Below are 144,179 nucleotides of genomic sequence, written 5' to 3'. Positions count from 1 at the left end.
TTAGGTAAAAATTAGTGTGAGAACCAGTGCTGGGGTAGCATCAGCTATGCAAGCAGCAATACAGGGCTTTGGTAGGTGAATCAGATTGGTGGCAAGTGACAGAAAAAGAATTGAAAGTGCCTTAAGGGAATTCCCTGGCGGTTCAGTGGTTGGGACTCCATGCTTTCACTGCCAAGGGTGCAGGCTAAGAAAAAAGAAAAAAGAAAAAGAAAGAAAAAAAGTGCCTTAAACCAGAGAGCATTTAATGACTCACACAACTTAATTCAGGCACTCAAGTGATATCATCACAAGCTGTTTTGTCTCCATCTCTCCACTCTGGCTTCTGCTCCATTAGCTTCATTCTCAGGCTCCACAGAGTGTCTCAAGTTGCCACTCTTCCAATAGCCCCAACTAACGTCAACTTGAATCTCACTAGGTCTAACTGAGTCGCATACCCATCCATGAATCAGTCTTTGGTCAAAGGAATGCAATGCTTTCATTGGCCACACTTGAGTCACCATTCATCTCTGGAACTGGGGATGAATTCGACTCTCACCAAGTCATAGAGTCTGAGATGCCAGAAGGGCTGATCTTCCAAAGGAAAATCAGGGACTTAGACCAAGAAAACGTTGACTAGATGATGGGGAAGGAGGTGATAATAGACGCCAATTATAGTGTGTGAATAAAATGACAGTTTTTTCACGCTCCTTTATTCACTCAGGACAGTCGGACGTCAGCAATATGCCTCTTGACTCAGTGTGGAAGTAATCCAATTAAACTGCTCCCACTCAGGGCATGTTTTTTTCAGTGTGCTCTGAAAAGTAAGAGGTGACATGTATAAGATGACTTTTTCATACCAGAGTGCGTTAACTATCCAGAAAAAGGTGCTCGTATAAGCGTGAAATGGATAATGCCAGTAAATAACATTTCTGAATATTCCAGTGCTTGCTGCTTTCCAGAGCACGATTCAGTGATGCATTTAATACATTGGATAGTCTGAACTTATCGCTCGAGATCCAAAATATTGTGATTTCTAATGTTCAGCATAAAATTTTGGACTTTTTAAACATCAGACTAAGGCACAAATGGCTCAATCACCAGGACTTTCACCCTCTCTCCACCTTTGATGAGTTTCTTCATTTGATGGATGTTGTAGTCCGAAAGCGGGTTGGAAAAGAATTTCCAGACACAAGGCAGAACGTAAAGAAGATAGAATTTATTAGAGGGAAGGGTCGCTGCCAGAACAGTGGGCCGACTTCCTAGTAGTCTGGGAGAAGCCCGAACATATGCTAATTTCCAGACACAAGGCAGAATGTAAAGAAGATAGAATTTATTAGAGGGAAGGGTCGCTGCCAGAACAGCGGGCCGACTTCCTAGTAGTCTGGGAGAGTCGAGCCCGAACATGTGCTATTGATCAGTTTTCATAGCCAGAAAACAAAGGAATGGTCCGAGGTGAAAATTTCGTTTACTGATTGGTCGAGCCACATATACCTTCCTTCTATAGGGTGGGAGTGGGACAGGGTATATGCCTTTCCTTATTTGGGACAGGTCCCGTTGCCCAGGTGGGAGTCGCCCAGGTGGGCTCAGGAATTTTGTAACCATCGCAACACGGTAGGGAGGGGGATTAAGAGTCCGGTAGGGGGTGTAACGCTGAAACTTTTTCTGGCAGGGTCATCCTTTGTCCTTGAAGCACCATTTTCCTTGGAGCACCACAATGGAGAAATCACTGCTGTATTTTGGGATATATTTTATTTTTTTTTATGATTTTTTTTAATGCTAGGTAAATAACATTTTATTTTTTAAACAGGCACCATTCTTTTTTGTATCTCAAATCTTCAGAGATTTTTTTTTTCTTTAAAACGGGATATATTTTAGAATCGCATGCACTTCCAGTTAAACAAGGCAAATTGACCTCATACATATACCTTGGGTCTCTCTTGAAACCCCACCAGAAACACTGAAAGGAAATTTTTGAAGGCACAAGCTTGAAAAGAAACAGACAGCCCTAGAGAAGATGACAGCAGACAAGATATGACAACAAAATTTTGAAAACTGGAAAGTGGATGGCCAAGTGGCATATGACATGATCAAGCAGAGAAAGCTAAGTGCCTGCAAAGTGGGAAACGAGTAAAAAGCATGACTATCCATGTCACAGAATCCCCAGTAAAGCTAAGGAACTAGAGGGTGAGGGCCTTCTCAAGGTAGGATGCAGGGTGGAGCCGAAAACAGAATGGGTGAAATTTATTTTTTTTTTAATTTATTTTATTGAAGTAGAGTTGATTTACAATGTTGTGTTAATTTCTGCTGTAGAGCAAAGTGATTCAGTTAGACATATACATATTGTATATTCTTTTTCATATTCTTTTCCATTATGGTTTATCACAGGATACTGAATATAGTTCCCTGTGCTATACGGTAGGACCTTGTTGTTTATCCGGAAAATTCTTTCAGGGGAACAGCCAGAGCCCAAATCGTCATTCTATGCCTGCACATTCCCAAATATAGAGTAAATGTGCGTAAAAAATTTGCTTAATTTATTAATGAAGGAACCTGCAGCATAGCAAAGCAGGTTCAAAGATCATTTGAGAAACTGAAATCTATATACTCAAGCAGGAAACACATGCTGAAATAAGTTTATTTAGCCACAAAACTATTAATATCCTACAGGACGATAAAACCAATAACCTTTGGGGTTCTCATTTCTACTGGACATCTCTACTGAACAAAAAGTTAACATGTAAGTTTACAGTAATTTTTCTTATAAGGCAATAAACATCTCTTTGAAAAGCCATAATTTGAATACTTACAAGCATTCTTCATATTACAATAGTATGAATAATATGATCTCACGTGTGTATTTAACGTTTTCCGCTGTACTAGCTCCTTTCCCTTAGGGCACTGGGTTTTTTTTGTTTTTTTGTTTTTAATTTTTATTCATTTATTTATTTATTTATTGGCTGCATTGGGTCTTTGTTTCTGCGCGCAGGCTTTCTCTAGTTGCAGTGAGCAGGGGCTACTCTTCGTTGCGGTGCGCGGGCTTCTCATCGCGGTGGCTTTTCTTGTTGCGGAGCTCGGGCTCTAGGTGCGTGGGCTTCAGTAGTTGTGGCACGCAGGCTCAGTAGTCGTGGGTCGCGGGCTCTAGAGCACAGGCTCAGTAGTTGTAGCGCACAGGCTTAGTTGCTCTGCGGCATGTGGAATCTTCCCGGACCAGGGCTCGAACCCATGTCCCCTTCATTGGCAGGCGGATTCTTAACCACTGCACCACCAGGGAAGTCCCAGGGCACTGGTTTTTAAAACTAAATGTGTAAAACAGAACCTGGAGTGTTTCCTTTTTAAAAAGGCAGATTCAGGTCCATCAGAGATTCTGACCATATTGTGCAAAAACATGCCTCAGTACATAAATGTAATAGGTGGACAGTTACAAAGTAGAGATGGGTTTTGCCACTGCTGTGGCAGGGTCAAGGCGCTCAAACAAGACAACCACCGTGCGTGCCCCTGAGGCTCCTTGGCTCTGCCTACAGTGGCCCTTCAGACTGTGGCTTTCCTTTTTCTCCTTCGTCAAACCTCTCAGCCTGCGCATCTCCCAAACCAGGGCAATCCTAATTCCACCCTCATATGGGGTCATTCATGTCTTTCTCCTCTCTCTTTTAAAGTCACTGTTTATATATCGCTTATATGTGAAATCTGAAAAAAGGGTATAAATGAACTTATCTACAAAACAGAAGTAGAGTCACAGATGTAGAAAACAAACTTATGGTTACCAGGGGGTAAGGGGGGGAGGGATAAACTGGGAGATTGGGATTGACATATACACACTACTATATATAAAACAGGTAACTAATAAGGACCTACTGTAGAGCACAGGGAACTCTACTCAATACTCTGTAATTGCCTATATGGGAAAAGAATCTAAGAAAGAGTGGCTATATGTGTATGTGTAACTGATTCACTTTGCTGTGCACCTGAAACTAACACAACATTGCTAATCAACTATACTCCAATACAAATTTTTTAAAAAAATAAACAAATAAAGTCACTGTTTATGAATAAACCTTATTACTCACTCCTTTAAGGGTTCTACCCTTTGATTTACAAACACCTTATCTTTCCTCAAAAACCTTCACTCATGCAAATCACAAGCATTGGCTTTTACACTGTGTCCAGTACCAGGTCTCCCCAAATACCACCAAAATAAACTGTTGATGAGCAAAACTGAGCTTATTGGTTACTGAATTCATGGAGATCACTACCTTGACAGTCATAGCATCTCCAAAGGACGAAAAGAAAATTGGGATATTTACAAGGTTTTTTTGGCAGTTCTGGTTTAAGGCTGCTGTTTTGTTCCGGGGGCTTGATGAGGATTAAGGATCAGAACTTGGTATGGTATGATAGAGTAGTTTTAGGATTGATGGACACAATGAGGTATTTCAATGAAGTCTTAGAAAACAGAGTTGTTTGATGCTAGGTATTGAGATGTTGATTAGTCTGACTTCCTTTACTGAATAGAACAATTAAGGTATTTACATTTTTATCTTCCTAGGCAGAAGTTCCTGGGGTAGTTAAGTCATGCTGATGAAGACATTGGAATAGTAAAGGCATGTTAATATAGGTAGTAAACTGTATAGGAATACGCAGTTTCATTCTGAACCACAATCTCTGAATTGGGTTTCAGAGCCTATTTTGGTGATTAAAAGTTAGATGAGTTTCTCTTTGCATTCCTGCTGTAATAATTTTTAAACTCTTCTAGACAATGGATGCCTCTGGCTTAATGTGGTAAGGTTCAGTTTTATAAAGTACCAACTTGAAAGTACATTAACATATCTCTAGCTTTTATCTTCCTATGTAAATATGTTCAAGCCTCTTAAATTTTTAAAAACAAATCTCTCCAGGTAACCCAGGGATGCCTGGGGCATTAAACAGTTTCTGTGATTTCCACCGTGCTCCGCTTCTCATCAAGCTTAGCTACCTGCTCCTGGCAGACAGGGAGGGTTCTTGCCAACACTGCATTTCAGCAGCTCTGGGAATAGCTCCCGTGCATGGCAGATGTACACTAACTGCTTAGAGAGCTGCATTAATAAAGTAGAAAAGAGAGAGCAAAAAGCAAACAAACAAACAAAAACAATAAGCAAACAAAAGCAGTAACAAAACCTCGAAGCTTTTTGAAATGGAGACCCAGAGTCACTCTCTTTCCTCTGTCCCTGGCAATCTGTCTTGTTTCCTCCACTCCACTGCTTTTGTTAAAATTATGGATGACATCATAACTATTAACTCAACGGTCACTTCTTAGTCCTTATCTTGCTTGATCTTCCTGCCCATCAAGGACTGAGAAAGAATTATCAGAAACGATGAAAGATAATTGAGAAAGTATAGTGTCATGGAAGTCTACAGAGGAATTTTAAGGAGGGAATGATCAACATTATCAAATACTGCAGAGAGCTAGGACCAGAAAAATCACCCCATGCTTTTTGGCAGGTACAGGGCAGTTTGTTTGGAGAGAGATTGCATTCAACACTTCCCCAGTGTTTTCCTTCTGTAGCAGTTTCCACCATCCAACCATGGTTTGGATCTACTGCCAATGTAAGCAGAGGACTGTTCCCAAATCAAGGATGGTGTATACTCCTGTTGACTTATTACTAATTCCAAGAAGTTATTAAACTAAAACAATAAAACAGCCAGTTATTTTACTAGGTTTATTTGGAAACAGCAAAGAATTGCAGTCTGGGACACGCAAATATGGCGAACCACATGCAAGCCTGGTAAAGCAAAGGAGAAAAAACTCTTTTATAGGGAAGGGGAAATTGGGAGGGGCTGTTATAAACAAGTCCATTAAAGGAAACTGGGAGTTTGAAGTATAGTGGGTTTTCATTGACTGAGTTGTGACAGTCTCTCATTGGCTGAGCTGTTGCCAGGCAAGAAGAAAATCTTTCTTCCCCCTACGCATAGTACTAAAGTACTGTCACTTCTTGCTGGAGATTGAAAGTATGTCTCTTCCTGTTGGCATCTGTATTGATATCGACTGATACATGCATGAGAGCTCCTGCTTCTGGCCTCCTGACTCCATTTAAGTGAGGTTTCCCTTTATTAATTTTCACAAAGTCTATGCTAACTGGAACCTTCAAGTTGTATTTGAGGATGTTCTTGTTTTGTCTTTTTCTCCCACTCTTCGCTTTCTATTGATAAAGGAAATGTGAATCAGGACCCACATAATGGAGGCTGCCCTGGTGGCCCAGCTCACATCACAAATCTAGACCTAAGTCAGCCCGCACTTGAGGAAAACACTTCACTGTCTAGGAAACCTAACATACGCTAATCACAATCCTCCAATTCAGCTTTAGCTAGTTCATCTTATCCTAGAAAACAGGACGTGGTAACCTTATTAGGAAATCCCTGACCTCCTAGCCAACCATGCCCCGTTTCTGCGTTGCTGCTTCTAATGTTGTATAAAAACCGCTCTTGCCCCAAATCCCTTGGGAACAGTGCCCACTGCTCATGAGGCGCTGTACTCCCCCAATCCATGGATTGTTTTCCCATAAATAAAGGACATCAAACTTGTTACTAAATTGTGTTATCTTTGTCATTGACACTGTACAGCAATATGACATGTACAGACTTTGTCAAAGCTCCCACAAAGACCACTAGAGCCACCCCTTGATCAGAGGAAGCAAGTTTATTAAACTTGCTGAGTAAGGGAGAGCCCCAAGTTCACAGTCTCAGTAGTGACTTAGAAGAAGGAAGTTAGAGAAGCTACATACATACAGAGCTTTGGGGCCGGGCACAGATGGTTCTAAGGCTGGTCTGGGCAGGGAATAAACATGTGTCAGAATTTGTAAACCACACAGGTTGCTGAACCTTGGAACACATGGATCTGAATGGGTTGATGTTAAAACACTTTGAGCTTAAGCAGTTTTTGTTGCAAGTTTGTGGTTTGCCTTTCTGGGACAGAAAGTTATGTTATCCATTATAGGAAATTATGCTATAAACAGTGTTCCAATATAACATTAAAAAGACATGCAGCCATTGATTTGCCTATTCCTAAGTTTTGCATATTTTTTCCTTAACAGAAGTAAGAGCTATGCATTAGAGGTCTGGGAGCAACATGTTATGGTACATGGATGACAACCTGTAGATCCAACTCAGTGCCATTGGCAGCACAGTGCTAGGTTGAGAAGAATTTTGAGGCCATGCCTGGGGTCTTAAAGAAAAAAAATGCTATGATCTATTACAACATTCTTTTAGGGTTCTGTAGAATTGGAATGGTCTGTAGAAATTGGAAAGCTAAAAACTACATTTTCTAGATTCCCCTGAAGCTAGACTTTCAGATGTGCTTTGGGTTCTGCCAATCAGATGCCTTCAACCCAGGAGGGCATGAAGCATCTCTGTACTGGCATGGATGGTGGCCCCAGACCCTGAGCTTCCCTGGTTGTGCCCTTCTGGAGCATGGCTGTGCATGTCTCTCTTGGACTCCATGAGGCAAACCAAGACCCTGCCACCAAACCCCCTTTGTTATTTAAGTGAGTCCTACTTGGGCTCCTGTCACTTGCAACCAAGGGTGCTGAGTGATATATCTAATGGCACACAAAATTTTCTCCTCAGTTTCAGGCCCTCACAAAACCCGTCCACAACTCCCAGATTAAAGAGCCCTACTGTAAGGACTTCTATCATTTTACTCTGAGTTTATCTACACAATACTGAAAATCTAGTAGAAAGTTTACGAAATCTCTATCCACATGGCTGTAGTCAAGTGATTATAAATAATGCTTTGGGGAGTTTCAGAAAAAAATTAGTCTTTTTCTCTTCCACTGATTCACCACAGTATTGGGTTGGCCAAAAAGTTCATTAGGGTTTTTCCATAAGCTGTTACGGTAAACCGAACGAGATTTTTGGCCAACCCAATACCTAAAATCCACTCTTAAGGGTATGTTTCTCAGTGTTAAACTGTGACATCTTATTTATTCTTTTTTTTTTCAACAAATAGGTACTATATCCCTATTACAGTGGACACTATACTACATGAAGGCAATAGACACGATTCATGCTGCCACGGAGATTTAAGTCAAGTGGGGGGAGAAAGGGAAGTAAGCAGGGGGTCTCTTACTTAAATGTCCCTGATGTACCAAAATCTCACAGACAATATGATAAGTGAAAGAAGCCAGATGCTGAGGAGTACATACTGTTTAATTCCATTTAAATGAAGTTCAAGAATGTGCAAAACTAACTGATGGTTACAGAACTCACTAGAGTGGTTACCTCTGGGTTGGGGAGTGGTATTGACTGGGAAAGGAGCATGAGACTAGTTATCACACAACTGTGTATGTGTTATACCTCAATTTAAAAAGTGTTTTTAAAAAGTCCTATCATTTGGGGAATTCCCTGGCGGTCCAGTGGTTAGGACACCGCGCTCTCACTGCCGAGGGCCTGGGTTCAATCCCTCGTCAGGGAACTAAGATCTCATAAGCCGTGTGGTGCGGCCAAAAAAAAAAAAAAAAAAAAAGAAAAGTCCTGTCATTTGAAGAGGCTTTGGACTCTGGAGCTGGAGGGGGGTTGTATACTGAGAGAGACCTCTTAAGGACACTACCTGTGTTCCTGCCATATGGCAGTGTTGAAAGAGAGATTTGGAAGTGCCGCTGTTCATGTTTGGCTTCATATTCGGGCTTAACTGGGACCTAGATTATTCCATTAACAGGGGCCATTCCTCTGTCAGCTCAGCCTTGGTGACTGAGGCTGGATACACAAAGGATGAGTTAAGACAAGCACTGGTTGATTTCAGCTTATTTCATCTGTGAGCTCTTGTCAGGAGATTTTTGAGTTTAATATAAACGATAATCTGATCTAATTAAGTAATTACATTGCATCAGATTTGGTAGTTAGAAAAGCCAAACACACCATTGTGCTGTCTTAAAAAAACAATTAGAGAAGAAATAAGACTCAAAAGAGACACCAATTTTTTTTTCACATATATTGTGCCTTACCAACAAGTGCTTACAGTCAAAGGATCAAGGAAAAGCTTAGACAGGAAATAAAAATAAAAGTTGAGGCAAGAAGGACAGCCTTTACTGAAATATCAAAGTGAGACTGGAATTAAATTACAGGATCATCAGGGTCAGATAGGTAATCAGTCCACGTAGAGGGACCAAGTTAGAGCTGCAGTGTGGGCTGGTGAAGTACCACCTAGAAGGACTTAGCCTGAAGGAGAAACTTTTGCACTGTAAGTTGTCTGGGCAGACATTTTCTTGGATGGGATGAGAGTGAGAAGGGCTTTCATGTTTTAAATTGAAGCATAATGAACTTTAATTGACATAAAATAAAACATATCAATCTTTTTTTTTTAGCTGCACCCCACGGCTTGTGGGATCTTAGTTCCCCAACCAGGGGTCAAACCTGGGCCCTTGGCAGTGAAAGCATGGTGTCCTAACCACTGGACAACCAGGGAATTCCCAAACATATCAATCTTAAGTATACAGTTCAATGGGTCTTGATAATTACATACCCATGTAGCCACCACTCAAATGAAGACATGGACTATATCCTTCATCCCAGAAAGTTTCCTTGTGCCTCTTTCTAGTCAATCCCCATTCAATCCCTAATCCCCCTCCAACCACCTTCTAATTTTTATCACCCTAAGTTAGTTTTGCTTGTTCTAGAATTTTATTTACATGGAATCCAATAGAACAACTTCTTTCATTCAACTTTTTTTTTTTTTTTTTTTTTTTTTGCCACGCTGCGCAGCTTCAGGGATCTTAGTTCCCTGACTAGGGAATTGAACCCGGGCCCGGCAGTGAAAGTGCCGAGTCCTAACCACTGGATCGCCAGGGAATTCCCCTCATTCAACATGGTTTTGAGATCTGTCCATGTTGTTGCAAGTGTCCTATTTATTTATTTCCTTTTTATTACTCAGTAGTGTTCCATTGTATAAATATACTGTTAGTTGATAATCCATTCTACTGCTGATGGATATTTGAGTTGTTTCCAGTTTGGGGCTCTAGAAATAAATTTGCTATGAATATTTTTGTACAGTTTTTTGAACAATCTTGAGAAAATACCTAAGAGTGGGATTCTTGGGTCCTAAAGTAGATGTATGTTTAACTTTATAAGGAACTGACAAAAAGTTCTCCAAAGTTGTCATACCATTTGACACTCCTACCAGCAGTTCAAGAAAATTCCAGTTGCTCCACATCCTTGCCAATAGTTGGTGCTGTCAGTCTTTTTTATTTTAGACACTGTAGTGATATCTCAGTTGGGTTTAAATTCCATTTCCATGATGACTAATGATGTTAAGCACCTTTTCATGTGCTTATTGGACATTCCTATGTCTTCTTTTGTGAAGTGTCTGTTTTTAGTGCCTTTGATCTGCCTTTTTTACAGCCTGCTTTATCCTTCCTAAATAAGAAGCAGTTATCCAGTTTGCTGCCTGAAAGAGTTCTGTGATGAAACAGATCAATTCAAGCAGTAGATTTAGCCAATATAGCTTTTTTTAAAATAAATTTATTTATTTTATTTATTTATTTTTGGCTGCATTGGGTCTTTGTTGCTGCGTGCGGGTTTTCTCTAGTTGCGGCGAGCGGGGGCTACTCTTTGTTGTGGTGCGCGGGCTTCTCATTGCAGTGGCTTCTCTTGTTGCGGAGCTCGGGCTCTAGGAGCACGGGCTTCGTTAGTTGTGGCTCGCGGGCTCAGTAGTTGTGGCTCACGGGCTCTAGAGCGCAGGCTCAGTAGTTGTGGCGCACGGGCTTAGTTGCTCTGCGACATGTGGGATCTTCCCGGACCAGGGCTCAAACCCGTGTCCCCTGAATTGGCAGGCGGATTCTTAACCACTGCGCCACCAGGGAAGCCCACCAATATAGCTTTTTATACTGGTCCAATTTCACTGCTAAAAAGCAAATACCCTTGCTCAAATAATAAATCGGTATGACTTCCCCAAAGTAAAATGCTGGCTCTAGTATTTTATTTCCAACTCTGGGGTTTATGTATGTACTCTAAATAAACAGTTCCACCACAAGCACGAAAACTGGAGGCCATGGCCTATTGTAAATAAATTATGCTTTTAAAAACCTATCTATTTGCTTTTAAATAACTCTGGCTGGGTGAACATTGTAAATCATAAGTATTTCTATTCCCTCAGAATGAGGTTGAGGCAATATATATATATACAAAATCAGTGAGTCTTAAAAAGGCTTTAGAATGGTTGGCATAAAATAAACTGTAGGTTCTCATTACAGGATGAACAGAAAATTTTATTTTCACCCACTACAAAGTGTTTCAATAAAGATCAAAATCTTACAGAAAGGAAATTTTGGATTTCTGAGGTAGGCTTACACCAATTTATCTAACTTATCTGATGTTAGATATCACTAGCAACGCCATACTCATCTTAAGGCTTAATCAGTTTGAATGCTTGATTATTCCGTCTTTGCCAACGAAGGCTCATTAACTGGTACTTTTATGTGTTGTAAGGAACTTAATATTACTAACTGTAATCATAAATATGATGGTAGGGTGTGGTACAATGGTCATCAGTTATGTCTCATCTCACTTAAACCTGACCCCCAAAATAATCTCTTTTCTTCCTATCTATCTATTGTACTATGCTCACGTTACAACCTTTCACAGATTTCTGATTTTTGCCTGCTACTCTTACATTTGGGCTTGTCATTTTCTGTGCTTATGAGTACTGATGCCAATGTGTTCCTATTTCACAAAAGCAACTTGCTTTACCTTGAGTAGTTTTGTCATATTATACTGAGTCACCTAGACCAATGCTTCTCAAACCTTCATGTGCATAGGAATTATCTGGAGGTCTTTTTAAAATGCAGATTCTGACCGAGTAGGTCTGGAGTAGAGCAAAAGGTTCTGAATGAATGAAACACAGAAGCCCGCACCTCTCTTTGGGGCCTAGAGACTGGAACTCAGAACACAGAACACAGAACCTGGCTGGATTTAATAGAAGCAAGAAGAATGTTGTCTTAGCAGTTCAGTTATCTTTCTAATAAGTCCACAACATAAAAATCAGATAAGATACAAAGCAGTACATAAATTAATGTGTCAACTACCATATGATCCAGCAATGCCACTCCTGGGCATATATCCGGAGAAAACCATAATTCGAAAAGATACGTGCACCCCAAAGTTCATTGCAACACTATTTACAATAACCAAGACATGGAAGCAGCCTAAATGTCCATCAACAGAAGAATGGATAAAAAACAATGAAATAATGCCATTTGCAGCAACACGGATAGACCTAGAGATTATCATACTAAGTGAAGTAAGTCAGTCAGAGAAAGACAAATATCATATGATATCACTTATATGTGGAATCTAAAAAAAAAAATGATACAAATGAACTTATTTACAAAACAGAAACAGACTCACAGACTTCGGAAACAAACTTACGGTTACTAAAGGGGAAACGTGGAGGGGGGATAAATTGGGAGTTTGGGATTAACATATACACCCTACTATATATAATATAGATAATCAACAAGGACCCACTGATAGCACAGGGAACTGTACTCAATATTCTGTAATAACCTATATGGGAAAAGGGTCTGAAAAAGAACGGATATATGTATATGTATAACTGAATCACTTAGCTGTACACCTGAAACTAACACAACATTGTAAATCAACTATACTTCAATATAAAATAAAAATTAAATTTTAATTAATTAATTAATGTGTCAATAAATTGCTCAGTTACAAAAGGATGGTTAAAAAAAGCCACCTTTGGGAGTTCCCTGGTGGTCTAGTGGTTAGGATTTGGCGCTTTCACTGCTGTGGCCTGGGTTCAATCCCTAGTCAGGGAACTGGGATCCCGTAAGCTGCGTGGCCAAAAAAAAGAAAAAGCCACCATCACGTGTGTGTGTGTGGTGTGTGGGCTGGGGGGGATCCTGGAAAACATTAGGGTAGTTCTAGAAGTTAAAAATAAACAAAGAAACAACATAACAAAATAAAACACAACCTCCTACCAAAACATCGCATTGCTTTATCTCCTTAGTTGAATTTAAGACTTTTTAAAAACGTTCTTCAATGTTCTATGGGATAAGGAAGTTAGTGACCAAATTCTAGTTTGTTTTAAAGGCTGTCACCAAAGAAAATGTTAGCCTTGCAAAGCCAACCACAAGCTGAAATGCAAAAAGAAATGAGAACTAAGCAATTTAGAGTGCTAAAAATAGAAATTATAACCAATAATAATATCACACTGTTTCCTGGGCTTTTCATTTCCATTCTTTCAGGAACACAAATATGAAAAATATTTAAGCTGTTAAAATCTTTTGAGATGACTGATTTTCTGAATTTAAGTGTTGTTATAAGTCTTAGTGGGTACCCACTCTAAAGGAAGTTGACAAAGTTTTAAGTTTTCCACCTAATTGTTTTTACATTTAATATGTCACATCAAGCTGAGTTTTGTCTCTGTTAGGGCTACAAAGCTATATACTTCTGCTTTCAGTATAAGTAATAGCAGGTTTTTCCCCACAAAGTTTGCTATGAAGTTTTCAGAATTTCAAGTTTGTTATTTTACGAAGTAAATAAAACGAAATATATACAATTTGAAAACATGTTTCAGTTAGTCTCTCTTTAATTTTTTATAAATTTATTTATTTTATTTATTTACTTGTGGCTGCATTGGGTCTTCGTTGCTGCGCACGGGCCCTCCCTAGCTGCAGCAAGCGGGGGGCCCCTCACCGCGGTGGCTTCTCCCGCTGCAGAGCACGGACTCCAGGCATGCGGGCCTCAGCAGCCGAGACGTATGGGCTCAGTTGCCCCGCGGCATGTGGGATCTTCCCGGACCAGGGCTCAAACCCGTATCCCCTGCACTGGCAGGCAGATTCTTACCCATTGAGCCACCAGGGAAGCCTGAGTTAGTCTCAATACACAGAATTCTATGACTGTGTATAACTCACTGAAATAAACTTTTATCCCATGAGAAAAAAATGCAAATATATATATGAAAAATGCTTAATTTTACTAGTAATTAAATTATCACATGAGAAAAATGTGCAAGTAGTAAATTATATATATGAAAAAAATGCCCTATTTTACGAGTGATTTTAAGAGGTACATTTTGTTCTTTTTGTACCCTTTTACCAACCTCTATTTCCCTCACCCCCTAGCCCCAGGCAACTGCTTTTCTACTCTCTGTTTCTATGAGTTTGACCTTTTTTTTAGATTGCACGTATGTGCTACCATGCAGTATTTGTCTTTCTCTGTCTCACTTATTTCATTAGCATAACGCTCTCAAGATCCATCCATGTTGTCACAAATGGCAGAATTTCTTCCTTCTCATGGCTTAATACTATTCCATTATGTATATATACCACATCTTCTTTATTCATTCATTCATTGACAGAAATTTAGGTTGTTTCCATCTTGACTATTGTGAATAATGCTGCAATGAACATGGGAATGCAGACATCTCTTTGATAACCTGTTTTCATTTTCTTTGGATATATACTCAGGAGTGGAATTGCTGGATCACATGGTAGTTCTATTTTTAATTTCTTGAGGAACCTCCTCCATATTGTTCTCCATAGTGTGGCTGCACCAATTTCCATTCCCACCAACAGTGTACAAGGGTTCGCTTTTCTCCATGTCCTCACCAGCATTTTTTTAAAATTAATTAATTAATTAATTTTTGGCTGCATTGGGCCTTCGTTGCTGCGCGTGGGCTTTCTTTAGTTGCGGCAAGCGGAGGCTGCTCTTCATTGCAGTGCGCGGGCCTCTCGTTGCGGTGGCTTCTGTTGTTGTGGAGCACGGGCACTAGGCGCGTGGGCTTCAGTAGTTGTGGCATGCAGGCTCAGTACATGTGGCTCACAAGCTCTAGAGTGCAGGTTTAGTAGTTGTGGCACACAGGGTTAGTTGCTCCGCGGCACAGGGGATCTTCCTGGACCGGGGCTCAAACCCGTGTCCCCTGCATCGGCAGGTGGATTCTTAACCACTGTGCCACCAGGGAAGTCCCTCCTCACCAGCATTTGTTATCTCTTGTCTTTTTGATGACAGCCATTCTAACAGGTGTGAGGTGACAACTCATAGTGGTTTCGCTTTGCATTTCCCAGATGATTAATGATGTTGAGCACCTTTTCATCTACTTGTATGTCTTCTAAAAATGTACATTAAAAAAACTTATCCAAACATTCACCATCCAATAATTGCTGGCTAAGAGACTCTAGAGATATAAATACAAGAAAGATATAGTCTCTATAAAATAGATAACCAACAAGGACCTACTGTATAGCACAGGAACTCTACTCAATATTTTGTAATAACCTATAAGGGAAAAGAATCTGAAAAAGAATATATGTGTACATATATATATATATATATATATATATATATATATATATATAACTAATCACTGTGCTGTACACCTGAAACTAACACAACATTGTAAATCAACAGTACTTTAATAGAAAAAAAAAAGAAAAAGAAAAGAAAGGAAAGATATAGTCTCTATATTTGGGTATCTTAAGAGTCTACAAAAAGACAAATAGGCAAGTTAACAAATGAATACTAAAGTTATATGGGTGCAAATTTGTAAGTGGGGACTTCCCTGGTGGCGCAGTGGTTAAGAATCCACCTGCCAATGCAGGGGACATGGGTTCGAGCCCTGGTCCGGGAAGATCCCACAGGCCGCGGAGCAACTAAGCCCATGCACCACAACTACTGAGCCTGTGCTCTAGAGCCCGCGAGCCACAACTACTGAGCCCGCGAGCCACAACTACTGAGCCCACATGCCACAACTACTGAAGCCCGCGAGCATAGGGCCCATGCTCTGCAACAAGAGAAGTCACCACAATGAAGAGTAAACCCCGCTCGCCGCAACTAGAGAAAGCCCGTGTGCAGCAACGAAGACCCAATACAGCCATAAATAAATAAATAAATAAATAAATAAATAAATAAATAAATAAAATTTATATTAAAAAAATAGACTACTGCAATAGAGAAAAGAGACCTCAGTATAGAATGGGGTTAATTCTGAATACAGCATGGGCAACTGGGAATCTATAGCCAAGGAGCAGTCTGGGGGCCAGTGGATAGAAAATGACTAAGAGGAAACAGCAGGGGTAAGGGAAATTCTAGCTAAACCCACCTAACAGGATTCTTTGCTGAAGACAAGCCTGCATAATCAGACATTACCTGAGGGATGGTGGGGGATGCGGAACCGATCAGATATCAAGGGGGACCAGATACAGAGGATGAGGGGTTCTGGTTAAACTAACAAAGCAGGGTTTCTGCTAAAACTGGAATTTCCAGGAAGTGCACAGATGGGCCTAGGAGAAGGTTCAGGAGCCTGACGAAAGTTTGGTCAAGCAAAGAATCTTCGTCACCATAAACAGGGAATTCACATAATATTGTTCCAATTTACAGATGAGTATCCCAAGACTCGGGGATTTTAAGAAACTTGCTCTAGAGTCCCATGGATATGCAAACATCAGAGAATGGAAATAGAATATCAGGGCAGTGTAGATGGGGTTCCTTAGTTCATAGAAGAAAAATCAAATGAAGTAGCAAGAAGGGTACTACATCACTACAAGAGCTTTCTTGTAAATCTCAAATACAACCACTTCTCACATCTCTACCACTGCCACCCCAGTCCAAACCACAGTGCTACTCAGCGGGACGACCACAGTCCCCTGACCCCACCCACGCTCCTCCACAGTCCACGTTCCACACGTCTCCCAAATATTTTAGCAATCTTCATGCTCCTTTGATTCATCTGGCAGACAAGGGAACCGGTAGATAATTCTGGTCAACCTCCTCTCACAACCCATTAGTCCAGCGCCCTCACCCCATCCCCAAGCACACAAGGGAAAAAAGAACTAAAAGTACATGAGCCCAAGCTGACCTGTTCCCCACCTGTAGGCCCTGGGCCTTGCCCATGCCTGGATGGGCAAGGCATCCTGACATTGTCTCAGCCACCTTAGACAGTCTCCCTCACTCCCTTTGCTCAGTTCCCAGTCTGCCAGATGGAGGGAAAAAAAGCTGCATTTCCGTTGTCATCCCATCTTGAGTATCTGCTATGGAACAGGTGCCATGCTATTTCCCAGGGACAGGATGGTGAACCAGACACATATGGTCCCAGTATTTTGGAGCTTACATTCTAAGGAGGGATACTGGCAAACCAAGTCAATAAACAAATACAGAGAAAGTTCACACAGCATGATAAGCACTAGGAAGAAGACACGGTGTTAGAATAGAGATTAGTAGGGAGGGGGCCGACTTAGATTGGGTGGTTGGCAAAAGTCTCCCTGGGAAAATGACATTTAAGTTGAGACCAAAGGCAGGGTGGGGTTCGGGGGTGAAGAGACAGAAAGGGAACAAAAAGTTCAAAGGCTCTGAGGCGGAACAAAGAATTGGCAAGTTCAATAGACTGAAGGAAGACCAGAATGTTCTTGGTGCACAGTGAGCATGAAATGTGCTTGAGAGATTATCAGGAGTCCAGTTAGATAAGGCCTTAGAGACTACGGTAAGGAGTCTGGATTTTATTCCAGGTACAATGGGAAGATATTGAAGAGTTAAGTAGGGAAGAGAAATAATCAAATATTTCTTAATAGTTTGTGGGAAATAGATTGGAATGGTTAAGGATGACAGTGGAAGACCAAGTAGGAGGCTGTGGCTTGGGTCAGATGAGAGATAACGGTGGCTGAGACTGGGCTGGTGGCCGTGAAAGATGGATCTAAAGATACATTGTAGAAAAAGAATCAAAGGAAATTACTTTAAAAAATCGACTTTTATCAAATAGCAATAGACTCATTTGTTTGGTTAATAATAAAAAAATTAAATATCCTTAGACCAAAATGGCAAAAAACAAATGTAAAGAGTATTCTAGGGCTTCCCTGGTGGCACAGTGGTTAAGAATCCGCCTCCCAATGCAGGGGACATGGGTTCGAGCCCTGGTCTGGGAAGATCCTACATACCTCGGAGCAACTAAGTCCGTGAGCCACAACTACTGAGCCTGCGCTCTAGAGCCCGCGAGCCACAACTACTGAGCCCGTGTGCCACAACTACTGAAGCCTGCGCACCCAGAGCCCATGCTCCCAACAAGAGAAGCCACTGCAATGAGAAGCCTGCACACCACAACGAAGAGTAGCCTCCGCTCGCCGCAACCAGAGAAAGCCCACGCGCAGCAATGAAGACCCAACACAACCAAAAATAAAATAAAATAAAATAAATAAATTTATTTAAAAAAAAGTATTCTAGAAAGAAAAGTTATATTTGTGATTTGTGATTTAAATTTAAATAAATTATTCTGAAGGTACTTAGATAAAATATGATATTTTAAAAAACATTTGAACCTTTGTATGTATAAGTGCCACCAGATTTGGAAAAGCACATCATTTTAATTCATCTGAAACAGAAAAAAAAGTTATAGTCAGGCACATAATTGGATGCCTGATGACTCACAAAGTGTTTAATCATTTAAAAACATTTTTAAAAAGAAATTGCTGATGGAGTAGATGAAGAAAGTAGAATCAAGAATGGCTCCAAGGTTTCTGGTTGAACAGTCAGTTGGTTGGTATTGACTTTGAATGAGATAAGGACAACTGAGCAGGGCATGAGGTAAAGTTGTACAGAGGGATTAAAATTTCAGTTCTGGACATAAGTTGGAGATGGGCTTAGTCTTCTTGACTCTGGATAAGGTAAACACAAGATGGTTCTTGATGAAAATAAATGTGTCTTAAATTGACACAACAACAAACTGTGATCTAATAACAGAGGGAAATTTGTATAAGGCTTTCCAAAAATGAAAGCACCCAGAACGGCTGTGATTCTTAGAGAATTTATTTGAAACTTGCAACTAATAACATTATGAGGTAGGTACAGGATTATTGCTCTCTTATAGATGAGTAAACAAAAGGAATGGAAAGTTTAAAAAACTCATCCAGGGCTTCCCTAGTGGCGCAGTGGTTAAGAATCTGCCTGCCAATGCAGGGGACATGGGTTCGATCCCTGGTCCAGGAAGATTCCACATGCCGCGGAGCAACGAAGCCCGTGTGCCACAACTACTGAGTCAGCACTCTAGAGCCTGCGAGCCACAACTACTGAAGCCCACACACCTAGAGCCCGTGCTCCACAACAAGAGAAGCCACTGCAATGAGAAGACCACGCACCGCAACGAAGAGTAGCCCCCACTCGCCGCAACCAGAGAAAGCCCACGCGCAGCAATAAAGACCCAACACAGCCAAAAAAAAAAAAGAAACTCATCCAAACTACACAGCTAATAACGGTAAGAGTTAGGATGATGTAAATTGCAATAATTTATGGTAAATATAGGAAAAGATTACCTTATTATTCTATGACCTTGTGTCAGAGAGTATTTTTCCCCAGCTCCAAACCTGTCTGTCCTATACATATCGTGGCTGATGATGCCAGGGGCTTGGAATGCTGCAAACCACTTCTCTACCAGTAGGGGGAGCTAGACAGACTGTAAATGAACAAGGAGGAGGAGACTTACTCTCCCTATCTGCTCCCTACACCTTGGTAGCAGCAGCTCCTTCCCACAGCAGCATCTGAATCCAGTTTGCTGCTTTTCCAACATTTGCAGAACCAGCTTCATTGTCACTGCACCTCAATTCCCAAAAGAGCAGCCCCAGTTGGTGACGCCCCTCTCCCCTGAGGCCTGGGTCCCAGTCCCCTTCTCTAAGTTTCTCAGTTTCAGTAATTCCAACCTCTTCATTTTGTTTACTCAGCCATGACACCTCAGAGTTCTCTTTTTATCCTTTCATAGTTAACAATTATTTATATTACATTCTTTTTAAAAATCATAACCTCTTATAACCTTTTATTTTAGTAGTGAATACAAAGTTATAGGATGTCCCTTTAACAGTGATCTTCCTAGGTTGGCTTAAAGCTAAAGGGATAATTGCAATTTTTCAAGAATATTTTTTGTATAAAAACTTTCTTTTGCCCAACTGATATAATGCAACTCAATTTGGATTCCATACATAGGGAGAGCCCTCTCCCAGGTGACTTTTTTTCCCTCCAGAATTTATTTATTTTGCATAACTGAAACTTTGTACCCCTTGACCAAAACCTCCCCATTTCCCCTTCCCCCTAATTCCTGGCAACCACCATTCTACTCTCTGCTTCTACATATTTGACTACTTTAGATCCCACATATAATTGAGATCATGCAGTATCTGTCTTCTGTTTCAATAACTGGTGTGATTTTTGTCTCCTAACTGCCCCTGGTTGATACAGGCCTGAAAGATGAAAATTACCAGCCAATGTCACTTATGAATACAGATACTAAATCCTAAATAAAATTTTAGTAAACTCAGAAACAAAACTGTTAGAGGCACAGCCTGCGGCCATGGAATGGATCAGCATGGCGGAGCAGGCCTAATTAGCTAAATCATTCATTTAATACTATATTCTTATGGAGCACTGCCTATACATCCAAGACGAAGTCAGGAACAGGCCACAAGACTGGGAGAAGACATTTGCAAATCAGATATCAGATAAGGAATTTGTATCTAGAATACATAAATAACTCTTACAGCTCAATAAGAAGTCAGATAACCCAATTTAAAAATGGGCAGAAGATTTGAATAGACACCTCATCAAAGGAGATAAATGAATGGCCAATAAACACATGAAAAGATGCTCAACATCATTAGGGAAACACAAATTAAAACCACAAGGACATGCCACTTCATACACATCAGAATGGCTATAATCAGAAAGAGAGAGGGACTTCCCTACTGGTCCAGTGAGTGGGACTCCATGCTCCCAATGCAGGGGGCCTGGATTTGATCCCTGGTCAGGGAACTGGATCCTGCATGCATGCTGGGACTAAGAGTTCGCATGCCACAACTAAAGATCCTGCATGCCGCAAGAAGGATCCCACGTGCCACGGCTGAGACCCGGGGCAGCCAGGATAAATGAATAAATAAATACTTTTAAAAAAAAGAGAAAAGAAAGATAGATAATGACAAGTGTTGGTGAGAATATGGAGAAGCTGGTTGCCTCATAGATTGCTGGTGGGGATGTAAAATGGTGCAGCCACTTTGGAAAATAGTTTGGCAGTTTATTTAAAGTTAAACATAAATTTACCATATGACCCGGCAATTCCACTCCTTGGTGTGTACCTGAAAGAATTAAGACACGTCTATACCCAGACGTGTATTCAAATAGCAGCATTATTCATAATAGGCCCAATATGGAAACAAACCAAATGTCCACCAACTGGTGAATGAAGAGACAAAATACAGTATTCTGAGGTACAGTTCACTGAAGAAAGCTGGATAAATGATTGGTTCTTTCCCTTTATTTACCAGCCTTAAAAATAATCATTTGATTTTCTAACGTTCACCAAAGATGACCAATGAATTTTTGTGTTGCTTTTTCTTTCAAGTAATTGTGATGAGCTTATTGATTGATGAATATTTGATGTGTTTAGTTTCTATTCTTAATTTTTTTTGTTTTGGCCATACCACGTGGCATGCGAGATCTTAGTTCCCCAACCAGGGATCGAACTGGCACCCCCTGCAGTGGAAGTGTAGAGTCTTAACCACTGGACCGCCAGGGAAGTCCCTCTATTCTTAATATTTTCAAATTGATACATATTCATGTAAAATACAGAAAAAAGTCATCCCTAATCATTTGCATGCATATGCATATATGCATATATCAAAGTCATTCATAACCATATGAACCTCTGTTGACATTTTGGTTTGTTTCCTTCTGGTCTTATTTCTATGCATATATTGATAGTTTTATTGGGTGAGAATGTACTAGATTCCAAATATTTCAGCATTCCTTCAGCACAAATGTGAACACTGCCATTGCTAGTGAGCAATAGGGAAAGGGCTAAAGGCCAGTCTCTGGCCTTCCAAGAGCTCAGTGCAGTAGTCCTGTTATCTTAACTTGACAACTGTACACAGTCATTATCCCAGCAATCCTGTGCTTCAAAGGCTTCAAGATGGCAGAAGAGTAAGACGCGGAGATCACCTTCCTCCCCACAAATACATCAGAAATACATCTACATGTGGAACAACCCCTACAGAACACCTACTGAACGCTGGCAGAAGACCTCAGACCTCCCAAAAGGCAAGAAACTCCCCATGTACCTGGGCAGGGCAAAAGAAAAAAGAAAAAACAGAGACAAAAGAATAGGGATGGGACCTGCACCAGTGGGAGGGAGCCGTGAAGGAGGAAAGGTTTCCACACACTAGGAAGCCCCTTCGCGGGCGGAGACTGTGGGGGGCGGAGGGGGGAAGCTTCAGAGCCACAGAGGAGAGCGCAGCAACAGGGGTACGGAGGGCAAAGCGGAGAGACTCCCGCAAAGAGGATCGGTGCCGACCTGCACTCACCAGCCCGAGAGGCTTGTCTGCTCACCCGCCGGGGTAGGCGGGCGCTGGGACCTGAGGCTCGGGCTTCGGAGGTCGGATACCAGGGAGAGGACTGGGGTTGGCGGCGTGAACACAGCCTGAAGGGGGCTAGTGCGCCACGGCTAGCCGGGAGGGAGTCGGGGAAGAGGTCTGGAACTGCCGAAGAGGCAAGAGACATTTTCTTGCCTCTTTGTCTCCTGGTGCGTGAGGAGAGGGGATTAAGAGCGCCGCTTAAAGGAGCTCCAGAGATGGGCGCGAGCCGCGGCTATCAGCGCGGACCCCAGAGACGGGCATGAGACGCTAAGGCTGCTGCTGCCACCACCAAGAAGCCTGTGTGCGAGCACAGGTCACTATCCACACCGCCCCTCCCGGGAGCCTGTGCAGCCCGCCACTGCCAGGGTCCCGTGATCCAGGGACAACTTCCCCAGGAGAACGCACGGCGCGCCTCAGGCTGGTGCAACGTCACGCCGGCCTCTGCCGCCGCAGGCTCGCCCCGCATCCGTACCCCTCCCTCCCCCCGGCCTGAGTGAGCCAGAGCCCCCGAAGCAGCTGCTCCTTTAACCCCGTCCTGTGTGAGCGAAGAACAGACGCCCTCAGGCAACCTACACATAGAGGCGGGGCCACATCCAAAGCTGAACCCCGGGAGCTGTGCGAACAAAGAAGAGAAAGGGAAATCTCTCCCAGCAGCCTCAGGAGCAGCGGATTAAATCTCCACAATCAACTTCATGTACCCTGCACCTGTGGAATACCTGAATAGACAACGAATCATCCCAAATTGAGGAGGTGGACTTTGGGAGCAAAGATATATATTTTTTTCCCCCTTTTTCTCTTTTTGTGAGTGTGTATGCATATGCTTCTGTCTGTGATTTTTGTCTGTATAGCTTTGCTTTTACCATTTGTCCTAGGGTTCTGTCTGTCCGTTTTGTTTTGTTTTTTTCTTTTTTTTAGTATAGTTTTTAGCACTTGTTATCATTCGTGGATTTGTTTTTTGGTTTGGTTGCTCTCTTCTTTCTTTCTTTTTTATTTATTTATTTATTTATTTATTTTTAATTTATGGCTATGTTGGGTCTTCGTTTCTGTGCGAGGGCTTTCTCTAGTTGTGGCAAGTGGGGGCCACTCTTCATCGCTGTGCGCGGGCCTCTCACTATCGCGGCCTCTCTTGTTGCGGAGCACAGGGTCCAGACACGCAGGCTCAGCAATTGTGGCTCACGGGCCCAGCCGCTCCGCGGCATGTGGGATCCTCCCAGACCAGGGCTCGAACCCGTGTTCCCCGCATTAGCAGGCAGACTCTCAACCACTGCGCCACCAGGGAAGCCCCTCTTTTTTTTATTTAAAAAATTTTTTTAATAATTATTTTTTATTTTTTATTTTAATAACTTTTAAATTTCATTTCATTTCATTTTATCTTTTTCTTTCTTTCTTTCTTTCCTTCTCACTTTTATTCTGAGCCGTGTGGATAACAGGCTCTTGGTGCTCCGGCCAGGCGTCAGGGCTGTGCCTCTGAGGTGGGAGAGCCAACTTCAGGACACTGGTCCACCAGAGACCTCCCAGCTCCACGTAATATCAAACGCCAAAAATCTCCCAGAGATCTCCATCTCAATGCCAAGACCCAGCTCCACTCAACGACCAGCAAGCTACAGTGCTGGACACCCTATGCCAAACAACTAGCAAGAGAGGAACACAAACCCACCCATTAGCAGAGTGGCTGCCCAAAATCATAATAAGGTCACAGACACCCCAAAACACACCACCAGACGCGGACCTGCCCACCAGAAAGACAAGATCCAGCCTCATCCACCACAACACAGGCACTAGCCCCTCCACCAGAAAGCCTACACGACCCACTGAACCAACCTTAGCCACTTGGGTCAGACACCAAAAACAACGGGAACTACGAACCTGCAGCCTGCAAAAAGGAGACCCTAAACACAGTAAGTTAAGCAAAATGAGAAGACAGAGAAACACACAGCAGATGAAGGAGCAAGGTAAAAACCCACCAGACCTAACAAATGAAGAGGAAATAGGCAGTCTACCTGAAAAATAATTCAGAATAGTGATAGTAAAGATGATCCAAAATCTTGGAAGTAGAATGGAGAAAATACAAGAAACGTTTAACAAGGACCTAGAAGAACTAAAGCGCAAACAAACAATGATGAACAACACAATAAATGAAATTAAAAATTCTCTAGAAGGGATCAGTAGCAGAATAACTGAGGCAGAAGAACAGAGAAGTGACCTGGAAGATAAAATAGTGGAAATAACTACTGCAGAGCAGAATAAAGAAAAAAGAATGAAAAGAATTGAGGACTGTCTCAGAGACCTCTGGGACAACATTAAATGCACCAACATTCGAATTATAGGGGTCCCAGAAGAAGAAAAGAAAAAGAAAGGGACTGAGAAAACATTTGAAGAGATTATAGTTGAAAACTACCCAATATGGGAAAGGGAATAGTTAATCAAGTCCAGGAAGCAGAGAGAGTCCCATACAGGATAAATCCAAGGAGAAACATGCCAAGACACATATTAATCAAACTAACAAAAATTAAATACAAAGAAAAAATATTAAAAGCAGCAAGGGAAAAACAACAAATAACATACAAGGGAATCCCCAAAAGGTTAACAGCTGATCTTTCAGCAGAAACTCTGCAAGCCAGAAGGGAGTGCCAGGACATATTTAAAGTGATGAAAGGGAAAAACCTACAACCAAGATTACTCGACCCAGCAAGGATCTCATTCAGATTCCATGGACAAATTAAAACCTTTACAGACAAGCGAAAGCTAAGAGAATTCAGCACCACCAAACCAGCTTTACAACAAATGCTAAAGGAACTTCTCTAGGCAGGAAACAAAACAGAAGGAAAACACTTACAATAACATAACCAAAACAATTTAAAAAATGGTAATAGGAACATACATATCGATAATTACCTTAAATGTAAATGGATTAAATGCTCCAACCAAAAGACATAGACTGGCTGAATGGATACAGAAATGAGACCCGTATATATGCTGTCTACAAGGGACCCACATCAGACAAAGGGACACATACAGACTGCAACTGAGGGGATGGAAAAAGATATTCCATGCAAATGGAAATCAAAAGAAAGCTGGAGTAGCAATTCTCATATCAGACAAAATAGACTTTAAAACAAAGACTATTACAAGAGACAAAGAAGGACGCTACATAATGATCAAGGGATCAATCCAAGAAGAAGATATAACAATTGTAAATATTTATGCACCCAACATAGGAGCACCTCAATACCTAAGGCAAATACTAACAGCCATAAAAGGGGAAATAGACAGTAACACAATCATAGTAGGGGAGTTTACCACCCCACTTTCACCAATGGACAATCATGCAAAATGAAAATAAATAAGGAAACAGAAGCTTTAAATGATACTTTAAACAAGATGGACTTAATTGATATTTATAGCACATTCCATCCAAAAACAACAGAATACACTTTCTTCTCAAGTGCTCATGGAACATTCTCTGGGATAGATCATATCTTGGGTCACAAATCAAGCCTTGGTAAATTTAAGAAAACTGAAATCGTATCAAGTATCTTTTCCGACCACTACGCCATGAGACTAGATATCAATTACAGGAAAAAATCTGTAAAACATACAAACACATGGAGGCTAAACAATACACTACTTAATAACCAAGAGATCACCGAAGAAATCAAAGAGGAAATCAAAAAATACCTAGAAACAAATGACAATGGAAACACGACGACCCCCATCCTATGGGATGCAGCAAAAGCAGTTCTAAGAGAGAAGTTTATAGCAATACAATCCTACCTTAACAAACAAGAAACATCTCAAATAAACAACATAACCTTACACCTAAAACAATTAGAGAAAGAAGAACAAAAAACCCCAAAGTTAGCAGAAGGAAAGAAATCATAAAGATCAGATAAGAAATAAATGAAAAAGAAATGAAGGAAATGATAGCAAAGATCAATAAAACTAAAAGCTGGTTCTTTGAGAAGATAAACAAAATTGATAAACCATTAGCCAGACTCATCAAGAAAAAAAGGGAGAAGACTCAAATCAATAGAATTAGAAATGAAAAAGGAGAAGTAACAACTGACACTGCAGAAATACAAAGGATTATGAGAGATTACTACAAGCAACTCTATGCCAATAAAATGGACAACCTGGAAGAAATGGACAAATTCGTAGAAAGGTATAACCTTCCAAGACTGAACCAGGAAGAAATAGAAAATATGAACAGACCAATCACAAGTAATGAAATTGAAAGTGTGATTAAAAATCTTCCAATAAACAAAAGCCCAGGACCAGATGGCTTCACAGGCAAATTCTATCAAACATTTAGAGAAGAGTTAACACCTATCTTTCTCAAACTCTTCCAAAATATAGCAGAGGGAGGAACACTCCCAAACTCATTTTGTAAGGCCACCATCACCCTGATACCAAAACCAGACAAAGACGTCACAAAGAAAGAAAACTACAGGCCAATATCACTGATGAACATAGATGCAAAAATCCTCAACAAAATACTAGCAAACAGAATCCAACAGCACATTAAAAGGATCATACACCATGATCAAGTTGGGTTTATCCCAGGAATGCAAGGATTCTTCGATACACGCAAATCAATCAATGTGATACACCGTATTAACAAATTGAAGGAGAAAAACCATATGATCATTTCAATAGATGCAGAGAAAGCTTTTGACAATATTCAACACCCATTTATGATAAAAACCCTCCAGAAAGTAGGCATAGGGGGAACTTACCTCAACATAATAAAGGCCATATACGACAAACCCACAGCCAACATCGTCCTCAATGGTGAAAAACTGAAACCATTTCCACTAAGATCAGGAACAAGACAAGGTTGCCCACTCTCACCACTATTATTCAACATAGTTTTGGAAGTTTTAGCCACAGCCATCAGAGAAGAAAAAGAAATAAAAGGAATCCAAATTGGAAAAGAAGAAGTAAAGCTGTCACTGTTTGCAGATGACATGATACTATACATAGAGAATCCTAAAGATGCTACCAGAAAACTACTAGAGCTAATCAATGAATTTGGTAAAGTAGCAGGATACAAAATTAATGCACAGAAATCTCTTGCATTCCTATACACTAATGATGAAAAATCTGAAAGTGAAATTAAGAAAACGCTCCCATTTTCCATTGCAACAAAAAGAATAACATACCTAGGAATAAACCTACCTAAGTAGACAAAAGACCGGTATGCAGAAAACTATAAGACACTGATGAAAGAAATTAAAAATGATACAAATAGATGGAGAGATATACCATGTTCTTGGATTGGAAGAATCAATATTGTGAAAATGACTATACTACACAAAGCAATCTACAGATTCAGTGCAATCCCTATCAAACTACCACTGGTATTTTTCACAGAACTAGAACAAAAAATTTCACAATTTGTATGGAAACATAAAAGACCCCGAATAGCCAAAGCAATCTTGAGAAAGCAAAACGGAGCTGGAGGAATCAGGCTCACTGACATCAGACTATACTACAAAGCTACAGTAATCTAGACAGTATGGTACTGGCACAAAAACAGAAACATAGATCAATGGAACAGGATAGAAAGCCCAGAGATAAACCCACGCACACATGGTCACCTTATCTTTGATAAAGGAGGCAAGAATATACAATGGAGAAAAGACAGCCTCTTCGATAAGTGGTGCTGGGACAACTGGACAGCTACATGTAAAAGAATGAAATTAGAACGCTTCCTAACACCATACACAAAAATAAACTCAAAATGGATTAAAGACCTAAATGTAAGGCCAGACACTATCAAACTCTTAGAGGAAAACATAGGCAGAACTCTCTATGACATAAATCACAGCAAGATCCTTTTTGACCCACCCCCTAGAGAAATGGAAATAAAAACAAAAAAAACAAGTGGGACCTAATGAAACTTAAAAGCTTTTGCACAGCAAAGGAAACCATAAACAAGACGAAAAGACAACCCTCAGAATGGGAGAAAATATTTGCAAATGAAGCAACTGACAAAGGACTAATCTCCAAAATTTACAAGCAGCTCATGCAGCTCAGTATCAAAAAACAAACAACCCAATCCAAAAATGGACAGAAGACCTAAATAGACATTTCTCCAAAGAAGATATACAGATTGTGAACAAACACATGAAAGGATGCTCAACGTCATTAATCATTAGAGAAATGCAAATCAAAACTACAGTGAGATATCATCTCACACCAGTCAGAATGGCCATCATCAAAAAATCTACAAACAATAAATGCTGGAGAGTGTGTGGAGAAAAGGGAACCCTCTTGCACTGTTGGTGGGAATGTAAATTGATACAGCCACTATGGAGAACAGTATGGAGGTTCCTTAAAAAACTAGAAATATAACTACCATACGACCCAGCAATCCCACTATTAGGCATATACCCTGAGAAAACCATAATTCTAAAAGAGTCATGTACCACAATGTTCATTGCAGCTCTATTTACAATAGCCAGGACATGGAAGCAACCTAAGTGTCCACTGAGAGATGAATGGATAAAGAAGATGTGGTACATATATACAATGGAATATTACCCAGCCATAAAAAGAAACGAAACTGAGTTATTTGTAGTGAGGTGGATGGACCTAGAGTCTGTCATACAGAGTGAAGTAAGTCAGAAAGAGAAAAACAAATACCGTATGCTAACACATATATATGGTATCTTTAAAAAAAAAATGGTCATGAAGAACCTAGGGGCAAGATGGGAATAAAGACGCAGACCTACTAGAGAATGGACTTGAGGAGACAGGGAGGGGGAAGGGTAACCTGGGACGACGTGAGAGAGTGGCATGGACATATATACACTACCAAATGTAAAATAGATAGCTAGTGGGAAGCAGCCAAATAGCACAGGGAGATCAGCTCGGTGCTTTGTGACCACCTAGAGGGGTGGGATAGGGAGGGTGTGAGGGAGGGAGACGCAAGAGGGAAGAGATATGGAGATATATGTATTTGTATAGCTGATTCACTTTGTTATAAAGTAGAAACTAACACACCATTGTAAAGCAATTATAATGCAATAAACATGTTAAAAAAAATCCTGTGCTTCAGGAGTCTGCAGTCTAACAAGGAAGAAAATATGAATATAAATAACTATAATTCAATATAAAAATATTAAGTGGCATGAAAGGAAAATTCTATGGGATAGATGACTTCTACTGATCATGTTGCCTTCCTAGGTTGCCACCTTCCCAAGCTGAGTCACCTCTGCTCTGTGGCTTCTCTTAAGATGTTACTATGATTATCTAAAAACAGAGAAGGACTCTAGATCAGTTCTTCTCCTTGGTCACACATTTGAATCACCTGGGGTGCTTTTAAAGATCTCAGGCTGCACCACAGTCCAATTAAATCCAAATTTGGGGGTAGAGACCCAAGCATCAGCATTTTAAAAAAATTCCCCAGATGATTCCACTGTGCAGCCAAGATTGAGAATTGCCAAATGACTTCTGTATCCAAAGTCCTATGCCAAATTCTATGCAGTGCTATAAAAAAAAACATAAAATACATGTCTGTATATGGAGGCACTTCACTTTTTAATAACATGCTATTCTTACGTCACGTCATTTTTCCTTGTGCATTTCTGTCCATTCAAGCAATTAAAGATAAACAGGTTAGCCATTTGAACTCATAACTATTTGTACCTTATTAATTGCCCACTCTAACAGAACTAGTGAACTTAAGATGCAAATGGGAACTGCAAGTTCAAAGCCATGAAAAAGTTAATGATTTATCCTCCCCCCTGTTGTTGCAGAAAGATGACTATTTGATAACGCTCATGTTTATTTTGGAAGCAAAGGAGATGCCTGCTATAAAGAATGATCCCAATCTCCATTCTAGACTCCATCTAGAAGTCTAGAATTGTAGCTGCCTTTTTTAAAAATTGAAGTATAGCTGATTTACAACATTGTGTTAGTTTCAGGTATACAGCAAAGTGATTCAGTTATATATATATATATTTTTTCAGATTATTTTCCATTATAGGTTATTACAGGATACTGAATGTAGTTCCCTGTGCTATACAGTAGTACCTTGTTGTTTATCTATTTTATAGATAGTAGTGTGTATCTGCTAATCCCAGACTTCTAGTTTATCCCTCCCCTTCCCCCTTTCCTCTTTGGTAGCCATAAGCTTGTTTTTTATGTCTATGGGTCTGTTTTCTGTTTTATATATAGATTCATTAGTATTTTTTTAGATTCCACATATAAGTTACATCCATGTTGCTGCAAGGGCAAATTTCATTCTTTTTGTGGCTGTAGCTGCCTTTTTAAAAAAGTTTCTGGGGTGTGCTCTGAGCAGGGGGCCTGAAGAAATGGCTCCTCTGTTTACAGCACACCCAACAGGAATCTGGGTTCATTGTGACAAGGGGCACAAAACTTGTGGCCTTCCTATGAACAAATACCCAACATGTCCCCCTGTACCTCCACATGGCTGCTGGGTAGGACCAGTGGGACAGGGCTCAATTTTGGAAGAAAAGCTACAGTATTTAGTGGCGGAGTTTGCCACCTAGAGCCTGTCCGGTCCACGCATGTGTGGGCCATGAGTGGTCTTACAGACATAAAGGCTTTGAACCTCTCTCTTCAAGGAAAAAAAGAAAAATAGATTCCAACTATATGCCATTCTGGAAAAGCAAAACTATGGAGACAATAAAAAGATCAATGGTTGCCAGGAGTTTGGGGGGAGAGGGGAGATGAATACACAGAATACAGAAGTTTTTATGAGCAGTGAAAATTCTTTGTATGACATTATAATGATGGATATATGTCATTATACTTTTGTCCAAACCCATAGAATGTGCAACACTATTCACTTCATTAAAGTGAACCCTAAGATGAAATAAAAAAAGCTTTTATTGTGAAATAATTTCAATCTTACCTAAAAGTTGCAAAAACAGTACAAAGAAATGCCATATATCCCCTTCATGCCATTTCATCAATTGTTAACATTTTACCACATGTGCTTTATCATTTGATGAATAGATAGATAATAGATAGATATAGATGGATAGCTTTTACGCTTATAAGAGTAAATTTATCATGTTCCTTTACCCACTAAATACTTCAGAGTGTATTTCCAGAGAATGAAAACATTCTCTTACAAAACCACAGATCAGTCACAAGAATCGGGGAATTTAATGTCCATATAATACTATTATCCAATCTACAGTTCATAATCACATTTTTCCTACTGTCTCAAAAATGTCCTTTCTAGCACTCTTTTCCGGTCCAAGACCCAATCCAAGAGTATTACACATGGCCTTTAGTTGTCATGTCTCTCCTGTCTCCTTTCATCTGAAATAGTTCCATGGCCTTCTTTGCTTTTCTTAACATTGACAGCTGTGAAGAATACAGGCCACTTGTATTATGGAAGATCCCGCAGTCTGGGTTTGTGTCCGGTTTTCTCATGATTAAACTGAGTTCCATGTTTTTGTTTTTGGCCACGCTGCGAGGCTTGCGGGATCTTAGCTCCCCGACCAGGGGTTGAACCCAGGCCACGGTAGTGAAAGTCCAGGATACTAACCACTAGGCCACCAGGGAACTCTGAGTTTCGTGGTTTTAGGTGGGGACACCAAGTAAGAGATCCTGTGTCCCCCTCAGGGTACCACATAAGGAGGCTCATGAAGTCAGCTTGTTCCATCACTGGTGAGGTTAACTTTGATCACTTGGTGTCTGCCCGTTTCCTCCACTGTCAAGTTACTAATTTTCCCCTTGTAATGTCATTTTGGGGGACGTGCAGGGCTGGGACTAAGATGAGGTGAGCGAGGCACTTAGGGCACAAAATGTTAAGGAGACACTCGCTCTCAGGGGGATGAAAGCACTGGTCCAGCCCCTGATAGGGAGATCCAATTGTCCCTTTTCTGCAGTGAAAGCTCACAGTCCTAACCACTGGACCACCAGGGAATTCCCCGACTGTAGCTTTTCAAAAACACCTTTGAGGGACTTCCCAGGTGGCACAGTGGTTAAGAATCCGCCTGCCAACGCAGGGGACACGGGTTCGAGCCCTGGGCTGGGAAGATCCCACATGCCATGGAGCAGCTAAGCCCGTGTGCCACAACTACTGAGCCTGTGCTCTAGAGCCCCTGAGCCACAACTACTGAGCCTACATGCCACAACTACTGAAGCCCACGTGCCTATAGCCCGTGCTCCACAACAAGAGAAGCCACTGCAATGAGAAGCCTGCGCACCGCAACGAAGAGTAGCCCCTGCTTGCTGCAACTAGAGAAAGCCCGTGCACAGCAACGAAGACCCAACACAGCCAAAAATAAATAAATAAATAAATTTATTTTTTAAAAACACCTTTGAATTGCATAAGCAATTCCTCTGTCATCTCTTGGGAGGTTCAGGAGGCAATCCTGCAAACTTAAAATTATGATATCAAATTTGAAAAATAAAACTGAAATCAAATTCTGACATCAAATTTAGTCTCAATGAGAAGAGGAATCCAGGTGGATAGGGATAAAAACAGCAAAAGCAAAGCAAGCGGGAAGGGACTGCCCTGGTGGCTCAGTGGTTAAGAATCCGCTTGCCAATGCAGGGGACACGGGTTCGAGCCCTGGTCCAGGAAGATCCCACATGCCGTGGAGCAACTAAGCCCATGCACCACAACTACTGAGCCTGTGCTCTAGAGCCCGCAAGCCACAACTACTGAAGCCTGCGCACCTAGAGCCTGTGCTCAGCAACGGGAGAAGCCACCGCAATGAGAAGGCCACACACCGCAAGGAAGAGTAGCCCCCGCTCGCCATAACTAGAGAAAGCCCACGGGCAGCAACAAAGACCCAACGCAGCCAAAAATAAATAAATAATTAAAAGAAAAAAAAAAGCAAGTGGGAAAGGGGATGTTGAGAAAACGTCACTGGTGCTGGGAGCAGAGGGTGTGGGTCAGGATTACTGTGCAGGACCCCGGGCTGGTCTCCCTGAGTCTGTCCTAACACAAACACCTGGTGTGCCTTCAAAACTCCAAGGGCCATCGTGTGGATCCTCCTCTCTAGGAGTGACAGGCTAATTGCTCACCAGGCGGAGCAGGAGCCGCCCCCACTCATCTCTCTGACCTCATCTCCCAGCCTCCAGCACGGCTCAGCTGCTCTGCTACAACAAAGCCATCACCTCCACCTTTCTGGCCTCAGGGGCTCCGTGCTAGTTCCCGGGCCTGGACATTGTGTCCCAGATCACCACGTGGCTCCCTCCCTCCCCTCCTGCAGATTTTCTTTCTTTCTTTTTTCTTTTCTTTTTTTTAAAGACCAAGGATAGAGTTTACTTTATTATTTTTTTAATATTTATTTGTTATTTATTTATTTTTGGCTGCACTGGGTCTTAGTTGCGGCATGCAAACTCTTACTTGCGGCGTGCATGCAGGATCTAGTTCCCTGACCAGGGATGGAACCCAGGCCCCCTGCATTGGGAGCTCGGAGTCTTACCCGCTGGACCACCAGGGAAGTCCCCCCTCCTGCAGATTTCTGCTCAACCTGGTCAGCGAGACCTTCTCTGAGCAAACCCAAAGTTCCTGCCCACTCACTCCTACTCCCTACCTGCCTCCTCTGCTTCACTTTTCTCCAGAGCACTTAGGACCACGTACTTACAAACGTGTTTCTTTGTTTTTATCTATTCCACCCCCACTGGAATAGATAGGGTAGGCATTTTTGTCGGTTTTGCTCACTTTTGGATCCCCAGTGCCTAGAACATGCCTGGTACATAAGAGCTCAGCAAATTGTGTGTGTGTGTGTGTGTGTGTGTGAGAGAGAGAGACAGAGACAGAGAAACAGAGAGAGAGAAAGAGGGAAAGGACCACAAATAAGGTTGAGAGGTAAGTTGGAACTGATGCTCTTGACTCTAACAGGATGGGTTTATTGTGAAGCTAATAAAGCTTAAGGAAAGATCCTAACAACGTTTTTACACGGCCATATGTTAATATTTGCAAAAGTAAAATGCTTAAGGTTCAGTTAGTTCAAAACAGCGGCTCTCTCCACTTCAGTGCCCCCTCCCTCATACTTCCTGTAGTGGCTTTGTCCCGCATCAACTTAGCTAAGCTGCAACCACATTCCCTTCCCCGCGTGGTTCCAGGTTAGCACTGGCCACTAGAGACATTTTGTGGGAGGCAGATGTGAACCAGCAGTCAGATTTTTGAAGCTCCGAAGGTTAGTTCAAGGTGCCCGGCAGTGTGGCAGCTTGCACTCAGGTCACTGATCTGATCCCCACTTAGATGGCACTAGGTAACACTCCACCGCTAGACCTTCTTCTTCCACACAGCTGGTCCTGCTGACCTACAGCGACTTCAGGCTCAACAGCAGACACAGGGGCAGCAGCCCACATAATAATCAGACCCTATTATGAGTCCCTTACTCTATGTCAATCATGGCAGTTCTGCTTCTCTGATGACCCTTGGCTGATACACTTCCCCTGGGGCTCAGTGGCACTGGGGTGGTCACAGGCATTTGGGGGTGTCAGCTAAAGGGAAGCTGAGTTGTGGACACATTTCACGAGGATTCAGAGAGGTATACGTACAATGGTTTGCAATCACTTCCATGAATGGCTGAGTCATTGATAGCCACCCCTAATAGGATTGCCTCCCAGGAACACGCCTACGGTCTGCTGCCAGAGGGCATATGGCAATATGATCATGTCTTAGGGCACCTGGCACCAGAAGTATGTGGGCTGTGGACAAGAAACATGGTTTCAAATGTATAAAGCCAGAAGCAAGTCTGTAGAAAGTTCTTCCGATCATATTATGTAATTTTTTTTCGGATCTTGTGATGTTTCTGGCATTTATCAGCTCTTTAACAATTGTACTTTGTTATGATTTCTTTTCTCATTCCAAAGAATTATTCACTTTTGTACCTAATGTTGTATTATTAAGTTTGTATTACAGCCGCATGTACATCAAAGCAGTTAGGACACACCCTCTTACCATACACAAAAATAAACTCAAAATGGCTTAAAGACTTAAACATAAGACATGATACCATAAAACTCCTAGAAGAGATCATAGGCAAAACATTCTCTGACATAAATCATACCAATGTTTTCTTAGGTCAGTCTCCCAAGGCAATAGAAATAAAAACAAAAATAAATAACTGGAACCTAGTCAAACTTACAAGCTTTTGCACAGCAAAGGAAACCATAAAAAAATGAAAAGACGACCTACAGAATGGGAGAAAATATTTGCAAACAATGCAACCGACAAGGGCTTAATTTTCAAAATATGCAAACAGCTCATACTACTCAACAACAACAAAAAAAACAAACAACCCAATCTAAAAATGGGAAGAAGACCTAAATAGACATTTCTACAAAGAATACAAATGGCCAACAGGTGCGTGAAAAGATGCTCAACATCACTAATTATTAGAGAAATGCAAATCAAAACTACAATGAGGTACCACCTCATGCTGGTCAGAATGGCCATCATTAAAAACTCTGCAAATAACAAATGCTGGGGAGGGTGTGGAGAAAAGGGAACCCTCCTACACTGCTGGTGGGAATGTAAGTTGGTACAGCCACTATGGAAAACAGTATGGAGGTTCCCTAGAAAACTAATGAAAAAATAGAATTACCATATTATCCAGCAATACCACTCCTGGGCAAACATCCAGACAAAACTATAATCCAAAAAGATACATGCATCCCTATATTCATAGCAGAACTATTCACAATAGCCAGCACATGGAAACAACCTAAAAGTCCATCGACAGGTGAATGGATAAAGAAGATGTGGTACATATATACAATGGAATACTACTCAGTCATAAAAAGGAACAAAATAGGGCTTCCCTGGTGGAGCAGTGGTTAAGAATCCGCCTGCCAATGCAGGGGACACAGGTTCGAGCCCTGATCCCACATGTCACAGAGCAACTAAGCCTGTGCGCCACAACTACTGAGCCTGTGCTCTAGAGCCCGTGAGCCACAACTACTGAGCCTGCGTGCCACAACTACTGAAGCCCACACGCCTAGAGCCTGTGCTCCGCAACAAGAGAAGCCACCACAATGAGAAGCCACCTCAATGAGAAGCCCAATGCGGGGGCACTGCAACAAAGAGTAGCCCCCGCTCGCCACAACTAGAGAAAGCCCGTGTGCAGCAACGAAGACCCAACACAGTCAAAAATAAAAAATATAAATAAATAAATTTATTCAAAAAAAGAAAAAAGAAATGAGGAAATTTAAACAAGGTCCTACTGTAGAGCATAGGGAACTATATTCAGTATCCTGAGATAAACCATAATGGAAAAGAATATAAAAAAGAATGTATATATATGTGTATAACTGAGTCACTTTGCTGTACGCCAGAAATTAACACAACATTGCAAATCAACCATACTTCAATTTAATAAATAAATAAATAAATAAAAGGAATGAAGACATTCTAGCTCTGGAAGGGCAAACCACCTACTTAAGGTCATAGGCCTAGTTAGTGACAAAATTGGAAATGGAATCCAGTTACCCTCTGCCTAGATCAGAGCTCACAGAGATAATTTCATACATCAGAGATAGCACTAAGGGTTAGTGTTCCAACTCTAGGAACATGATGTGCAAAAATGTACAAATCATCCTCAGATAAATCAGAAAATGCTACTGATAAATGGAATATTTATAAATGGAATACTTCCTGCCATATCAGTAAACAAAGGACGTCACAATCCTCAGGGATTGCAGCCGCAGCCTTGGTGAGCTGGAGAGCCCAGAGGGAACTCAGGAAGGGAAGAATACCTGCCATCTAGCAGCCATCAGACTGCAGCCACTCCCCTCGGTGAGCCCTGAGGAAACTCAGGATGTGAAAACACAGGATACTGGCCCCAGATAGCTGAGGTGCATATCAAAGGAAGGATTTCAGTGAGCCCAGACTCTTGCATCTTCCCATACATAAAAAAGCACTAAATTCCTTAACTTGAGATATCCGGTTTTCTTTAACTAACAATCATTTTTTGACGTTCCCGACTACCTGCACTTTGTTGCAAAACTCCTATATATCCTGGCTCCCCCCTCGCCTCCTCGGAGCAGTTTCTCAGAGTTATCTGAAACGCTGTCTCTCTCCCGGGCTACAGTCCTCATTTTGCCCCAAATAAAACTTAACTCGCAACTCTCTCGTTGTGCATTTTTTTAAGTCAACACTACACAGGACGGAATGATAGCATTCACTAAAAATGCCCCCATATCAAGCATTGGTTCCTATTATAGATTCCCAGGGTCTATAATAGTGCCTAGCTGATATATTTATTGGCTCATTGCAGGTTCTCAAAAAATATTAAATGGGTATATCTGGCTTGATGACTATCTCGATGACTTTGGGCCAGTTACTTCTTCCCTCTGGAGTCTGCTTCTTCATTCATAAAATGGGCATACTAATATCCATCTCTCAGGTGCCTAGTGAAGGTCAAGTGAGATGGGTATGTAAGTGTGCCTGGCACAGTAGCTGGCCAATGGCGGGAACATCACTGTTAGTGTCCTTTACCTCTTAAGTTATTGCTGTTAGAGTCAAAGTTGTTTAAATGCCAACATCATAAAGCCATTCAGAAAAACCATATTCCTATAAAGTCTAGTCCTCTAGACTTGTGCGGTCCAATACAGCAGCCACTAGTCACATGTAGCTATTTACGTTTATAATTAAATTAACTAAAATTAAAAATTCATTTCCTCAGTCACATTAGCCACATTTGAGGAGTTCAATATCCACACGTGGCTAGTGGTCGATCCACTGGACAGCACAGATACAGAACTCTAACATCACCACAGAAAGTTCTATGGGACAGTGCTGGTCTACACTAATAACAAGAGTACTATACTGCTCATGTTGTGTTGTGTTTTGTTTTGTTTTCTTTCTCAACCCAAGTAAGGATCTTCCCAAAACGTTTTATACCAAACTTCACTTGATTGATGTATTTGTGCGCCCTCCTGTGGCTAGAGATGGAAACTAGTCTGTGTTTTACTGAGGTGAAGTGGCACATTTATAAAAGGGATAGTTTAGAAATCTTTAGTAATCTCTAACAGAACATTGTAAATCAACTATACTTCAAGTTAAAAAAAATTTTTAGGGACTTCCGTGGCGGTCCAGGGGTTAAGACTCTGCGCTTCCAATGCAGGGCATGTGGGTTCAATCTCTGGTTAGGGAACTAAGATCCCACAGGCCGCGCGGCCATAAAATAAAATAAAAATTTTAAAAGAAATCTTTAGTAATCTGACCGTTAGCAAGAAATGTAACATAAAAGAGTATATGCATTTTGAATTCTCTCGACACTACTAAGGAAAATCTATTTGAGAAGGTATGAGCCTAGGCTTGTGAGATAGACACTCCCTGTCTAAACAAAGGATAGTACTATGTAACTGCTTAAAAGTGAGGAGAGACAGCAGGGATTATTAGATGAATGATCCCAGGAATTCTCTCAGTGGTAGCTGGCAACAACCAAGCTGGAACCCATGACTCCCCCACTGTGGATTGGGGGTGGAGAAGCTAACCTGAGACCCAGCTTTCCACTGGATGAAGGGGATTCCTGTTTCTGGGTGCCAGGCACGTGGCACTTCCTGGCATTCCCCTACGCAGCTGGCACCTCAACTCAGCCTGCTTGGTGTCTGATCCCAAAAATTTATTCCCCACCTCTCCACTCGCTATGCCAGGCTGTTCAACGCGCCTGCACAATAAAAACAGAGACCGGGGGTGGAGGGGTGAGGCCTCTCCTGGATCAGTTGGTGCCAGAATTCAGTAGCCCCTAACCGAGCACACGCTCCAGCCGATGCACACAGAATGGGAGCGCCCTGGGCAGGTACTGACTCTTCTGCCCAGCATCCAGCCTTACCGCTGACACTCCTGGTATGGAAAAAACAAAAAAGCTAAACTCTTCATAAAGGTTTATTTTTTTCTTAAGACAACATTACTATATCATTTCTAACAACAACAACAACAATAAATCAGAGAACTTCTGGGTGGAGGTGCTGGGACAGTGGTGCCTGGAGAGGGTGTGGAAGCTCCATTCCCTTCCCATACATTGCCCTATGCATCTCTTCCATCTGGTTGTTCCTGAGTTATATCCTTCTATAATAAATCAGCAATCTAAAACAGATTATTCCTATACTACTCAACTAACAAGCTCCAGATTATAGAACAGCATGCAAACTCTCTAATTCATTTTATGAGGACAGTATAACCCTAAAATTGAATCTTGAAGAGTTTACAGGCATATCTCGGAGGTATTGCGGGTTCAGTTCCAAACCACTGCAATAAAGGGAATATCGCAGTAAAGAGAGTCACGCGACTTTTTTGGTTTCCCAGTGCATATAAAATTATGTTTACACTATACTGTAGTCTATTAAGTGTGCAACAGCATTATGTCTAAAAAAAAAAAAAGTACGTATCTTAGTTTAAAAATGTTATTGCTAAAAAATGCTAACCATCATCCGAGCCTTCAGCAAGTCATAATCTTTTTGTAATACTAATAATCAAAGATCACTGATCAGGGACTTCCCTGGTGGCGCAGTGGTTAAGAATCCACCTGCCAATGCAGGGGACACGGGTTTGAGCCCCGGTCGGGGAAGATCCCACATGCTGCAGAGCAACTAAGCCTGTGCGCCACAACTACTGAGCCTGTGCGCTAGAGCCTGCAAGCCACAACTACTGAGCGAGCCCACGAGCCACAACTACTGAAGCCCACGCACCTAGAGCCCATGCTCCGCAACAAGAGAAGCCACCGCAGTGAGAAGCCCACACACCGCAACAAAGAGTAGCCCCGGCTTGCTGCAACTAGAGAAAGCCTGCGCACAGCAACAAAGACCCAATGCAGCCAAAAATAAAAATAAATAAATAAATAAATTTATTAAAAAAAAAAAAGATCACTGATCACAAATCACCATAACAAATATAACAATAGCAATGAAAAAGTTAAAATATTGCCAGAATTAACAAAATGTGACACACAAAGTAAGCAAATGTTGTTGGAAAAACGGTGCCGATAGACTTACTCAAAGCAGGGTTGCCACAAACCTTCAATTTGTAGAAAATGCAACATCCATGAAGCACAATAAAGTGAAGGGCAATAAAATGAGGTATGCTTGTAGCCTGAAAAAAAACAGAAGACCAAAGCACTAGATGAAAAACTATAAACAGTATAATAGCAAACAATTCAATAGTATGTTAACAGAATCACTCACCATGACCAAGTAGGACTTAGTCCACGAATGCAAAGACTTCTGTTTTTCAGACCATTTTATTCAAAAAGAAAGAAAATCTTATAGATTAAAAAAATCAGAAAATACAGGTAAGTATAAAGAAAATAAAGATCACCCAGAATTTTGTCACCCAAAGAGCATCACTAGCTAATATAGCTAACTAGAAGAATGCACTACACATTGTGGTAACGCCCCCTCCCACGCTAGTTTACACAGCTTTAAAAGATATGCAATAAGCAATGCAATGCATGTGGCCAGAAAGCAGCTGCCTTCTGGGGTGGTCAGGCACGGCTTCCAGGTCCCTCCACCACACGGAGCATGCTCAGTTGCAAGCATTGGGTAGAACCCGGTGCTGAGTACTTCAACTCAGGGCCGCCACCCCTTCAATGCAGCACCTACGTGTACACTACGCTCGGTGCCTTGTCTCTGAGAGTAAGTGCCAAATCACCTCCCTCCTAGTGCAGCTGCAACTCATCAATCAAGGGTTTCACAATGAATGTTTCTGAAAACCAGGTACAAGCTGACCCGCTAACATTCCACATTTATCTTAGCAAACTACATTCGAGGGAGCAAATACACGTAGTGTTGCTTTTACTTTAAAAAAAAAATATCTTTATTGAGCTATAATTCACATACTGTACAATTCACCCATTTAAAGTGTACAAATGACTGCGTTTTGGTATATTTACAGGTTTGTGCAACTATTGCCACAATCTACTTTTAAAACATTTCCATTCTCCCTAAAAGAAACCTGGACCCATTAGCAGTCACTCCCCATTTCCCCCCAAACTTCCCAACCCTAGGCAATCACTAACCTACTTTGTGTCTCTAATGGAGTTGCCTATTCTGTACATTTCATTTAAACAGACTATTACAATATATGGCACTTTATGCCTGGCTTCTTTCACTTAGCACATTTTCAAGGTTTATCCATGGTGTAGGATATATCTGTACTTCATTTCTTTTTATTGCCAAATAATATCCCATTTTAATGGATATACCACATTTTATATAGCCATTCATCAGCTGATGGACATTTGGGTTGTTTCTTTTTTTTAAAAATAAATTTATTTATTTTATTGATTTATTTTTGGCTGTGTTGGGTCTTCGTTGCTGCACGTGGGCTTTCTCTAGTTGCGGTGAGTGGGGGTTACTCTTCATTGCGGTGTGCCAGCTTCTCATTGCAGTGGCTTCTCTTGTTGCAGAGCACAGGCTTCAGTAGTTGTGGCTCACGGGCTCTAGAGCACACGCTCAGTAGTTGTGGTGCACGGCATGTGGGATCTTCCCGGCCCAGGGCTCAAACCCGTGTCCCCTGCATTGGCAGGTGGATTCTTAACCACTGCGCCACCAGGGAAGTCCTACTTTTTGACTACTATGAATAATGCTGCAATGAACGTTTGTGTACAACTTTTTGTGTTAATATATGTTTTCATTTCTCTTGGGTACATATCTAGGAGTAGAATTGCTGGGTCATATGGTGACTCTATGTTTAATTTTTGGAGGAACTGCAAACTGTTTTCCAAAGCAGCTGCCTTATTTTACATTCCCACTAGCAATGTGTGAGAGTTCCAGTTTCTCCACATCCTCACCAACACTTGTTATTGTCTGTCTTTTTCATTATAGCCATTCTTGTGTGTGTAAAGCAGCTTCTTACTGTGATTTTACTTACATTTCCCTCTTCATGTACTTATTGGTGCAGGGTTCAGGACACGCAATACCCCAGTTTACTATTCTTAGCTCATATCCTTTTTGTGTTATTGTATTTCTCTGCAACTCTCTGCTCTTCATCAAACCTAGCATAAAAGCATTCATGTTTAACCACTTCTTCAGGTCTTTATTTCATTATGAAAGCTCCTGTGTCACATAGAACTTATATTAAATAAATTTGTATGCTTTTCTCTTGTTAATCTATCTTTTGTTACAGGGGCCCAAGCTGAGAACTTAGAAGGGTAGAAGAAAAATTCTTTTTCCCTCCCCTGCATTGGCTATTTGTACATCTTCATTGGAAAAATGTCTACTCAGATCCTTTGTCCATTTTAAAATTGGGTTATCTTTTATTATTGAGTTGTAAGAGTTCTTTATGCATTCTGGATACATCCTCTTATGAGATATATGAGTTCCAAAAATTTTCTCCCATTCTGTGGGTTGTCCTTTCACTTTCTTGATGTATCGTTAGCAGCATAGAAGCTTTAAATTATTTTTTAATAAATATTTACTTTTTAAAATAAATTTATTTATTTTATTTATTTTTGGCTGCACTGGGTCTTCGTTGCTGCACGCAGGCTTTCTCTAGTTGCAGCGAGCGGGGGCTACTCTTCATTGCAGTGCACAGGCTTCGCAGTGCACGGGCTTCTCATTGCGGTGGCTTCTCTTGTTGCGGAGCACGGGCTTTAGGCGCATGGGCTTCAGTAGTTGTGGCACACGGGCTCAGTAGTTGTGGTTTGAGGGCTCTAGAGTGCAGGCTCAGTAGTTGTGGCACACAGGCTTAGTTGCTCTGCTGCATGTGGGATCTTCCCAGAACAGGGCTTGAACCCATGTCCCCTGCATTGGCAGGTGGATTCTTAACCACTGCACCACCAGGGGAGCCCCAGAAGTTTTAAATTTTGATGAAGTCCAGTTTATTGGGGTTTTTTTTTTTGGGTGGTTTGTTTTTTTTCTGTTTTTTTTTTTTTGGTCACTTGTTCTTTTGGTGTCATATCTCAGAAATCACTGCCTAACCCACGGTCTCAAAGATTTACTCGTATCCTTTCTTCCGAGAGTTCTACAGTATGAGTCCTCCATCTTTGTTCAAGACTGTTTTGGCTTTTCCAGGCCCCTTGATCTTCCATCTGCATTTGAGGGTCAGCTTATCAATTTCTGCAAAGAAGTTAGTTGGGATTGTGATAAGGACTGCACTGAATCTATAGATCACTCACATTGTTTTCTAATCTGCTTTTTTTTCCAGTAAAGTATATTGTGGACATCGTTCCATTTCGATACTTACAGTGCCATGATCTGTTATTCTTATGTAATAACTCAACAAACATTTATTAAACAATTACAAGACACAAGGTGGTCTGGTTGCTGGTTATACCGAGATGAATCAGGCACGTATCCTATCTGTAAAAAGGAGCTTTCTACCTAGGAAGGGAAATAAGACATGAACATAGATAACTGTATTCCAAGTATGAGAGAGAGATAGATAAAATGCTCCAAAAAAAATTATTTACAGATATGAGGGTGGTAAAGCTTCCATGACAATATAATCATTTAGCTAAACTAGGGTGTCTCACCCTTAGCACTATTGCTATTTGGGGATCATTCTTTGCTGTGGAGACTGTCCTGTGCACCATAGGATGTTTAGCAGCATCCCTGGCCTCTACCCACTAGATGCAAGGAGCCCTCCCCTCCCCCAGTGTGACAACCCAAAATGTCTCTGGACATTGCCAAAGGTCCCCGGGGAAGCGAAATCGCCCCTGATTGAGAACTACTGAGCTAGACCTTAAATCATCATTGTTAATGGCTGTGTACTACACTACATGGATAATCTACAATTTATGGAACTAATACCCTGTAATTGCACGTTCCTGTTGTGTCCAATTTTCCATTGTTTTTTTGTTAAGTAGTACTTTTATTTTATTTTATTTTATTTATTTACTTATTTGCTGTGCTGTGCTGCACGCAGGATCTTACTTCCCCGACCAGGAATCGAACCTGTGCCCCCTGCATTGGGAGCACGGAGTCTTAAACACTGGACCGCCAGGGAAGTCCCTCCACTATGTTTTATAAAACATAACTTTTAGAAGTATGACATGACATCGGCTCCTTAGGATAAATAGCTAACATCACGCTAGAGTTCTTTTTTACTATAAAAGTTATACATGTTAAAATTAGTCTTTCAAACAATTTGAAAAGTAAAATTAAAAGGCTTGATCTAGGGACTTCCCTGGTGGTCCAGTGGTTAAGAGGCCACGCTCCCAACACAGGGGGCCCGGGTTCAATTCCTGTCAGGGAACTAGATCCCACATGCATGCTGCAACTAGGAGTCCACATGGCGCAGCTAAGAGTGCATGCCGCTGCAACAAAGATCCTGCAGTGAAGATCCCACGTGCCGCAACTAAGACGCAGTGCAGCCAAATAAATAAATAAATATATTTTTTAAAAAGGCTTGATCTATCAATCTCAATCCCCAGAAATACAGTCTGTGGTATGTCAATTTAAAATTTTTATATGTATTCAGAAGTAAAGTGGTAAAAGCCCTCTTTTAATGCTCTTTGATAATCACATGTGACACTTTGGTCTATTCACTGCAAATTTCATCTGGAGCTTTCCAAGCCACATTTTTTGAACTATAGGTCTTGGCCCATTAGTGAAACGAATTAGAGGATCATGATCAGCATTTTTTAAAAATGAAAGAGAACAGAATAGAATAGATCACATCAGAGTGTATCACACACAGTGAGGATAGGTACTACTTTGTGAGAAATTTGTTTCAGTATCATAGAAAGATGGAAAGATGATAGACTGAAAGATGATAGATTGATAATGTGAAATGTATACGTTGCTGTGGATTGCAGCCAAGAAAAGTTCTAAAGCCACCACTTTAAGCAATCTAAATATATATATATATTTTTTAAGTCGGCGATTTTTTTAAATAAATTTATTTATTCATTTATTTATTTATTTATGGCTGTGTTGGGTCTTCGTTGCGCAGGGGCTTTCTCTAGTTGCGGCGAGCGGGGACTACTCTTGGTGTGGTGCACGGGCTTCTCATTGCAGTGGCTTCTCTTGCTGCGGAGCACAGGCTCTAGGCACGCGGGCTTCAGTAGTTGTGGCTCGTGGGCTCAGTAGTTGTGGCTCGCGGGCTCTAGAGCGCAGGCTCATTAGTTGTGGCCCACGGGCTTAGTTGCTCTGCGGCATGTGGGATCTTCCCGGACCAGGGCTCGAACTCGTGTCCCCTGCAATGGCAGGCGGATTCTCAACCACTGTGCCACCAGGGAAGTCCCTAGGGATTTTAGAGTTTCACATTTAGGTCTACTCTCCATTTTGAGTTAATTTTTGTAAAAGATGTATGGTCTGTGTCTCCATTCAGTCTTTTGCACGTGGCTGTCCTGTTCTTCCCACAGCATTTGTTGAACAGACTATCCTTTGTCCATTGAATTATCTTTGCTCCTTTGTCAAAGAAAGGGTAAGACTTTTTCAGAACACACCCAGGTGTTTTCTCGTGTCAGTTCTTTTTGCTGATAAACTGATGACAGCTGTGTTTAAGGGACTTGCACTGGAGTCAAGGACCTAGTATTTATAATCTAAGCTCCTTCAATTACAAGCTGTGAGATCATGGGTAAGTTACCTCTCTGAGCCTAAGTCTTCTCAATTGTATAATGGGTTTGATAATAATAGGATTGATAATAATCGGAGGGTTATCATGAGACAAATTAGATAATAGATGTAAAATAACTGGCACATACTAAGTGCTCAATAAATGTTAGTGGTTATTATTCAGTATTCTAAATTTAACTTGCTTCCTGTCTCAGGGACTCACCATCAAAATATATCAGACAGGAATATACACATATTTTTCTTCATTCTCTAGAATTCTTTCTAATTTTTATAAAATCGTGTACCATTTAGGTTTGTTGGGTTTTTTCAAAACCACATTCTCTGTAAACTCATCTATAGTGACAGAAAGCAGATCAATGATTTTTTCTGTGGCCGGAGACAGAGGAAGGGGCACAGGGAAACTTTGGGGGATAATTAAAATGTTCTGTTTTTTTTTATTGTGGTAGTGCTTTTATGGGTGTTTACATCTGTCAACACCTGATGAATTGTATACTTTAAATTGGTGCAGTTTATGGTACATAAACTATACCTCATTATGAGACAAGTCAGGAAATGTAAATGCTATCTGGATACTGATATCAAGGAATTGTTAACTAATTTTTTTGCGTGTGAGAATGTATTGCAGTTATTTTGAATTTTTTGAAAAAGAAGCCCTTAGAATCTTCATACACTGTTGATAAGAATGTAAACTGGGCTTCCCTGGTGGCGCAGTGGTTAAGAATCCACCTGCCAATGCAGGGGACACGGGTTCGAGCCCTGGTCCGAGAAGATCCCACATGCCAGATCCCACATGCTGCGGAGCAACTAAGCCCGTGCGCCACAACTACTGAGCCTGTGCGCTAGAGCCCGTGAGCCACAACTGCTGAGCCCGCGTGCCACAACTACTGAAGCCCACATGCCTAGAGCCCATGCTCTGCAACAAGAGAAGCCACCACAATGAGAAGCCTGCGCACTGCAACGAAGAGTAGCCCCCGCTCACCGCAACTAGAGAAAGCCCACGCACAGCAACAAAGACCCAACACAGCCAAAAATTTTTAAAAATTAAAAATTAAAAAAAAACTCAAAAAAAAAAAAGAATGTAAACTGGTGCAGCCACTATGGAAAACAGCATGGAGATTACCCCCAAAATTAAGAATAGAACTACGATACGATACAGCTAATCCACTTTTTTTTTTTTTTGGCCGTGTGGTTTGGCTTGTGGGATCTCAATTCCCCGACCAGGGATTGAACCAGAGCCCCAGCAGTGAAAGCCTGGAATCCTAACCAGTAGGCCACCAGGGAATTCCCCCAGCTATTCCACTTCGGGCTATTTATCCAAAGAATACGAAAACACTAATTCAAAAAGATACACGCACCCCTATGTTCATCTCAGTATTATTTATAATAGCTAAGTGTCCATCAATGGATGAATGAAAAAAGATATACACACGCGTGCGCACACACACACTGAAATACTAATCAGCCATAAAAAAAGGTGAAATCTTGCCATTTGCGACAACATGGATGGACCCTGAAGGTATCATGCTGAGTGAAATAAGTCAGACTGAGAAAGAAAAATACCATGATTTCACACATATGTGGAATATAAAAAACAAACACACACACACACACACACACAAATAAATGGACAAACCAAAACAAAACAAATACGTAGATACAGAGAACAGAGTAGTGGTTACCAGAGGGGAAGGGGGTAAGGACAAAATAGGTAAAGGGGGTCAACTGTATGGTGACAGATGGAAACTAAGTTTTTGGTGGTGGGCACGCTGTAGGGTGTAGAGAAGTAGAAATATAATGCTGTACACATGAAATATATTATAAACCAATGTTAACCTCAATGTAAAAAAATAATAAAAAGGAGCCCTTGTATTTTAGAGATGCATATAGAAATATTTACAGATGAAATCATATGAGATGTGATATATCCATCAAAATAAATGAGGGATGGTAGGAGTGGGGGGGGATAGATGAAACACATTTGACCATGAGCTGATCACTATTGAAGCTAGGTAGTGTATACATGGGCGTTCGTTCCACTATTCTATTTTCTTTTGTGTATGTTTGAGATTGTCTATAATTTAAAATTTGAAAACCCCACACGTGCAGGAACTATTATCTTTATTTCAGTAAGTGGAACAAGACTGAAAGCACCACTAAGGTTTTTTGATTGTTGCTGCACACCATTTTTAATTTTAATTTGTAAATAGAAATTTTGAGATAATTGTGAATTCACATGCAGTTGTAAGAAATATTATAGAGATAGCCTTCATACACTGTGCCCAGTTTCCTCCAAAGGTAACATCTTGCAAAACTATAGTATATTATCACAGTCAAAATATTGTTACTGATACAATCCACTCATCGTCAGATTTCCCCAGTTTCACCTGTACTCATTTGTATGTGTGTGTCTTTGTGCATTGTGCTACACAATTTTATCCCTGTATAGGTTTATGTATCCACCACCACTGTCAAGATACTGAACCATTCCAATACCACAAGCACAAGGATTCCTCATTTTGCTGTTTTATTACCACACTCACATTCCTTAAACCTCACCCCTAATCCCTAACCTCTGGCCACTACTAAGCTCTCCTCGATTTCTAAAGTTTTGTCATTTCAAAAATGCTATATGAGTGGAGTCATAAGGTATGTAACCTTTTGGGATTGGCTTTTTTCACTCAACATAATTCCCTGTAGATTCATCCAAGTTGTGTGTATCAATAGTTCCTTTCTTTTTATTGCTGAGTACGATTCCGTGGTATGAATTGTGGAACAGCTTGTTTAACTATTCACCAGTGGAAGGACATCTGGGCTGATTTCAGTTCTTGGCTATTGCAAATAAAGCTGCTATGAACATTCACAGATGCATTTTTCATCTAACATTTTGTTTTCTAGCAGTATAATAATTTCTCCTATTCATTAATCTTAGAAGACTGGTAATTTTGCAAACTTTCCAAGTAAAATCTGTTAGGTTAATTGATTTATACATTTTAAGCGTAAGTAATTTCCCTTAAGTGAGATTATGAAGTATTTTCTTAACGATATAATTAATTTCTCTGGCTTTTCTTCTAACATATTTTGAAAAGCAAGTCTCAAAAGGAATTTGTAAATTACCTTACAATTACAGAACCTCTTGATGACTAAGAAAGCTTTACATCAATGCTGGTTTCCTCTTTGTAATAATCAAATGAAGCAATCTTGCTGTAACTTCTGCACCTCATAAATATGTATTAGGAGACAAATTTTCCAACTGATACATCCATATGCCATCACTAAGGGCCAGAGAACATGTTATAGGTTTGAAATTTGTGCCTTTAGGTCTTTCGGCATAAAGTACAATAATGATGTAATTTACATTCAGCCACAGATATACTGAAAATTTCCAATTTACCAGGGAATTCTATTTTCAAAAACCACTACAGATCCTTTTAAAGGTAAAGCATGCTTTTGTCATGGTTACTTACCTGCCTCAGCTCTAAGCTGACCCTTTTTATCTTTTTTAATATTTATTTATTTATTTGGCTGCACCGGGTCTTTGGTGCGGCACACGGGATCTTCGTTGTGGCATGTAGGATCTTAGTTGTGGCATGCCTGTGGGATCTAGTTCCCTGACCAGGGATCCAACCCGGGCCCCCTGCGCTGGGAGCGCAGAGTCTTAACCGCTGGACCACCAGGGAAGTCCCATAAGCTGACCCTTTTTAACTCTGCTCTGTGATACCAGGGCTGGGACTCTACAAACTGTTTTTCCCAAACTCCCAAGCTGGTTGCCTTCCCGTGAGGTTCTGTCAATGGGAGGTTCTGATGGGAGATTGGAAGGAGGGACAAGGGACCTCTGGTTGCCAGCTTCCATCAACAGCCCCCACTCACCCCACACCTCCAGCCTCCAGCTTCTTTCAGCCTTCCCAGCATCACCATACCAGGCCTCCACAGAGGCACCAGCGCCCACCAGCCACGCCTTCTTGGGGGTCTGAGCAGGGGCTGTGTGGAGTGCCCCCACCAGAGGCCCATGCACCAGCCAGCGCAGGACCTCTCCTCCAAGCTCCCAGGTTCTGGTAACCCCACTGCTTTCCTTTTGTTCCCCACGCCCTAAGTGTGGTAGCTGCTTCTTGCAGTTACTAATATCAGCTCTAGGGGTACAGGAAGCAGTGACAAATATCCAGGTTATCTTGTCCTTTCTTTCAGCTGTGTACCCAATTCGCTGTATTGAATCCACTGTTGGAAACACTTTGTACAACTTTCTGTTTTCCTGTAGCTTTCATACAATTGTAAATACACATTTGCAAAGTTTTTAGTACCTTATCTATTTCCTCTCCAACTACAAGGGCCATAGTCCTTATTCAGGAGAATCTATGGTTGAATTCAGGACTTGGAGGGGGAAGGGGTTAGGTGAACATCAGACATTCTTTGGTTGTAAGCAACAAATGGACTCAGGCTAACTTCAGCAAAAAGGGAATATATGGTAGGGCACGTGGAGCTCACAGAATAAAAGCAGCCATTCTAGAGATCTTGGAAGCAGGAACCAGTGGCCAGCACCTTGGGGTGCTTCACCAGCAAGAGTTTAGGGAATCCACATTCCAGAAAGGGCATGGCTGACGGGCCCAACGGGGGTTAAGTACCTACACTTTGGCTGGTGGAGAGCAGAGTATCCTGATGGACAGTCCTACCAAACTACAAGAAGTCTGAAGAAGGAAGAGGGGCTCACTCTGGAGAAGGAAGAATGGATAATGGCCAGCAATTACAAATTTTCATTCCAGTGAACTTCAGAAGAGGTCTTCAGTTGTAAATTAAAATGCACAGTACACTAAAACTTTGAATAAAAGAACAACGTGCTTGGGGTAGAATGCTTAGAGCAAGGTTTCTAAAAGGAGGTTCTATGTGTGAAGGCTTCTCATCTCTGCTTATGGACTGGGCCAAGGCCAGGAGGAATTTCCTATTCAATATTTTTCATTTGACAAATATTTATTTACTTCGCCCCATTGATTCTAAGTCTAAGCCCCAGGGATTCTGCTCTAGGTCATTTCCTTTATTCACTGTCACCAATGCAGAGCTCGTGTAGCTTAACGTTAACGGCTAGCACAGCGGGGAAAGGTGGCCTTTCAGAAATCCAGAGGGACACTCCACAAGGGTTAAATATTAATGCATTTATAAGTATAAAAGAATTACTTCACTCTACCTAATATCACGATAGTAAATGAAAACAAAGTACAAGTTCAAACAAGTACAGTGTGCTTTCAATTTTATAATTTTCCTCCAACTCCCTCTCACACAATTGCATTAAATATTTTAAGAGAAATTACTTGGCATTCTATCACACTAAGACAACTTTTCATTTGTCTGCATCACTCATCTACCATTGCTTTTTATATTTTTTCTAAAACGTGTGGGGTTTTTTTTCTGTTTATAAGACTAATGTCTGTCCGTTGGAGAAAAATTTTAAATAGAGCAATATATAAAGAATAAAATAACCATCATCCATAATATCAGTAACCAAGAGCCAATGACTATTAATGTTTTCGTGTATTTTCTTCCACTCCTAGTGATCTGAATAAAAACAATTTGGCCAGAAACAAAATTGGTATTCTTTATGTTCTTCTTTTGTTTGCGTAATTTTCAGGTTTTTCTGTAACGAGCTCTGCTTTTGTAATAAGAAAAACAAACAATAAAGGGATTTATAAAAGGGCAGGAGAGCTGTATATGCCTTGTTCATTCCAGGTGTCTCCAGTTCCCAGAACAACGCTTGGCACACAGTGAGTACTGCAACATTTTTTTGAATGGCTAAGATTTTTTGCCAAAAACTAGTGAGACAGAGTTGCTAATGAACACAGAATCACCCGCAGCTATGTCCGGGTATTATTTCCCTCTCTCATTACTTTTGGTAAACAGTTCATTTTATCAGATACGATCACTTTTGCTGTCTTTTTTTTTTTTCATGAGATAATTTATTATAATTAATAGAATATGGTATCATATTTTTGTCAATAATTCCACCGGTCAGCCAGCTGGAAACTTCAAAATGACCAATATATAATAAGTAGTCAATAAGTATTTGATGCCACTTTCCTCCCAGTCGCCCTTCAAGTCTTGTCGATTTCTCCTCTTGTATTTTCCTTATAGTCCCAGTGCCATTAGCCTTACAACATAATTATTTCACCTAGTTTATCACAAGTAACTCTTAACTAGTCTCTCTCCATCTATTCATTCTTGTCCAAAGTGATTCATTCTCCGAAACACTTTTGCTGTCTTAATAGAAGATCGATTAAATTCAAATTCCAACTCCAACACTCACTATGTGACCTTGGCACTGTCTGCCTGAGCTTCCTCATCTGGTAAGCTCTGGTTCAGTTGCTGGGGGTACACTAAAACAAAGATCCCGCCATCGATTTACATTCTAGTGTAGGAGAAAAAGCCTATGAACAAACATTTGTCAGGTGGTGATAAGTGCTATGAAAAAAAAAAAGAAAGGGGATAGAAAGTGATTACCTGTGGAGGAGGTGTGTTGCTATTTTATAAGGGGTGGTCAGATAGAGAACAGACTTGTGGTTGCCAAGGTGGAGGCCAAGACGGGGGGGCTGGGGAGGGAAGTATTGGGAGGCTGGGATTAGCAGATGCAAACTATTGTACACAGGATGGATAAACAAGGTCCTACTATAGCACAGGGAACTATATTCAATATCCTGTGATAAACCATAATGGAAAAGAATATGAAAAAGAATATGTATATATATGTATAACTGAGTCACTTTGGTGTAGAACTGAGTCGCTTTGGTGTACAACAGAAATTAACACAGCATTGTAAATCAACTATACTTCAATAAAATTTTAAAAAAACGTAAAACGTGGTCAGCACCTGGCTAGAGGTTTCAAAAAATATACTAGTGTCCAGTCTCAAACCGCAAGTTGTGACTCAGCGCGATCGTGAAAGCAATGTAGGGGGTCGTTTGCATACTTTTAAAAATGAAATAAAATACCAGAGTGCATCACATATTAAAGGCCAGCACTGTGCGGTCTAACTTGTTTTGGTTTATATACAAGTATACTAGTCTGTAAAACACGGTCGGCATGGAGAAAGTGGTGGTTAACATTATAGCAACTTTGAGGTAAGCAGTCTTAAGAGAAAGGTACCTAAACAGGGCATCTCTCGGTTAAGAGAGCCCACACCTTGTGCACACACCTGTTGGTGCCTTATTCAATTAGTGGACTCAGCTGACTGCAAGAGAGACAAAAAGACAACCACAGAGAAAGTGAAAGAAAAGATAAGGACCAGAGCTAAGAAGGTGGAGTGAAAGGCAAAACCCAAACTGAACAGTTCGCAATTCAAGAGAGAAAAACTGATACTACATTTTTGAGGCAAAAAAGTACCTGACCAGAAAAAGACCAAAAAAATTTAGAGAAACAGAACTGACAGATTCAATTTAACAACAACAAAATCCCAAACTAACAAAATATGCTGTACCAGTTACTTTTGGATTAAGTGTATGATAGTGCCTGAGTATTTTCACAAACTCCCGAAATATCTGCTCCGTATTTCCTACTCAGACCCTCAGTGAGGTGGACAGCATAAAGATTTTAAAGTCAAATCGTCTGGGAAGATTTCTTTTCTTTCAACCATTTAAACATTTAATAGGTTTTGGAAATCATGCCTACCCATAAGAAAATAAGTAAAATATATTAATGGGAGACTGGAAATCGTCTGCCAAGCCTTCTCTTACTGTGCACATGAGGAAGTTCCCATTGAAGCAGAGCTATACGACACAATTATTCTAGAACACCGTGGGCAAACTACAGTCCTCCATCTAAATCTAACCCGCCACTTGATTTTGCATGGCCCACGAGCTCAAAATGATTTTTCAATTTTCAAGTGGTTGAAAATAATCAAAAGAACATTTTTTGACACGTGAAAATTATATGAAGTTCACATTTCAGTGTCTATAAAGTTTTATTGGAATACAGCCAGGTTCATCTATATTGTCTAGGGCTGCTTTCTCGCTATAACGCTGCCGAGTAGTTGCCCCCAAAGCCTAAAATATTTACTATCTGGCCTCTTGTAGAAAAACGTTTACCAACCAGTGTTCTAGAACAAGAGGGCTGTATTGTTTAAACACCCTTCCAACCCTCTTCCCTCTCCAGCCGCTCCCCCCTTCCCCAGCTTCACTCACTAACATTCCTGAGGCTGACATGAAAGGGAGAGCGTTATAATAATGAATTGTACCATATCGGAAACCAGAGACACCAGACAGTAAATTTCTATATAAGGTAATACGAGTGGTTCTGCCACGCACTAGAGTAATGCCTGGGTTTGTTTCCCGATCATAAAAGTGGGCATCAGAGCAGCAACCGCACGATTTCGTTTCAGAATCACCATCGTCACTTGCAAGAAGGTGCTTGGAAAGCATCACGGCAGCAAGTGTCCCGGCGCGGGGGTGCTTTTGCAGCGGGAGCCTCTCGGAGTCTGGATGTAGACTGAGGCTCCCTTTGCACTAGACACCTCGGCCACCTCCCCCCAGCCCGTCCCCTCTGCTCCTGGCCCTCATTTTCATTCCCTTTTGGCCTTGCAGCCTGCTTTCTCCTCACCCCCGAGCACTCCTCAGGGGCTACCAAGTTCCAGGGCAGAGCAAGCCTCCGGAGAGCCGGCGCCAGGTCAGCTCTGCCCAGTTCTTTCCAGCTTCGCCAGCTTGGGGTGGGGCCACACTGGGACCCCCGCAGGTGACAAGTATGACTCAGCAGGGCCCGGGACTAGGACAGAGACCAGAACGCCAGTGCAGGGACAAAATCCCCCGCAGTACGAGGCCTCAAATATCATTTGAAGGACTCAAATTTGTGAACAAACAAAAATGTAATTCAAATCAGCTTCGGAGCGTTTGCGGCCTGTGCCTGCACAGGCCGCAGGTTTACCCTACTAGGGAGGCCCGGCGGCTTCTGCAGTCACAAAACGCCCGCGGCCTCTGCAAAAGGCCCCCTTTGCCTCCGACAAACCCCACCTCGGCTCGACCAGGCCCCAGAAAAGGCCAGTCGGCTGGAGGGAGAACTTTCGGGTGCAGAGAATTGCATGCCCGCGACTGTCAGGGAGACTTTGAGGGCACAGTAGTCTCTCGAGACTAGAAACCATTTTCCTTTCTCGCTCTGAGATTTTGCTTGGCTAAGCGGCGGCAGCCTCCCAGTCCCCCGCCCCCACCGCCACGGCCACGGCCGCTGCAAGCAGCCACGCCCCGCGGCCTCAGGGCTCGCCGCCCCGGGGCTCGCAGCCCCCACGCAGCTTGCAAGCCGCGCCTCCTTTCGCCCCACCCCCGCGCGCCCCCATCCGCCCCCGCGGCCGGCCCTGGGAGCGCCGGGCGAGTCCTCGCGCCTGCGCCTCGCCAACTTCCTGCCGCGGAACGCCCCGCCCACCTTCAGAAGCCCGCCTCCGAACGCCGCGTGAAACCTGCGTGCCGCACGTCATTGGTCGAGGCGACGAAGCCGTCGGCTCCCAGGCCCGCCTCGCCACCGCCTCTCACTTTTCCCAGGGCGGATGCGCCTGCGCTCAGCTGCCTGGGCGGGCTGGGAGGCGCGGGTTGAAAAGTCTCGTTCCAAGTTTGGAGAGAGAGAGAAGAGCGCCTCAGACCTCGGTATCCGTAAGCGGGGAGGAGGCAAGAGAGAAGGACGCAGCGTCTGGGGAGCACCCAGGCTGTAAGACGGAGCTCAGGCTTCGAGAGCTAGAAGTGTGTGACGTGCCTGGGAAAGGCAGGAGCGCCTGCGGTTGGGCTGCTCTTGGCTAGCAAGGGGAGTCCGAGGAGGCGGCGAGGGGCGAACAGCCGACGCAAGATGGCGAGTAAAGAGAGTAAGAGGCCCTGCGGGGCGGCGCGCGCCGGGCGGCGGGGGGCGGCGGGCGTGCGAGGCCGCGGCACGCGCCGGCGAAAGGCGCGAATTGGCGTGAGGAGCAGGGGGCGGGGCCGGGCGCGAGGCTCAGCGCGCGCCTCGAGGGGCCTACGCGGGACAGGGCTGCGGCGCGGAGGGCTCCGAGCACTTCCGGAGCCGGGCGTGGGGCCGCGGGTTGGGCCCCCTTCCCGCCACCCTCCCCTCCCGCCACCCCCCTCCGGCGGCGGCGCTCCCTAGGCCCCCGGGCGGAGGCGGCCTCTGCCGCCGGAAAGCGGGCACGGCGCCTCCTAACACGCGCGCGCGTCGATCGCCTCGGGGTCGCGGCCCTTGTCCGGGGGATTCTGGAATCCGCTGGCTTATGGCTGCCGACGCGGGCTTCGTGGGATCAGAGGCCTCTCCTGGTGGGGGATGGAGGGAGCGGACTGATGGGTTTCTGCTACACGTGGATTCGTCTCGCCGGGTGGGTCGGGGAGGTCCTCTACATACGGGTCGTCATCTTGGAACAGGTGCGAACAGCTGTAACCTGCAAAACAATTGCGATGTCTGTGTAATTACCCAATTTTGTATACGCAGGCGGTATTGATCTTAACGTGCAAAAAATAAGCTTCCTGGTGTTAATATTCTCTCCACGTTCTGGAAGAGCAGTTGGTTGTTCGTGTCCAAATTAGAGGTAAAGAGAAAGAGGAGATTAGGTGTGGCCGTCTCGAGGTGACCTCCAGTGGAGATTCTGACTCCGATCCCTCTCAGCCACTTAATCGTGTGGGCTTTCTCCAAATTTCAGTGTTTGAAGATACTGTGGAGGAGCGTGTCATCAATGAAGAATATAAAATCTGGAAGAAGAATACACCGTTTCTATATGACCTGGTTATGACCCATGCTCTTCAGTGGCCGAGTCTTACCGTTCAGTGGCTTCCTGAAGTGACTAAGTAAGGGTTTCTGGCAACTTTTATTTCGCATAAATTTAACTATTGACTTGAATTTCCTAGTTTTTTTTTGGCGTTTTATACATAGAACATAAGCAGGTAATCAATTTAGACCTTGCGTGATGTGGCAGGTGATTGTTATTTTCAAGACTTAAGTGATTTATGGGGTGGTTTCTGACGTATAAATGTGGCGTTAAAAGGGGACAAAGAATCTGTTGTGAGATTAAGGATATATGTAGGATGCACTGGATATGTTTGACATTTCTTGGACTTAAATATAGATCAGCATTTCTTTGGGCCCCAGACTAATGGATTTCTTTATAACTTTATGGGAAAATAGCATGTGTACAGAAAAGTGCACAAATCATAAGCGTGTGGCTTGATGAATTTTTACAAAGTGAATACACCCTTGTAACCAGCCCCCAAGATGAATACGTTTTAATTGGCAAAGGTGAAGAGAATTTAGCAGCAGTTCACCAATGAAAAGGTGGTGTTGTTGGCTTATAGTATGGGATACACTTTGAGGCTGCTGTTGGTCTTTATAAGAGTGTTCTTTGCACCTCTTTGTAAAATTTCTCTGGTAGTAATTGCTGACATTTATTGAGCACTTAGAATAGGGCCTGGCGCATCTGAAGAGCTTTATGTCCTATTATTTGGTTTAATGCACAGTACAATAATTACTTTTTATCATTCTTTTTTTTTAATCATGTGGAAACTGGGGCTGAGATATGACGTAACATGCCCCAGATCACACAGCTGGTAAGTGGCGGAGCAGGCTTTCAAACCCAAACCAGGTGGCCCCAGAGTTGAGGCAACCTCTGCACTAGGTTATCTTTCTCATACAGTTGCACTTTTCCTAGTAGGAACTTGGCCTTGTACTTTATTTTTTTTAATATAAATTTATTTATTTATTTATTTTTGGCTGCGTTGGGTCTTCGTTGCTGTGCGCGGGCTTTTCTCTAGTTGTGGCAAGTGGGGACTACTCTTCGTTGCGGTGCACGTGGCCTTGTACTTTAAAAGTGTATTAAATTTTGAGTATTGTGAGCATATAACTTAATGAGGATTAATCAAACTCTAATCTAGAATGGGGATTTTTCAACAGCTTTTAAAAATAAGAGTAAATTACCTTCATATAAAACTCTTCATATGGCCAGATTATCCATATGTGAACATTGACTTCCATACAGTTAGGGACTTCCACTGGGCCTCCCAAAAATCTCAATGTAAATATGCAGATGTGGGAAGAAGAGCCAAGAACTAAATAGTGGAGATTTCTAATCCTTGACATTTATAACTTTGACCGTCAAATGCTTAAGGGTATTGAGGTTCTGGTTTAGAGCATCATGTGCATTTGATTCTTTGTGTCTTCCTGTTAAGCAAATGATTTACATTCGCTTGGATCTTTTTGACCTACTCTAACCGTAGAAAAGAGCCGAGGCTTTAAGGTTAGAGACATGAGTTTGAATTCTGCCCCTTGCCTCTTAGCTTTGTGAATTAGGGCAGGTTGGTCAGTCTGTATCCTGGAGTAGTCTGGTCCGTAAATGGAGGTGCCGATGGTTCTGACAGCCTACACTTGAGGAAGTAAATAAGATCATGCATGTTGAAGTGCTGGCGCAGAGTGAGTACACAGTAAATGGTGACTGATGGTAATTCTCCCACCCTTTCCTATTCAGAAATCATTTGTTAGGGTGGAATATCTCTCTTTTTCCATTTGTATTTCAATGAATGCTGTTTACTGAAGTCTTTTTATTTTTATTTATTTATTTATTTATTTTAACATCTTTATTGGAGTGTAATTGCTTTACAATGGTGTGTTAGTTTCTGCTGTATAACAAAGTGAATCAGCTGTACCTATACATATATCCCCATGTCTCCTCCCTGTTGCGTCTCCTTCCTCCCACCCTCCCTATCCCACCCCTCTAGGTGGTCACAAAGCACCAAGCTGATCTCCCTGTGCTAGGCGGCTGCTTCCCACTAGCTATCTATTTTACATTTGGTAGTGTATATATGTCCATGCCACTCTCTCACTTTGTCCCAGCTTACCCTTCCCCCTCCCCATGTCCCTAAGTCCATTCTCTAGTAGGTCTGCGTCTTTATTCCCGTCCTGCCCCTAGGTTCTTCATGACTTTTTTTTTTTTTTTGAGATTCCATATATATGTGTTAGCGTACGGTATTTGTTTTTCTCTTTCTGACTTACTTCACTCTGTATGACAGACTCTAGGTCCATCCACCTCACTACAGATAATTCAATTTCATTTCTTTTTATGGCTGAGTAATATACTGACGTCTTTTTTAAAATGTTACCTATAACATGTTTTGCGTAAAGATTTTAAAATTATAGATCTGCGTGTTCTCAGCCCAGATATTACTTTTTATTTATTTATTTATTTATTTATTTTTATTTTTGGCTGCTTTGGGTCTTTGTTGCTGTGCGCGGGCTTTGTCTAGTTGCGGCGAGCAGGGGCTACTCTTCTTTGCAGTGTGCGGGCTTCTCATTGCGGTGGCTTCTCTTGTTGCGGAGCACGGGCTCTAGGCACGTGGGCTTCAGTAGTTGTGGCTCACAGGCTCTAGAGCGCAGGCTCAGTACTTGTGGTGCACGGGCTTAGTTGCTCCACGGCATGTGGGATCTTCCCAGACCAGGGCTCGAACCCATGTCCCCTGTATTGGCAGGCGGATTCTTAACCACTGTGCCACCAGGGAAGCCCCCCAGATATTACTTTTACATTAACACTGAGGAACTTAACAGAAAATACTTTAACTAAATTATGTATTCCATGGTGTTCTTTGCGTGCAAAGAAGTGGGATCTGGTTGTGGGACGTGCAGTGGCTCTGGGAATGCAAGAAAATGCCAGCCAGCCTGCATTCTTGGGTGTTGAGGATGGCTGTCTGGTGCTTTGCAGGGTTCTGTTTGGGGTATGAAGGGACAGTGATTCTGTTTCGTCACTACGTAGGGTCACTATGTAGGACAGTAAAAATGTTGGCTACTCTTACAGCCTGGCTCTTTGAGAGCTAGGCTCTACTCAGCCTCATCAGGCTGGCCTTCTGCCTACATACAACATGCTTCCGAATGATTACTTGCACTTTCTAAGCTGTTGTCCTTAAATTCACTTAGGTGATCATCCATATAATTGATTTAGCTCTTTAAATTTTTTATTTAGGTATCTCTAAGAAATTATTTTTCAAAACTGGTAGATCATTATTTCATATCTCTTAATTGGATAATTTCTTAAACATGTTAAGACTTACTCTCTACCTAAAAACCTGTGTATACATTCAAACTCAGATGATACAAAACTGCATAAGTCCCCCTTCCACATCCTCTATTCTCCTAGTTCCCTTACCCAGAGCGGAGGCAGTCCTTGTTTGCGATTTCTTATCCATCCTGCCGGCATGAAGAAGTACATGCTATGTCCCTCCATCTTTTTTTCCGGTAGGAAGTTGTTGACTTGACTTTGCATCTTAGTTCCCTGACCATGCCCCCTGCAGTGGAAGCATGGAGTCCTAACCACTGGACTACCAGGGAATTCCCAATTCACTTGACTTTTTAATTAGAAGTTTATATTGGAGACTTTTTTCTATCAGCATACTTAGATATATGTTCTTTTGTTTTAAGGGCTCCATAAAATTCCATTTATGGATATACTATAATTTATGTCACCAGTTCCTTATTGATGGATATTTGTTTTCAGTCTTTCACTGCTTCAGGCAGTGCTACTGAGAATAACCTTGTGATAATCTGTGATTGTTGGGTGAATGTCTTAGCAGTAGAGTTAAAGTGGTCAAAGGATTCTGGCACTGAAAATGCACAAGGTCTTTTATAATGAGTGCTTCTGCAGCCTTAGGTGCATCCAGTATTGGAGGAAAATAGATATTGATTGGCTCAGGAAAATAGGCTTGTATTTTAATGATGGAGATGAAAGAATTTGTAGTAAAAAGAAAAATCCTTATGTGATGATCAGGTCAGGGGAAACCAGAATAATTGAATTTTAGAGTCAAAAGGAGCTTTCCAGATCCTCTAGTCCATCTTGTGGTCCTGCTCCTTAGCAAGGTCGTATGATGAATTGACCTGTTTAACCTGTAACTTTACCTGTTGGTCTTACTTTTTTCTGCTTAATGCCATTAAAAAGAAGTCACTTTCTTCCTTTTATGTCAGTCCTAACATTGCTCTGTGCTGCCTCCTTTCTCTCAAGTATTCCTATTTCTTTTCAAACGGTTCTCGGGAGATACGTTTAGGTTCCCTTTCATTTTAAGCCACTATTCCTTGTAAAGGTTTCATTTTGTCTAAATCCTCCTAAAGTACATTGCTAGAGCCTAATTTTCTAAGTGTGGTTTTTCCAGTTAAAAATAAGTGAGTGAAAAAAAAATAAGTGAATGCTCATGTGTTTTGCCTTCTTCCCTGTATAAGTTCATCTAAGATGAAATTAATTACCTTTTTTGATAGCCACATCGTATTCTTGGTCACTGAATGTACGTCGACTCAGACCCATGTCTTTTTTCAAATAAACTGCTGTTGCTTAGCCATGGCTGCCTTATCCTGTTCTTGGAGTTTTTGTGTATTTATTGCTGTTTTTTACCCTAAGCCAAATATTGGTAAAATTTCATCTTGTATTTTTTAGTTATTAATAGATTTTTTAAAAACAAATTTATTCACTTTTGGCTGCGTTGGGTCTTCGTTGCTGCACGTGGGCTTTCTCTAGTTGTGGTGAACGGGGGCTGCTCTTTGTTGCGGTGCGTGGGCTTCTCATTGCGGTGGCTTCTCGTTGTGGAGCACAGGGTCTAGGCGCGCGGGCTTCAGTAGTTGTGGCACGTGGGCTCAGTAGTTGTGGCTTGCGTGCTCTAGAGCACAGGCTCAGTAGTTGTGGCGCCCGGGCTTAGTTGCTCCGCGGCATGTGGGATCTTCCCGGGCCAGGGCTCGAACCCATGTCCCCTGCATTGGCAGTCAGATTCTTAACCACTGCACTCCCAGGGAAGCCCAGTTATTAATAAATTACATGCCTAGAAGTAACCCACAAACCTTTTTTCTAAACCACTGAATCCTTTGTGCAACTGGAATTTAGAAGCAGATAAATAGTCTAGGCTGTCTGATGCTGGGGCCCAGAGCCTTACTTCTCAGCCTTCCTTACTGAGATGGGACCATGGAACACAGGTGAAAATTGCTCTTCTAGACAGTACAAATGGTAAAGCATTGTTAATAGATACAGATGCAGAGTCATTGCTTAAGCATTGTTAATAGATGCAGATGCAAAATCATTTCTTGGACCAGGGTGCCAAGAGGCATCAGTGATTTCTTCAGCCACAAAGTGAGTTTCCATAGAATGGGGTAACAAAGACCCACCTCCCCTCTCCCGTAAAAATGAGAATGCCTATTTTATAAACTTTAAGCACCATAAATATAAACAAGGGGTTTTCACATCGTGCCATTTTCACTCATAACCTGTTGTTTAGGTGAAGAAACTGAGGCCCACAGGTAAGTTGTGATTTAAGGAATTGCATATAACTAATTTTAGTTTGAGTCAGGATTTAAACCCAGTTTTTCTGACTCAGCACTTTATTTTTTCCATTCTACTTTGTTGCCTCTTACTCGGAAACCAGAAACAACTAGTGTATTAAAATTGAAGATTTTTTTAGGCAAGAAGTCATGATTTATGAACATGGGGATGGGTGATGGACTGGATTTGTTAGCAACTGATTTCTTAAAGGATTAGTATGACTTTCTTTCTTTCCTAAACAGACCAGAAGGAAAGGATTATGCCCTTCATTGGCTAGTGCTGGGGACTCACACATCTGATGAGCAGAATCATCTCGTGGTTGCTCGAGTCCATATTCCGAATGATGATGCACAGTTTGATGCTTCCCACTGTGACAGTGAGAAGGGTGGTAGGTATACCATATATTCCAGCCTTGGTGTCTAAAGGAATAGGCCTCTAATTATATGTTATTAAAACGTTGTACTAATATCTTTTGGCCCAGCTGTTTAACTTCTAGGACTTTATCCTACAGAACTACTCACCCACATGTGCACAAGGATTTTACAGTAGCATTATTTGCAAGATTGAAAAATTAGGCTCAACCTAGCAACCCAGATGTTAGTTCATAGGAAATTGGTCAAACACATTATGGTATGTTTGAAATACTGTGCAGCAATTACTAAGAATGAGCTAAGTTTGAATTTTACACACAGACAGGGAGATAAATCTATGCACTGGTATGGAAAGGTTTCCAAGATAAAGTGAGTAACTGGTATGTGTGATTATAGTAACTATTTTGGTAACAGTAAGAATATGTGTTGGTGTAGGCATAGAAAAAGTCAGGAGGCATTTACACCAAACGTTAATAGTGGGTTTTTTATGGAAGCTGTTGACTCCCATCCCCCAATCCAAACATACATTCCCCCGCTTTGGTATTCCACAACCACCCAAGTTTGGTGATTTTGCTAGGAGGACTCACAAGACTCAGCAGATTATGCTCATGGCTAAAGTTTGTTACAATGAAAAATACAGAACAAAAGCAGCAGGAAAAAGATATGCATCAGGGAATCTACAGAGGTCCAGCACAAGTCTCATCCAGGGCCACACAGGATGTGCTTTCCCTCTGGCAGCAAACGACAGGGACACGTGTGGACTATCTCTGCTCAGGGAAACCCATTCGAGGGTCAGGGTCTGTCTTTCATGGGGGTTGGTTTTGTAGGCCCATCATATTGGCAGCCAGCCATGACAGCTGAAACTCGGGACCCCTGTAATGAAATCAGGTGTGTATCATCAATCTTGATAGTTGTGCAAAGCAACCCTGACAAACTGGTACAGCATGGTCCCTTGCTTCACGTGTACACCACAAAATCAACCCATCAGTGACATCGAGAACATTCTGAGGTCCATGTTCCCAGGAGTTGGTCAAGGGTCAGTCATGGGCCCAGTGTCCGTCAGAGCTGTGAGGGCTAAGCAACCAGACCTGCTGGGTTAGTGCTTTCCCCACAGCCCCAAATGGTTGAATAGAGCTTTCTTATTGAAAATAAAATTCTACTTTTTAGCTAAGGTCCTGCCACCCCTACTCCATTCCTCCTTGCTTTCTTCTCCAGAATTCATCACTGTCCTGAAATTAGTGTGCCATTTTCAACTATTTGTATTTTTATTATTCATACACTAGTAAACATACGTAATGTTGTTTTGCAGTTTGCTTTTTTCATTCAGTTTTGTCTGTGTATACTATGTAAATGTCTAGGTCATTCTTTTAACAACTGTATAGTATTCCATTATGCTTAAACCTGAATTTATTCTTCTATCAACGGGCAGTTGGGTTGTATCTATGTGGGTGTTTTGCTGTTACGAGCAATGCTTCAGTGAACATCCTTGTCCCATCTCCTCGTACACGTGGGAGAATTTATGTAGTGGAGTGGAATTGCTGAGTTGTGTGGTATATTCATTGTCAACCTAAAATAATATAAACCTTTTTCCAAAATGATTTACTCAGTTTACCACTTCCACAATTCATAGTCCATTACCCTACAACCTTATGTATTATTTCTGTAAATATTGTTGTAATCAGAAAAATTTTAATGGCCGTTAGTCCTAAACTATGTACTTAATTGGACTTTCAGCTTAAGAATTAGTCTTTGTGCATAATACATGGAGATATCATTATTAGTAACTTGTCCAGTGAATTACATTCTAACAAGTGACTAAATAATTCACAGTTAACACCTTTTTAAATTTTCAGTTATGGTATTTTTAATGGATACTATTGTCATTAAGATAGTGAGTTTTCAAGCTTTTCTTTTTGAGTTGGAGAAAACAAAGCCCTGTGTACACAGCAAATCTTACCTGGAAGCCCAGTTTTTATGAAAGGAGAGCTGTTGAGTTTGTTTTCGCTAAAGGAATTTGGAAACTTGAGTATCTTTGTAGCAGAAGGGTGAGAAAGAATCCTTGGGGTCCACGGTGGTGGGAGATTGAAAATATAAAAGCGGCAGGGTCTCTGGAGGTGGCAGGCGATAGGATCAGGAGGGGTGCCTTAGAAAGGCTGAGGCATTTTCTTCCATTGCCACGATGGGAAGGGGAAGTGCTAAGAGGGAAATGGGTGATTGCGTATGGTTGTGTGAGAGGGGTTGTGTGAAATGGGATATGCCTTTGAGCCTCAGAAATAGTAAGCAGTGTTTGCCATAGAGAAGAATGGCTAAATTCTTCCCCCCGTCCCCCCACCCTGGCCGCGTGGCTTGCGGGATCTTAGTTCCCCAACCAAGGATCAAACCCAGGCCCCGAAGAGAAACCACTGCGTCCTAACCACTGGACCGCCAGGGAATTCCCAAGAATGACTAAATTCTGATAGTAAGGCACGGGAGCTAGTGTTGCTTAAGCATTCCCACATAGCGAGACCTGGCTGAAACTGAGAAATGGCTTACTGCTTTCCGTGTGTTTTCGCCAGGCCCCAGCCAGTCTGTTTTCGTTGTTACCTGCGTTGTTTCATTAGGCATTTGAGTTAGTGTTACTTGACCTGAGACACAGGGTGAGCTAAAAAGGAAAGTGCAAAGGAGAAGAGTCAGGAAGAAATAACAGTTATAACGTGAAGCCTCCGAATTTTTAAGTCAGCAACTAATTCAGGTTTTTATCTATGAGCACAAAAAAGAAAATGTTCTTGTTTGCTGTTATCTGCTTAGATGTTCTCTCCTTATATTCTTTCTGCTATCACCTTGCTGCTGCTCCGAAGTTATACTTTTTATGTGGCTTTCTCACTTTTCCAAGGCCTTTTTAATAACTATGTAATATTGTAGTCATATTCCTACCCCAGATAGAGAGGTTAGCCCACTCATTTTAGCTTTGGCACTCCACTAGCAGTTGAACCGACATGTTCAACTGGATTGAATATGTTCAAGGATTCTGATGGAACTGGCGTACGTGTGTGTGTGTGTGTGTGTGTGTGTCTGTCTGTCTGTCTGTCTTGGGATTGGGTGGGTGCTAGTTGGATTTCCGACATGAGGATGTTTTTGACTTCACACTCAAGGAGTGTTCATACTCCTGAGGGTGAACCTGCCTTAACGAAACCTAGAATACAGTTCTAATTTCAGCACTTCCAAATGAGTTGTATTTGAACTAAAAGGCTGAGGTGTGTTAATTGTGTGGTTATTTGAATTTTCGTGAATAATTACATCATCTTCACTACTGAAAGAAGCCGATTTTTAAATGTTTTAAGTCCAAGGTGGAACTGAACTGTATAAAATAGGTATCAATATTTTCCAATTTACATGGGCTTGGAGAATAAATTAATTCCAAGTGGCAAGCGAGCCTATATTTTTGTGTGCTCGCGCGCCCTCTCTCCCTCTCTGTTGTCAATTTGTGTTGTATTCTGTCAGATTAAAATCTCAGGTTGATTAAACTGAGTGACTTGTGAATTTTAATCGTAAGTGTATGTGTTTATTTCTTTCTTCTCACATTAGAATTTGGTGGCTTTGGTTCTGTAACAGGAAAAATTGAATGTGAAATTAAAATTAACCACGAAGGAGAAGTAAACCGTGCTCGTTACATGCCGCAGAATCCTCACATCATTGCTACAAAAACGCCGTCTTCTGACGTGCTGGTTTTTGACTATACAAAGCACCCTGCTAAACCAGGTATGTAGTAATAAAGTCAGACCATTGCTTGACCCTTCTTCTTGATTCAAAATGATAATTGCTTTGACGTCATTCAAACTAGTATACTCTAATTTTTAAAGGTTTAGAAATTGTTTCAGGGGTCCCAAAACCATGCTCAAGTTCAGTGATTTAACAGAAGGACCTCACAGCAGGTTATTATATTCCTGGCTAAAGTTTATTAGAGCAAAGGATATAGAGCAAAAAACGGGAATAAAAACTGGCTAAGGTTTATTATAGCAAAGGATACAGAGCAAAAACAGGAGGAGAAAGATACACATCAGGCAGAGTCCAGAGAGGTCAGGCATAGACTTGTGAATCCTTCTCCTCTGGGGCCACATACCACAGGGGCATAAATATCTCTGCCCAGGGAAGCCCATTTGAGTCTCAGTGTCTGGGGATTTTAAGGAGGTCTGGTCACACAGGTACATTCTGCTCTGTGACCAGCCATGGTAAGGGAAACTCAGGACCCCAGCAGTGAAGCCAGATGCATCATGAATCTTGCTCAACAATCCTACAGGTCTCGACAAGCTGCCACAGCATGCCCCACCGCTCTGGGCGTACACAGCTTCATCAGACGGCGACATGAAGAATTTTGTGAGGGTCACATTCCCAGGGGCTGGCTAGGTCAGTCATGGTTGCAGGCTACCTTGGAGACATGCAAGGACTGAGCAGCCAGACCTGCTGTGTTAACTATTTCCTCACAAAAATGTTTTTAAAACTTGACTTGGAGCTGGGGTGGGTTGTCACCATGTAAATTTGTGGGCTGGTATAGTTTTCAGTATTTTGTGTTAGAGCTTAGTACTAGGTTTTGCAAAGGAACAAGTCATTTTATGGTCATGAGGCCTGGTTTGCATTGAGTATTTGAAATGAAGCACAGAGAACAGCTTTTCAGGGTGGTCGTGGGTGAAACCAAGTCCTTGTTTGTGTGTGGTGCTTTTCCAGGCATTATGATAAATGTTATGGCTCACTCAGGAGTGAGAATTTGCTCTTACCAATTCTGATAAACAGATAATCACTTAGTAGTTAATGTATTTCTTTTTCTTTTTTTTTTCTTTTCTTTTCTTTCTTTCTTCCTTTTTTTTTTGTTTTTTTTTTTTTTTTTTAGACCCAAGTGGAGAATGTAATCCTGATCTTAGGTTAAGAGGCCACCAAAAGGAAGGCTATGGTCTTTCTTGGAATTCTAATTTGAGTGGACATCTCTTAAGTGCATCTGACGACCATGTGAGAAACCTATTCTTCCTAATCTACTCATGCACTGAGAGTTAAAGACTGTGTCACGGACAGCTCTGCACTGAAGGAGACTAATAGATGAAAGGTTTTCTAAGATAATACTGATTGTTGTGATAACATTTCCACAGGATTTAGAGAAATGGTTATCACACTGCCGTTTTGGAGCCCTAGAATTCCACAAAGCTCTTTTGAAGCAGCCTTAGAGTGGAAGGAAAGTGGGCAAAAGGTGTCCCATTATTTAAAAGTGGACCTCTGTAATGGAGACTCTTTAAAGTGTTTGTGAGGCCTGATGAATATAAATTACATTTTAGTTTAGTTTTTTGTTTTTTGGTTTTTTTTATACTGTTTTTTAAGTGTACAATTCTGTGGGTTTTAGTATATTTACAAAGTTGTGAAACCATTACTACTATCTAATTCTAAAACGTTTTCATCAAGTGTCACAAAAAGTAACTCCATACCCATTCAACAGTCGCTCCTCACTCCTTCCTTCCCCCAGCTCCTGGCAACCACTAGTTTACTTTCAATCTGTAGATTTGTCCTTTCTTGATATTTCATATAAATGGAATCATATAGTATGCGGCTCTTTCTGTCTGGCTGCTTTTATTTAGCATTAATGTTTTCAAGGTTCATCCATGTGAAAGCAATGTCGGTACTTCATCCCTTTTTATGGCTGAACAATTCTCCATTATATAGATACACCACAATTTATTCATTTATCAGTTGGTAGACATTTGGGTTGTTTCCCCTTGGGGCTACTTTGAGTATTGCTACTGTGAACATTTTTGTACAGGTTTTTGTGTAGATATGTTTTCATTTCTCTTGGGTAGTCACCTAGGAGTTGAATTACTGAGTCATGTGGTAACTTTATGTTTAGCTGTTTGAAGAACTGCCAAACTGTTTTCCAAAGCAGCTGCACCACTTCACATTCCTACCAACAATGCACGAGGGTTCCAGTTTCTCCATGTCCTCACCAACACTTGTTATGGTCTGTCTTTATTATAGCCATTCTAGTGGGTGTGAAGTGGTATTTCATTGTGGTTTTGACTTATATGTACTAATGATGTTGAGCATCTTTTCATGTGCTTACTGACCATTTCTGTACCATCAAAAATTTGTATTGAAATCCTTTGTCCATTTTAATTTTGTTTTTCATTGTTGAGTTGTAAGAGTGCTTTATATATTCTAGATTCAAGTCCTTTATCAGATATATGATTTTTAAAAAATTTCTCCCATTCTTTGGGTTGTCTTTTCACTTTTTTGATGATTTCCTCTGAAGCCCAGAAGTTTTAAATTTTGAGTTCAGTTTATATATTTTATGTCACTTTTGCTTTTGATATCATATCTAAGAAACCATTACATAATCCAGCATCACAAAAATTTACACCTATGTTTTTTCTAAGAATTTTACAGTTTTAGCTCTTATATTTAGGTCTTTGATCCATTTTGATATGGTGTGAGGTGTAGGGGTCCAACTTCATTCTCTGCGTGTGGCTGTCTAGCTTTCCCAGCCAGTCTTTCCCTGTTGAGTTGCCTTGGCATCTTTTAATATAAAGTGTTTTAATTAACAATGAAGAGTACCACGCAAATGCAAAGTGATCTTGTTAATTTTTTATAGATCAACGTTTGTAGCATTCTTGCCACTAACAGCCCCATATTTTCTTTCATGGTTCCCATGCTGTAAGCCTAAAGTGTCTGGTATGACTCCAAGTACAAGCCGAGAGTAGACTTCTGGAGCTTTTGAAAGCTCATGTAACTTGGCCACAGTTAGCGTTTTATGTCAGCTTTGTGAGAGAAGGTTCCTTGCCTTCTTCCTTAGTATATCCCCATACCTAGAACAGGGCCTGTCACATCGCAGACCTTCTTTATATGTCTGTCTGTTAATTGCAATTTCTGTTCAGCTTTTTGAAATATTGAAAGTAGGCAATTGGCCCAGTCAAGATTGTTTAGTTACAAGCAACCAAAACCAACTCTGGCTGATGGTTTTGTTTTGTTTTCTATAATTTTTCTCTACCTTTTTGTAAGTTTAAATTTTTTACTATTTTTATTTTTTGTTTTTAAGGATATTCTTCAGGTGCATTTTCTGAGTGATCTTTTAAAAAAATATCTCTTTTAATTTGTTTTTAAAAAATAAATGTATACCCCCTTCACCTATTTCTCCCACTCCACCCCTGGCAACCACCAATCTGTTCTTTGTGTCTATGAGCTTGTTTTTTGTTGTCGTCGTTTTTAAGTTTCCATATATAAGAGAGATCACGTGGTATTTGTCTTTCTCTAACTTATTTCGCTTAGCATACTGCCCTCAAAGTTCATGTTGTCACAGATGACAAGGTTTCCTCTTTTTTATGGCTGAGTAGTATTCCATTGTGTATATATAGCACATCTTTATCCATTCATGCATTGATGGATACTTAGGTTGTTTCCTTGTCTTGGCTATTGTAAATAATGCCACAGTGAACATGGGGGTGCATATATCTTTTCGAGTTAGTGTTTTTGTTTTCTTTGCATAAATACCCAAGTGGGATTGCTGGATCATGTGGTAGTTCCATTTTTACTCTTTTGAGAACTTCCATAACTATTTTCCTTGGTGGCTGCAAAGATGGTGCTGGCTGATTTAAAACAGAAAAGGAATTGATTGGAAGGGCTTTGGGTAGGGTACGTCACAGAAGTGCTGTGGCGGCTAGAAAATGGCCTGGAAAAGAGGAGAGGCCGGGTCGTTGACCCAAATTAGGCCAGTGAGGATGTCACTCTTGCCACCCTTGGAAAGTGGATGTAACACCCCCACCCCCCAATCATCAGAACAGATTCTCCTTTGTTGCTGTTCACAATTCGAAGACCTGGTCAGATGATTGAGCCCATGTCATGTTCTTGCAACCATGCTCCAAGGGAGGCTGGGAAGCAAGGGTCTACCTCAGTTCTCTGGAAGGAAGCTTTCCTTTGTTTCCCTCAAAGTGAACATCCTCCCAACAGGGAGGATGGGCTATACTCAGGAACTTAACTGCTAGTACTTTTTGAAGACACCAGGCTGGGAGTTGCTAGTCATAATTAATAGCTGACGTTTCCCAAGGGCTCCACATATGCCAGGCATCTTGCTAATGTTCCCAGGATCCTTCTGAGGTGAGGAGCAGGTGATGGCAAGAGTTCCACACGTTCCATCTCTTCCTTGCATGTAAATTGTGCATCCGAGTGTGTAAGTATCAACAGAGACTAAGGGCCATGTGTATTATGTAACAGAAACCCTTTCAAGTAAAAAAAGTGATTTATAAAGAGATGAAGCTGATACTAGTGTCAGTGGAATTAGGTCGAATATAGCTTAATGGAATTACCTCTTGTTTTAAACCACTGAGATAAGAATCATTGCACTATAGCTTGCAGTATTTTTTCATAGAAACTTAAGACTTTTCTCAACTATTTTTATGATGAGATGTTAAGAAGAGACTCAACTCCCAGAGCCTGCTGATCTGTGATCTTTGAGGTCTGGGCAGGCCCTGTGGCGTCTTCCAGTAGCCTCGTAGGGGTTCCTAGGTCATTCACCTTTTGCACTTCCTGATGTGTGTAGTGGTTTCTGCCATGAAGTGAGACTTGTCCAAAGGCTTTTGCTTTTTAAGAGGCATATTTTAGTTTTAATTCCCAGTCTCCCAACCCAGCGTTAAGTTTTAAGATGTGCATTTCTGTTCAGTAGATACCGAACACCAGGCTCTCAGTGTTGTGTTGTGTAATCTGGGTGAATTTTAGATACTTGACTGAATGTATGTAGGTGGAAACTCTAACTTGAATTTCTTGCCTGCCACCATGCTGTCTTCCTGTCCCCATTACACTGTACCTTCCTTGCCCTCTGCATCTCAGATTGTGGAAGCTGTACCGATACACTCTTCTGTTTATGAAGCTTCACTTTTGTTTATATTTCCTCCTCGTGTTTATTTGTAACTTTTATATAGTTAAGTAGTTTTGTTTTTAATAAAGGTGTTTTAAATAAGGTGTTAGCATTTAAATTCAGTATCTTATAACTTGTTTTGTTCCTTCTTCAGACTGTCTGTCTGTGGGATATTAATGCAGGACCAAAGGAAGGCAAAATTGTGGATGCTAAAGCGATTTTTACTGGCCACTCGGCTGTTGTAGAGGATGTGGCCTGGCACCTGCTGCATGAGTCATTGTTTGGATCTGTTGCTGATGATCAGAAACTTATGATGTAAGGTGGAAAATTCTGTGGGGTCTCATTATATGGGTGTCCTGAATGACCATCAGTGATTGTGGTGTCCTGTGGTTTGATTTCTTTTTTTTTTTTAATTACGTCTTGGCCTTCAAAAAAAAAAAATAGCTTTAGTGAGGTATAATTGACATAATAAACTGCAAGTAGGTATGGCCTTTTTACATAAAAGTTACTGTGCTGTATGATTGAACACAACTTTTTATTTAGAAAAAGAAAGGAAAACAGGTATGTACACACAAAGAAACATGCTTAGGGCAGTGGTATGTATCAAAATTGGGATCAGGGTGGTTTGCATTGAAGTTGAGGGAGAGAGTGATTGTGTCAAGGCATGGCCACGGGGCTGCATTCAACTGCCTGGAATGCTTTTTATCTCATAAACTAATATCTGAGGCAAACAAAGCAAAACATGGAAATTTGACAAGGCTAGGTTGTAGGTATCAAATTGTTACATTTTTCTTTATGTAGTATTTTGTGTATGCTTGAAATAGCTGGTAATCCAGACAGGAACCTAAGGAACAAGAAAGCAGAAATAGCCCTGGTTTGTTTTGCGCAGGTTTAGCACATATCACTTAGTGGTTGGAAGTCCAGCTCTGCGTGGTTGCTGCCCCTGAAGGGGCACGTTAGCGAGAGAACAGTGGCGTGGAGGGGTGCTGGCGCGGGCGCCGACCGTTGGGGAGAGAGGCTGGGTCGGGTTGAGCGGCCTGCTCGTGTGCTGTGTGCCTCGTACCTTTGTGTTTTAGATGGGACACCAGGTCCAACACCACCTCCAAGCCGAGCCACCTGGTTGATGCGCACACCGCCGAGGTCAATTGCCTGTCGTTCAATCCCTACAGCGAGTTCATTCTCGCAACTGGCTCTGCGGATAAGGTTTTTAAGTTTTTGCATACTTGGTGTTAACAAACCCGGTGGTCTTGTTACTGCAATATTTTAAAATTCTTATGTAAAGTGCAGAAATGAATTCCTTTTCATTTATTTTTCTTCAGACTGTAGCTTTATGGGATCTGCGTAATTTAAAATTGAAACTCCATACCTTCGAATCTCATAAAGATGAAATTTTCCAGGTATGTGACAGTTTTCTGATGTCTCTGTCAGGTTTTAGTAACGTTTCGGTAGAGGGAAATCAAAAAATTTTTTTTCTTTTATATCATGGGCAGTGGGCATTGTTTTTTGTTGTTTTTTTTTTTTTTTTTTTTTTGTCCACACCTCGTGACTTGCAGGATCTTAGTTCCCCGACCAGGGATTGAACCCACGCCCTCGGCAGTGAAAGCGCAGAGTCCTAACCACTGGACTGCCAGGGGAGTCCCTGTTTTTTATTTTTGAAAGCTCCTCTTCTCCTGTGTAAGTTAACTAGTGAGAAATAACTTGGAGCTTTTTAGAAACTATTAGTTCAGAAGTAGAAGGAAAAAACCTTGCAAAATAGGATCAGTTTAAAAAGTGAAGGGAGTTCCCTGGTGGTCTAGTGGTTAGGATTCGGCACTGTCACTACTACGGCCTGGGTTCAGTCCCTGGTCGGGGAACTGAGATCACGCAAGCCGTGTGGCACGGCAATCAATCAATAAAATAAGTAAATAAAATTTTAAAAAGTGAAATCCAAGGATTCTTCCCTTAAGGTATATCAGCATGGTGGGTCCTCTAGTGAAAAATATCTTGTATGTGGTTTAAAGTAGAGATTTGCATAGGCTAAAATACACTTCATTGAAAATGTTAAAAGCTTCTGGGACGGTTTTGGGGCTGAATAAGTTTATTTGGACCCCTAGCTGAGTTCCCCTGTGTTGGGGAGTATGACCTTCCTGGGGGCAAGCTGAGGAGATGGTCCATTTAAGAGAACCTGAAGGGACAGGACAAAGAGGGTGAGGGCTTGTAGGCCAAGGAGAGGGTATAGAACACGAAATGGGAAAATGTCAAGGATTAGAACAATATCCACAAACCTAGGAACGGATGATTCTTTACATTTTCAAAAATGTATTGCTAGGTCCACTGGTCTCCACATAACGAAACTATTCTGGCTTCAAGTGGTACTGATCGCCGCCTGAACGTGTGGGATTTAAGGTAACTTGGTATCTGGTGACAAGAAATTGCATAAATATGCTAATCTGGCAGATTATGTAGTAATTCACAAACTAGAAGAGCAGCTTGCTAACCCCAGTTTAATAAGTCTAATATTAATTTTAAGTACCTTCCTGAAGAGTCTTTGTTCCCTAAAATAGAAGTGAATCAGCAAATGCACTGTAAAGTAAATTTATGCAAATGTGGGTTTTGTTTGTCTATTGATAATTAGGACTGAAGTCAGGGGGCGGGGGTGCATGTGTGTTTGAACGTCTAAATGATGGCATTGAAAACACTTCTGCTGTAGAAGGGGGTAAAGACATTAGCTGTTCATGTCTCCTTGGGTCGCACGTACACCTGCAGGACTAGTCTTTCTCAGTTTTTTTTACCATTTGCTCTTCTGTGCTTTCATTGGTTCTTTTCGCAGGTATGAGCTCCCGCTGCGGGTTGTGTAACTGCTGGGGTAAACTTGGGAACAGGATAAGCACAGCCCGTGCTGTCAGAGATCTTAAGTTCTTCTGGGCGCTCATTGTGTAAAGAGTTGCTCCCAATTCTTAAAGTTCCTTGACTGCAGAGTTGCTATTGCAAGAATTTCAGACTCCTTTGCTTTTTTTGAGCCTTTAGAGCCATTAATAATGTTCCGTTACATACATCTCTGTAAGATGTCCTTATCTCAAATTTAAATCATTAAATTCCTGAAAATAACTTCTTTCCTACCTGTATTGCTTTGAAGTGGCCTAAGTTTTTAGTCAAGGCTGCCTTACTTACAGAGACAGTAGACCCAGTTTTCAGTGTATGGAATAGAGACACTGCAGAATAAAATGCTTGTGTTGTAAGACTGCTAAACATCTAATGTTCTGTGTTCTTATGGAACCAACTCTGGCTGTGATAGATGCTTGAAAATGTAGAGAATCTTGAAAACAGACATTTGAGTGATTTTTTTTTTTTACTTGAAAACAATTTTAGTAGTAAAATTAGAAACCTTAAACAAAAACTATAGTGTTGTATGAATTGGTGCAGCAAGGTTTGAAAGTCTGATGTCCTGGGAACTGGATTGTCCTTAGGGGTGCTGTAAATAAATTTGCAGGCATTGTATAATTTCTTCTTAAAGTTAATTCGTGTCTTGCTTGCTATTAAAAGAATACATTAGATAAAATCATGGATTAAAATGGTCGATGTTAGCGATTGTACTCCTGACAGTGGGAGGAGAAACATAATTGTCTAGCAGTCCCATGTGTTTGGTTTGTTTGATTAGCTTTATTGGAAAGAAAAAGTCTAGCACATGGAAAGTTGTGTATTTTGGCTGTATATATATATATTTCTTTAGCAGCTATTACTAGCAAAGTCCCCCTGTGTACCTAGGTATCAGGGCTGATGATTGGTGTGTAACGAGTGATTTCACTGTTGGAACTGCTGGCAGCAAATTCTACAAATTGAAGTTTTTAAGATAAGAAAAAATTAAAACTTAACCTTTCCTTGGCTTATACATTCCATAGTTAAAGTTGTTTTGTTGTCATATCTTTAGACACATCTGCAGTACTGATGTGTAATTGTATTTCACTCCTGGGATGAAAAAGGCTTTAAGAGTGAAGTGTAGGGACTGGGCATCAGTTCTTCTGTAGATATTTTATATTCTTTTCACCTTTTAATCCTAATGCAGGAAACACCTCAGTTAAAATATTGAATGAATTTTAAGTTAATATTTATTAACAATAATTTCTATTCTTCAGCTTCAGCTATGAACGGCTCTTATTACCATTTCCAGAAAGTAAACACCCCACCATCCCACCAAATAATTAATACAAAAACTCTAACCGATAACACTAGAGAAATAAGTTGCTTTTAGAGTGTGTGTTTTAGGATGGGATTTCTGGGCTGATGCTGGCTTTGCAAACATTGATGCTAGAAGAATTTCAGTAATGAAGGCATTATGTTCTTTCTCAATAGCAAAATTGGAGAAGAACAATCAGCAGAAGATGCAGAAGATGGGCCTCCAGAGCTCCTGGTATATATTGGCTTTTCTTAATGCAAGATGAAATGTCATATGCAGATTGGACTGTTTGTCATTGTTTCATGTATCTGGAAAATGAGTCAAGAACTTCGAATTCTAGCTCTTGAAGATGATTTCAAATTGGAGGCCTTGGAGGTTATTGTGATAGAGTTTTGACATTTATTGAAAATAGTAAATAGAGCCCAGTAGGTTTTACCAGTGTTTCACTAAGAATAATTTAGGCTCCTGGAAAATAGTGTATAATAATTTCTCACTGATTCTCTCAATTATGATGTTTCTGAGGGTTTGGGGGTGAGGGGCATTGATATTCAGTTAGCAATACTTAACACTTTTTAACAGTATGGAAAAACTTAATGACCTGATGAAGTTCCCTGCCCAGAAAAAAGAATGCTTCCTCGATCTTGTTGATGCCAACAGTGCCCACCATCTTCCTCCCATTCCTAATTAAATTATCTTGGCATCTCCTTGGCCCTTTGAAGGTTTGCATGGTGGTATCTGTCCTCATCCTTCCTGACTCTGAGTCCTTCATTGTACACTTCAGGTCACTTTTCTGTGAATCATTGCCAGACTTGGTAATGGTTCTTTGTCCTCACTCTGAATTCAACATTTGTCTCCACCAGTCATTTGGCAGATAATCACTCGTTCCTCTGTAACGTATATTTAGCTCTTAGGCCAGTACTAATTTTTGGAATGCTTGGGCTTTGCCCACCGCTTTTAAAAGGTAAAGAAGGCCACTGAGGATGAGCCCTGCACACAGATGTTCACTAGATCCCACATAGTATGGACATCCAAGACCCCCTTACTCCTTGTCCTGTGTGTTACCATGCCTGACAGTGCTGGCCTGTGGCAAAGATACACTAGCATGTTCAGTGTTAATACTGCTGCTGCTTATAGTATTTCTCAGTGAAGTGCTACCATAGACACATGACAGCATCTAAATGCTGTATTCTGTATTGCGTGTCTTCATCCGAGAAGTCTGTTTTGTGATGCAGGGCCTCGTAAATTTTTTAAGTCTTTTTTAAGCTAAGGTGTTGCTACCAACCATTTTTACTTTTTTCTTTTTTTTACGTTGTTAACACTTACTGAGATATTTTACAGATCATACAGTTCACTGAAGTATACACTTCAGTGATTTTTAGTATGTTCATAGAGTTGCACAACCATCACCACAAGTCAATTTCAGAATATTTTTGTCACCTCAAAAAGAAATTGTACCCTTTAACCATCACTTCCCAGTCTTCTTTTGTGAGCCCCTGGCTACCACTAATCTACTTTCTGTCTCTCTAGATTTGCCTGTTCTAGACGTTTCGTATGAGAGGAATCATACAGTATGTGGTCTTTTGTGACTGATTCTTGCACTTAGTGTATAATGTTTTCAAGGTTTCCTGCTATTTTTTGATATTGCAGGGAGAGGACAGTGTATTTGTATATAATGTCTCTGTGACAGTTTCATGGGCCTTGACAAAATCCACTAGTATTTTGCTTCTTTTTTCATGAGAGTCTGAAATCAAGGGACATTTAAGTGTAGTAAACTGGATACTAACAAGAATTTAAATATAACAATGTCTTGATTTAATGACTCCTGTATATATTCCAAGCCTGTGGTCTGAAAGTATTTTCACTTATGTCCCCTTTACGACTATTTTTAAAAGCTGTTTATCCCATCTTAATTTTTAAACTAAATTACTAGGTAAAATAGTTAACATTGCATATAACCTAATTGGTGGAGATAGACCTCATTGTCAAACTAGAGTCAAATCTGACTTTGTCAGGAAGGGTGACTTACCAGTTCATAACGAAGTATTCATATTGTCCATGTGAAAATTGTTTCTTCTTTTTTTTAATTTTTTTAGCTACACTGGGTCTTGGTTGCTGTGCGCAGGCTTTTTCTCTAGTTGCAGTGAGCAGGGGCTACTCTTTGTTACGATGTGCGGGCTTCTCTTGTTGCAGAGCACGGGCTCTAGAGCACAGGATCAGTAGTTGTGGCGCACGGGTTTAGTTGCTCCGCGGCATGTGGGATCTTCCCAGGCCAGGGCTCGAACCTGTGTCCCCTGCATTGGCAGGCGGATTCGTAACCACTGTGCCACCAGGGAAGTCCTCTTTTTTTTTTTTTTTTTTGGCCGCGCTGCCTGGCATGTGGGATCTTAGTTCCCTGACCAGGGATCGAACCTGCACCCCCTACAGTGGAAGCACGGAGTCTTAACCACTGGACTGCCAAGGAAGTCCCAAGAATTGTTTCTTCCGAATCTTAATTCTAAGATTAATAAGGCCCAGTGCAGGAAGTAAGACTGCCCGCTTCAGCATTTCTTAGCAAGCACCTCGGTTTAGCCCTTATGGGGGACTTTCTGGAGTCCCGAGAATTCTTTTTTTTCCCCAGCCTTGGGGCAGTGTGCCTTGGAGAGATTGAAGGATGGCTGAGAAATATGCCTTTCCATTAGTAAGGGGGAGAAGGAGGGATCCTTCAAGGGGGCCACAGAAGAACCAGGAGACTCCAGGCGGGCCAGTTTTAGGAAAGAGTATGTAACATAAGACATCCTGGAAATGTATTACCTTGAATATTTGTATCTAACTATATATTTGCTAATGAGGCAGAATTTTAGTGTTAATTATATTAGCTATGGAAACGGCACTGTGGTCATGAAGGAAAATGTCCTTTGTTTTCGGTGATGCAGGCTGAAGTATTTAGGGGTTAGGTGTGCTGTCTGCAACTTTGTGGTGGCTCAGCAGGTGGTGTGTTAACAAAGTAGTATTTGGGGAACCTAGGTGAAGGTTATCCAGGCGTTCGTTGTACTATCCTATCACCTTTTTGGAGGGTTTGGAAGTTGGCAGAATCAAGAGTGGTGGAGGGCTGGCTTACTAAGCCTGTACCACCCTCCCTCCAAACTGCAGTTCAGTGACCCGTTACAAGACTGATGCTCTAAAAACTTCTAACATGAGATATGAAACGAAGGCTTTTTTTCTTCTTATTAACAGTTTATTCATGGAGGACACACTGCCAAGATATCAGATTTTAGTTGGAACCCCAATGAGCCTTGGGTCATTTGCTCGGTGTCTGAGGATAACATCATGCAGATATGGCAAATGGTGAGCTAAAGTATTTATTTTTCCTCAGTGACTATCTTGGAGAGATTTTACGAATGATATAATGTAATAGACATATATCAAAATTTAGGTACATATTATATCAAATATTTATAGAAAGTCTTAAGAGACCTTTTTCCATTTTAACAGCAGTCTTTAGTTCAATATGCACCTGTTGGGTTGGGAGAAATCTGTGCACATGTTGACGTAGACATAGCAACCTGCTCCGATTTTCATGATCGTTACGCCCTTTATCAGCTGGGCTCTTGGCATCACTGCTCCACGTCGAGTGTCTGATGTGTCGTAGGCATGAAGGATACGGGAGGAAACGTCAGTGTGTTCACACTGAGATACTGAGTTCTGTGGTGATGCGCACTAAGCACTTCAGGGCTATCGCTCCGTCGAAGTGTCTGAAATGCTTTCGGAAAACACCTTTTATGGATAACTGAAATCAGGAGTAGTGCACGGGCAGCTAGGTGTATGTGTGGAGTTACGTGCTGGCAAATAATGTTTGAGAACACTGGCCTGCCTTTTCCTCATGAAATTTATTAGTCTTTGAGGGTAAAACAAAAAGGAAACTTAAGTTTACTCTAAAATGTGTCCACATTCAATTTCCAGCACTAAATCACGCTGACCAGTGACAGCTAAAATCTGGATAGAACTAGTGAATGCTGTTTTTAGATAGTCCTGTAAAATCTGTGGGGAGTTTTACCTCTGATTTTATTTGGTTGTTATCTCCAGGCTGAAAATATTTACAATGATGAAGAGTCAGATGTCACAACATCGGAACTGGAGGGGCAAGGATCTTAAACCCAAAGTACAAGAAACATTTCTATTGAATGTAATGCTACACAAATGCTTGATTTATCAAGCGCCCAAATGGCATTGTATAGTAGGAAGTCTAAGTGGGGGTGGCATATGGCGTTCTTTACCTTCTGATCCTAGCACTTTCAGGTGAGCTATTGCGTACTGTATCATATTGTAGCTTTTAGGGAAGAAAGGAATGTTGCTTAAGAAAGATCATCAGCCATTGTTTTAAAATACAGTAGCAGGGTACTTACTGCCTTTGATTCAACTATTTTAAGTCCTTGTTTTCTCAAACTAAGTGCTTGCTGTTCCTAAATATGCAAGAATAACTTTTACACTTTTTCCCTCCAACACTTCTTGATTGGCTTTGCAGAAATAAAGTTTTAAAATAAACTTTGTTTTACTCTTTTAGAACCTGGGTTAGCGGGGGTGTGTGTGTGTACGGATGTATCTATGTATGTCCCTTTTTTATGAGGAGGCTGTCAGGGTATACATGCTGAGAACTTCCTGAATTTCTTTCCAAGGTACGTGATGGTATCCTATGCAGACGTGGGGAGAAGTTAGTTAGGTGTCTGTATTTTGTGCTTGATTGGTGAATCTAGAACTACCTAACTTACATGTCATTTGACCCATATGCTATTTCTGCCTTAACTTGGGCGGCTTTAAACAAACACGAGATTTCTCCCCAAGAAAGAACAGAAGCTTGTGTGGCAGGTGAGCAGAGGGGACAAACTGGCCTGCAGCTTGGCCCTCGACCTCTCCTGTGAGGCCTGCCAGCTAGGGATGGTTTTCGCATTGATTTTTTTAAATAAATTTTTTTAAGAATTTTATTGATTGAGTCAGTCAGTCAGTTGCACTGCACATTCCCTGACCAGGCAGTGAAAGCGTAGAGTCCTAACCACTGGCCAGCCAGGGAATTCTCTACATTGATTTTTTAAAGGTTGTTTGACAACCACACTAATCCTAAAATACTTATTCTACCTGACTGACTGACTGACAGGAAAAGTTTGGCAACTCCTTCTTATAGTTGACTATACGTGCTTAAATACTTTTTGCTCACCATCATCAAATAAGGTCTTTCCTATGTGCCCGTGTACATACCTACTCTTCTGCTGTTGAGATAGATAGATAGGTACACCCTGGAATGTGCTAAGAGCGCCCAAACTGAAGAAATCCAGTCCTTGTAGATTTTTAAAGCTTTGACAGCAACTACACTGTAGAGTTTTCCTAGTCCTCTATTTTAGAGGTTAAAAAAAGGGTCTGGCTACATAAAACTCGTCTTCTGTCACCCAATCTGAGTGGCTGGTGCCCCATCCCTTCTTCTTTCTTAAATCATACAATAATGAAACTATTTTTTAAGGCACAAGGAACAGTATCTACAACGGTCTTTGCACTTGATAGGCATTAAGGTCACATGGGCAACAAAAGAATACACAGAAGCTGTTAAATTTATCATACATATTTACTTAATCTATACAGAATTGAGTAGATAAAATCAGATTCACATTAGTGAAAAATCTCTACAAAATGTCTTTGAAAAGCAAAACAAGACTGCCTCTTAACAATTCGTATCCTCATGAAAGACGTGGGCTGTAAAAATAAAGCAGTGTGTTTAGCACAAACTAGAAGATATCTGCATCATTTTTTCACAGTTATTTCCATCTACAGTCTGAAAGAGGTAGATTTTTCTGCAACACCTGAGAATTGAATTGACAACCAGGTGTAATAAAGGCAGTTGCATACATAACTAAAAAATACTGGTCTCAAGACCAAGAAATGTACTCCTACAAGTCTGAGGATGAAATGGTCCATTATCCAAGACCCAAGTTTTCTCTTCTCCTTGGAGTCTCCTGCCACTATAAATAATATACATCAAGATTCCATGATGGTGCAACAAATGCAGTTGAAGCGAATTTGACATTTCAATCTTTCCTGGGCCAGCCTTAGTAGCATTACAGTGTTCTAGAATGTGGTAGAAACAGGGTGTGCTACAAAGCCACAACTCTGGGCTGGCGAGGTGATTGCTTTAGGAGCATGTCCTTCTCAGAGGGTCCCCTTTGTATTTATTCACAGGGTAATGGGAGGAGAGATTCTGAAAGGATACCAAATGCACCCCAGAGAGAATCCATGTCCTTTAAACACCATGAGAGCATCTAGCTAAAAATACACAGTAAGCCAAAAGCAGCAGGCCGAGTACTGTAAATCACGTCGCTTTATAAAGCCCTTGAAAATATGCAACAGGTCCGTTACAATCTTCCACACAGGACAAGCACCACAAAGAAACGTGGCGGGCTACACAAATGGCTTAAGACAGTAAGAGCTGTACATCCAGCAGAGCGCTTGTGAAATGGGATCACTAGTACTAATTTTACAGTAGAGTGTATTTCTGATGTATACCTCCATTTCCTCTCAGGGAAATGAATCCAGTATTTCATTTAGAAACCGAAGGGGATATCTATAAAAGGCTGTTGGAGGAGGATGTGTTTGTTTTTGCTTCCGACTCATTTTGACAGTAATTCGATAAGCAACTTTGTGGGTTTCTTTTCCTTCACTGTCTGGCCCTTTGATTAACATGACTGATGGCGGAAGCTTAGATATAATCCGCCACTCCAGGCGCTGTTGCCTATCTACTGGACAATTTTCAATTCTTCAACCCAGTTTAGACCATGAACGTGACAGGACAAATAAAACTTTAACAAAGAGAAAAACCCTTTTAACTGGACAGAAGAGAGTTTATTCGGTCCAGTAAGCAATATAAGAAGTGTCAGTTTGATAGTTTTGCTCAGTGGAATGTGCTAACATCAGTTCTAATAGAGCCTTTTTATTTCATAAAGTATTTCAATGCAAATTATACCAGGGACAAAGTCAGAACTCTCATCAGTGCAGCCTGGTTAATGATGTGTATAAGCTCGACCACATGTGACATTGTGAAGAACAAAGGAAGTTAGAGAGCAAATCCAAAAGTGATGTGCTGCATTTCCAAAGTCCCCCATTCCAAGTGTAGACACCTTGGTAATACTGGTTTTTACTAAAAAAAAAAAAACCCCCCAAAAACCACTAAGAAAAGGGGCAGAAACAGACTGAAAGCATAAGTAAGAAATAGATCCTGGCTACTTAACTCTCTGCCAAGTTTCCTCAAAGTTAAAAATGCTGGTTCCGGTCTTTCTGTTTTAGAAATGGAATCAGTTTCAGTTAGCATGATCATAATTAAAATTCCCTTTAAAAAACCCTGGAGAACGGGTGCTGTTTGGACTGTCGGAACAGTTGGACACCAACTTTCAAGCAGCCAGAAGGTAGTGGAGGGACTTCCGCTCAAGGAAAGCCACACATGATTTTACCCTCATCGCCTTACACTGACTGACAAAGGACTGTCAGTGGCAGCTCTCCGTGGGGAGTGGAGGATGCGCACCCAACTCCCGAGTGAAAAGCAAACAAACCACCAGGCTCCCCACACAGTGGGCATCCAGGTGGTCCAAATTCAGATACTGCTTCTATCCTGAAAACAGAGCGATGGGACTGTTTTTAATCACATAAACATTAGCCCTGTCTCTCCAGTGATTTGCCTGTATATACTACTTTGTTTAAAAGTTACACCTTTATGTACATATTCTGCCAAAACCAAGTCTAGGCTTGCGGGCATCTCAATTTGTCAAGTGATATAAATATCAAAAAGCTAATTTGAATCAAATATGCTATGCTTGTTTCTGACCCAAGCCTAGAGTTTTATTTTTACTTGGCATTTAAAATGGGCTATTAGACAAATATCTAATCATCTTGATATTTTTCTTTGAGTAATATTAATTGGGGGGGGGGCAGGATGTTGAAACGAGTATTGTTTTCACATCAGGAACCGTTATCAGGGACTTCCCTGGCAGTCCAGTGGTTAGGACTCGGTGCTCTCACTGCCGAGGCCTGGGTTCAATCCCTTGTCAGGGAACGAAGATCCCACAAGCCGCGGGGCGGGGCGCGGGGTGGGGGTGGGGGGAACCGTTATCAGAACAAAGTTCCCTTGTAATGGTCAGCCCTGGTGAGTGACATTTTAATTTGGACAATTCTGTGCAAGCAGCAGGGGAGAGGGAGAAAGGCAATGAGCACATGCATTCCGATGAAGGGGAAAGAGGCAGATGTGCAACACAGCTGAGGAAAATGTAGAGAGTAAAACTATTCAAACCTGCCAAGCAGCCTCCTGTACCACATAAGTCCAGTAGTTCTAAGAAAATACAGATATGGTAGAAAAAGTAAGAAAATTTTCACCACAAAACCAAGTTACTACTAACAGAGAAAGTTATACACAAAATAGAGCTCTCGATAACAGTGATCATACTTGATCTCAGTCAACTGACTCGATGCTGGGCCCGGCACCCGGGGACTCGGCCTCCAGGCTGACACGGGCAGTGCTTTGCCAGGCGGCGCTGGGCTCCTCGGCAGAAGCCAGGGCAGCGCAGGGCTGGGCCCCGGGCGGCGCTGGGCCCCCGCCCGCCGCCCTCCCCGAGACCTGCTCCTTCAGCACCTCCACCTTCTCACTGAGCTCGTTCCTCTCCGTCTGCAGGGCCCGGCACAGCTTCTCCAGCCGTTCCAGTTTTATGTGAAAGGCTTTGTACTCTTTATCTCGCACAGTTTTCTGCAAAGAGGAAAAAACAGGATTTATGTAACCCAACTGAATATGAATTAGGTTACCGGATACAACAAATTTAAGTCTTTTGGGTTGGGCCACTTGTTGGATCACCTCTTGAACATGTTCAGTTTCTTCAGCACCTCCCAACGTCCCACCACCTGCCTTCTGCACACATAGCTACAGACACCAATTAACGTGGTTCTGGGGTGACAAAAATGAAATTCCCTCTGTCATGTTTCTTAAAAAGAACCAAAGCCCACTTTTAAAAGCATTTTGTATTGATGAATTACTAAGGAAATTGAAGATACTCTCCACCAAAGACTAGCAGATAAAAAATGAAGGGCCTGCTTAAAAAAGAGGAGGACTCATCTTATTTCCACCTAGATTTCTCTTGTTTTTACCAATCCTCAGACGAGAACAGGATTTAAGGTGTGATATTCAGTGTTTGCAAACAGTACATCTCAGCTTCGTAAGACTGGCAAAAAGTACTATGCTACCTTTTCGGAAAGAGTAAGTCGAGGCGGGGAGAGAGTAAGTCGAGGCGGGGAGAGAGGCACCCGAGTCAGTGGCCTGTGCTGGCACCGGGAAACCTGGCCCAGGCTCGGCCAGGTGGGCGCCTAGTCGGAAGGCAGATTCCCCAACCCTCAGCCCCAGACCCAGTCAATCAAACTCCGGCTGGAGCTGGACAAGCCAGGTCTTACAAGCCAGGGCTCCTCGCTGGCTGAGCAGTGGGAAACCCCACACCTCACCCGGGACCCTACCTACGACTCCTGCCGGGACAGATCCCACTCAGCAGCCCTCCCACCCCCAGCTCTGGCCAGAGCCCTCGGCTATGACGGCAGTGTCACAAGGCACGTCCCCCTGCCCTGTCAGCTACCTGAACGTCATGAGGCCCCGGGACTAAGATCACACCTTAGTCGCGGGAAACCACCTCACCTCTTCGGCCATTTGCAGAAGTGCTTTGTTATTGTTTTCCCATTTGGTCCGCCATATTATTGTTTCTTTTTCCAGTTTTTTAATTTTCTTTGTCATCTGCGAATCGACACAATTGCAAATTTAAATTCAAGGTTCCGTTTCTTATCTCTACAGCCCACCCCACCCCCTGACCGGTCCTTCCCGCCCCCATCACGGTGCCCAGGGCACAGCTCATCTCACAAGCTCCCCGGATGGCGGGGGCAGGACCAAAGCAGGGGTTCATACGATGAGAAAACCGCATCTCATCTCCTCAGTTTCAGAGGCAGCAACACCTAGAGGAAGCTGCCCGCCGGCAGGCTCTGAGCGCTCGCTTCAGGCCGAGGCCAGCCCTCCTCCTTCCCAAGTCGTACCAAAAAAACATCTCTGTTCCTGAATTTTCTGTGCATTAACTACTTCACGTGAGTTCTGGAAGGATCAAGGTTCCCCCCTCCTCCCCAAGATGGAGAGCTGGCGCTCTGCCCCGACCTCCGAGGCTGCAGCCGTCCGGGAAGCAGCGGCAGCGGAGGGCAGGTGAGGGGCCGGGGACCAGGGGAAAGTCATTAACCCTCAGCTTCCCTTATCCTCACGACTCACATGACCGTTCCACTTCAGATTCTGCTAAAAATAAAACGGGTCCAAAAATCGGGGGAACGTTCTTAACCGACGCTGCCAGAACCCAGTTTTCAGAAATTGAGAAGGTTTCGTTCCGGTGCCTACGAGGCCGGTTCTCGGGTCCTGTGTGCCGTGGGCGCCCGCTCCCCGGCCCAGGGGCGCCTCCGGGTCCCCACCGAGGGCTCCCGATACCTGAAGGGACTCACCGGAGCACTTACCACGGCCAAGCGCTGCCTGAAATACTCTACTCTATGAAGGGCAGGCGTTTTTGTTATTTGTAACAAGAAGGCACAGAAAGGGTAACAACTCGCCCGTGGTCACACAGCGCCACGAGGCGGACCCTGCCCCCAGGGCCAGCCGCCACCGCCTCCCCTGCTGCCCATCCCTAAAGCCCCCGGCATAAGGATGAACGCGTGGCTACGTGGGCATACTGGTTCTTAGTTTAATATCGAGGATACCGCCTTCCTCATCACAGGCAGGAAAAAGAACCAGACACCAAAAAATTGGTTTGCTTGAGGGAGAAAGAATTCAGTGGGAGTATAAACGAAGAAGAAGAAGAAAAAAGCTAAAAAGGTAGAAACACCGATCTGTATCGACCAACCAAAATACGTAGTTACTGTTCTGGGCTTGGTTGTCTTTAAATAATTTGATCTCCAAGGACACCGAGCTTTGTGAAAAGGGTGTGGGGTGGGTCTGGGAGGCATCACCTGAAGCAAATAAAAAAGACACCGCTTTACTGCTAACAACAAATTGTATTTAATAGAGGAGTTAAGTTTAATGAAGACAACTGTGAGGGCCTAGAGATCACTAGCTACATGGGGTACTACTGAGGGCAAAGTGACTAAACATGATGCCACTGGAGGATGAGAAGAGATGAAATGAAGACAGTACAGTAAAAACATGAACTCATCCAAGTAGCAATCATGCTTAAAATAGCTTCTTATATAAATTCCCTTTTAGGCAATACTCCACTAAAAATAGGCAAATACCTTTTCCATTTCCTGCCGGAAGGTTGTAAACAGTTCATTGCTTTTTGCCATGGTAGTCTGGAATTCTTCAAACTTATCCATATAAAGAGAAAGCTACAGAAAACAAGTATGAAAAATTCAGAGCTCTAGGTAAATGATTTAAAATCCCAAACACTTTCAAAAAGAACATAATATGGTTAAACGTTACCTGTTATAAGCGACAGAAATAAGAACAAACGCACACCCAATCCTCGACCCCAGACATCAATGGCTGCAGTTCTAAGAACCTACTGAAATGCACTGAAACTTAGGAAGTTATGTTGACCTCACCATCTTTAGATGTAACTGTTTAAAATGTACAAATATTTATTAGCTCCATTCCGCCAATTATAATAAAAACTGAAGTATGTGGAATAGCTATAAATTTCATACAATTAATCCTTTATGAACTACCTCCTCTCCTTATATTTGAAAAATTGTCCTTGGAAAAAGATCATTCTTTTAGAATACCACCTGCACAGTTCCTAGCTTGAAATCAGGGATAACTCTTTTCTTAATGTAGGCAGGAAAATGAAACAGAAGCCAAAGGATTGGTGTGGTTAGGGGAGAAAGAATTCAGTGGGAGTATAGTTAAGAGAAAAAAGCTGAAAGAGGTAGAAACACCAATTTTTCTTTTAACTCCCACCCTTAAGGAATTTTTATTCTAGCTGGGAAAATAAGGCACTAACCGATAAGGCAAGCAGAATTTAGAACACAGAGTCACCTTCTTCTCCCCCAGGACAGGAATTCACAGAAGCCAGGGGTGGGGGGCAGCGCAGTAGGGGTCAGAATAGTTAGGGAAGCTCCTTGTGGCCGAGGCCCAAGCTAGGTCTCAAGGGCAGGCAGAATTATTTCATTTCAGACAAGGCGGGAACCCTGAGAGCCCACCTAATAATGTAACTGCATTATTTCAGGATGAGGAAACAGGTCTGGAGGAATAAAGGGCTTTGCTCAAGATCACACAGCACATATAAAGAAAGCGGAGAAGAAAAGATCACCAGAGGCCAAGAAACAGCATCAGCGATGCCTTTCCACCTTCAGCAGTGCTGTGTGCGGAGCATAAGGAGAAGCCAAGACCAGGGCGGGAGGGGAGATGCCCTGGGAGGGAGCGGAGCAGCCGGTGGAAAGGCAGGAGGCCAGCTCTGCTGTGTGGGAAGGAGACGCGGACCAAAAGCGACGCTACCCATGGCAACAGGCCAGGCCAGGCGACGATAAGACAGCCAAAGCACGCCGCCCCCCCCCCAGGAGGGGGAGGCTGAGGGCCGGGATGAACAGAAATTCCAGGGTGAAGAGAATAGCGCAGAGGATTTCCAAGCAGAGCAGTCCGTAGAGGGGCGCATGGTGACAGAGCCTCCAGGGCCGCTGGCCCGGGGTCGGAACAGCGGTGAGGCTCAGGCGGACTGATGGAGCAGTTCTGGCACTTGAGGGAGATTAGAAGTTATGGCAGTCTTAGCATGGTCTGTTTTTATCAAAGAGAGAACATCCAGGTGGACTGTCCCGTCAGAGTTCAACGCTGGCCCCCTCTGGGTAATGAGTAAGTGGCAACTACCATCTTGGACTTACGGGCGCAGATTACAAAATTGGTCAAAACACACCAATAAGACTAAGATCATCAACAAAGCCTGGAAACGGACATGGCGAGCAAGAACAGAGAATGAGATGGACTCCTGGGAAGAACAGCACATTTAGGGAGCAGGAAAAGGAAGAGGCGGCAGCAAAGGAAACAAACTCATGATCACATAACATGACTCAGGGCAACACCGATCACAGACAAGAGAAGCTGCACTGCTAACAGTACAACAGAACTGGAGCTGCCTGTGAACTCGGTAGAAGGGCCCTCTGGGGCCCTGCATTAAAGTCCATCTTCCAAAGCCATCTATAGACTTTTTATACCTTTTCCACATTGATTCTCTTCTCCATTTATATGGACAACTGAATTTATAGGGCTAGTAAGGGGTTCAAAGATTCCTAGAAGCATTCTAGCACAATAACTTATGGTGGAAAGTTCAAAAGACTTCTTCAATGTTCACTCTAAGTTAGGCTAGCTTTATAGGAAATGAGTGTCACCACACTGTAAAACGTGCCCAAAGACAAACAGCACTCAAAAAATGTGTTCATAAAGATTCAGGCCAGTCTGCATTTTAGAACTAATTTAGAGTCCTTACATTTTAAAAACTTGTTACATAATAAACTTTCAAAATGAGTAATACATTTTTCATCAAAATGTAATCTACTTTTCTGAGAAAGGGTGAATTGTAGGTACAAATGCCTAATTTCACCTGTCCGTGAAGACATGGGAAGTCCTTCCTGTACCTCTTCTTTGAGTGGGGAGGCACCTGCTACCCTTACTCCACACAAGGCACCACAGAGAAAGACTGAATTAGAACAAACCTAAGGGGTCTGGACTGAAAAGCAGGGAGGCAACGAAGAAAAGCCTAGGCCTAGACAGCTTCATGGGTGAATTCTACCAAACACTGAAAGAAGAACAAACACCAATTCTTATCAAACTCTTCCCAAAAAGTGAAGAGAAGGGAATACTCCTGAACTCATTCTACAAGGCCAGCACTGCCCTGATACCAAAGCCAGATAAGACAGTACAGGCCAGATAAGAAAACTACAAGGATGGTTCAACATAGGCAAATCACTAAATGCGACACACCATGTTAATACAATAGAATGAAAGACAAAAATCGTATGATCTAATAGATGCAGAAAATGCATTTGGTAAAATTCAACATACATTCATGATAAAAATGCTTGACAGGGAATTCCCTGGTGGTCCAGTGGTTAGGAATCTGCGCTTTCACTGCCAAGGACGCGGGTTCAATCCCTGGTCAGGGAACTAAGATCCCACAAGCCACGTAGTGCAGCCAAAACGAAACAAAACAAACAAAAAAAAGCTCAACAAACTGGGTGCAAGGAAGGAACATACTTAATATAATAAAGGCCATATATGACAGAGCCACAGCTAACATGATACTCAAGAGTCAGTTAAAGGCTGAAAGCTTTCCCTCTAAGATCAGGAACAAGACAGGATGCCCACTCTCACCACTTCTATTCAACACAATAGTGAAATTCCTAGCCTGAGCAATTAAACAAGAAATAAACAGCATCCAAATCAGAAAGGAATAAGCAAAACTGTCTGTTTGCTGATGACATGATCTTATATACAGAAAATCCTGAAGACCCCACCAAAAAATTGGTAGAATAAATTCAGTAAGGTTTCGGGATACAAAATCAACATACAGAAATCAGTTATGTTTCTATACACTAACAACAAAATATCTGAAAATGGAATAAACAGAAATAAATAAAATAATCCTATTTTCTATAGCATTAAAAACAAATACTTAGGAATACATTTAACCAAGGAAATGAAAAATGTAAGAAACTGTACACTGAAAACTGTAAGACGTTGATGAAAGAAATTAAAGAAGACAAAAAAGTGGAAAGATACCCTTTCATGGATCAGAAGAGTCAATATTGTTAAAAATGTCCATACTAGCCAAAGCCCTATCAAAATTCCAATGGCATTTTCCACAGAAATAGAACAAATAATCCTAGAATCTGTATGGAACCACAAAAAACAAACAAACAAAACAAAATAGCCAAAGCAATCTTGAGAAAACAAAGCTGGAGTGGAGGTATTACACTCCCTGATATCAAGCTTTATTACAAAGCTATAGTAACCAAAACAATTTACTACGGGCATAAAAGCAGAGACATAGACCAACGGGACAGAATTGAGAGCCCCAAAAAAAACCCACACAGGGGCTTCCCTGGTGGCGCAGTGCTTAAGAATCCGCCTGCCAATGCAGGGGACACGGGTTCGAGCCCTGGTTCAGGGAAGATCCCACATGCCGCGGAGCAACTAAGCCCGTGCACCACAACCACTGAGCCCATGTGCCACAACTACTGAAGCCCGCGCGCCTAGAGCCCGTGCTCTGCAACGAGAAGCCACCGCAATGAGAGGCCTGCGCACCACAACGAAGAGTAGCCCCTGCTCGCCACAAGTAGAGAAAGCCTGAGAGCACAGCAACGAAGACCCAACACAGCCAAAAATAAATAAATAAATTTTAAACAAAACAAAACAAAAATAAACCCACACAAATATGGTCAATAATATTTCACAAGGGAGCCAAGAATACTCAATGGGGAAAGGAAAGTATCTTCAATAAAAGGTGTTGGGAAAACTGGATAACCACATGCAGAGGAATGAAACTGGACTGCTATCTTATACCAGTCACAAAAATTAACTTGAAATAGGTTAAGGACTTAAACAGGAGATATGAAACTGTAAAACTCCTAGAAGAAAACACAGGTTAAAAAGCTCCCTGGGCTTCCCTGGTGGCGCAGTGGTTGAGAGTCTGTCTGCCGATTAAGGGGACACGGGTTCGAGCCCTGGTCTGGGGGGATCCCACATGCCGCGGAGCGGCTGGGCCCGTGGGCCACAATTGCTGGGCCTGCGCGTCTGGAGCCTGTGCTCCCAACAGGGGGGGCCATGATAGTGAGAGGCCCGCACACCGCGATGAAGAGTGGCCCCCACTTGCCGCAGCTGGAGAAAGCCCTTGCACGGAAACAAGGACCCAACACGGCCATAAATAAATAAATAAAAATTAAAAAAAAAAAAAAAAAAAAAAAAAAAAAGCTCCTTGACAGTGGTCTTGGCAATGAATTTTTGGATATGACAACAAAAGCAAAAATCAACACGTGGGACTACATCAAACTAAAAAGCTTCTGCACAAAAAACAATCAACAAAATGAAAAGGCAATCTACGGAATGGGAGAAAATATCTGCAAACGATATATATCTGATAAAGGGTTAATATCCAAAATATATAAGGAACTCATACAACTCAACAGCAAAAAATAAATTTAAAAAAATTTTTTTTAATTTTTAATTTAAAAACCAGCTTGAATAGACATTTTTCCAAAGACATACATATGGCCAACAAGTACATGAAAAGGTGCTCAGCATCACTAGTCATCAGGGAAATACAAATCAAAACCACAGTAAGATATCACCTCACACCTGTTAACAAATGCTGGTGAGGATGTGGAGAAAAGGGAACCCTTGTTCACTGTCAGTGGAACTGTAAATTGGTGCAGCCTACTATGGGAAACAGTATAAAGGCTCCTCAAAAAATTAAAAATAGAACCACCATATGATTCAGAAATTCCACTTCTGGGTATATATCCAAAAGAAATGAAAACAGGATCTCAAAGAGATATCAGCACTCCCATGTTCATTGCAGCATTATTCACAATAGCCAAGATATGGAAGAAACCTAAGTGTCCATCAACATATAACTGGATAAAGAAAATGTGGTGTATATACACAATGGAATATTATTCAGCCATAAGAAAGAAGAAAATCTTACAATTTGTGACAACGTGGATGGGCTTTGAGGGCATTATGCTAAGTGAAATAAGTGAGACACAGAAAGACAAATACTAAATACTGTGTGATATCACTTACCTGTAGAATCTAAAAAAGCCAAACTCAAAGAAACAGAGTAGAATGGTGGTTCCCAGAGGTGGAGGGCGGGGAGAAAGGGGAAGATGTTGGTCAAAGGGTATAAACTTTCAATCAGAAGATGAGTAAGTTCCAGGGATCTCATGTAGAGCATGGTGACTACAGTGAACAATATTGTACAGGGGAAGGAAGGGAGGGAGGGAGGAAGGAAAGTCGGGGGCCCCCATTAAGGTGGCCACCACCTCCGTACTCTACCTGGGAGTGGAAATGCACGATCAATAGGCAGTTTTTAAAAATAGGTTACAGGCTCATAGCACAAAATTCTAAAGATTTTAGGTTACACTATATGAAAATGCCATTTTGTAGGTCAAATAAGTATCAGCAATTTCATATGGTTCAACTTCACACAAAAGAACTAAAATCTGAAATCAGTTTTTCTTTAGTAGGAAATTAGCTGACACACATGGGAACACACAGAGAAAGGGAGGAAATAACGTGGGATACTGGAAGGAGGACCTGCAGATAGCGGGACAAACTGTCCCATCTGCCTGGTTCCTGGGACCGAGTGCTAAAACCAGGAAAGTCCTAGGCAAATCAGGATGAGGTGGTCACCCTAAACAAAGAGGAAAACTCCAAGAGGGACGTGTGATCTACTCTCAGGTCTGCTGGGAACAAGCAAAATCATCTTAGAGGAGATTCAAGGTATGTATCAAATGAGCCATAGATTTTTTTCTTACAAATTTTACTACCCCTGCTGTCAAGTTACCTGCTGTTTTAGTTGTACTTCTTGTTGTTTCATTTGTTCATATTTGTGTCTTGATTCCGTTGCTTCTTTTAATAACTAGAAAACAGAAACATTCTGGCAAAATACTAATAGTCATTACAAATACGACTACAACGCCCAACGACCAGATAGTTAGGCTTAATCCTTCCACTCATTATTTTAGCAAGAACCACGAGTCTATGAATGAAACATTCTGTCACATCAATTGCTAATTACCTGTATCTTTGATCTGTTCCATTGTTAACACTTAGGAATGTAGGAATACTCTTTTATTGCTTAGAAGAAGTACCCAGGAGTCCTAATAATAGGTTTACAAAACTCAGGGTTAAATTGTTGTCTTTTAGATGAAAATAATTAGAAGTCTAGTACTGCGCAGAAAACATGGCTGACAATCTCGACATTATCTGGGTCATTTAGAAAGCCCCTCTGGGACGTCCCTGGCGGTCCAGGGGTTAAGACTCTGCGCTTCCACTGCAGGGGGCACAGGTTCGATCCCTGGTCAGGGAACTAAGATCCCACATGCTATGCGGCGTGGCCACGAGAGGCAAGATGAGGCAGTGTATGGAGCGAAAGCAATGAAATCAGGAACCTGGTTTCTGATCACTTTTTTTTTAAAGCTGGGGGTGGGGGGTGGGGGGTGGGGGGTGGTGATGGGATGGGAGCTTTAATTTATATACTTGAGTTTAAGAAAATTATGTAGTGAAATTGCATAGTAGGCAGCTGTGAAATTCAGTCCCTGAAGTAAAATGTCACACTTAGTCCAGCAGGTTTTGAAAAGTCCTTAAAACCAACCAGAAATACATGTATCGTATTTATTTATTTAAATATGTGTATCATATTTCTATTCTAACTTGGGAAATGACAACTGTCTCTTCAGTTATGCACGGGACAGCGCTGTCAGTTCACATGGAACGACCACGCTGTGTGAAAAATGTCTGTCTCTTAACCCTAGACTCGCACTCAAGAGTGACATGTTCACATCATGAGGGCCATTCAGGATCCGAGTCTTCATACCTGGCTCGCCTCGGGGCCTAGGTTACTTGAGTGAAATCTGGATGGGACAGTCCTCATTATCATAACCACTTCTGACTTTTTTTTTTTGGTTAAGCAGGTAACGTTAAATTTGCATGTGTTGAATATACATACCCAATGACATTCCACTGTATTCACAATTATTGACAGGCCATATAATCTGAGCACACATTCTGAGAATAATGCTGAGTGATTAGGATGTAGAGAATTCTGTTAAAGTTTTTCAGAAAATTATACCAGAGTAAACAAATAGTTTCCCTAGTTTCAAGTTACTTGTTTGGAAATAAACTGTAACAGTATGAAGGACACCCATGTTTGCTAAGCTTGCTATTAAATCGAATCCCTAAATTTAATGTGCTAAATACTGCTATAATTCTTAAACTTGGTGGCCATTATCTAAAAAGTGAAATAAATATTCTAAGCACAGAAAAGTCCAATCAGTGCAGGTCTTCGCACTAACTTGGTCTAATCTCTCCAGTGTATCTTCTGTATATAAAGTTAAATAGAAAGAAAAGGCTAATGTTTTCTAACACACACGTGCCCTTCACAATCTAGAGCAAAAAAACAATTAGCACAACCCAGTGCTAATTTAAAAATGTAGAATAAGTTTAAATGTTTTAAATGGCTTTGGTTACAATTTTGGCAATCATGTCTTTTTAAGAAATTGCACTTACAAACTCTCTCTCTCTTTGATGTTTCTCATCAGCTTCTTTTATCAGCTGTGTTGTCTGTTGCAGTTTGGCATCCACAAGCTGTTGCTGCAGTTCCTTATGTTTGAATACTTTATCAATGTGCTACGGGGAAAGTAAAATCTCTTGTCACTTAATGAAAAAAGGGACAGAATGACGAGGAAACACGACACAAGTTACAAGACCTCACTCATGAGGCTGTTTTTCCTGCTAATACCACCAGGGCTAATACCAGCGGGTGCCTGTCCGCGTGCTGTGCTGGCAGAAGCCTGTGTCGGCATCCCTCCCTCCGGAGATGGCCCATCAGCACCTCAGCAGCCGGCCTCGTACCTCCTATTTCTGCCCTAAGGTGAAAATGAAGCTCAAATTGTATCAAGAAAAAGACAGCTAAGGAGATCAAACTGTTAAACCCATAATACATCATACACATAATTCCTGGATATTTTTTTCTCCCCATTAAATTTTCCCAAATCTCTCAGTTGGAGGCAGCATGCTGTGATGGGAGGAATGGCCCCAGTCGAATTCTCCCCCTTGCTGAATCTCAGTCCCCTCACCTATGGGGGGTAGCCACACCCACACTGCAGAACTGTAAAGGCCAACGCAATGGCTATACTATGTAAGGTGCTTGGTTGCCTGGCACTTATCAGATAAATTTGGTAAAAGGTCATTATGATTTCCAAGTGAAATTATTAAGTGGTTATTTATGTACAATAAAGTCATCAGAACATCCCTCCCTGACCAAGGAAAGAACGTTCAATAATACTCAAACTGAATAAGGCTCAGAGGTAATGTGATTTCAACATACATAGCTTTCAAATTTTCTACATCTATAATGTGGCAGACTATCATATTAAACAACAAAACTAAAACAATAATTTTAAGAAAAGTGAGGGCTTTATAATCTAATAGAAAATTTATTCTCTAGGACAAAAAAAGTTTCTTCAATAAACACACTGTAAGAATAAAAAAAGAGAGAAAAGGAAATCTTTATCTTAGAGACTTGACACATATCAACCAGTGAAACAGATGGGCTTTATTTGGATGATTCAAATAGGTTTTTTCTTTTTAAAACAAAAAACGGGGAGACAATCAGAAAAATTTAAATGATGACTAGATTTTAATATTAAATAATTACTGCTAATATTTTAGGTGTGAAAATGGTATTGTGGTCACACCTAAAAACGAATCCTTAGTCTTTTTGAGGTACACCCTCAAATATATATGAATGGACTGATACCTTGGATTTGCTTCAAAATAACCCAGGGGAAAGTGATGGGAATATCGTTGAAACTATGGTTTCATCTGCTAAAGCCAGGTGATACAGTCTCTACTTTTCTTCGTTTATAATTTTCCATAATAATAAGGAAAAAAAAAAAGGTAAGCAAAAAGCATTGAGAGTGATAAAAAGAAAATCTTTTAAAAAACTAACAGTTTTTGAAGGGCTATATGGAAAACTCTAATTTAATATAATCTAAAGTTTGCCTTGAACTGGATAAAATAACCCACAGAGATGCCACAATCTTTTTTTTTTTTAAATCAGCTATTTTAATCTATCTCTATAAGGGATACAACACACATAAGAGAACATTTTACTAACTTAAAAGGCAAGGGAATGGGCTTCCCTGGTGGCGCAGTGGTTGAGAGTCTGCCTGCCAATGCGGGGGACGCGGGTTCGGGCCCTGGTCTGGGGGGATCCCACATGCCGTGGAGCGGCTGGGCCCCGTGAGCCACAATTACTGAGCTTGCGCGTCTGGAGCCTGTGCTCCACAACAAGAGAGGCCGCGATAGTGAGAGGCCCGCGCACCGCGATGAAGAGTGGCCCCCGCTTGCCACAACTAGAGAAAGCCCTCGCAAAGCAACGAGGACCCAACACAGCCAAAAATAATTAATTAATTAATTAATTAAAAAAAAAAAAAAAAAAAAAGGCAAGGGATGTGTCATTTAAAGAACCTAACCCTTTGTTCCTGCCCATTTGACCTCTAAAAGGGAGGAACTTTAAAAAAAGCACATGATCGCCTATTTGCATTTAATCTAGACACCCCGCCCAGACTTCCCAACTAGCTTGTAGAACTCTTAGTTGGAGGCCAGTGACCAAGATGAGGTGCCACAGATCCTTCCAGTAAACTTTTTCCTTCAATTGGGTGTATAAGGGTTTAGAAATAGGTTCTTTTTTTCTCCCAAATACTATAAAACTGCCACTAAAAAAAAAATATCTGAAACACAGGCATAACGGAATGATAGTGTAGACCATACAGATTATCATAGACGTCTAAAATACAGCATATTTTGGGGCCAGGTACTTACTCACTTTTAGTCTAGATAAGCGGAAAATCTATGCTAAAATTACAAGCTTCCAGAATCACACGGAAGACGAGTAGTGCTTAACACTGTCTCCAAGAAATTGCCTCACGCACCCAAATCCACTGACTTCTGGGCCATCGAGTATGGTCCCCAAGAATCCTGTGAGGGAAGGCCAGACTTCCACCATGCATACACAAAGGTTCTAAAACACCCTGGAGGAAGAAGGTTCTAAAACACCCTGAAGGAAGAGTTTTAGTGAATGCTTTTGGTTCGTAGTGAGGGGACACACCAGTTGCCCTACCTCCTCCCTCAGTGCGTACTGCTCGATGAGCTTCTTCAGCTTTTCGCCCAGCTCGACGTTCTCCTGGCGGAGCTTGGCGTTGTGTATGTCGTGTTGCTCCAGCTGTGCCTGGATTTCATTCAAAGTGATTTGGAAGTGCGCAGTGGCCTCTTTCCGTCTTTCTTCCTCCTCTCGTGCCTGTTGCATATTTTCTTCCTTATTATCCAAAACAATTTCTGTTAATCGTACAGACCTACAAATGGCACAGACGCCCACAAAAGACACTGCTGCCATGTGGGTTCACTGCTTGCTGCACTGAAGTGGTGCTTCTGAACTAGAATTCCTTCCCTTTATTTAGGACCGGAAGGCTCTCGTTTGAAAGCAAGCAGCTTCTCCTAGGTAGATAATCAGAGAGGCGCCGACTGCCCTGCTCTACAGTAAGTGCTCTGTGGCCAACTAAAGCTCACCACGCTGAGAGACGAGGAAGGAGTCTCACCAGGCAGCCAGCTCCCTCCACGCGGGCTTCCCAAATACCCTCCCCCTTGCTAGTCCTGCAGGGCAGCATCTGAAATCAGCCTGAAGAGGGAGATCCCTTCCTGCCCCTTACTTTCTGGGTCACAGCTTCTACTCCCCTAGATGGCAAGGGACAAGAGGAATCTGCATCTCAAAAGCTTAGTCCCAACTCTTGCTCAGATCCAAGTGCTAAGAGACCTTTACGTGTCTAGTGTCTAAAGCGTTACCAGTTCAATCAAAGTGTGGACTTGCTATGGGGGAAAAATACAACTCAGTTTCATGAACACCGAAATCCAAGGATTCAAAAGCAAAGAAAACCTGACGGCTCCCACATCAGGTAAAGGTCCATTTCCTGAGGGCTCCTATGTTCTAGGGCCTTGGGTGCCTGCCATGGTGGGGGAGTCTCATGAGCAATCCGGCTCAGTCAAAATCATACCACAACTGCACATGAGGACAGGCCCACCCCTGTGTCTCTGCCTTCTTCCCTTCTTCCTCTGTTGGTACCAACTAACTTTTGGGTACCCGCTGCTTTGTCTTTTAATCAGCCGAGGAATAAGCGCTCTTCTAAAAGTACTTGGGGGGCTTCCCTGGTGGCGCAGTGGTTGAGAATCTGCCTGCCAATGCAGGGGGCACGGGTTCGAGCCCTGGTCTGGGAGGATCCCACATGCCGCGGAGCGGCTGGGCCCGTGAGCCACAAGTACTGAGCCTGCGCGTCTGGAGCCTGTGCTCCGCAACAAGAGAGGCCACGACAGTGAGAGGCCCGCGCACCGCGATGAAGAGTGGCCCCCACTTGCCACAACTAGAGAAAGCCCTCGCACAGAAATGAAGACCCAACACAGCCAAAAATAAATAAATAAATTTATAAAAGTACTTGGCAATGGGGAACTGGGATGGACAAGGGTGGCCGGTGATGTAACCAACGAACAGCCCTTGAGGAGCTCAGTGGGGCCTTTCCCGTCCCTCAAGTCTGCTCCTACTCGGCTTCTCATTTCACGTCCACTTTTCACACATGCTAATGAACGACCTCAGTGCTCAGCAGGAAACTGCAAATTTGAGCTTCCTAAGCCATGGCTCCTAGTGGGAAAGCTGTGGTCTAAACATCAATCTCATCTAGATTCCCCACGAGCAAGTATGAGCAAGTATGAGGTACGTTAAGAAGCACAAGGCCAAGCAAAATAGAACGGTGGCATCCCTGTCTCCAAGGAGAGACAAGGATTTAGTTCAAATAGGTACACAGTGACTATAAGTCAAGCTAAGTCAGTCCCTCCTGAAAAACAGAAAAAGGAACCAGACTTCCCTGGTGCTGCAGTGGTTAAGAATCCACCTGCCAGTGCAGGGAAGAGGGTTCGATCCCTGGTCCAGGAAGATCCCACATGCCGCAGAGCAATTAAGCCCGTGTGCCACAACTACTGAGCCTGAGCTCTAGGGCCCTTGAGCCACAACCACTGAGGCCATGAGCCACAACTACTGAAGCCCGCACGCCTAGAGCCCGCGCTCCGCAACAAGAGAAGCCCGTGCACTGCAACAAAGAGTAGCCCCTGCTCGCCGCAACTAGAGAAAGCCCGCGCACAGCAATGAAGACCCAACACAGCCAAAAATAAATTTTAAAAAATTAAAAAAAAAAAAGAAAGAAAGAAAAAAAAAGGAACCAACTCACCTTTAACGTCTTATTGTGACGCTGAAGTTCCCTGCAAAGAGACTCAAGTTTGCTTCTTGCCAAGATAGCCTTGCTGTGTTCACTCTGCAAATGAACTTTCTCTTTCACGATCTGGGCTTGCTTCTTCTGCAGAATCTTCATTTGCTTCTGAACGTTCCTGCTCTCCTCCAGCTAAAAGTAATAAGCACTTTACATTTAGAAAATACAGCGAAAACCTCTGAGTTATGGCTGGAAGAATTACAATAAGAGCTAAGGAATACATTTCCAAAAACCCACAGTATTGTAGTGCAATATTTTATTTAAACTGTTTCATGCCATGCTACCCTGCCAACCTTCTCTTTTCCCATTGTGATAGGAAAGTAAGCAAATGATTTAGGGTAGGAAAAAAACAATCTTAATCTCTTTATTTATTTATTAAAAACAAAAAAAAATGATGTTTTGGACAACTTTTTAGGAATCAACACCATAAAGTTTTACTTTCTTGAAAAACACGCTCAAGCTACTTTATTGAAACAATCCTCCAAATTAGAACTCAATAAGCAGCACTCAGTTCTTTGCAAGCGAGAGGGGGAGCACTGCAACTGTAGGTTTGGAGCAAATGCGTCTGTTTCAAGGCTACACCAACACTAACAGATAAGACGGCAGCCTTACTGACCTGTTAACTGGAGAAGGAAAGGATGCTGAGTCACTATTTCAAGAGCAAGAGCGACACCTTGTGGCCTCTCAAAACATACCACGCATCCTTACAGGCGAGATGCTCATAGCTATTAAAAACACCTTTACGGAAATTCCCCCCAGAAAATAATTTTGTTTTTGTAAAATACTCTCGTAAAGTAACCTTACTCAGGACCGTGGGCTGCAGGATCTGCACACACTATCAGTAACTCCACCGAGGGCTGGAACTGCCCCTGCCCTCCCCGGATTCAAGGTAACCACAACCCTGAATCCTGGGGTCACTATTCCTTTGCTCTCCTCCGTATTTTACGTCATCCGTGTGTGGTCCTAAAAGAAATCGTTTTGATTTTAGTTGTTCTGACTTTATTGTGGCTACTGCAACTGAGAAACCAAAATTTAAAATTTTCTTTAATTTAAATGAACTCAAGGGACTTCCCTGGTGGTCCAGTGGTAAGGAATCCGCCTTACAGTGCAGGGGACACGGGTTCGATCCCTGGTCAGGGAACAAAGATCCCACATGCCACAGGGCAACTAAGCCCACGTGCCACAACTACAGAGCCCTCGCGCCCTGGAACCTGCGCGTCACAACTAAAGAAGAGAAAACCTGCACGCCACAACTAGAGAGAAGTCCCGCACACTACAACGAAGAACCCGCGCGCCACAACGGAAGAGCCCGCGTGCTGCTAAGACCCAGTGCAGCCAAAAATAAATAAGTAAATAATAAATAAGTCTTTAAAAATTAAAAAACAAAATAAATAAATAAATGAATTCAAGATTAAATGGCCACATGTGACTAGTGGCTACCATTCTGGACAGCACAGCTGAAGATTACACTGCTAGGACTCATTCAGATTGTTTGCATGTAGCTACAGAGCAGGGACCAGCAAACCTACTCTGTAAATGGCCAGAAAGGAAATATTTTAGGCTTTGCAGGCCACAACATGTCGGTTGTGTCGTCACTGTCTTTTAAACAACACTTAAGTAAAACCATTCTTAGCTTGTGGGCAGTACAAAAACAGGCCTTGCTGGCTTTGGCCCTCAGGTTGTATGCTATTTCACTTTTTTAAAACTATGCAGGGACTTCCCTGGTGGTCCAGTGGTTAAGAATCTGCCTTCCAATGCAGGCGACGCGGGTTCGATCCCTGGTCGGGGAAATAAGATCCCACATGCTGCGGGGCAACTAAGCCTACGCGCCACAGCTAAAATGAGCCCGTGTGCCGCAACTAGAGCACCCACGTGCCGCAACGAAAGATCCCACAGGCCACAACTAAGACTTGACGCAGCCAATAAATAAATAAATATTTTATAAAATAAAATAAAAACATGCAGCACACAACACACTTTGTTGACCCAGTCTCTTGTCAATAGGCAACTGAGTTGTTTCCAGGTACTCACAACAATTCGCATATTCTCACACATGGGCTTCCTGGTATACACCATGCAAGAATTTAGCCTGAGTGCAAACCTAGAACTGGGGTTGTGGGGAAGTGATTTCTAAATGTTCTGTTGCACATGACAATGGCACACTGTTTTCCAGAGTGGCCGGCACATTTACTCTCCCACCAGCAATTTATAAGAAATCATGTAGATGCACTTCTCCAAAACTTCATACGATCACAATTCTTCATTTATGCCACTTACACTGGACATAAAAAAACATGTTGCTATGGTCTTGATTTGCATTTCCCTGATTATTCATAAGATCGAACATCCCTTGTATGTTTATGTACCTTTATGTTAAGATATCTTCGAATCTTGATGTTTCTCCACTTCTATGAAATGCCTCTTACACATCTCTTGCCCAGTCTTCCACTGGGTTAATTGTCCTTTTCGTATTCATTTGCAGGTGTTCCTTAGATATTCCTCACATTGAATCTTATACTGGTTATTATTTGTTGGAAATATGTTCTCCCCAGTTTGTAATGTGTCTCCTCACTTCCTTTTAAAATGTCGTTTGATGAACAGAAAGTCTTAATTTCAATATAGCCAATTTCTGAAATCTTTTCTCTGGTAGTGCTTTTTGTGTCATAAGAAATCCTTCTCTTAATCCAAGTTTGGAAAAATATTAACCTATTAATATATTTAAATAAACCTAAATGATATCTAAAATTTTCATTTAAGTCCTTAATCACTGTATATGGTGTTCAAGGATCTAAATTCATTTTTTCCCCCATAAGGATATCCACTTTTTAAGCTCCGTTAATTTCTTAAGGATGGTATAATTCTCCCCTAAATGCAACTATAGATTCCATAAAATGCTCCTCAAAATCCCCAAGGGGTGTTTTCTTCCCATGGAACTAATAAGTTGAATCTAAAATTTTATAGCGAGTAGAGAGTCAAGAACAGCCAAGATACTTCTGATGAAGAGAAGATACACCTACCCAACCAGACAATCAAGATTTATTATTACACTATAATAATTTACACAAACTAAGGAATGGGAAAGAACAGCACCACTACGTACTTAAGGACCATGTTACAGGCCTAATGGGATCCACACTTAGCAAGTGAAATGTGACAATTTCATAAACCCATGTTATCTGGAGAACGTGGCAGCCACAAGATCTCCCCAGAGGACAATCCCCATCACAGAGCAGGCACCCCTCCAGCTGCTCTACAGGACTTTCCTGTCTGAGCCACAAGCACCAGTGACGTCAGACGATGCTGTCACCAAAAGGACAGAGGACAGTGATGGCAAAAGGGAAGTTTTCGGAATAATCCTCGGGAAAAGCCTACTCCCTTGATAGTCTCACTGCTACATAACCTACATGCTCTACCTTTTAAAAGAAATGAGTGTTGTTTCAAGAAACAAAGCTTTATAACATTTTCTGAAAACAGTACACGTTTAGTCCTTCATATGCTCAGCACAAGTCTAAATCAAAGAGAGGTTGCTCACTAAGCAAGTCTTCAACGTGTCACATCCTAAAATGAATGTAGCGATGATTACTGGTGCTTTAAAAGAATTAACCATACCCTCCCCTCCCCCCCGACACACAAAACAAATGCCACAAACAAAACACCCTAGACCCCTTGCTGCTTAAAAAGTGTGATCCAAGGGCTAAGAGTATCATCATCAACCTCACCTGGGAACTTGTTAAAATGCAGACTCTCAGGCCCCAGACCCAGTGAATCACAATGTGCCTTTGAACAACAAAAGTCCCAGCATCTGCGTGAGTCTAAGAAGGACTGCTCTAAGCCACTATCTGCCCTTTCTTCTCCTAATCCACGTGTGACTGTCTGCTGTTGTCCCAACAACACCGGGTCAAGTAGCTAACCTGCTACACTGCTTTTTTTTCTTTTACTCTTTTCTCCAATTTTTTTCTTTTCCCTTTTTTGTTTTTGTCTTCTTTTTCTACCACTTCTCACATGATTCTCTTCATGTGGATGGAACCAATAGGGACTGTCTTCCACTGCCAATGGAAGTGTTCCTTTCCTGAAGCCAACAATCTGACCTTGTTGTGTTTTCTGCCATCTTTGCATTTGTGACTGTTCTAGGCCATTTTCATTGATGCCCGGGGTTTCCTGCTGCTCTGAACAGAAGGTGCCAGACCGCTGAACGCCAGCTAAGCGGGGGTATTCATGGACCCCTTTGTAAACTGAAGGAAAATATAACTGTAATTGAGTTATAATTCATTATCAAAGCTGGTCACTGACAAAAAGTAGCATTTACGACATGGAATAACTGCTTTATCAACAGATGAAAATGCATAAACATTGTCCATGATAATTCACCTAAGTATTTCACAAAGGACATTAATTTAGCATATTAGAACCATTCATTCTAAAAGCTTCCCACAACCCTTATTTCAAAGGGTTCAATGGCTTCCCCATTCTTCAACTTAAAGAGGACAGCAGTGTTTCCATATTGAGACTGCTTTCATAATTTGACAAAGAGAATTAATGCTACTTGAAATAACTCAGGCACAGAACAAATGAGGTTAATTTCTTTGGAAGATGGAAAAAGGAATGCCTGGCACATAGTAGATACTAAATAAATATTTCCTGAGACACAGTATTGTTTTAGCAGACTATTTCACCTAACTCACAATTTCAGTCACAATGGCTAGAGCCTTTATCTCTAGAATTCCCTTGGGAAAAGTTAACTACAGGAACCACTACACTCCAACTGACTGGCATTTAAAGCACCACAACACAAGACTGAGTTTTAGAAAATCTATGCTGTATCTTTAGCATTATAATGCTCTATATATGTAACACCTTACAAAATGAAGTCATACAAGCAACAAAAAGCCCCAAGAAATCAGATTCTCCTCTTCAATTCTGGAGTAAAGTATAATTTTACATTTAAAGCTACATCATATTTTAAAAAGCTTATCAAGCACATACACATTTTGCTATACTTTATATGGACCTCACTCCCTTGATTTAATACTCACAAGATCGGCATATTTCTTACAGAGAGCTGCCAGCTTTTCTTCTGGAGTTGAAAGGGTGTTTAGGGCTTGCATCAATAATAAGACTTCTTTTCCTGATGATTAACAAGATAAGAAATAAGTCCCAGAAGAAGAATGAGATCAACCTGTAAACTCTAAATAACACTTCCTATGTTCTGACATCCAGAGTAAAATAATTTATGCCTATAACCAGAAATAAGAGATTTACTAGCTAAATTAAGAAAGCTATTTTTAAAATCTGGATCAGCAGGCACCCCTTCCTCCCCATCTCCACCCCAAATTTCTTCACTCACTAACACTGCGAGCTATTTGTGAAAAGAACTCTTGCTGAAGGCTTAAAAATTTCCTTGCTTAACCACTGATATCCAAGTTAAGAAAAAGGGCAAGTTACAAAGGGCAGAATATTTTTATATGCTTCCTCCTAACCAAGTACAAATATAGAAGGAAGTTCAAAGGCAATTTCGGGTGGTACTCTCTGCCTATCTAAGACGCTCATTATCACTCGTGACACAGATCTTTTCCTTTGAGCAATTTAAATAACTTCTGATGACTTAGTAAGCATATTCTGTGTGTTAACCAAATTTAGTGTAAAAAAAAAAAGAAGAAGAAGGATGTCAAGATGGGACTTCCTTTGGGAAAAAGAGCTGAACAGTATTTTAAGGACTCTGGCAGGGAGAAGCAGGTGACTGAGACAGGATGGAACAAATGGTGTTTTAAAATAAGTGATAAGTTTTATTTCTTCAGCTGGGTGGTAGGTACCATTTTTATTTTTTTAAACATTCACTCTTCATGAAGGGTATTTCATTAAAAATACATATGTGATGGCAATTTCCTGGTGGTCCAGTGGTTAAGACGCCGTGCTTCCACTGCAGGGGGCACGGGTTCAATCCCTGGTTAGGGAACTAAGATCCCGCATGCTGTGCAGCATGGCGGAAAAAAAAAAAAAAAAAAAAGTGAAAATGACTTTGACTTTGGTATACGGTGTACAGATTGCTATGAGGAAAACAAGCAGGCTAACTTCAAAACAGAATCCTTTTCCATCCACAGAAAATTTTAGCAACAAATCCTCTCTCGTTTGGCCCAAGACCAATAAGAATTTTAAAAGAGATGACAAAATATGATTATTGAATATGATTAGAAATAACAGTAAGGTAACTTGCAATTTTTATGAAGATTTTTAAACTCACACTCTACCTGGTTTTTTCTGAGATACAACTCACATACCATAAAATTCACCCTTTTAAAGTGTACAGTTGAGTATAATCACTAAGTCGTACAACTATCACCACTGTCTAATTTCAGAAACCCCATGTCCATGAGCGGCCACTCCCCAGGCTCCCTCCTCCAGGTCCCTGGCAGCCACTACTCTACTTCCTGTTTCCACGGATTTGCCAATTCTAGACATTTCATATTAAGTGGAATCATTTAATTTGTGGCCTTTTGTGTCTGGGTTCTTTCACTTAGCATAATAGTTTCAAGGTTCACCCACAATGTATCAAGACTTCATTCCTTTCTACCACTGAATAATATTCCATGTACAGACAGACCACATTTTGTTTATCCACTCATCAGCTGATGGGTAACTGTGTTGTTTGGACTTTTCAGCTATCATGAATAATGCCGCCTCGAGCACTCCTTCACACGTTTTTGTGTGGACACGTTTTCAACCCTCTTGGGAATATAACCAGATGTAGAACTGCACGGTCGCATGGTAACATTATGTGTAACTTTTTAAGACTCCTTCTGCTTTTACACATTTAACTGGGGCTTCTAATATTGAAGAAATTTGTCTTGTTCGTAAGGAATTAAAAATTTATAGAAATATGAAAAATAGTTGTAAGTTTGCCAAGTTAACAGAAAATGGGTATAATACGAAGGATCACTCCAACTCAGCATATAGAAAACCAAACAAATTTAAACACTGTTAATCTCAGGTAGAATAAGTATAAAAAACTTAGGGGCAACCAGTAAGCTTAAAATAAAAGGGGAATTCAGATTTCCTAATGAGATTTACCGTACCACATTCTTTGTCCTGAATCTCAAACACAGCAGAAGAAAGAAAACATACCCTTGAAAACCAGTCTTAACCCACTTCTTGAACTTCACCTAACGTTATATCGTCTCTAAAGTTTTGTGACTAGGTTTAAAATAAAATGACCAAATAAATATACGGTTTTCACAGTAAATTTTGGTCAGACTACATTAAAGATGCAAACAAGGCAAGTCAAATACTACTTCTGTCTGGGACTTCCCTGGTGGTCCAGTAGTTAGGACTCGGCGCTTTCACTGCCAAGGGCGCGGGTTCAACCCCTGGTCAGGGAACTAAGATCCTGCAAGGCTCGTGGTGAAGCTGGTGGTGGGGACTACTCCTGTCAAATTGGCCCCAGATTTTTTTCACGAAAGCCCATTCTTGACTACTGAGAGAGAAGTAACCTCCTCCTCTGCTGTCTCGGGCCCCTGGCACGTCACTGCAGCAGACAGGCCGCCTGCCCCACTGAAGACAACAGATGGGTCAGCTGAGCAACATCGCCCCCCGACGCTGGCCATGTTCATCACCACCTGTGCTGCGGACAATACAAGTCAAAGGAGCAACGTGTGAAACATGCAACCCCCAAGCTGAGGTTGTTACCTAAGGTTTTGTCTTTGTTCCTGTCGCACTCTGAATCTTGCTGACCATCAGGGGGATCTGTTCGAGCCTCTCGCCCAGGAATTTCCTCCCTTGACTCTTGTGTGCAGTACGCTGGGCTCACCAAACTCCTGCCCTTCGTAATAAAGTCACTGTGTGCATCCTCTTCCAAGGAATGCTTGTTACTTGTGCCACCACAGTGTGAGCCTTGATGCTGAAGAATATCATTGGACTGAGAGTTATGCAACATATCCGTTTTCACCCCTAGCCCGCACATTCCAGCTTCTTCCATTGTGCCAATCACAAACTAGAGGGAAGGGGAGAGGAGAAAAAAAGATGGGAAGGGGGGTTAAATTAAATGTAATCAATGTTTACAATCCATCACACACCACAGGTTGACAGCTTTTTTCTTTCTTAGTCATTTGTAAAACCGATGTAAATACGGTAGTTTCTAAGTTTCACTGAGAGGTGACCTCACTGTAAATAAGAAAATTGAAGTTAAGATGGCCAAAAAACAAATGAAAAGATGCTTAATATCACTAATTATTAGAGAAATGCAAATCAAAACTACAGTGAGGTATTACCTCACACCAGTCAGAATGGCCATCATCAAAAAATCTACAAACAATAAATGCTGGAGAGGGTGTGGAGAAAAGGGAACCCTCTTGCACTGTTGGTGGGAATGTAAATTGATACAGCCACTATGGAGAATAGTATGGAGGTCACTTAAAAAACTAAAAATAGAACTACCATACGACCCAGCAATCCCACTACTGGGCATATAACCTGAGAAAACCATAATTCAAAAAGATACATGCACTGCAGCACTATTGACAATAGCCAGGACATGGAAGCAACCTAAATGTCCATCAACGGAGGAACGGATAAAAGAAGATGTGGTACATATATACAATGGAATACTACTCGGCCATAAAAAAGAATGAAATGCCATTTGCAGCAACATGGATGGACCAAGAGATTATCATACTGAGTAAAGTAAGTCAGAAAGAGAAAGACAAATATCATATGATATCATTTATATGTAGAATCTAAAAAAATGGTACAAATGAACTTATTTACAAAACAGAAATAGACTCACAGATGTAGAAAACTTACGGTTACCATGGGGGAAGGGGGGGAGGGATAAACTGGGAGGTTGGGATTGACAGATACACACTACTATATATAAAAGTAGATAACTAATAAGGACCTGCTGTATAGCACAGGGAACTTTACTCAATACTCTGTAATGGCCTATATGGGAAAAGAATCTAAAAAACAGTGGATATACATATATGTGTAACTGATTCACTTTCCTGTACACCTGAAACTAACACAACATTGTAAATCAACTATACTCCAATAAAAATAAAAATTAAAAAAAGAAAATTAAAGTTAAAACAAATCACAGAACTCAGTGGTACCAAAGAGAGCAAGAAATGCCATTTATTTGTACATCTAAACTTATTTCAAAAAAAAAAGTATCAAGTTGTGTTAGTGCCCTAGCCAATAAAAAATAAACTTATTTCCTTATAAAAATTCACCACTTGAGATAATTAGCATCTTAAAAGACATGAAATTATCCCAAGTTAACGAATGTTAATTATTCTGCTCTTAGCCTCTAGGACACAGTACAGCAGAGATGGCTCACTGGCTGTCCAGCAGAAACCCAGGCTCCTCCACAATCCTGTGGAGCCGGGACTGGTGGCCAAGCGCTCAGACCTGCCGACGCTTCCCAGACCCTTTCATCTGGCCGGGACTCCCATGCAAAGCTCCCACCAATAAAATGTGAGCCCAAGGGATGACTTTTCCTTCTGCAACAAAACTTTTCTTAGAAGCACACGTTCTTTCTCCCCCATCTCTTTCCCACTCTGGCTGGACGCAGAGGTCTCCAAGACCCCAAGAGATGGCAGAGCCACAGGATGAAAGCAGCCTGCACCCCTGAAGCTCACATATCTATACAAGGAAAGCCATCCGTCTTACTAAGAACACCCACACTGGACTATCAGATGAGAAAGAGAATACCTTTCTCTCTTATAAAGCCACAGACATTGTGAGAATTAGGTTTTAAACAGCTACCCCTGCCCTAACAAATACAGACAGCAGGCATGGGAGAGACGGCTTCATTCTAGTATTTTATTCTCCATCAGTACTTTAAACTTCCCCTCTCTTCTATCATACTGTTAACCCATTTACTTATGGGGGGGGGTGTTTTTCCCCTGGTTGACACTACTTGGTCATATGATGGGGCACAAATTTAAATTCTGTATATTTCCTCTCTGCATGAAAGAGGGCCTCTTCCTTTTTTGAATAACATAACTGATGGGGAGGTGGCTAATACCTATCTCTTATCACAAGTGGACAAAAGCTACTCTACAAAGTTAATAGGAAAACAGAGATTTATTTTTTCAAGTTACAATAGTATCCAGCTGAATAAGTGAATATAATTTAAAGTATCAAAGTAGCAGGGGATGGAGAGGTTAAGGGAACTAAATCCTCATCTTTTATAGTCCAACGCTGATAAATCAAGTACTGTGCTTTTGCAAGAACAAACTGGTGCAGCCACTTTTAAAATCTCTTTCACAATATGGCTACCTTCCAATCCAGTTAATTCTACCCCTAGGATTTTACCCTAGTATGTACAGATGTGCAGCCAAAGGCCAAGAATGTTTAAAACCACACTATTTGTAATTGCCCCCGAATGAAATCAACCCAAATTTCTATCAACAGAAGAATGGATGCATTGTAGTGTGTTCATACGATCCAGCAGTGAGAACGAAGTACTGCTAGATGCAGCAACAGGGATGAGTCTCATAGAATTTTGTGAGGAAGGTGCCAGAAGAAAACATACTACAGGAAACCATTTACATATAAAGTTCAGAAACAGGCAAAACTAATCAATGGTGCTAGAAATCAAGAGTGTGTTTACCGCTGGGGGTAGGGCCTTCTGGGGTGCTCGGTAATAGTCTGTTTCTTGATCTAGGTGGGGTAACGTAGATGTTCACTTTGTGAAAATTCATTAAGCCTAAACCTTTATGATTTGTATACTTTTCTGAATGTATGTTTTACTTCAATAAGGTTTATTTTAGAAGTTGCAATTTATATATTATTCAAGCATTACGAAGAACCAAAACAGAAATATTTTCCTCTGGGGAGAGAGATTAGAGATGCATTGCTTTTCTGATACTACTTTTTAAAAAATGTGCCTGTAATACTTTTTCTTAAAAAAATTAATGCATTAAGGGGAAATGCGTTGTTTAGAGTTATGGTTTGATGCTACACTCAAATTCTTTCCAAAAAATTTAAAAATTCTCTTCCATACGTAATGCAGTCCATAAAGCAGTATTTCTCAAATGTAATCCAGAGATATTAGGTCTATAAAAAAATTACCAAGGATTTAGGAAATGTCTTTTGTTAAATTTCATTACTGCAGAAACTTCCTAAAGTCCTTGATAGGCCCAAATAACATACAGAAGTATTACTATCAAACCAAATGCAAAGTGATCTTTTTTTTTTTTTTTTGGCTGCACCATGAGGCTTACAGAATCTTAGTTCCCCGACCAGGGATTGAACCCGGGCCCTCGGCAGTGAAAGTGCAGAGTCCTAACCACTGGACCACCAGGGAATTCCTGCCAAGTGATCATTTTAATGCTACATTATACACAGAACTACTAGTTCCACCTCTATTTTATACCAAATATTAAACTGTCATATACTAGTTGGGCAGATGGATAATGTTAACAGAGACTCTTTATGCAAAAGCAATACTGAGAAGAAGAAAAAAAAAAAACAACCCAGTGCTATTAATACCATCTTCCCCAACTTTTTAAAAACTAATGAATTAATTAATTTTTATTTTTGACTGCGCTGGGTCTTCGTTGCTGCGCATGGGCTTTCTCTAGTTGCGGCGAGCGGGGGCTACTCTTCGTTGCGGTGCACGGGCTTCTCATTGCGGTGGCTTCTCTTGTTGCGAAGCACGGGCTCTAGGCGCGCGGGCTTCAGTAGTCGTGGCTCCCGGGCTCTAGAGTGCAGGCTCAGTAGTTGTGGCGCACGGGCTTAGATGCTCTGCAGCATGTGGGATCTTCCCGGACCAGGGCTCAAACCCACATCCCCTGCATTGGCAGGCGGATTCTTAACCACTGCGCCACCAGGGAAGTCCCCCCAATTTTTAAAAAATAATTTTTAAACTGATTCCCTGAAAACCATTAGCCCAATATTAAGAATAAGGCTACAAAACCACAATGCTGGCTTTAAACATTGATGAAAGTCTGTTAAAAGATAATTAAAATGGAAGATTGCTTATCTCTAACACAGAATTTCTCAGAAGCATAATGATAATAAAACTCACATAATACCAGAAAACATGGTGTCAAGCAATATCAAAAATATAACGAGCAAGCAATTTGTTGCAAGAAGCGGGAGCATAAATAATTTTCACCAAGGAAAACCCAAGGCCTCTCCTAAGATCAATTTTATTGAGAAGCCTACCTGAGGATTGGAATTGGTTATTTCTAGTTTCCCAGTTCAATTAGTGATTTTTCGTAACACCTTTATTGAGATATAATTCACATACCATCCAATTCACTGGTTTTTAGTGTATTCGCAAAGCTGTGCAACTATCACCACAATCTATTTTAGGATACTTTGGTCACCTCAAAATGAAACTCAGTACCCTTTTCAGCTATAAACCCCTAATCCGCCCAAAACTCCCAGCCCTAGGCAATTAATGTGCTTTCTGTCTCTATAGATATGGTTATTCTGAACATTTCATATAAATGGAATCATACAATATGTGACCTTTTGTGTCTGGCTTCTTTCACACAGCATAATGATTTCAAGGTTCCTCCACATGGTAGCATGTATCAGTACTTAATTTCTTTTTATTACCAAATAATATTCCACTGTATGGATAGACCATATTTTGTCTATCCATTCATCAGTAGATGGACATTTAGATTATTTTCAACTTTGGCTATTATAAATAATTTTGCTATGAACATTAATGTACAAATCTTCGTGGGGACATCTGTTTACACTTCTCCAGGGTATATACCTAGGAGTGGAACTGTTGGGTCATATGGTCACTTTATGTATAACCCTTTGAGAACCTGCCACACTTCTTCTAAGCGATTGCACCATTTTACATTCCCACCAGCAGTGGGTGAGGGTTCCAATTTCTCCACATCTTCATCAACACTTGTTATTGTCTGTCCTTTTCATTATAGCCATCATAGTTGGTGTGAAAGTATCAAACCTAATGACCAGTGATGCTGAGAACCTTTTCATGTGCTTATTGACCATTTGTATACCTCCTCTGGAGAAATGTTTATCCAGATCCTTGGCCCATTTTTAAATTTGGGTTATTTGTTATTTTATTATTGAGTTTTAAGAGTTCTTTACAGACACTAGATACAAGTCCTTTATCAGAGGTATGATTTGCAAATATTTTCTATTACTGTCCTTCATTCTCCCAATTTTGGAGAAAACTCACAGTATATTTATTCACCTATTTCAAAATGCCATAGGAGATTTAACTGCAAGTTATGCTGGCTTTCAGATTAAAGGCATATAGGTCAATTACAACTACCAGAGACAGAAAAAAGACAACTTAGAAAGGCCAAAATGTTCACCTAACTCAAAATAATAGCTGGTGGCAGGCTTCCCTGGTGGCACAGTGGTTAAGAATCCGCCTGCCAATGCAGGGGACTCGGGTTCGAGCCCTAGTCTGGGAAGATCCCACATGCCGTGGAGCAACGAAGCCCATGCGCCACAACTACTGAGCCTGTGCTCTAGAGCCTGTGAGCCACAACTACTGAACCTGTGTACCACAACTACTGCAGCCCACGTGCCTAGAGCCCATGCTCCGCAACAAGAGAAGCCACCACAATGAGAAGCCCGCGCACCGCAATGAAGAGTAGCCCCCGCTCGCCGCAACTAGAGAAAGCCCGCGCACAGCAATGAAGACCCAATGCAGCCAAAAATGAATAAATAAAATAAATTTAAAAATAGCCGGTGGCACTGAGCATAAATAAGGATGTTAAATTAATCTGTATAGTACACAACCATCATATCTAACGTTATCCTTCTAACTTTATTTCATCATTCTCTATCTTCAGCTAACACTACTTCTTTTTTGTCTTTCCAGACACTCCTTTCTCCTCGAAATTCCTGCCACATATATTACATTATCACTTATTTGGTATGTACATCCTCCTAGATAGCGACAGCTTATGCATAAAAGGTGCTCAAGTGCCAACTGAGTGGAAAACAAGAGGGGCCAAAATGGCTGCTTAAAACAAGCCATGGGAAGTATCTATTGAGAAAAACACCACTATTATTATATCATTAGAAGCAGGACAGTATTACATTTCCCTTCTCTCCTGTACAGTTAAGTTTGATTTATTCTTCACATTTGCTAATGAAAGACTTACTCTGGCTCTACAAAATCTTTTTGTTTATGAATAAGCCCAGTTACAGCTGGGCTTGATTCCAACCCTAGTCTACAAATACTCTTGATATAGTAGGCCCCAATTTTCCCCACTTGAGGTTCTGCACTGGACCATTTGATATGAAGCAAATTCTTAGGGCCAACAACTTTATTTAAATTGTAAATGATTTCCCAGCCTTCAACTCCTTAAGTAGAGAATTCTCTATCATATGGCCAATAAAACTTCCTACTCTGCCCTCTGTGACACCCATTCTGGATGCCTTTGCTTGGGTACACTCTCTTGGATAAACAGCAGCAACAGCTAACACTTATACAGCGAATACTACAGCCAGGCACTACTGTAAGCACTTTCCTATACTCACTAATTTAATCCTCACAATAATGTCAAGAGACAGTTACCATTATTATCTCTATTTTACATATGAGCAAACGGTGGTGTGGTAAAGTTAAGTACCTAGCTGAAGGTCACAGCCAGTAAATTGCAGGGCAAAGATCTGAACCCTGGCCAACTAATTTCCGAGCCCACTCTCTTAACCACAACGATGTACTGCTTCATGACTCACCTTTGTCTACTGTACAAACACCCTTGTCCTGACCGGGCCGTCTTACAGAAGTCTATTTGATAATGGGGAGAGATGCTCCCAAAGTATTATATATAGAAAGAAATTACAAAATAGTATGCACCATGTATTATGTATATATACACAGACACACAGAAAGTATTGGGAGGAAATACATCTAGAAACAGATGAATCTGGGAATTCCCTGGAGGCTCAATGGTTAGGACTCTGCGCTTTCACTGCCTGGGTTCAATCTATGGTTGGGGAACCAAGATCCTACAAGCCACGTGGCCAAAAAAAAAAAAAAAAAAAAGTTCAAAAACTTTCACTTATGCTCCTTCAAATATTGTTGAAGCTAAAGAACCATCTTTCTTTGGCTTATTTTGTTTAAACGAGCCTAAATGTTTTTAGTGATGGTTGTTCTTTTACTAAGACTGGTCTAAAGAAAAAAAAACAAAAAAGCCAACAACCACATCCACTTCCAAATTATTTCAACTACCATCTGCTTAAACCAGCTTGAATGCCTTTGACCAGTGCCAGGCACGTGCTGAGCGCAGACACTCCCTGTGGAGGGCTGGGCGGCCACAGGAGGGGCAGGGGGAAAAGGCTGTGTACACAGATGCATTTCCCCATCCCCGGCAGAGGTCCTGAGCTAGCCTATGGTTCCCAAAGAGTCTCGAGAAACTTATCAAGTAGGTAAAGGTAAACCTTCAGAACCTACAAGCCCCATTACCCCATTTAACCTTCTCCACGCCACTGAGAGGTGGGTCTTAGGAAAATGAGACTCAGTGACGTGAAGTAACTTGCCCAAGATCATATTCAAGTCAGCAAAATGGGCCAGTAAAACTCAAAACCAGGTCTGTCAAATTCAAGAGCCTATGTTCTCTCCATTACACCACTCCTTTCCCTTCACACATCGGCCTTGGAAAATGGAAGTTCAAAGTCAAACAAAGAAATCTGAGACATTAAATGTCTAAAAATACATACCATGCTAGATATACCAGCATGAATTTAGGAAAACATTGGGAAAGAGCTGGAGAGTTTTTAGCAGTAATTAACTCTGGGATTTAGGGAGGCGAGACAACACTAACTTGGGAGTAGAGACATCTTTAAATAACTTTAAGTGATTATATTTAAGACATTGAAGCTTTTTTTCAAAAAAAACTTTTTGTGTCTTAGGATTAAACTAAATTATCTCTAAAAATCCCCTCAACCCTATGTTTCTAATAATTTCCTCTAAGAGTCATCAACTACGAAGCAAGAACGTGAAGACACAGAGCGCACGCCTGCCTGGCCTCAGACACCAGGCGCTTCCCGCTCTCAGCATGGCCACGACCAGCCTTATTTGGTTTTGAAAATATGAACCTCTTTTGTAAACGTTTCCAGTATTTTGAGGGGCTTTTACATTTCCAAATACAAATTTTACAAACAAACCTACCCATAAAACTTACATTTTCATATGCTTTTTTATTTGTTATTTTTTAAAATAGGTGCTTGGGGTTGGTAGGTTCGTGGGCTTTTTAAATTAGAAAAGTGGCAGAAGATCTAAATAGACATTTCTCCAAAGACCCAAAAGGCACATGAAAAGATACTCAACATCGCTAATTATTAGAGAAACGCAAATCAAAACTACAATGAGGTATCACCTCACACCGGTCAGAATGGCCATCATCAAAAATTTGCAAACAATAAATGCTGGAGAGGGTGTGGAGAAAGGAGAACCCTCTTGCACTGTTGGTAGGAATGTAAATTGATACAGCCACTATGGAGAACAGTATGGAGGTTGCTTAAAAAACTAAAAACAGAACTACCGTATGACCCAGCAATCCCACTACTGGGCATATACCCTGAGAAAACCGTAATTTGAAAAGATACATGCACCCCAATGTTCATTGCAGCACTATTTACAATAGCCAAGACACAGAAGCAACCTAAATGTCCATCGACAGATGAATGGATAAAGATGTGATACACAAACACACACACACACACACACAATGATATACTACTCAGCCATAAAAAAAGAATGAAATAATGCCATTGGCAGCAACACAGATGGACCTAGAGATTATCACATTAAGTGAAGTCAGAGAAAGACAAATATCATATGATATCACTTATATGTGGAATCTAAAAAGATGATACAAATGAACCTATCTACAACACAGAAACAGACTCACAGACATAGAAAACAAACTTATAGTTACCAAAGGGGAAAGAGGGGGGAGAGGGATAAATTAGGAACTTGGGAGTAACATATACACCCCACTATATGTAAAATAGAAAAAAGGACCTACTCTGTATAGCACAGGGACCTACACTCAGTATTTTGTAATAACCTACATGGGAAAAGAATCTGAAGAAGAATATATATTTGTATAACAATCACTTTTTTTTTTGGCTGCGTTGGGTCTTTGTTGCTGCGTGCGGGCTTTCTCTAGTTGTGGTGAGCGGGGGCTACTCTTCGTTTCAGTGCACAGGCTTCTCATTGCAGTGGCTTCTCTTTTGTTGCGGAGCACGGGCTCTAGATGCACGGGCTTCAGTAGTTGTGGCGCCTGGGCTCAGTAGTTGCGGCACGCAGGCTCTAGAGCGCAGGCTCAGTAGTTGTGGCACACGGGCTTAGTTGCACCGCGGCATGTGGGATCTTCCCGGACCAGGGATCGAACCCGTGTCCCCTGCACTGGCAGGTGGATTCTCAACCACTGCGCCACCAGGGAAGTCCCTAAAAATTTTTTAAATGGTGTCATTTCAAACTGGTAAAGGAAATAAACGATTTGAGATATCTCCCAAGTCATATGGGGGGAAAAAGTGATAACCCATCTCACCCCTCCAGATATATCAAGATTGAAACGTGAAAAATGAAAACCACAAAGAACTAGAAGTTCTAAGTGAAACTTTGGCCTTTCTAAGGAAATCAAAGAACTCAGAAGCTATTCTATTTTTTTTAAAAAAGGAAAATCAATTTACTAAATATTAATTGAAAACTTCAGACTAGCCAAAAGACCACGTTCATAAGGGCTTCAAATGGGTCAGAGACCCAACTTTCAAGGATTTCTGAACAAGGAGATCACAGTTAAAGAACTAAAAATGCCCAACATACAAAAACATGTTCAAACTGGACTTCCCTGATGGTCCAGTGGCTGAGACTCCACGCTCCCAATGCAGGGGGCACAGGTTCCATCCCTGGTTGGGGAACTAAGATCCCGCATGCTGCACAATGCAGCCAAAAAAAAAAAAAGTTCGACCTCATTCATAATTAAAGTACAAATAAAAATGCAAATCAAAGCAATACTGACCAGATTTTTAAAAACAATTTTTTAAAAAAACAAAACAAACCTTCATGTGGGCAAACAGGTCCCCCAGTACAGTCCTGAGAAGCCTACATTGGTAGCATATTGGTTTTGCAGAGGTATTTAGCAGTATCTGTCAACATCTGAATGCACATTCACTTTCACCAGTGAGTCCACCATAGTTTATTCCACAGATATTCTCACTCAAGGGCAAAGGCTATTCAGCACACCACCGCTTGTTACTACACACAGAACCAGAACGTCTACTGATAGTGAACTGATTAAAGGGACTTCCCTGGTGGTCCAGTGGTTAAGACTCTGCGCTTCCTCTGCAGGAGGTGCGGGTTCAATCCCTGGTCAGAGAACTAAGATCCCACATGCCGCGCAGTGTGACCAAAAAATTAAAATAAAAAAAAATTTTAAATAAAATTTTAAAAAGAACTGGTTAAATAAAGAATGGTCATCCACACAAGTTAAAGGAGGCAGCTATTCAAAAGAGTAAGGTAGAGCCATGTCAATATGAACAGATCTCCAAGGTATAATTAAGTAAGGAAAAAGAAACATTTGACCCTGGATGAACATGTTAGTATAAACAAAAATGTATTCATACAGAAGCCAGTAAATAGAGAAAACTTTTCTATAAAGATATCCCCCAAACTGTTCACCATGACCAGTATTATAAGAAGCAGTATTATATTTTTTCACTATTCCACCACACCCCAGCCTCAGAGTCTGAAGAGTTGCAGGAGTTTCTTTTGAGTCATTTCATGTCATCTTCTCCCTTCACCCTGCTCAACAGACCTCTGGGTCTGTCCCCCCAAATCTTTACACTACACCTTCTACTAGATTATAGTAGTAACACGACCTACTAAGCGTGAATTTTTGTAGCCGTTCTGATATATCTCCTTCTTAAAACAATTCTGAAAATTGAAATGTCTCATTTAAACTTGGCCTCAATCTATAACTACGGCTAGGACATCTACCAAATCATTTTACCAGTTTAAAAGAAAAAATAGGTTCAATCATGGATAGTTAACTCTTCCCAAGTAGAATCAGACAGTCAACAGCTAAGCCTATGTATGGAATACACAAAAGAGGGTTAACATACTGTATATAAGGCTAAGTTCTGACTGAAGGGAGAAAGGAAAAAGACCTAACATTTACTAATTGCTATATGGTAGACATTTAAAATACTTTATTTAGTTTAGCCTTACAATTCTAAGACAGTGAGAATATTACTTCATTATACAGATAAACTAGGGAACAAAGTAGGAAGTGAGTGAGGGAAAAAAAGCCATGATTTGAGATCTACATGTACTGAGCCTGGTATGAAGGTAGTGTTTCTATGAGGAATGTCCTAAAGAATCACATCTAAAGTTAAGAAACGTGAAGACTACCCAAATGCCCACTGATGGATGAATTGATAAATAAAATATGGTAAAGGCACACCTGGTTTTATTGTGCTTCACAGATACTGCGTTTTTTACAAATTGAAGGTTTGTGGCAACTCTGCATGGTCAGATGATGATTAGCACTTTTTAGCAATAACGTATTATTTAATTAAGGTATGTACATTGTTTTTTTAGACATAACACTACTGCACACTTAATAGACTACACTATAGTGTAAACAACTTTATATGCACTAAAAAAACCAAAAAATTTGTCTGACTCACTTTATTATGTTATTTGCTTTGCTGTGGTGGTCTGGAACTGAACCTGCAATATCTCCAAGGTGCACCTGTATATACGTACATTAGGATATTATTCAACCTTAAAAAGGAAGAAAATTCTGACACATGCTACAACATGGATGAACCTTGAAGAAGACATTATGTTAAATGAAAAAAGTCAGACACAAAAGAATATAGTATGATTCCACTTATATGAAATACCTGGAGTAGCCAAATTCATAGAGAAAGAAAACAGAATGGTGGTTGCTTGCCACGGGCAGGGCAGGGGGAATGGAGTACAGAGGTTCAGTTTGGGAAGATGAAAAGGTTCTGGAGATGCATGGTGGTGCAGCTTGCACAACACTGTTAATCTCTTAATGCCAACGAACTGTACGCCTAAAAATGGTTAAAATGGTAAATTGTATGTTATGTATATTTTACCCCCGCCCCCCCCCCCACAAAATCATGATGAATCACGATTTCAAATATTCAACCCTTGGGCTTCCCTGGTGGCGCAGTGGTTGAGAATCTGCCTGCCAATGCAGGGGACACGGGTTCGAGCCCTGGTCTGGGAAGATCCCACATGCCGCGGAGCAACCGGGCCCATGAGCGACAACTACTGAGCCTGCGCATCTGGAGCCTGTGCTCCGCAACAAGAGAGGCCGCGACAGTGAGAGGCCCGCGCACCACGATGAAGAGCGGCCCCCGCTCGCCGCAACTAGAGGAAGCCCTCGCACAGAAACAAAGACCCAACACAGCCATAAATAAATAAATAAACTGAAAAGTTTAAAAAAAAAAAAAGAAAAGTGTGTGTTTGGAAGGGACAAAAGCCTTTAAAATTATAAAAAAAAAAAAAAAAAAAAAGAAAGAAAGAGCAGTCCCCACTTCTGATAAAACCAGAGCGCAGGGCTTCCCTGGTGGCACAGTGGTTAAGAATCCACCTGCCAATGCAGGGGACACGGGTTCGAGCCCTGGTCCGGGAAGATCCCACATGCCACAGAGCAACTAAGCCCGTGCGCCACAACTACTGAGCCTGCACTCCAGAGTCCGCAAGCCACAACTACAGAGTCCGCAAGCCACAACTCCTGAGCCCGCGTGCCACAACTACTGAAGCCCACACGCCTAGAGCCTCTACAGAGCCTGCAAGCTACAACTCCTGAGCCCGTGTGCCACAACTACTGAAGCCCACACGCCTAGAGCCTGTGCTCTGCATGCAACAAGAGAAGCCACTGCAATGAGAAGCCCGCGGGCTGCAACCAAGAGTAGCCCCCGCTCACCGCAATGAGGAAGCCCGCGCACAGCAACGAAGACCCAATGCAGCCAAAAATAAAAAAATAGATAGATAAACAAAACTTATTACAAAAAAAAAAAAAACCAAAAACAGGAGAGCAGCTAACAGCAGCCAGGTGGTGACCAGGACATTTTAATGCTTCAGAACCCTGGAAAGGCTCAGGAATTCTGAGCTACCTCTGAAGACTGAGGAAAAAACTGGTATCAAGTGGGCAACTAGCAGGGTCTGCCACAGTTTAAAACAAAATGAAGAAAGAGCAGTATAAGCGTATTCTGAGATATAGAAGCAAACAGACGAAACTGCTCAGGATATAAAAGGGTGGTTTCTGGGAAGTGGGAATTGGGATGGGGAAAAGCAGTTCGGGGTTTTGCTCTTCTGAACGCCTTGTGTCATTTGACCTTTAAAATTAGGTATATACATCACTTAGATTTTTTTTTTTTTAAAGCTGCTTTTGAAATGGGTGTGGGAGAAAAGGCATGCAAGCACTGTAGTTGGGAATATAAAGTTGTACAAGCTTTCCGAATGGCAGCTGGGTAATATGGATCAAAAATTTTAATGTGTGGAACATTCAGTCCAGCATTTCCACTCCTGGAATTTATTCTAAGGAAGTAATTGGACAACCACTGCTTTGATTATAAAATAGAAAAATTGGAGACTATCTACATGCCCTGCACCGGAATCTTGATTTGAACAAGTGATGGCTCATCCACACAGTGCAGTTCAATGCCAACGCTTTAAACGATGGATTTCATACCTACCAGCCGGTCAAAAATTGTAAAAAGCCTGACGGACTTCCCTGGGGGCGCAGTGCTTCAGAATGCACCTGCCAGCGCAAGCGACACAGGTCTGTGCCCTGCTATGGGAAGATGCCACATGCCCCGGAGCAACGAAGCCCGTGCGCCACAACTACTGAGCCTGCGCTCTAGAGCCTGCGAGCCACAACTACTGAAGCCCGTGCGCCTAGAGCCCGAGCTCCGCAACAAGAGAAGCCACCGCAATGAGAAGCCCGCGCACCGCAACGAAGAGTAGCCCCTGCTCGCCGCAACTAGAGAAAGCCTGCGCAAAGCAATGAAGGCCCAACACAGCCAAAAATAAATAAATAAATTAATTAATTAAAAAAAATAAAAACACTGAGATGGCATTCGTCTTTTTTGGTGTTGACATCTGCACTGATGGTACAAAAGCAATAATGAGTAACACTGCTGGTTCCTTAGAATAAATCAAGGCAGCGGCACCAAACTATACTAGGAGTCATGGATTCTGTCACTACATCACGTACTCGAGGCAGTAGGGGGGCTCTTTTACTTAACAATGCCCCTGAGAAAGCAATTAAAAATTATTAATTTTTATTAAATCTCAGCCCTTGAATACATTATCCTTTTTTATTCTGTGTGAAGATACAGAAACTACACAGAAAGCACTTCGGCTACACAACAAAGTGTGGTAGAGATTCTGACGAAAAGCACTAACGCAGCTGCTGGAATCATAAGCCCAACCATCAACTTTTTCATGGATCACCTTGTTCTTGTTCTTGTTGTTTCTTTTCTCTTAAAGACAATCCATGGCTGTTTACTCAGATTTGGGTATTTGGCAGACATTTTCTCCAATATATATGAAGTGAGCCTGTCACTTCAAGGCAAACAACTGACAGTATTTGTTGCCAAAGATAAAATGTGAGTTTTCAAGCAAAATTTAGAATTTTTGAAAACTATCTGCCACTATGAGCTTCCCAATACATAAAGACTTTTCTGATGAGATCAGTGGTGATATTAACTAATATGGTTTTGATACTGTAAAAAAAACATGGTAACATTTGGAATATTAACACAATTCAGTAAACCAATATTTTCCAAATGACTAATTGATGATGTTACAAAATGATGCATGAGCAAAAACATCCATTCAAAGTGAAAAACAGACCCACAGTTTTAAAACAATACGAAAAGTTACAAAGAGTTTCAGATCCCACACTGGCAACTAACCTTCAAGAACTACTACTTGCTGAGTTTTGGTGTAGTATCAAAGAATTTCCACAATTATCTAAAAAGGCTATTAAAATACTCCTCCCTGTTCCAATTACGTATGTGTGTGCGGCTAGATTGTCTTCACATACTTCAACTAAAATGGCATATTACCACAGACAGAATGCAGAAGCAGTTAGAAGAATTCAGCTATCTTCTACTAAGCCAATCATTAAAGAAATCTGTAAAAACGTAAAACAATGCCACTCTTTTCAACTTTTATTCTGGAAAATCAGCTATTTTTAATTTTAAAAACAACATTATTTACATTAATGTGTAGTATGCAGCTTCTGACACGGCCCCCTATGATCCTCCTAGTATTCACGACCTTGTATAATCTTCTCCCCTTGAGTGTGAGCTGGACCTAGAACCTGGCTTCTAATGAAACGAGAATTTGGCAAAAGTGAGAGGACGTCACTTCTTTACGTGACAAAGACTGCAGCCTCCTTCTCTCTTGTGCTGGCACTCTCTCTTGCTCGTTCTGATGAAGCCAGCAGCCATGTTGTGAGATGCCTATGGAAAGGCCCCAGTGGCAAGGAACCAAGGAAGACCTCCAGCCAACAGCTCATGAGGAACTGAGGCCCCAGTTCAACAACCTGCAAGGCACTGGATCCTGCCAACAACCACACCAGCGTGAGCTTGGAAGTGCATCCTTCCCAGTCAAGCCTTCGGATGACTGCAGCCCATGAGACCCTGAAGCAGAGGACCAGCTAAGCCACTCCCAGACACCTGAGATCGTAAATGCTGTTTCAAGTGCTAAGTTTTGAAACAATATGTTATACAGCAATAAGTAACTACACAACGTCAGTTGATTTTTAAAATGAATAATAGTTTTAAATTGTTTTAATTTCTAAAATTTGGGAAACATTATTAGATATAACCCACATTAACAAAAGCTCCTTGGGGTAATCAATAATTTTTAGGTATGCAAAAAGACCCTGAAACCAAAAAGTTTGAGAACTGCTGCCTGGCTGCGGTAGAGGAGGAACAGAGAAAGACGAGAGGCCAGCTCAGTGAAAGCATGGTCTGAGAGGGCTCCCGAATCAAGCAGATCCATCTCTAGGGAACACACCCTGGGATGGGGTGGGAGGACAGAGAGAAGAGTGTCCTTTCCTTCCTGTTCAACCACACCTAACAAATCAGCCTCTTTCCCTTTTGGTTAAGTCACTACAGTACCAATCACTATAATCCACATGGGTGGTGAGGGAGAATTGGTATAAGCCATTTTCCCTTGGCCTTTCTTTGTTGCTCTGGTTCATTCAAAAGCCTCTCCAACAGTACTTGATATACTTCCTCACTGAATCCTCAGAATTGTCTTAAAGGCAGGAATGATGAACAACAGCCTCAGTGATCAGGTAATCTTAAGTAATTTGTCCAGTCATGGACCTAGGACTTGGAAAGCAGAGACTGAATTCTCTTCTTTCTCTATAATATTCCAAAGAGTATGTTCTTCCAAAGAATGTTAAAAATAAACAAGTGTGGTGATGGCCACAAAACTCTGAATATACTAAACACCATCAAATTGTACACTTTAAGTGGATGAATTGTATGGCATATGAATTATACCTCAATAAAACTGTTAAACAAAAAATGAATGAACACGAGCAATGACGGAGTTCTGAGGAGGGACACAAATTGGAGGCAAGGTAAGTTTAGGAGTCGTCCCAACTTTTTGTTTTGTTTTTCACTGTGCAGTTTGTGGGATCTTAGTTCCCCAACCAGGGATTGAACACAGGGCCCTGGCAGCGAGAGTGCCGAGTCCTAACCACTGGACCGCCAGGGAAGTCCCAAGGAGTGTCCCAGCTTCTAACTTTAGGCAGCAAAAGGCTCCAGAGTGATGTGTCACAGCATGTAGAGGACAAGGGAGCACACAGAGACATTATTAATTAGTTAAATGAGAAGAAAAGAGGGGCAAACCAGTGCTGAAGTTAGGGCAAAGGCAACTGATTTCTCCCACTGGTGAAGAAGACAAGAAGGAGCCAAGAGAAGCAAGAAGAACTACAATCCTGCAGCCTGTGGAACAAAAACCATTCACAGGAAGATAGACAAGATGAAAAGGCAGAGGGCTCTGTACCAGATGAAGGAACAACATAAAACCCCAGAAAAACAACTAAATGAAGCGGAGATAGACAACCTTCCAAAAAAGAATTCAGAATAATGATAGTGAAGATGATCCAGGACCTCGGAAAAAGAATGGAGGCAAAGATCGAGAAGATGCAAGAAATGTTTAACAAAGACCTAAAAAATTAAAGAACAAACAGACATGAACAATACAATAACTGAAAAGAAAACTACACTAGAAGGAATCAATAGCAGAATAACTGAGGCAGAAGAACGGATAAGTGACCTGGAAGACAGAATGGTGAAATTCACTGCAGCAGAACAGAATAAAGAAAAAAGAATGAAAAGAAATGAAGACAGCCTAAGAGACCTCTGGGACAACATGAAACGCAACAACATTCGCATTACAGGGGTCCCAGAAGGACAAGAGAGAGTGAAAGGACCAGAAAAAATATTTGAACAGATTATAGTCGAAAACCTCCCTAACATGGTAAAGGAAATAGCCACCCAAGTCAAGGAAGTGCAGAGAGTCCCATACAGGATAAACCCAAGGAGAAACAGGCCGAGACACATAGTAATCAAATTGGCAAAAATTAAAGACAAAGAAAAATTATGGAAAGCAGCAAGGGAAAAACGACAAATAACATACAAAGGACTCTCATAAGGTTAACAGCTGATTTCTCAGCAGAAACTCTACAAGCCAGAAGGGAGTGGCAGGATATACTTAAAGTGATGAAAGGGAAGAACCTACAACCAAGATTACTCTAGCCGGCAAGGATCTCATTCAGATTCGATGGAGAAATCAAAAGCTTTAAAGACAAGAAAAAGCTAAGAGAATTCAGCACCACCAAACCAGCCCTACAACAAATGCTAAAGGAACTTCTCTAAGTGGGAAACACAAGATACGAAAAGGACCTACAAAAACAAACCCAAAACAAATAAGAAAATGGTCACAGGAACATACATATCAATAATACCTTAAACGTGAATGGATTAAATGCTCCAACCAAAAGACACAGGCTTGCTGAATGGATACAAAAACAAGACCCATATATATGCTGTCTACAAGAGACCCACTTCAGACCTAGGGACACATACAGGATGAAAGTGAGGGGATGGAAAAAGATATTCCATGCAAATGGAAATCAAAAGAAAGCTGGAGTAGCAATACTCAAATCACATAAAATAGACTTTAAAATAAAGAATGTTACCAGAGACAAGGAAGGACACTACATAATGATCAAGGGATCAATCCAAGAAAAAGATACAACAATTATAAATATATATGCACCAAACATAGGAGCACCTCAATACAGAAAGCAACTGCTAACAGCTCTAAAGGAGAAAATCGACAGTAACACAATAATAGTGGGGGACTTTAACACCTCACTTACACCAATGGACAGATCATCCAGACAGAAAATTAATAAGGAAACAGAAACTTTAAATGACACAAGAGGCCAGATAGATTTAATTGATATTTATAGGACATTCCATCCAAAAACAGCAGATTACACTTTCTTCTCAAGTGCGCATGGAACATTCTCCAGGATAGATCACACCTTGGGTCACAAATCAAGCCTCAGTAAATTTAAGAAAATTGAAATCATATCAAGCATCTTTTCTGACCACAATGCTATGAGATTAGAAATGAATTACAGGGAAAAAAACGTAAAAACCACAAACACATGGAGACTAAACAATACATTGCTAAATAACCGAGATCACTGAAGAAATCAAACAGGAAATCAAAAAATACCTAGAGACAAATGACAATGAAAACACGATGATCCAAAACCTATGGGATGCAGCAAAAGCAGTTCTAAGAGGGAAGTTTATAGCTATACAAGCCTACCTCAAGAAACAAGAAAAATCTCAAATAAACAATTGAACCTTACACCTAAAGGAGCTAGAGAAAGAAGAACAAACAAAACCCAAAGTTAGCAGAAGGAAAGAAATCATATAGACCAGAGCAGAAATAAATGAAATAGAAACAAAGAAAATAGCAAAGATCAATAAAACTAAAAGCTGGTTCTTTGACAAGATAAACAAAATTGATAAACCATTAGCCAGACTCATCAAGAAAAAGAGGGAGAGGACTCAAATCAATAAAATTAGAAATGAAAAACGAGAAGTTACAGCAGACACTGCAGAAATACAAAGCATCCTAAGAGACTACTACAAGCAACTCTATGCCAATAAAATGGACAACCTGGGAGAAATGGACAAATTTTTAGAAAGGTATAACCTCCCAAGACTGAACCAGAAAGAAATAGAAAATATGAACAAACCAATCACAAGTAATGAAATTGAAACTGTGATTAAAAATCTTCCAACAAACAAAAGTCCAGGACCAGATGGCTTCACAGGTGAATTCTAGCAAACATTTACAGAAGAGCTAACACCCATCCTTTTCAAACTCTTCCAAAAAACTGCAGAGGAAGGAACACTCCCCAACTCATTCTATAAGGCCACCATCACCCTGATACCAAAACCAGACATACTACAAAAAAAGAAAATTACAGACCAATATCACTGATGAATATAGATGCAAAAATCCTCAACAAAATACTAGCAAACAGAATCCAACAACACATTAAAAGGATCATATACCATGATCAAGTGGGATTTATCCCAGGGATGCAAGGATTCTTCAGTATACGTAAACTAATCAATGTGATACACCATATTAACAAGTTGAAGAATAAAAACCATATGATCATCTCAATAAATGCAGAAAAAGCTTTTGACAAAATTCAACACCCATTTATGATAAAAACTCTCCAGAAAGTGGGCATAGAGGGAACCTACCTCAACATAATAAAGGCCATATATGACAAACCCACAGCAAACATCATTCTCAATGGTGAATAACTGAAAGCATTTCCTCTAAGACCAGGAACAAGACAAGGATGTCCACTCTCACCACTACTATTCAACAAAGTTTTGGAAGTGTTAGCCACAGCAATCAGAGAAGAAAAAGAAATAAAAGGAATCCAAGTCAGAAAAGAAGAAGTAAAGCTGTCACTGTTTGCAGATGACATGATATTATACATAGAGAATCCTAAAGATGCTACCAGAAAACTACTAGCGCTAATCAATGAATTTGGTAAAGTAGCAGGATACAAAACTAATGCACAGAAATCTCTTGCATTCCTATATACTAATGATGAAAAACCTGAAAGTGAAATTAAGAAAACACTCCCGTTTACCACTGCAACAAAAAGAATAAAATATCTAGGAATAAACCTACCTAAGGAGACAAAAGACCTGTATGCAGAAAATTATAGGACACTGATGAAAGAAATTAAAGATGATACAAATAGATGGAGAGATATACCATGTTCCTGGATTGGAAGAATCAACATTGTGAAAATGACTCTACTACCCCAAAGCAATCTACAGATTCAAGGCAATCCCTATCAAACTACCACTGGCATTTTTCACAGAACTAGAACAAAAAATTTCACAATTTGTATGGAGACACAAAAGACCCCGAATAGCCAAATCAATCTTGAGAACGAAAAATGGAGCTGGAGGAATCAGGCTCCCTGACTTCAGACTATATTACAAAGCTACAGTAATCAAGACAGTTTGGTACTGGCACAAAAACAGAAATATAGATCGATGGAACAGGATAGAAAGCCCAGAGATAAACCCACGCACATATGGTCACCTTATCTTCGACAAAGGAGGCAAGCATATACAGTGGAGAAAAGACAGCCTCTTCAATAAGTGGTGCTGGGAAAATTGGACAGGTACATGTAAAAGTATGAAATTAGAACACTCCCTGACACCATACACAAAAATAGACTCAAAATGGATTAAAGACCTAAGTGTAAGGCCAGACACTATCAAACTCTTAGAGGAAAACATAGGCAGAACACTCTATGACATAAATCACAGCAAGATCCTTTTTGACCCAGCCCCTAGAGAAATGGAAATAAAAACACAAATGGGACCTAATGAAACTTAAAAGCTTTTGCACAGCAAAGGAAACCATAAACAAGACCAAAAGGCAACCATCAGAATGGGAGAAAATATTTGCAAATGAAGCAACTGACAAAGGATTAATCTCCAAGATCTACAAGCAGCTCATGCAGCTCAATAACAAAAAAAACAAACAACCCAATCCAAAAATGGGCAGAAGACCTAAATAGACATTTCTCCAAAGAAGATATACAGATGGCCTACAGACACATGAAAGAATGCTCAACATCATTAATCATTAGAGAAATGCAAATCAAATCTACAATGAGGTATCATCTCACACCAGTCAGAATGGCCATCATCAAAAAATCTAGAAACAATAAATGCTGGAGAGGGTGTGGAGAAAAGGGAACCCTCTTGCACTGTTGGTGGGAATGTAAATTGATACAGCCACTATGGAGAACAGTATGGAGGTTCCTTAAAAAAATAAAAATAGAACTACCATATGACCCAGCAATCCCACTACTGGGCATATACCCTGAGAAAACCATAATTCAAAAAGAGTCATGTACCAAAATGTTCACTGCAGCTCTATTTACAATAGCCAGGACATGGAAGCAACCTAAGTGTCCATCACCGGATGAATGGATAAAGAAGATGTGGCACATATATACAATGGAATATTACTCAGCCATAAAAAGAAATGAAATGGAGGTATTTGTAATGAGGTGGATGGAGTTAGAGTCTGTCATACAGAGTGAAGTAAGTCAGAAAGAGAAAAACAAATACAGTATGCTAACACATATATATGGAATCTAAGGGAAAAAAAAAAAAGGTCATGAAGAACCTAGTGGCAAGATGGGAATAAAGACACAGACCTACTAGAGAATGGACTTGAGGATATGGGGAGGGGGAGGGGTGAGATGTGACAGGGTGAGAGAGTGTCATGGACATATATACACTACCAAATGTAAAATAGATAGCTAGTGGGAAGCAGCCACATAGCACAGGGAGATCAGCTCGGTGCTTTGTGACCACCTAGAGGGGTGGGATAGGGAGGGTGGGAGGGAGGGAGATGCAAGAGGGAAGAGATATGGGAACATATATATATGTATAACTGATTCACTTTGTTATAAAGCAGAAACTAACACACCATTATAAAGCAATTATACTCCAATAAAGATGTTTAAAAATAAATAAATAAATAAATAAAATAAAAAGCAATGAAGATGATAAAGAGATTGGAATTAAAAGGATGTAAAAAGATAAATCAGGCAAATTCTCACCCAAGAAACAGCTGTATTAATTTATTAAAAAATAGACTTTTAAGGCAAAAGAGCATCACTAGAGATAAAGATAACACGCTCAGTGCCTTTGAATGATGTAGCAGTATTAAAGTTGTATGCTTCAAATAATACAGTTTCAAATGTAAAAAGCAAAATCAACAGAATTGTGAAGAGAAATAACTTTATAGTCATAGTGGGAGATGTAACAGAAGTAGTTAACAACAGAACTAGGTAACTAACAGGACTAGTTAACAACAGAATCAATAAGGAGAGAGAAAATTGTGAGCAACATATTAACAAATTTGATCTAATGGTCACATATATTACATCCAAGAAGTGAAGAATACATTTCTTTTTAAGAACAGATGGATCATTTATAAAAACTGATGTATCCTGTGCCATAATGGAAGTCTAAACAAATTTGAAATAGTAAAATCATACACAACATGTTTTCTGACCACAAATGCAATTAGGTTAAAAATCACTAAAGAAAAGATAAGTACAAAAAAATAAATATATGTTAAAATTAAGAAACAAGGTTCTAAATAACCCATGGGTCAAAGAATAAATCATAATAGAAATTAGAAAATATTTAGAATCACACCTAAGAAAAGATACTATGTATAAAAACTGATGGGGTGCAACCAAAACTGTACACAGAGGAGAATTTTTAGCCCTAAATTTATATTTCAGAAAACTTTAAGCTAATGCATTTGAAAATACAAATGAATTTCTAGAAAAATATAACTTCCAAAAACTGACTCAAGAAGAAATAAAAAGCCATCCTACAAAGAGCATTTAAGGTCCAGATAACTTTACCAGAAATTTTACAAAATCTTCAAGAAACAACTCTACAATACTATACAAACTCAGAGAATAGAAAAAGAGGAGTAATATTTAGAATAAAAACTGCTTAGAATCAATATAAAAAAGACAGTCCCATAGAAAAAGAGGCAAAAGACTTGAACATCTTCACAAAAAGAACATTTTTTTTTTGTATTTTTAAAATTTTTTAAACAGCTTTATTGGGATATAATTGATATACAAAAAAAACTGGACATATTTAATGTATACAATTTGCTGATTTTGGAGATATGCATTCACCTGTGAAACCATCACCACAATTAAGGCAATAAAATATCCATTACCTCTAAAAAAAAAAAAAAAAAAAAAAAACACATCATTCTCAATGGTGAAAAACTGAAAGCATTTCCTCTAAGACCAGGAACAAGACAAGGATGTCCACTCTCACCACTATTATTCAACATAGTTTAGGAAGTCCTAGCCACAGCAATCAGAGAAGAAAAAGAAATAAAAGGAATCCAAATTGGAAAAGAAGAAGTAAAACTGTCACTGTTTGCAGATGACATGATACTATACATAGAGAACTCTAAAGATGCCACCAGAAAACTACTAGAGCTAATCAATGAATTTGGTAAAGTTGCAGGATACAAAATTAATGCACAGAAATCTCTTGCATTCCTATACACTAATGACGAAAAATCTGAAAGAGAAATTAAGGAAACACTCCCATTCACCATTGCAACAAAAAGAATAAAATACCTAGGAATAAACTTACCTAGGGAGACAAAAGACCTGTACGCAGAAAACTATAACACACTGATGAAAGAAATTAATGATGATACCAACAGATGGAGAGATATACCATGTTCTTGGATTGGAAGAATCAATATTGTGAAAATGACTATACTACCCAAAGCAATCTACAGATTCAATGCAATCCCTATCAAATTACTAATGGCATTTTTTACGGAACTAGAACAAAAAATCTTAAAATTTGTATGGAGACACAAAAGACCCCGAACAGCCAAAGCAGTCTTGAGGGAAAAAAACGGAGCTGGAGGAATCAGACTCCCTGACTTCAGACTATACTACAAAGCTACAGTAATCAAGACAGTATGGTACTGGCACAAAAACAGAAACATAGATCAATGGAACAAGACAGAAAGCCCAGAGGTAAACCCATGCACCTATGGTCAACTAATCTATGACAAAGGAGGCAAGGATATACAATGGAGAAAAGACAGTCTCTTCAATAAGTGGTGCTGGGAAAACTGGACAGCTACATGTAAAAGAATGAAATTAGAACACTCCTTAACACCGTACAGAAAAATAAACTCTAAATGGATTAAAGACCTAAATGTAAGGCCAGACACTATAAAACTCTTAGAGGAAAACACAGGCAGAACACTCTATGACATAAATCACAGCAAGATCCTTTTTGACCCACCCCCTAGAGAAATGGAAATAAAAACAAAAAAAACAAGTGGGACCTAATGAAACTTAAAAGCTTTTGCACAGCAAAGGAAACCATAAACAAGATGAAAAGACAACCCTCAAAATGGGAGAAAATATTTGCAAACGAATCAACGGACAAAGGATTAATCTCCAAAATATATAAACAGCTCATTCAGCTCAATATTAAAAAAACAAACACCCCAATCCAAAAATGGGCAGAAGACCTAAACAGACATTTCTCCAAAGAAGAAATACAGATGGCCAAGAAGCACATGAAAAGCTACTCAACATCACTAATTATTAGAGAAATGCGAATCAAAACTACAATGAGGTATCACCTCACACCAGTTAGAATGGGCATCATCAGAAAATCTACAAACAACAAATGCTGGAGAGGGTGTGGAGAAAAGGGAACCCTCTTGCACTGTTGGTGGGAATGTAAATTGATACAGCCACTATGGAGAACAGTATGGAGGTTCCTTAAAAAACTAAAAACAGAATTACCATATGATCCAGCAATCCCACTACTGGGCATATACCCAGAGAAACCCATAATTCAAAAAGACACATGCACCCCAATGTTCACTGCAGCACTATTTACGACAGTCAGGTCATGGAAGCAACCCAAATGCTCATCGACAGATGAATGGATAAAGAAGATGTGGTACATATATACAGTGGAATATTAGCCATAAAAAGGAACGAAATGGGGTCATTTGTTGAGACGTGGATGGATCTAGAGACTGTCATACAGAGTGAAGTCAGAAAAAGAAAACAAATATCGTATATTAACGCATATATGTGGAACCTAGAAAAATGGTATAGATGAACCGGTTTGCAGGGCAGAAATTGAGACACAGATGTAGAGAACAAACGTATGGACACCAAGGGGGGAAAGCGGCGGGGTGGTGGGTGTGGTGGTGTGATGAACTGGGCAATTGGGATTGACATGGATACACCGATGTGTATAAAACTGATGACTGATAAGAACCTGCTATATAAAAAAATAAATTAAATTAAATTTAAAAAATTAAAAAAAAAAAAGGAGCCCACAGGTCTGGAAAAGGCCCTGTCAGAATGCAGCTTCTCTGGCTGCACGCTCTCTTCAGCAGGAGTTTGTGCTACTATCTCTAGCGGTCGGTGCTAACATCTATCTTAGACTGTGCACGTCGTTTGCCTTTTAATCCAAGGATGATGGCACTCGATTTCACATTTAACTTCTATGGCCATTTCTTTTATTAAAAGGAAGGGTGCTGGACTCCATAATTTGCAAAATCACTTCTAGCTCTAAAACTGTAATTCAGTGATGAGCAGCAATCTGAGAGATACCTGTATTAGCCTAAACACCTATCTAGGTGGCAAAAGGATCAGAAAATAAGATGTTAATTCCCAAAGCTACTGAAATGTGCTTGGGCCTGATCTATTTTGCAGAAGGGCAGGGGCCGGGCCACACATTTAGCATCTTCAAGCCACAGACTCCTGAGATGTAAAATGGTCCTCTACTTTTACAGGTTACGTAAATGCAACACCCCTGTTCCAGTTTTATGAAGTCATCCTTCGCCAGCTCCACATGGACCAATCATGATGCACCTTTGAAACATCAAATCTTCTCTTTTTCTTGTCCTACCTAACCCAACCACTTCAGCTCTTTGTTAACACTGTTGTGTAGACTTTGAGAGGTTAAAAAAAGGGTCTCTCTCTAAACTCTCTACCTTTTAATTCATCCAAACTACACTTGGAGGTGCCTTTGCAGGGAGTCAAAAGCACGCCTCCTAAATCAAATATCTTAATGTCAACCTGGGGCCTAAGGCAATGAAACAAAAGCTATAAGGCTCAAAACTCCCTGGGTTCCTGGATTACAACAGCTTTCCTATACCCCCAATGACCTAACCCCACCCTTCGTAATTTGTTTTCATTTAGCAAAAACTATTACTCATTTTACCTATCACCAAGTTTTACTCATATTCAACGAAGAGCACATTTTTATTTACCATCCTCAAGAAATGTGTTTAGAGAGCACAAGACACATGGAATATGGCTAATGGCTTTGGAGCCCAGAGACCCCGGCCTTTGAATATACCACTTACTACCTCCTGTGTTGCCATAGGGAGGTCAACCTCTCAGTTTCCTGATCTGTAAACTAGAGATGCACAGTACCTTCCTTCTAGAGTAGTAAGATTAGCTATAATGAATATATATTGCTACCATGCAGCAGAACTGTTTATAATAACATGTGAATAAGGATGCATTTGCAAATTATGCAAAATGCCTCCATTCTCACTTTTAAATATGACCCACATGTCAATCTAAAACATCCTTGGGACTTCCCTGGTGGTCCAGTGGGTAAGACTCTGCTCTCCCAATGCTGGGGGCCCGGGTCCGATCCCTGGTTGGGGAACTAGATCCCGCATGCATGCCGCAATTTAGAGTCCACATGCCACAACTAAGACCCAGCGCAGCATAAATAAATAAATAAATAAGTTTAAAAAATGAAACATCCTTAACGAAACGTGCTTCTAAGCTACTGGCACATCTTCCTCAACAAACCATTCTACTTTGACCTCAGTAGGGAAAGAGGAAAAATGAACAAGTGGTAGTTTAGCAATATTACTCGTGGCAGACTACAGAGTAGGAAGTGGGGGTAATGGGGGTCGTCCTGGGGACATTTTGGAAATGTAACACAGAATGCAAATCAGCACCCTGAGCAATAAATGTTAATAAAATTATGTTGCCAGCACAACAGGACAACAATGGCCATTTTATATATCTTTTCCTTCAAGTAATAAAATTTAAGTAGTTATAAGTACCAAGAGAATTTCAACTAGGAAATAAATTGAATCATAAAAACATACTCAAGGTTCAAACCCTTAAAGGGTCACCTAACCTATTTTATCCTCTTCTAGAAATGCCCCACTTGGGAAAATTTTAAACATAGCTAATTCTCAATGTTGATGAATACTATATTAAACTTTTATACCACTTTACACACTTTAAATACTGTCACATCCATTACATTAACTAAAAGTTACTGATAATCGTGTTAGAACCAAACAAAAAGTAATTGGGAAGAAAGGGGGTGGGGGCGGGAAGAGGCAAAGGGATTTCTTTGGGATATCAGGTTAAAAAAGCAGAAACTGTCCGTGCAGTAGGGTACATCAGTTGCGTTATCAATTACACAATTATATACCAGCTCTCGGCCAAGTTCACCAACTCTGAGCTGTGTTATTTAATTTGAGCAAGGTTTGCTGTTGCTGTTTTGACTGAGCTTCAGATGCCTTATCTACATGCCTAGGGATACCACCTATCCTGCAGAGGTAAGGAAGATATCAGAATGCAAGCACATTTTAAGTGCCTAGCACAATGAAGGAAACAGTGAGAACTCAAATTCCTTTCCTTTGAAACACAACTCTCTGCAAAGTGTAAAAGCTGAACAGCATATCTATTGAAAGGAAAATTATAGTGACTCCTTCTGTGAAGAATCCCACACAAAGGCAAATCACAGGTGCCCTGTTTTATGGAATCTGGATTTGGCATATACACTCCTAAATAAAACTTCTCTAGTCAAGACCAATATAAATGACACAAAATAACGTATACAACACCTTCCAGTAATGTAGTAAATAACTGTGGCATATTATGATCTATGAACGTGGTATTGCTAGAGGGATGTGCTGTATCTGGTCTGCTCTCATTACTGCTTTGCCCGTTTGGTTCTCCATGAAAATAAAATTTACCAAAGTTTGCTGATAGAATTAGATGACAATGTCGTAAAGCGAAGATCACTTCGATTCTTATTACCTAATCTCTGTGCTAGAAGAGTGGAAATTCATCATCAAGTCCGCAAGTGGGGAGAAAAACAAGATAACGAAATGGTTTCTTCCTACCCCATACTCTCGCCCCACCATGACATGATTTCTCCTCATTAAGTCTATCACAGAGAGATTCTGGGAAGAGTGACGAACACAAAGGCTGGAAGATAGATTTACAGAATAACACCCTAAAAGCAAGAGAAACGGATCTTTCATATATGCTCCCCTCCCCACCAAGTAAAATTCTACATGCCCAGCACTGTGCTGAACGTGTCACATCAACTTCTTTTTTTTTTTTTTTTTTAATTTTATTTTTACTTATGTATTTTCGGCTGTGTTGGGTCTTCGTTGCGGTGCGCAGGCTTCTCATTGCGGTGGCTTCTCTTGTTGCGGAGCACAGGCTCTAGGCACGTGGGCTCAGTAGTTGTGGCGCACGGGCTTAGTTGCTCCGGGGCATGTGGGATCTTCCCAGACCAGGGCTCGAACCCGTGTCCCCTGCATTGGCAGGCAGATTCTCAACCACTGCGCCACCAGGGAAGCCCTCAACTCTCATACTTCACAAGAGTCCTATGCGGTAGGGATTAGCATCATCGCCGCTTTACAGATGATGCAACTGAGGCTTAGAAAGATTGCGAAACCTGCCCAAGGCTGCACAGCTAATGAGTGGCAAGACCCATGAGTCTTGACTCCAAATCCATACTATTTGCCCACTACCACCCTACTTATTACTGTAGTGTAGATGAAAGGGTACTTTCCACACTCGGCTTCACCCCTTGGGCAAATCACTTGACCTTGCTGAGCAATTTGTCATCTATAAATGAGGACAATGACAGTTGCCCAGCCTTCTCCACAGCACCTGAGTGATGCTGAAAGACTTAATATGTGTGCAAAAATATGCGTGCAAAAATATGCTATAAAAACTATAGGGCAACATGTAAATGTAACATTTCATTAATTTGAGCATAGATTCCATATATCTTTATCCTTCCTATTTGACCTAAAAGTAAGTTTTTAAGAGTAGTTAAATAATTTTTAACACTCCCAAGCAAAAATCTAGGGGGAAAAAAAAATCAACCTTAGACATTCTGGAAAAGGCAAAAACTATAGAGACAGTAAAAAGATCAGTGGTGGCCAGTGGTTTGGGGGAAGAGAGGAAGGGATGGAGGTTTTTAGGGCAGTGAAACTGTTCTGTATGATATCGTAATGGTGGACACATGTCACTATACATTTGTTAAAACTCTTAGAATATACAGCACCAAGAATGAACCCTAATGTAAACTATGGACTTTAGTTAATAAGAATGTACCAATATTGGCTCACCAATTGTAACAAATGTACCACAATACTGCAAGATATACATAATAGGGGAAAGGGGTGTGGTGTGAGGGGATAAATGGGAACTCTGCAATTTATGTTCAGTTTTTTGGTAAACCTAAAACTGCTCAAAAAATAGTCTACTAATTTTTTGAAAACTCAGCCTTATAAAACAAATTCTAGTAAAAATACAAACAAACAAACAAAAAACCCCCCACAAATTCTACACAAGGATTTAGGAAGTACTATGAATGAGCTTGGTGTTCTAAAAAATGCCTGGAAATACTTGACAAAGTAATATCCCATCTTTTTGGACTAGTGTTGTCCAATAGAACTTTATGCAATGTGCAATGATGGAAATATTCTAGATCTGCTCTAACACAGTAGCCACTAGTCACGTTGGCTATTGAACACTTGCAATGTGGCTAGTATACTGAGAAAGGGAATTTTTAATTTTACTTAATTTTAATTAACACTTAAATAGCCACAGGCGCCTAGTGGCTATCACATCAGACAGCAGTTTTAGACAATTCAAGAGACTCTTAGAAATGTACTGTAATGTTAAAAGAAAAGTCACCTTAAGAGACCATCCAAATGGTAGTAGTTATGAAACAATGCCACAATTACCTGAGGTCAAGAGTGACTTAGATGGCTAAGACAAACAGGAAGCAACAAAGCCCATCTCCAATTGTTTCTCACTTTTAAGTCTCATAATGTAACCCAAAAGTGACAAAACGGTCACTGTTCCTTGAATTCCTTCAATATTTTCAAAACAACCCAATTAGTTAAACACCATTTTTGCTTCCTGAAAAATAGGGCAGAGGTCAAGTTAGAATTACGAATATATTTTCAAGCTAGTGGCCCAGAGGAAATAAAAAACAAGGGGTCCGAAGGAAATAACTTAAAAAGTGACTGCTGCAAACACAAGATATTCACCCAATTTTTTAAAACGAAAATTCAGAAACTAATATTTAACCACGTATTTCAATTCCATGTCATAGTCAATTGTAAATCAAAAGGAAAAAAGATGCCCAGAAAAGCCTGAGCAAAGAAGAAAGGTGCCTGAGTAAGTAAACAAAACTGAGACAGTACAGACACACCTGACTATTCTTATCCAGCTGTTAACCAGAGAACTGCGTCAAAGGGTCATTACCTCTTCGTCGTTTAAAATGCTAGTTGATTAAACCTCAGTTCCTAGTTCAGACCTTTTATCCTTATGCTAGGGGCATAAAAAGGAACTCATATCCTCAACTGCAGTGGCTTTTTATCGGAGTCCTCCCCTGGGGGACCTATGAAACCAAACCCTGAGATTGGCTCCCTACCCTCAGGGAATAAGTGAGGTGTCCAAAGCGACAGTGTTGAATCCCTAGAGTTCCGTTCGGTCCACAGCTTCTTTTTCAGTCCTTCAAGTACTGGATCTTTCTTTTAGAGTACAAAGAGAGGGAGAGAAAGACAGGTAATTGAGAAGCAGTAACACCCTCATGAAGACAGACGTGAAAACACCTGACCTTAGAAACAGGCCCCCAGAAGCTAATTCTTGACACTCTGCGCAGAGGTAAAGCGAACCTTTGTTCTTTTTTTCAAGTTCACGAGTCGCATTAGAAAAATATTATTTCGTAATTTCCAGCAGGAGTGATCTTTAAGAGTATTCAAATGCATAATTAAGTGACATTAAACTGCCCCGAGTGATCAAGCACGACGTCCAACAACTTGAACGTTTCAATCTGTTCAACCGCAAGGAACGAGACAGGTTTCCACCTTTCCAGTCCTTTTCCCCGCACTTCTCTCTTCCTGGGCCCTGAAAGCCCTGTATCCCGTTTGTTGTGCAATCTTTTTCGAACTCCACCCACTGACTCCAGAACAAGTGGAATTCTCTCATTCTGAAGGTCGGGATTTTCCTCCAGAAAGGAAGGGAGACACTGAAAACTCCTTGACGTGAGTCAAATAAGGCAAGGGGAACAGTCCAGCCCGACTCCCAGATTAAGAGAGACCAAAGGCCAAGCTGGGGGAGGCGCTCAAGTTTCCGCTCACCAAGGGGCGGGGGGGAAGAAAGAAAGAAAAGGGGCAGAAATAAAGAGCGAGAAGGGGAAGGAGGGAGAGCTGGCCCGGGAAGACCGGTTATCCGCGATGCCGCTCCCAACTCTGAGGGACCCAGGTCCTCCAGCATTTTCTCCCCACGTGCAGCCAAGCCCGTGGCGCCCACAGAGCAGCCCCAGGGCCTGGGTCCCGGGGGCCGAGAGGCCCGGCTCGCCAGCCCGCGCAGTGGCGGGGAGCGCAGGGGGGCGGGGGAAGGGGGGCGCAGCGCAGCCCCGGCTCCCGCGCGGTTATCTTACTGCGCAACAGCCTCGCCCGCGCCGCCCGGGCGCACCCAGCAGCGCGCCCCGCACACCTGCCCGGCGCGAGGAGGGCGAGCCCGGGACCCCTGGCAGCCCCCAGACGGCGCGCCCAGCGCTAGCAGCACGGGAAGCACGCGGAGGGCGGGGGCTGAGAGAGGGAACACCTGGCGCCCGGGGCCCCGCGGCGCCGGCCGCACGTGGCTGTGACACCTGGCGCGCCCCCGCCAAGCACCCCTTCCCCCTCCCACCAGGCTGTGCCCCCTGCCCTCCCTCCCGCCCCCGCCTCAATCCCCAACCATCACCCCCTCCCACCCCATCCACCCCGCTTCCACTCCCCTCACCTGCCCCCACTGTCGTCACCCTGGGAGCGAAGAGGGCCGGATGGTCGTCCCGTGGCTATAGGTAACCCGGGAGAGTGAAGAGGTGCACCCCGAAACAGCTAGCCCCAGCATTCCTCAGGCCCAGCAACAACGCAGGCACCCCCCAGACTGACCTTCTGCCGCGGGCTGCGTCGCCGTCCACCCCGTCCGGCCTCAACTGCCTCCTCGGCGCCGCCGCCTCTTCCCCGCGAAGCCTCCTCTACCCGCGTCGCCATGAGGTGACGGCAGCAGCCAAACAAGCAGCCCGACAAGGGGCACGGAACCTCGCAGGGCCTCGCGCCCCGCCCCTGAATCCCCCAGCCAATTGCCGCATGCAAGGCTCCCCACGTGACCGGAGGAGGTTGGCCTCCGAGGGGACGGAGCGGAATGGGGGTGGGGAGCATTGAAGCCGGGGCTGGGCTACTGCGGGGCCGAAGGGCGAACAGAGGCCGCGCGAGCCTGCGCGAACGAGGAAAGGTACTCTGGAGTGGACTACAAGTCCCAGCAGGCCGCGCGGCCTCGGCTCGCAGACCCGGATCAGGGTTGGAGCGTAATGCGGCGTTCTGAAATGGGGGAAGAGTATCCACTGTGCTGCGCGTGCAGCCTCCTGGGATTTGTAGTTTTCTAGGGGCGATGTACCGGTACCGGAAGGTGCTCTTTATCATCCTGCGGGAAAAGTTCAGAAACAGTTCAGTGTTTGGGAGGGAGCGGGGTAGGGGGCACATTGTTCTGCTTTAGTTTTGGTACTCTTCTTCGGAACTGAGCCCGAATGATTGGGGGATGAGGAGAAATACTTCGTGACTTTCAAGGCGGGAGAGTTGTAATGGCTTTCAGAATTTGAGGTTTCTGGCTCGACACCTGTCCCGAGTCCTGCCCCTCCACCAGAGCTCTCAGCACCGTTTAGCGGTCCCGAGCTCCTGCGGGGTGGGGGCTGCGTCATATCCACCTTGGCTGAACCGCCCGGGCTTCTAGCACAGTTCTCCACCCTTAGTTGGCGCTTAATACACATTGAACGTACTGGCTTTCTCCGCCAGTTGTTTCGTTACTGAAATTTTTTAACAAACTCGGTTTGCTGAATCGATTTTTTTTTCTTGACGAGATTAGGGCGGGGATGGATTTTTTCTCAGGCATGCTCCCTATTTACATCTGATGGAACCAGATCTCCAATGACCGAGCTTCTGATAGTCACAGACCGTCATGAAATCCTGACATGTTGCCTTAAATAACTCATTATGAAAATTTGTGTAAATCCTATGTCATTTTTTATGAGAGAATACTAAGGAGTGGTGTCAGGCGCCAAAAATTTAATAACTTAACGTGAGAGTAAATTTCAATATTGGGGAAATTCCTTCTATTAATTTTAATTATTTCTGTAAATTTGGGGAAAGTACCATTATTTTATTTCACAGGCAGAACACCTCAGTCCAGCTTTGAGATTTCAAAACTAGAGCAACAGATAATGAACCCATACCTAGACACTATATAAAGCTGATGGCCTCGGCCACTGTTCCTCACCTTCTTAAAGGCAAAAGTCCCAGTGAGATGCAGAAAAAATCTATCGGTAATGCTGCTTCTAACCCGCCTGGGGAATTGAGTGTTAAAATGCACCATAGTTAAATTATGGTACAAGCGAACACCATGCAGCTACTAAAAATGATAAACATTTTTTAAATTGACCTAGAAAATATACATAGCACAGTGAGCTTAAAAAAAAATCCATTTTCATAGAATTGCCTGTAGGTTTATAAAGAGATGTTTAGAAGGACATTAATCAAAGTGTTAATAATGTTTTTCCCTGGGAGATGAAACTTGGGAGTATTTTTACTTCATGATTTTCTGTATTGTTTGAGTATAAGTATGCATGGAATTAAAAAAATAGTTATATTTATTAAGAAAACAAAAGGACTATGCAAGTGACCTCAAGTCTTAAGAGAAATGAAAAATAGTTAATTGTATTTGTTTTATTTATATACATTCTTATTTCAAAGGGATTTGGAAGGCCGTAAACATATACACGATATGTCACGACATACATATGTGTGTGTAGATATATAGATATATGTCATATCATTCGTTTATATACAAATAGAGAGGGAGAGAGAGAGAGAGAGAAATGACAAGAAAGTGAAAGTGAAAGAAGGATCAGGAAAAATAAGATGATGTCATGGGTGAGTTGATTCCATAAAACACATGCCTTGAGGGCTTGTCCACAAGCTGGACATGAGCCAAATTTTTATTTTGAGCTTCTTGACAGCTGGGAAAAGAGGAAAGCACAATTTACAGAGTGATTCACAACATAACAAAATAAAAACAAACCGGGTGCTCAAGAGAAACATAGCTATTACTGCTCCCACGAGAAATATGAATTTCAGAGGTCTGCTTCTTATAACGTCTTTAATGGAGGGGATGGTGTTTTTTTAAATCTGTCCACAAGTTCTTTGATGCTCCTCCCTTCAAAAGGTGGAGTCTGATTCCCCTGTTCTTGCAAGTGGGCCAGGCTTAGTGATCCGTTTCTAAGGAAAACAGCTTAGCAGAAGGGAGAGAGAAAGAATAGCTTCTGTCTGGCGCTCTGGGTCTCAGATCACTCTCTTCTTCCTCAGGGCAGACTAACCTGATTTTTGATAGACCCATTCTTTGTTTAGAATTTTATCTTAAATGCCTTCAAAGAGGTTACTGCCCAGCCTTAACCCAAGGCTCTATAAAGCACTGTACTGATCTCAGCTGGGATCCATTATTGGGGTTATGTTTTAAGTCTTCAAGAGCTAACATTTCTTTTTTTTTTTTTTAATATTTATTTATTTGGCTGCGCCAGGTCTCAGTTGCAGCATGTGGGATCTTCGTTGCGGCATGCATGTAGGATCCAGTTCCCTGACCAAGGATCGAACCCGGGCCTCCTGCATTGAGAGCACGGAGTCTTAACCACTGGACCACCAGGGAAGTCCCAAGAGCTATCATTTCTTTATTTCCAAGTCTTTAAGAGGCATCCCATGATCTATCTGCATTAATTATTCTCACGTTTTGCTCAAGGACTTATGGTCTCTGTTAAGAACTCTACCTGCCAGAAGGGTGAAGGTCACAAGAAAAACAGCTCGTCGCCAGTAGGGGGTATTCTCCCCGCTTCCTCTCTAAAGGCTATGCATGTACCTGAATATGGGCCCACTTATTCAGATGCTTAGTAAACAGCCAGGAACCTGAGGCAGAAAGTTCTTAAGAGCAGTAAGCTCAATGATGCCCCCAGCTCTCTGTCCTGTTAAGAGGCCAACTTGCATCTATTACAGAGGCAGGATTCTCTTGGCCTTATGGCCACTATGAGGGAACTGGAACCCTCAGAGTTCATAGCTGGACACAGGGCTATTCAGAGGTTTGGCCTGTAGTATTACCCCTGAGGGAGCAGGCTTCAGATTGCTAGGTTCTCATACCCTGTCAATGCAAGGGTGAAGAGACTCACAAATTTTAAGCAATGCACATCTTGAATATTACTAATTTCACCACTGTGAGCCCATTTCTGACACCCATCATACTGTCTAACAAGCTACTAATTTCACCAATGAAAATCCATTTCTAACCTTCCTTTTGCTACTTAGAAAAGCCTCTGCTATTGATTGAGCTATGGCTAACAGAAGCATTTGTAGTAGCTAGAATCTGGAATACAGACTCCCTGATTAATATAGCCGACTACCCCTCCCCTGGTGTGTGACGTCCTGAGTGGGGTCATTGCTAGCCCTTAATTTTACACAACACACACACACACACACACACACATACACACAGAGGCTACTACTACGACTACTACACAGTCTTTGCTGGCAGTAAATTAACAGACCCCGTCATACCCTATAATATGATCAAAGGTACTGACAAATCTCAAGAAGCAGTGTATCTCATCAGAAGAGTGGAAACCTAGAAAAGGGAGAGTCAGGGAGGCCGGGCTGACTGGCCCATCCAAGCAATGTTTGGGAGAGAGAGAAAATCTTGGTCAAAAAAGAGAACTTCACAAATAATGGCCCCGGGCTTCCCTGGTGGCGCAGTGGTTAAGAATCCCCCTGCCAATGCAGGGGACACGGGTTCGAGCCCTGGTCCAGGAAGATCCCACATGCCGTGGAGCAACTAAGCCCGTGCGCCACAACTACTGAGCCCGCTTGACACAACTACTGAAGCCCACGCGCCTAGAGCCTGTGCTCCACAACGAGAGAAGCCATCGCAATGAGAAGGCCGCGCACTGCAACGAAGAGTAGCCCCAGCTCGCTGCAACTAGAGAAAGTCCATGCGCAACAACGAAGACCCAACGCAGCCAAAACTAAATAAATTAAATAAACTTT

The 144,179-nt window shown here is 41.5% G+C and overlaps 2 protein-coding genes and 2 non-coding genes across 6 annotated transcripts; 2 read left to right on the top strand and 2 right to left on the bottom strand.

The window, feature by feature from the left end:
• Positions 1–30,630: 30,630 nt before the first annotated feature.
• LOC137757530 (small nucleolar RNA SNORA11) lies at positions 30,631–30,760 on the top strand. The gene has a single exon (XR_011072373.1). It is a non-coding gene; the product is annotated as a small nucleolar RNA SNORA11 (small nucleolar RNA).
• A 24,550-nt stretch (positions 30,761–55,310) lies between these two features.
• Positions 55,311–79,981, top strand: RBBP7 (RB binding protein 7, chromatin remodeling factor). Of its 3 annotated transcripts, none has more exons than XM_068532960.1 (12): positions 55,311–55,626; positions 56,446–56,590; positions 62,319–62,464; positions 66,039–66,185; positions 67,312–67,427; positions 71,462–71,622; positions 72,384–72,510; positions 72,627–72,704; positions 73,616–73,692; positions 75,637–75,694; positions 78,674–78,784; positions 79,523–79,981. In XM_068532960.1, exons 1-12 carry the CDS (start codon positions 55,611–55,613, stop codon positions 79,589–79,591), a joined length of 1,251 nt encoding a protein of 416 aa, XP_068389061.1. In that variant the 5' UTR covers positions 55,311–55,610; the 3' UTR covers positions 79,592–79,981. The 3 variants fall into 3 exon arrangements, with proteins under 3 accessions (XP_068389061.1, XP_068389060.1, XP_068389062.1); XM_068532959.1 differs by having other exon boundaries at positions 55,312–55,626; positions 66,012–66,185; XM_068532961.1 differs by lacking the exon at positions 55,311–55,626 and adding an exon at positions 56,008–56,170 and having other exon boundaries at positions 66,012–66,185.
• Positions 79,982–82,299: 2,318 nt separating this feature from the next.
• TXLNG (taxilin gamma) lies at positions 82,300–140,121 on the bottom strand. Its single transcript, XM_068533688.1, has 10 exons — positions 139,995–140,121; positions 107,228–107,531; positions 104,581–104,672; positions 99,509–99,679; positions 97,360–97,554; positions 94,743–94,862; positions 93,019–93,093; positions 86,759–86,851; positions 85,140–85,235; positions 82,300–84,209 (listed from the first exon to the last, which is right to left on the bottom strand). Exons 1-10 carry the CDS (start codon positions 140,094–140,096, stop codon positions 83,919–83,921), a joined length of 1,539 nt encoding a protein of 512 aa, XP_068389789.1. The 5' UTR covers positions 140,097–140,121; the 3' UTR covers positions 82,300–83,918.
• On the bottom strand, positions 110,777–110,849 carry TRNAE-UUC (transfer RNA glutamic acid (anticodon UUC)). Its single transcript has one exon. It is a non-coding gene; the product is annotated as a tRNA-Glu (tRNA).
• Positions 140,122–144,179: the final 4,058 nt, after the last annotated feature.

The sequence above is a fragment of the Eschrichtius robustus genome, chromosome X, assembly GCF_028021215.1.
Source record: "Eschrichtius robustus isolate mEscRob2 chromosome X, mEscRob2.pri, whole genome shotgun sequence".
NCBI classification, from domain to species: domain Eukaryota; kingdom Metazoa; phylum Chordata; class Mammalia; order Artiodactyla; family Eschrichtiidae; genus Eschrichtius; species Eschrichtius robustus.
This window is presented reverse-complemented; position numbering and strand designations above follow the sequence as displayed.

Bases quoted from the DNA above. Each gene is read 5' to 3' on its own strand.
- RBBP7 (XM_068532961.1), top strand. From the start codon at position 56,023: ATGGCTGCCGACGCGGGCTTCGTGGGATCAGAGGCCTCTCCTGGTGGG. The intron at 73,693-75,636 runs GTAACTTGGTAT...CTTTCTCAATAG, and splicing joins CTGAACGTGTGGGATTTAAG to CAAAATTGGAGAAGAACAAT. The intron at 75,695-78,673 runs GTATATATTGGC...TCTTATTAACAG, and splicing joins ATGGGCCTCCAGAGCTCCTG to TTTATTCATGGAGGACACAC.
- TXLNG (XM_068533688.1), bottom strand. From the start codon at position 140,096: ATGGCGACGCGGGTAGAGGAGGCTTCGCGGGGAAGAGGCGGCGGCGCC. The intron at 99,680-104,580 runs GTGAGTATTAAA...TATTACTTTTAG, and splicing joins GTAAGAAATATGCCGATCTT to CTGGAGGAGAGCAGGAACGT. The intron at 84,210-85,139 runs GTGAGGTGGTTT...TCCTCTTTGCAG, and splicing joins TTCTGCAAATGGCCGAAGAG to AAAACTGTGCGAGATAAAGA.